General features: G+C 41.3%; 2 protein-coding genes, 1 long non-coding RNA gene and 1 pseudogene across 9 annotated transcripts; 2 read left to right on the top strand and 2 right to left on the bottom strand.

Annotated features, from left to right (window-relative positions):
* Nucleotides 1-23,666: 23,666 nt before the first annotated feature.
* LOC130453979 (zinc finger protein 345-like) lies at nucleotides 23,667-51,414 on the bottom strand. Of its 6 annotated transcripts, none has more exons than XM_056796464.1 (6): nucleotides 51,300-51,414; nucleotides 49,385-50,115; nucleotides 48,503-48,627; nucleotides 33,086-33,212; nucleotides 31,934-32,029; nucleotides 23,667-30,465 (listed from the first exon to the last, which is right to left on the bottom strand). In XM_056796464.1, exons 2-6 carry the CDS (start codon nucleotides 49,809-49,811, stop codon nucleotides 28,625-28,627), a joined length of 2,616 nt encoding a protein of 871 aa, XP_056652442.1. In that variant the 5' UTR covers nucleotides 49,812-50,115; nucleotides 51,300-51,414; the 3' UTR covers nucleotides 23,667-28,624. The 6 variants fall into 6 exon arrangements, with proteins under 6 accessions (XP_056652442.1, XP_056652444.1, XP_056652447.1 ...); XM_056796466.1 differs by having other exon boundaries at nucleotides 49,646-50,115; XM_056796469.1 differs by having other exon boundaries at nucleotides 49,916-50,115.
* An 11,437-nt stretch (nucleotides 51,415-62,851) lies between these two features.
* Nucleotides 62,852-104,599, bottom strand: LOC100619712 (zinc finger protein 850-like; annotated as a pseudogene).
* LOC130453980 (uncharacterized) lies at nucleotides 104,479-121,944 on the top strand. Its single transcript, XR_008911668.1, has 2 exons — nucleotides 104,479-104,613; nucleotides 119,994-121,944. It is a non-coding gene; the product is annotated as an uncharacterized LOC130453980 (long non-coding RNA).
* A 1,610-nt stretch (nucleotides 121,945-123,554) lies between these two features.
* On the top strand, nucleotides 123,555-142,582 carry LOC100619760 (zinc finger protein 883-like). 2 transcript variants are annotated; one of them, XM_016422370.2, is made up of 5 exons: nucleotides 123,555-123,687; nucleotides 124,504-124,624; nucleotides 130,925-131,051; nucleotides 135,820-135,915; nucleotides 139,635-142,582. In XM_016422370.2, the coding sequence occupies exons 2-5, from the start codon at nucleotides 124,592-124,594 to the stop codon at nucleotides 141,524-141,526; spliced, it is 2,148 nt and encodes a 715-aa protein (XP_016277856.2). In that variant the 5' UTR covers nucleotides 123,555-123,687; nucleotides 124,504-124,591; the 3' UTR covers nucleotides 141,527-142,582. The 2 variants fall into 2 exon arrangements, with proteins under 2 accessions (XP_016277856.2, XP_056652438.1); XM_056796460.1 differs by lacking the exon at nucleotides 123,555-123,687 and having other exon boundaries at nucleotides 123,717-124,624.
* The last annotated feature ends 1,597 nt before the right edge of the window (nucleotides 142,583-144,179 follow it).

Below are 144,179 nucleotides of genomic sequence, written 5' to 3'. Positions count from 1 at the left end.
CTGGATATTGTCTGTTGGAGATTAAGTACAGGAGGCCATCTGTGGATTCTTTCAATCTCCACTTTTCCCTCTTGTTCTAGGATATGGAGCCAGTTTTCTTTAATAATTTCCAGTAGTATGATGTCTAGGCTTTTTCTTTTGTCATTGTCTTCTGGTAGAGCAATGATTCTTAAATTGTCTCTCCTTGAACGATTTTCTAAATCCTCTGTTTTGTGAATGAGGTGCTTCATATTTTCCTCAATTTTTTCATTCTTTTGGTTTTGTTTTATAGTGTGCTGCTGCCTTGTGAGGTCACTTAGTTCTAGTTGTTGTATTCTGGTTCTTAAAGACTGGATTTCATCCTTGGCTTTTTGGTCATCCTTTTCCTTTTGGTCTGATTTTCTTTGAAGGTCATCTTTCATCCTCTTTACCTCGTCTTTCATCTCCTTTTTCTTATCTTTCATCTTCTTCACCTCATCTTTCATCTTCTTTGACTCATATTTCATCTCCTTTGCCTCATTTTCCAGCTGGTTGATTTTGGCTTTCAGGACACTATTTTCTGTTTCCAGATGATTTATCTTAGTTTTTAAGTTCTTTTCCCAATTGACTTCAGCCTCTCTTAATTGTGTTTTGAATTGCATTTTGAGTTCTCCCAAAGCCTGTATCCAATTCACTGGGATTTCTGATTTTTCCTTTGCTGATCCCTCCCCCTCTGTTTCATTCACTCTTTGCTCATTACCTGTACAGAGGCTGTCTATTGTAATTTCTTTCTTCTTGTTCTGTAGTTTGTTCGAGTTTACCCCTTCTTTTCTCCCCATGTTTGTCTATGCTCTTGCTACTCTCATTTTTATTTTTTTTTTGTTTTGGTTCTGTCAGTCTCCCCTCATGGAGCTTTGTCAGATCTCTTGGTACAGTCTCTATGGGAGGAATGTTAGTTTCCCTGTCCTCTGGAGGCTTTTGATCAAATTAAGTTCAACTGGATTGGGCTCTATGTGCTCTGAGGCCAAAGACTCCTGGAGGGCTGGTGCCATCCAGGCTCTCTCCAGTTCTCTCCAGCTGCTTCTTGGCTGTCCACAAGGTTCCCCAGTTCCTTTGCCCACCCTGAGGTTCCTGTCCTAGGGGGCGGCCCTGCACTTTAGGGGGGAGGAGTCCTAGCCTGCCTTGGCCCTGAGGAGTCCTGATGGGATTATGTTCAACTGTGTTGTGCTGGATGGGCCCTGAGGCAAAAAACCTTCCGTAAGACTGGAGCCAGATGGAACCACCCAGCCATGGGGCTTCAGGCTCCCGATCTCTCCCTGGATTCCTCCCTGCTGCCTGTGCTGAATGCTCTGAGACCGGCACCATGCTGCTCACAAGGTAGACACTCCAAACCAGCACCTTTGCCCGCCCAGAGATTCCTGCTGCCACTGGGGGCTCAGCGCTCTATGTTGGGAGGAGGCTTCCTGAGACCTTCCTTCTGCCTTCTCCTTAGACCCAAGTGTTCTCAGATTCTGGCTTTTGGGAAGCGTACCTTTTGATTTTAGTTCAGAAGGACGGTTCTCCGCCTCTGCCCTGCTGTTAAGTTTGAATTTCAGCCCCCTAGGAGCATTCAGTTTGTGATCGGTAAGGAATGGGTTCTCAGAGGTCTGAACTTTTGCTGCTTCTAAGCCGCCATCTTGATTCCGCCTCAAAATGTTGTATTTTAAAGACATGAATACCCCTTCCTTTCTTCATCATGCTTACTCTCCTTTCTGTGTAATTAATATGAAATAACTGAATATATTCCAGTAACAAATGATATCCATCATATTGCAAAGACTGGCTCCCCAAATTCTCAATATAAGAGAAGACTCTGCTTCTTAACTTAGCTAAAGCGAGTATTGGATCCCATATAACTCTTTGGAATCCTCTTAACTCTTTCATCTGGAGAAGAGTATTTCAGCCTTTTAGGAAATGAAGTAGAGTATTCCTTTTTCTTTGTTTTCTCTTCATTAATCACTGGAAGTAAGAGGAATAAGAGAATAGGTGGGGAGTACCAACTCGTTGATACTCCTGTAGACAAGAGAGTCTGCTTTGGAGGTGACAGTGTTGCTAGAAAAAGTGGGAGTCTCTACTCCCTGCTGCCTCTATAGCAATAGTAGGCACTGGGGCAACCACGTCACAATGAAAGAGATACAGTGAAGCAAGAGAGTAAAAGGAGAGGAGGGAACAGAGGGCGAGAGGAAGTGAAGGGTGAAAGAGCTAGTTCGAGAGAGTTGGTAAAGGGCTAGTAAGAGACTAGTAGGAGAGAGAGCCAGTTAAGAGTCAGACTGAGAGAGTCGAGGAGAGAATAGAGGAACGGAGGGAGTTCACACTTGTTGCCCAGTATTTATTGAAGGTCTTTAGGAATGTGGATCAACAAATACATAACATGACATAGGTTATAACATTGGTTGAATTGACAATGACAAGATCAAAGAGGTGGGGATTAATCTAACTGCGGTTTGCAAATGAGTATACTCCGCGCCAAGGGCTCCAATCTAGCTGCGCTATGGAAATGAATGTATTCCGAGCTGAGGAAGCATGGCCCTGAGACAGCATGGCCAAGGCCCAGCTCATGAATTTGTCCATCCTTTGCTAGTGCTTCCGCCTGTCCCTTTCCATACAATGACCATCAAGAGGTCTGACCATGTGTCTGGTAATACAATATCAATACATCAATCATACTTCCCAGATGCCAATATGGCTGGTATGTTACAGGGCCAAATCCTCCAACAAAGCCGGACTCCTGATTAATATCAGAATATCCTGTGCATTGGGAGAGACCTTCTTTTATAACCGAAATATGAAAAGTGAATCAAACTCTTTCTCTGTTAATCAGCATTTTTTAAGTTAATCAATCAAAAACTGAATTATCCCTACTTAGTACCTTCGGAATCACTAAATATGAGATTTCACAAGTCACTTGCTACAGTGAGTGACAACTCCAGAGACCACTGCTGTGCAGTGTTTGCCAAATTGAAAAACTACAATTGGTTCCCGTTAAGTAGGGAAGGGACAGGAAGTCAAGTGGAAAAAGGACTATTAAAAGTCTTGAACTTCTTTTCCAAGAGTCTTCTCTTTTGCAGTTCCTCTTTGGAGATTGAATCAGTGAGCCGGACTGAAGGAGATTTTTTCCCCTACATCCTGTGTTGGCTTGCTGGGTGAATGTCTGGCCTTTCTTTCCTGGCTTTTGGAGAGATTGGTTCCAGAGAGTCCTGCCTTGCCATTGGAGGGGCCATTGCATCGGTGGAACCCTGGCTGAAGACACTACTGGGACTTCTGGTTGAGGATTAACAGGCAAATCCACATGGAGACAGAGTCTTGTGGAAGCCCTGCTGGGACTGAGCCTGGTTTCTCAGGAGAAGGCCTGGTAGGCTCATTAGAATCAGTCTCTTTATCTACATTTTTCAACTTTCACTTTTTCCACCTCTAAAGCTGCTAAAAGTCATTTTGACTTAAGCTGTAATATTTTTAAATAGGCAACCACAATATTACTTGAGAACTATCATACTGGCATCAAAACCTAACTTTTAAATTCTTACACAAAGAAACAGCCAAGTTTTCCATACAAGTACAAAAATAGAATAACAAGAATAGTCATGCCCTTCAAAGGATAAAGACACTCAGCAACGCTGTTCATTGGTTAGGTCAACTAGGAAGCAACCGTTATTTGGTGAAAGAAATGTTCTGACCATGACCTAAGAGTCACTTGATGGTTTTCAGGGGGAGAAGGATGTTCTCTGGGCCTACTCCAGATAAGGGCGGGTGGTGTTGGATAATACCATATCTGGTTATGGAACTAAAGTCAAAGCTAGTGGTGTATACCTGATCACAAGTTAGGGTGCATGATATATCAGCTCCAAAGGGTGGGGCTGACTCTAAAGCTTATGCTAAAGCAGTTTAAAACTTTGATAAAATGTTCAGAAAAAGCTTTCTAAAATCATGACTTATATTATCTTGGAATTACAATTACGATTATCTTAAGACTACTACTAACATTACAATCTAATAATTGTATAAGGGGTAGGGGTCTTTTCTCACTCACAGTTGTTGATTTGGGTTTTTGTTTTGAGGTTGTGGTTTTATGTGGTTATTTGCTTAACAAAAATAAATCATATAACTACATAATTGACTAATAAACAAATAACAGAAATCACATGATTATCTCAATAGATGCAGAAAAAGCCTTTGACAAAATACAACATCCATTTCCATTAAAAACACTAGAAAATACAGGAACATAAGGGCCTTTCCTTAGAATAATGAACAGTATTCATTTAAAATCATCACCAATTATCATCTGTAATAGCGATAAGTTGACAGCCTTCCCAATAAGATCAGGAGTGAAGCAAGGATGCCCATTATCACCACTGTTATTTCATATTTTACTAGAAACACTAGCTATAGTAATTAGAGAAGAGAAAGAAATCAAAGGGATTAAAGTAGGCAATGAGGAAACTAAACTATTACTCTTTGCAGATGATATGATGGTATGCCTAGAGAACTTGTGAAAATCAACTAAAATCTAGTGGAAATTGTTAATAATTTTAGCAAAGTTGCAGGATTCAAAATAAATGCCCATAAATCAACAACATTTCTTTTTATTGCCAATAAAAATCAGTAGCAAGAGTTAGAAAGAGAAACTCCATTTAAAATCACTCCAGATAATATGACATATTTGGGAATTTGTCTGCCAAGACAAACTCAGGAATTATATGAGCACAACTATAAAACAATTTTCAAAGAAATAAAACTAGATCTAAACAATTGGAAAAACATTAATTGTTCATGAAGAGGATAAACCAATATAATAAAAATGACAGTACTACGTAAACTGTGAAATTTAAAATAGTTAATGTCATAAACTGTAGTGAGTAAAATAGTGGAAGATATAAATTGTAGTAGATATAAGAGTGGGTGAGTAAATTGTGACCTCAGAAAATATGTTTTCACTACAGTGTCTTGTTTTTAAATCAATTATAAGGTGGTCACCAGGGAAATATTCCCAATTATGAATATACCCAAGTCAACTGGGTTTTATAGAGAATTTAATTAATAATACAATGAGGAATCAAAGAAAGAGAGAGAGAGAAAAAGTAAATAAATGAGAAAAGAATAGGCTGGCCCAGGCAGCCCTGGCCAACCCAGGCCTAAGCCCGAAAAGAAAAGATCAGTCATTCAGTTATCACTCACCAGAAGATCTATTCAAGTGAGGATTCAGGGGGACAGAGTCTCTCCAGAGGGAGTTCCCCAAGCAAGGATTCTAGTGACACCAGGCCAGCTCCATCTCAGCTGACTTCACCAGCTCAATCCTCAATCTGAATGTTTCAGAATGAGTCCCTTGAGCTCCTATCTGAGCTCCTATTTAAAGGGCAATTTTCTCATATGTCACCTCCCCTAAGTCCTTACATCTACCAATCACAGTAGACGTTTTCCAAAGGACAGCCCATTCTTAGTCCACACCTAAGAAGGTGTGGATTTTTGAGTAATTCACACCAGGAAAGCTCTGAGTAAGTTTCCCAGTTCTTTGTTCCTTGTAAATTCACAAGTTGCCTGACCTTTGTAGGTACTTAGCACCCTCTTGTATTAATTCTAAAAATAGGCATGGCTTAAGTATGGGTGTAAGTCTTTTTCATTGTTTCAGCAAGGAGTTTTCTCCCCTAAAGCAGGTTTAAGTACAGGTGGAGTAGAGGTCTTCACATTTTTTGATCTAAGTAGAGTTCTCACTGTCCATATGGGGAATAATCCCAATAGGGAATTGTCCCAATGGAGAATTCCCCAATGGGGAATTTTTAAACATTCATAAGTTGGAGAAATTTCAAGATTCACACAAAACACTTTTTATAGAATTAGAAAAAATTATAACAGTTCATTTGGAAGAACAAAAGATCCAGAATATCAAGGGAACTAATGAAAAAAAAAAGTGAAGGATGGAGGCACAACAGTACCAGATGTTAAACTGCACTTTAAAGTGGTGATCATCAACACAGTATGGTATTGGTTAAGAGATAGAAGGATGGATCAGTGGAATAGACTTTGGTTAAATGACCTCAGCAACATAGTGTTTGATAAACCCAAAGATCCCAGCTTTGGGGATATGATCTCACCTCACACATAGTAGATTGACCAATATGACAGTAAAGGAAAATAATAAATGTTGGAAGTGTTGTGGCAAAACCGGGACACTCATGCATTGCTGGTGGAGTTGTGAATTGATCCTACCATTCTGGAAGGCAATTTGGAATTATGCCCAAAGGGCTTTAAAAGAATGCAACCCCTTTGATACAGCAATACCACTACTAGGTTTGTACCCAAAAGAGATAATAAGGAAAAATGTTTGTACAAAAGTATTCATAGCCATGCTCTTTGTGGTGGCAAAAAATTGGAAAATGAAAGGTTATCACTCGATTGGGGAGTTGCTGAAGAAATTGTGGTATATGATGGTGATGGAATACTACTGTGCTATAAGGAATGCTGAGTTGGAGAATTTCTACATGAACTGGGAGAACCTCAAGGAACTGATGCAGAGTGAAATGAGCAGAACATTATCTACAGAAAGTGAAACATTGTGGAATAATACAATGTAATGGACTTTGTTAATACAAGACTATCCCAAGGGGCTTATGAGAAAGAATGCTTTCCACATTAAGAGAAACTGTGGGAGTAGAAACACAGAAGAAAAACAAATGACTCATCATTTATATATGTGATATATAATTTGGTAACTTGGATTTTAATGCAGAAATGAATAATATGGAAATAGGTATAAGTGAAAACATTTGTATAACCCATTGAAAATGCTTATGGGAGCTGGGGAAAGGGAGAGGAGGGAAAGAAAATTAAATATGTAAACATGGAAAAATATTTTTAAATAATACATAAACAATATAGGGGGAATCTGGGTAGCTCAGTGAATTGAGAGCCAGGCCTAGAGGTGGAAGGTCCAAGTTTCAAATCTGACTTCAGATACTTCCTAGCTGTGTGACCCTGGGCAAGTTACTTAACCCCCATTGCCTAGCCCTTGCCACTCTTCTGCCTTAGAACCAATACACAGTATTGATTCTAAGATGGAAGGTAAGGGTTTTAAAAATAAATAACAAACAATATGGAAGTGAAATTTTAAAGAAGTATAAAACTATAGCTCACAGCCCCTAATTCTGCCTGGTCTAGCAAGTGTATCCTTATTCCTCCTTCACTCTTTCCTCAAATTTCAGGCCACATAATAGGAATGGAATGGAAGGAAATAAGTATTTCAAAATACTTGCTCTATGTATGTTACTGTGTAAAGGAGTTCATAATCTATCTGCCAGGAAGTTGGTCAAATCCTTCCTCCATTCTTTACTCATGACCTGACTTGTAAACTATGATGAGAATCTTGGGCTTGTCAGTGTCTCAGTTCCATTGTGAGGTTTCATTATTATTGTATGTGAAAGTCTCTCTAAAATCAGCCATCTTGCAGATATGTTGAAATAGAGTATCCAAAGACTGGTTCTGCTTTTTAAGTTGGAAAACTCCTTTTTGCCTGTGGAAATAGAATAAAAATCAGTTTACTTTCTCTCATCAGTGGAAAGAACTTATATTTCTGTGTGTGTGTGTGTGTGTTCATGTTCTCCTTCCTTCTATGTTTATGTCATTATTTGTTTTCTTCAGAATCAGAGACTACTTTTGTAGTGAAGATGTTTACAAAGTTGAGTCTTTTTGTGGATAGATGTGGTCCCAAAGATGCATGAGTGAGGATGCCCATGATTTCATTTTAAGAGAAATCTGTGATTCTAATATCAAGGTAAATAAAAATTCAAAGGGTGATTGTGAATGTGATGAGACTGCAGCAGAGAACTGCAGCCAACATTCACTCCTAAATCAGTATACAAAATTGGCTTCAGGAAATGACTGTTGTCAGGATAATGAAAACAGAAAATGCTTTCCTGAAGAAGTAGGACTTGTTCAGTCACCTGAGAAAATTCTGGAAATGCCCATGTATGAAGGTAACCTAGGGGGAATGGACTTTGGTTTGGGTTTAGTCCTCATTAGACATCCAAAAAGTAAACATGTAAAGATGATTTCTGTGAGTGATAAAGATGGGAGACACTTCAGTCAGAAGTCTGATCTTGGTTCACATTGAATAATCCAGTCTGGAGAGAAACCTTATGACAGTAAACATTGTGGAAAGTCTTTCACAGTGAGGGACGATCTTGTTGCACATCAGAGAATTCACATTGGAGAGAAAACTTATGAATGTAAACAGTGTGGAAACGCTTTTACATGGAAGGTCTCTCTTGCCAGACATCAGAGAATTCACACAGGAGAGAAACCTTATGGATGTAAACATTGTGAAAAGGCTTTCACACAGAGGGGCCATCTTGCCAAACATCAGATAATCCACACTAGAGAGAAACCTTATGAATGTAAACAATGTGGAAAGGCTTTCACAAGTAGGTACCATATTCCCAGACATCAGGCAATCCACACTGGAGAGAAATCTTGTTAATGTAAACAGTGTGAAAAAGCTTTCACACAGAGGGGGCATCTTGCTGCACATCAGAGAATCCACTCCAAAGAGAAACCTTATGAATGTAAGCAGCATGGAAAGGTGTTTATTTGGAAGGCCTCTCTTGCTGCACATCAGAGAGTCCACTCTGGAGAGAACCTTTATGAATGTAAACAGTGTGGAAAGACTTTCACAGAGAGGGGCAGTCTTGTCAGACACCAGACAATCCACACTGGAGAAAAACCATTTGAATGTAAACTGTGTGGAAAGGCTTTCACACAGAGGGGCAATCTTGCCAGACATTAGAGAAACCATTCTGGAGAGAAACCTTATGAATGTAAACAGTGTGAAAAGGCTTTCACACAGAGGGGCTCTCCTGCTAAGCATCAGAGAATACATATTAGAGGGAAACCTTTTTGTGTTGAGTGAAAAATTAATGTGTTATCCTCAAAGTAATAGTCATTGACATCTAAGTAGTAAAGTTGATGTCCCTGCATTTCCCTCTTTCAAGTCTCTTCCCATCAAACTCCCTTCTAGAGAAGATTACTCCACCCCCTCCCACCCCACCCTTCTTCTTATGAGACAAAAGCTTTACAGCCTGTAAATGTTTTGGCTGTTCTTAAACTCTTAAGTACCCTTTTTTTTGTCTTAGAAGTCCTTCCCATCGAATCAAAGGCTTCTCCCTGGTAGTCAAGCCCAATGGTTGGAACCTCCAGATAACCCATTCCAAAAAACTTTTGGTATCTGGCTCCAACTTCCTGATCATTTCTTTAAAATGTTAATTTGCTTGAATGTATCCACTGTAAAACTATTCTTTGTATCCATTATAAAGCTATTCAACTTCATATTCCTGTCCTTTATTTCTGGATTTCAGCCATTGTAAAAAGGTCATAAGCACTTCAGAGAGGCTTGATTGTATCAGCATTCTTCCATCAATAAGGGATTTTTACTGTGAATATTGGGGGTATTTGTCTTAGGTGAATGCCTTGAGATAGTGCTCCACATTTTCTTTTTCTTAATAAAGCATTGCATCTTAATGATGGTTTCCCTGTTCTGTCTTTAATAATGGTTAAAAGGAAACCTTTGAAGTTTTCAAGGTCCCCTCAACATCCCCGTCACACATGAATGTAAACAGTGTTGAAAGGGTTTTACATAGAAGTTCTCTTGCTACACATCAGAGCATACACATTGGAAGAGAAACTTTATGAATGCTATTAATTTGTCTAGGCTTTCACATAAAATTCCAGTTCTGTCATGTCAGAATATCTGCAATGGGGGGGGGGGGGAAGCTGGGTAGCTAAGTGAATTGAGAGCCAGACATGGAGACAAGAGGTCCTAGTGTAAAAAAATAGACTCGAATACAGGACTACAATCCCCACGAGCTTTTGCTCCACTTCCCCAGAATGCCTTGTAATCTCACCTGGGCCGAGATCGAGAAGGTATTTAAGCTGATTCAAAAGCTTTTGAGGTTTTCTCTCTTGGCTCTTTTTGGACTTCCGTTTTGGAGCAGATGGTCTCTTGCGTGATGTGAGGTTATTTTGTCTAGGCCTCTGGCCTAGGCACATGTTTCTTACTTGTATATTCTTTAATCTTTAACCTTTAATAAACCTCTAAAAAATATAATACTCCTTGCAGAGAGAAACTAATTTCTACCTGCCTCAGTCTCCCTGTCTCCCCTAAATTTTAATCTTTATACTAGGTTCAAAATCTGGACTCAGTCAGATTTTAAAAAGGGTTTAAAAAATAATAATAATGATCAGCTTGCTCTTGAGGGAAATGCATACAACTTCAGTACATTCATTAGGCTTCTGTTTTGTTTGTTTGTTTAAACCCTTACCTTCCATCTTGGAATCAATACTATGTATTAGTTCCAAAGCAGAAGAGTGGTAAGGGCTAGGCAATGGAGGTTAAGTGATTTGCCCAAGGTCACACAGCTGAGAAGTGTCTGAGGCCAGATTTGAACCTAGGACCTCCCATCTCTCAGCCTGGCTCTCCATCCACTGAGCTACTCAGCTACCTCTGATCATTTTAGAGAAATGTACGTTTTAATAAGTCCCTCAGACCCAACCCATATTGATTAGATTGGCTATTTTGACAGAAAAGGAAAGTGAAAAGTTAGAGGAGATGTGGGAATATCAAGATACTAATCATCTATTGGAGAAGTTGTAAACTCATTCAACCATTCTGGAGAGAGCAATTTGGAACTATGTCAAAAGGGCATTAAGGGACAAAAAGGGAAAGGATCTATATGCATTTTTAAAAATCACTGAGAGCTGCTTTTTTTGTGGTGATGAAAGAACTGGAAAGTAAGAGGAAGCTCATCACTTCAGAAATGGCTGAGTAAATGGTAGCATATTTCTGTAATGGATACTATTGTTTTATAACTAATGAGGACAAGGAGGAGCTCAGAAAAACCTGGGAAGACTTGAGAACTGATGCAGACTGAATTTTGCAGCACCAGGAGGACATTACACATTGTGACAGTAATATTGTATGCAAAACAACTGTGAATTGAGTGGTTCTCAGTAATACAATGATCCAAAACAATCCCAAAAGAATCAAAATAAAAAATGTCATCAGTTTCCATCGAACTCATGGAATCTAGACCAAAGATACATTTTTTCACTTTTTGATATTTTCTTTGTTTCAGTTTAGTTCTATATGAGGAGCAATATGGAAAAATATTTTATATGATTGCACATTTTGAATGTGAAACCCTCTACCCCCTTTGATTATTGCTATAGTATTAGCCTTTATGATTATTTTAATAACACAATCATTACTGTTTGAGTTAATAAGCAAATAATATAGTTTGCTAAGAAAATATATAGCTTAGGGTGGTATAAAATCTTGCTGATAAGCGCTTTGACCTTAAACCTGTAATCCAACATTTTCTACCAAGCCCAGGATAGTCAGTAGGGAGGTGAAGGGCTGCTTTCAGGGCAAGCTCAAGACAGGAAGCAGGTAGAGGTCTGCTTTGGGTGTAAGCTCAAGACCGTCAGAAAGGAAATGGAAGGCTGCTCTTGGCTCCAAATCAGTCATTCAACTGTTGACTCATAGTGTTTCATAATAATTGTCAGCAGGAAAACAATTAAACCCCAACCACATATTACAGAGGCCTTGAAAAAGTCAACCAGACTTGGGCTACCACCTAAAGTGATTACGTTTGTACTTTCCAACTTATTCAGCACTTGCATCATTGATGGTGAAAGATTTGTATATACATTTTATTTTAATTTTTGACTGTATCACTTTGTCACTGTCATCAGATTTCTCTCCATCAAAAAAGGCTGTCTCCTAAGACTCGGGGTCCTTGTCTTGATCTTGACCAGAATCTGGCTTTATTGTGAGACTGGCCTCTTCTCAACGAACGAACCTATTTAGCTTGGAGTTTTATACTGGTGTGACATGCAAAATCTATATAAGATTGATTAATATCTCTTGGACATAAGGGAGAAAATCTAAGACTCAAATTTTTCAAAAAATCTTGGATATTGTTTTTACACACAATTGCCAAAAAATAAAACATGAAATGATGAAGAAGAGTTGTATGATTAGTAGTGAACAATATTCTTTCTGGAATGAAGGGGTATAAAGGCAATGATTATAGGAAAGGCCTTGAACTCATACATACACTGGAAACCTTATGCTGGAGATAAAAATCACTATCTCTAATTCGCCAGGAAAGGCATTTTGCTATAGCACAAACTTCAAAGACTGTCCCACAGAGGACATTAAGCCCCAAATTTCATACTGTGCAAAAAATACTACAATGATAAGGACTTTTTCTCTGAAATCCTAATGCTTGTCATTCTTCTTCACTATTTGTTGGTGTTCGTCTATTAAAGTTTTTTTTAACCATTGCCTAGTGAATTGGCACTTGCTTGCTTCCTGTTTTTTTGCTGGCACATGTAGATCTTACCAAAGAAACAAAATAAGAGTGCATGGGGAAGATGAGGAAGGTATAGGGAACCTGATCCCTATAGTAGTGGAAAAAATATCTGCATAGCTTTACTGTAAAAGTTAAAATTAAATCTCAATAATAATATTATATTTTAAGAGATTTATTATTGATCATTAAAAATCAAGGAATAAAGAAGATACAAAATAAAGACCACGTGCCCATGGCTGGTTAGCCATTTTTTAGTCAACCCCACTCACCACCAATGCTGATACTACATCAGAGAGAGGAGAAGCCTCAAAGCCCATGCCCTTTATCCTCTGTCTATAGGAAGTATGTAATAACAGGAAGTCAGTGGACTCTTGGGATATACAGTTCTTTTTTAGGGTAACAGATTTTCAATTATACATTCACCCCCGAGACCCAAGGAAGGCTAGATTCTCCAGTGGGTCTTGTAAACATACCAACTTTGAAATTATAATAATTTGAGGATATGAGGAAAAGAGAAGAAAACCAATAATTGCTAGGCACATTGAGAAAAAGCCGGTTAGGGGGAAGTCCCCTTTAATCAGAAGAGTATACATTCAAATTAAATGTTCAATCAATCATCAGTTCAATCAACCACACCCAAAGTTCATTCTGGATCTTTTTGATATAGCTTGTGTTCTGTAGAGGCACCTTCATAGTGCCTTCTAAGAAGAGTTCATTTTCTGGATTTGGATAGGTAACATGTTTCCTAACCTAAAATTATTCTCAGAAGGAATTTTGCAATTAAAAGTAATAATAATACATTCCCCCCTGAAGAGGGTGTTGAAAAACACAGGGATCATTTAGGGATGCATGGCTGAGTTATGAGGTATATGAATCAATTGGCAAGAGAAATAAAAAATATTTTTAAAAATCGAAATAAAAAAATAAGTTCTGGATGAAATTTCCAAATGCATGCATTGGGCTCCATCTGTTGTGTCCCTTACCTATCTCTTGGGGTATAACAGTTAAATTAGTCTCTAGTAATAAAAGTATTATATTTTTAGAGGTTTATTAAAGATTATTAGAAATCAAGGATACAAAATAATAAGCCACGTGCCCAGGGATGATCAGCTCATTCACAGCCTAATTACAACATGTTGAAATCTCTGAGTAGAGGAAGATAGAGCCCGAAGTAGGTGGAGAGCCCTTTAAATAATAATTTGTGATCTCGCACTTGGGTGAGGACTCAGGTGAGATTATAAGGAATTCTGGGAAATACTAAGGACTTCTGGGGATAGAAGTCTGGGTTTCCAATCTCCATTTTTATATTCTTCCATTTGATCATTATTGGGAAAGCAGTTTCCCCAAAAGGATCATGAAAACATAACCAACTTAAAGATTACAATAATTTGAGGATAAGAGGAAAAAAAGAACAAAACCAATAATTGCTAGACGCATTGACAAAAAGCCAGTTGCGGGCAGTTCCCTTTGGCATGAAAGTATACATACAAATAAATGTTCAATCAACCACACCCAAAGTTCATTCTTGATCTTCTCTTGCAGCTTGTGGTCTGGAGGCATCTTCATGGTGTCTTCTCCAAACAGTTCAGTTTCTGGATTCAGAGAGGTAGCATGTCTCTTAACCTAAAATTTTTCTCAAAAGGAGGGTAGCAGAATGCATGAGAAAGCAGAACCAGACAACTTGTTGTTTATAAAAAGAGCCTTGACAGAAAAATTCTTAAAGCATTCAATCAAAGGATGGCATTCTGGAATTCCTTTTGCATCTATGCTCCTAAGATCACCCTATTGTGTACCTTTGGACCCCAGGAGAATCTGCAGAAGTATAACCTGAAGGGATCCTAGAAAGAGACAAAAGAGCCCTTTACACAATCCAAACTGACAGCTCCTATTTTTTATTGTTACCAAGATCTGGAAACGAAGATGGTGCCCATATAGTGGGAAATGACTGAACAGATGATAGACTGAGAATATACTAGAAGATTATGGAGCCATATATGTATAGTAGTCTCTCGGTGATCGAGAATGACTATTGTCTTTGTGCATTATCATCTACGGTGTACCCTCATGTGGCTTTGGAGTCCAAAGGCTGAGGTGCAAATTTTGTGGCACATGGGGCATGGGACGCCAGGTGTTATGGGAGGTGCGGCTGTGGCCTGGTGTCGGCGTTCACGCACAGCGGCAAGACGTCGATGTTGCTCATCTTCAAAGGTGGCGGCGGCATGGTGAATGTGGGTTCGCCAGCTGCTTCTGTCAGAGGCAGCGAGTTCTAGTTGCTTTGGTGTCATGCCAGCCCACTTCAAGTTGGACTTTAGCTGATCCTTGAATCTTTTCTTTGGTCGGCCTTGTTTCCTGAGTCCAGCTGACAGTTCACCATAGGATACCTGTCTTGGTATTCATTGTGGGTCCATGCGGATGACGTGTCCAGACCATCATAGCTGGGTTTAGAGGACCAGGACTTCGATGCTGGTGGAGTTGGCTCTGTCGAGGACTTCCTGGTTGGTGATTCGGTCCTGCCATGGGATCCTCATGATTGACCGGAGGGAGCGTTGGTGGAATTGCTCCAGCTGTTTCATGTGCTTCTGGTACAGTGTCCATGTCTCGCAACCATACAGGAGCAAGCTGAGGACCACTGCGTTATACACTTTGAGCTTCGTTGCAGTGCTTACACCTCTGTGTTGGAGGACTTCGGAGCACAGCAGCCCGAGTGCCTGGCTGGCCTTTTGAATCCTGGCATTAATCTCGTGGTCTAGGGACCCATTGTTGGTGATGGTGCTGCCCAGGTACTTGAAGGTGTTGACGTTAGAAAGCTGCGTGCCATCGCAGTTATGCACGGCTGGTTCATTGGCCTCCCTGCTGCAGGTTGGAACAGCACCTCTGTTTTGCTGAGGCTGATAGTCAGGCCAAACAGTTTTGTTGCAGTAGAGAACCTGTCCACAATGGTTTGGAGATGATTTTCTTGGTGGGCCATGAGAGCGCAGTCATCTGCGAAGAGAGCTTCCAGGATGAGTCTCTCTGTTGTCTTTGTTTTTGCAGTCAGGGGGCGAAGATCGAATAGTGAGCCATCCAGTCGGTATTTGATGTAGACGACCAGGTCTAGATCCATCACAGCATGTCGTAATACTTGGGTGAAGTATAGGTTGAATAGTACCGGAGCGAGGACACAGCCTTGTTTCACGCCATTGGAGATGTTGAAGCGATCTGAAGTCTCTCCACCAGATAGGACTTCCCCTGTCATGTTGACATGAAAGAGCTGGATCAGTTTTACGAATTTTGCTGGGCAACCGAGCTTGCTAAGGATCACCCACAATGCTTACCTGTTCACTGTGTCGAACACCTTCGTCAGGTCTATGAAAACAATATGGAGACTCGGGTTCTGCTCAAGGCATTTTTCCTGCATTTGCCTCCCCGTGAATACCATGTCGATTGTGTTGCGATCTGGTCGGAAGCCACATTGTGATTCAGACAGGTTCTGCTCTGAGACAGATGACAGGAGTCTGTTGAGTATAACAGAGGTGAGGATCTTTCTGGCAGTGGAGAGTAGTGAGATGCCTCTATAGTTGTCACAGGCTGCTCTTGCGCCTTTGTTCTTGTATAGGGCTATGATGGAGGCATCTCTGAGTTCTGGGGGCATGTCTTCCTCTTCCCATATGCTGGTCAGCACTATGTGGAATGCCTGGAGCGCCTTTCCATTTATGGCCTTGTACACCTCGGTTGGGATCCCGTCTTTACCGGGTGCCTTGCCTGCACTCATTTGTTTAATGGCTTTTTGGACTTCCTCTATTGAAGGAGGGACGTCAAGTTGTTCAATGGTGCGGTTTGAGGGGATCTGGTCAAGGGCGCTTTGGTCGACTGAAGAGGGTCGGTTGAGAAGCTGACTGAAGTGTTCTTTCTTATGGAGCCATAAGAAATGATAAAGGGCAGAGTGTCAGAGAATCCTGGGGAAAGTTGTTTGAAATGATGTAGAGAGAAGGGAGCAGAGCCAGGAAAATAATCTATACTGTAACAACACTAATCAGTGTAATGAACACCCATGAGTCCAGAGCAGTAATTCCCCGTATCTTTTGTTCTTGAAACTTGTTTCAGGAACAAAATTAAATCATGTTAGGAATGCAGATGGCTCTATTGAATGGTCCCCTTTTGTTAAGTGAGAAATGCCCATATTTTGATTTGGAACCAAAATGCAGTGAAAATATTCTCTCACACATAGATGGCATAAAAAGTGATGGGAGAATTTTATAATCTCTTAATAAAAGATGGAAATTTATTACTCTTCTTAACCAGCAAATCAATTAACAAAATAAATGGTTTGTTTCTCTACCAAAAATGGAATTTTCTATGGGCTATTAACAGGTAGCGTGTTAAATGGTAAATATACTTGTAGCTGCTCGGTTACATACATGGCTTTTTGTTCCTTCAGTCTTTATATATACAAAATGACCTTTGCAAGGAAATGCTTTTTCAGACATAACTTTCCAATGACTACCAGTGGCACACTGGCTATGTACTCAGAGAAACTACGGAATGGCCTGGATTGCCAACCAGTTCCTTTGAAACTCAGCTTGACAGAAGAATAGCAACAGAAGCAGAAGACAAGTTCAGATGAGAAGTAGGCTTTACCCTGCAATGAGAGACAGTGTGAGGTCTATGTTTGTAGAATGTCTGTGACTGTCCAAGATGGTTTCAAATGGCTTGTAATGAGGTTACCTCGTGTTGTTGAAAGAGCTGCCTGTCTCCTCTGCAGTGGAAAATTGTGAACATTTGTAACATCTTGATGTGGTGATGATAGCAGTGGGGAGAAGAGATTACCAGGTAACCTTGCAATGAGGCAGCTTCTCTGGTGCAGTGTTCAGCAGGTGAATGAGGGAACAGGTTTCCCTGTTGTGGAAACACCACATTGAGGAGAGATTGAGAAAACAAGCTATATGTGGTACTTGGTTATTGTTGTACTTGAAGGGATAGTTGTTTGATGTAGTCCCAAGGTCATTTTATGCCCAATTATGGTGGTTTGGAATCACTGCACAAAGAAACCTGTTAGACTTCCAATATGCCTATGCTTGTTGTCCCAGAGGGGAAAATATATTGGTAACTAACCTGGGCAGTTCTTTACTGCATGAGGTGCCATTAAAGGATTTCAAGCCAGAACCCTTGGACATTGTCATGAACTTCTAAAAATTTCATGAACCACTAAAAGGACATGGTGCAAGAAAACCAATGCAGAGCCATGCCGTTTACTTCCTTAGAGAAGGATGATGGATTGAATATAGAGTATGAGAAATAATTTATGATAAATAATGAAATAACTTGAATATCGAGGCTATGTGTAGCAAACGCCATATCCTTGGATCCTAAAAGAAGAAAATTTGCATAAACCTTCCAAATTTGCTACAGATAGTTAAAAAGAGTAACCTGTTTCAAATATGAAATTTCCCAAGATTTGCTATGTAATTGTGCATCCAAAATAATCATAACAGAGTATCAGAAAGGTGACCTGGGACTAACCAAATTATAATCAACAAGAGGCACTGAAAGGAAAGATAGAAAGGGCAATGAAGACTGGCCAGTACTGTGGATAGAACATGCTCCCTCACAGAAGTTGAGTTATAGTCCAAGTACAAGGAGGTTGGTCTGACCATTCCTCCATTCTGAGCTCAGGACCCGAATTGTGAAGGGAGATGAGAATGTTCAGCCTGCCTGGGCCACAGGTGCACTGTGAACATCCAGGGTTACTGTATGTGAAGGTGTTTCTAAACTAAATAAGCCTGTAGGTGGGAATCCTGTTTTCAAAAACTGATTCTGCCTGCTTGTGTTGAAAACTCTTCTTCTTGGCTGGGGAAACAGAATAAAAATCAGATTATTTTGCCATCAGAGGAAAGAACATATATTTCCATTGTGTGTGTGTGTATTTCTGTGTGTATATGATTTGTTTTCTTCAGATTCAGAGACCAGTTTGAAGTAAATGAGATGACAAAAGAGCTGAGCGTTTTGTGGAAGAATCTCGTCATCAAAGATTCATGAGTGATGTTTCCTTGACTTCGGTTTGGGAGAAATCTATGATTAATGTCAGCATAGGAAAAATCCAAAGAGTGACTGTGAATCTGATGGAACTGGAAAGAGATTCAGACAATATTCAGTCCCAAATAGGTGTATGAAAGTGACCTCAGAGAGTGACTCTCCTCAGGATAATGAATGTAATAAGCGCTTTGCTGAACAGCTGGAGCTTCTTCAATGCCATGGGAAACATCCCGCAATGCCTATGGGATGAGCTCAGGTGTCAGGGTTTACAGGGGGACCGATCTTGTCCAAGGACCATGCAGACAAGTCTCTTAGAGCAGAGGCCAAGTTAAATAGGTTGAGGTCTATAATTTGTAGGGTAGATGAGGTAATCTGCATACAGAAACTGATAGGTAATGATTCACAAGATAAGGATAATGGGCATGAACCACTTCAGTGGTTCTCAGCAGGAGTTTCTGGAAGTTAGAGATCAACATGTCAATGTGTGATTACCTAGCTGGGTTCAGTAATTCAGTGAGTGACTCCCTAGTTAAGTTTCTCATGGAGTTCTTGCTCCATTGATTTCCCGGCAGGAAATCTGGCAACTTGAAGAGGAGAATGGATTGGGTTCATGCTAAGAGGAAAGGATACGTGTTTAGCTGCTTCTAAGTTAAAGGCTAACCAGTGTAAAATGGAGATTTGAACCCCAGACTTCAATTCCCAGAAGTCCTTGGTAGTTCCCAGAATGCCCTAAAATCTCACCTGAGGTCCTCACTTGGGCTGAGAACAAAAGTATTTAAACTGACTGTACTGCCTACTTGCTCTCTCTCTTGGCTTCCGCTTCTAGGCTCACACGGCTCGTTACCAGGGAGGCAAGATGTAGGGTGCACGGGCTTTCTTATTTTGTATTTTCTTTATTTCTTAATCTTTAATAAACCTCAAAAATATAATACTTTTAGCAGAGAAACTAATTTTAATCATTAACAGTTTGAAGACCACTAGATTGGATGAGAATTTCTCAAATTAAAAAAAAAAATAGCCTAGATAATGATTTCTAAGCCACATTTCTCCAAGGCTTTTTATATCCTCCCAAGATCACTCTCTGGCTTCAGCCCCGGCCCTACCTGGCTGCTGCCTGCTTCTGTGCTCCTGCAATCCCGACCCAGATTGTTCTCACCTGGCCCCAGCTCCAAGCTCTGGCTCCTGCTCCTGGCCTCTCTCTTGTTCTCTTGGTCCCAGTCTGCCCAGCCCCAGCAAACTCTAGCCTCGGAGCAGATCAATCATGGCCCCAGGCCCAGGACTCATTTCCACCAGCTGGTAAAAAATGGGGGTGATTCTCCTTAGGCTCCGATTAGCCTCCATGAGGCAAGGGGTAAGGGATAGCAGAGAGGGAGAAAGAGGAGAAGGAAGAGACTTTCGAACTTATAAGCATGACTACTTTAAGAGGATATCTTTTGACTGTACTGATACTTTCATTTATCTCACCTGAGATTCAGGGGAGAGATTCAACTTCCTGCAATTCTTTGGCAAAATTTGAGATTCCAAAAATCCACCCTCAGACTGGGGGTGGGGGGGCAACTCAGTGGCTCAGTGAACTGAGAGCCAGACCTAGAGATGGGAGGCCCTGGGTTAAAATCTGGCCTCAGACACTTCCTGGCCATGTGGCCTTGGGCAGGTCATTTAACCCCCATTTCCTACCCCTTACCACTCTTCTACCTTCTGACAATAGGCATCCAAATGGATATAAACCAAGGAACTTTAGAGAGACTGGAGGTTATATTTTTAAGCCATTTCAGGCTCCATGTTTTATAAAAAATCTCTGTATTTATTGCATTTCCTGACTGTTTTGTTTAAAGGTTAACTTTGTGATTTTAAGTTCATATATGACTGCATTCAATACTATTCCATTACATTGAATCATTTTAATGTACTGGGTTTTAAGTACTGTTAAATTCTGTTGCTTTCCCCCTATAACTATATTGAACAAACATTATTGAATAAGCCCATGTATAAAAACAGCCTTTTCTATTTTTGACTTTGTAAATTGTCACATAGAGGATAGATGGAGTCCATCAGAAAATTGCTACAACCTTTGGAAAATTTAATGAGCTAAATATCTCAAATTGATGTTAAGGGTTCTTTAGACATGATTTTTAGAATTTTTCTTAACAATCTCTGATCATTTTGCCTGCCCCTAACACGAGGTAAGGCCAATTTTAGTAGGTGAAGTGAAATACAATTATAAACCCCAATTCCTGCATTTATAAGAATGTGAATGGAAGTTGGGAAGTTAAACCCAGGGGATGGAACCCCTAGAAGCCTCCAAAAAAAAAAAAGGAGCATCTCTCATTTATAACACTTCAGCTCCCTTTACTTCCACCAGAATATATAGAATTTTTGATGATGTTCACAACCCAAAATAAGTTTTACTTTGTAAAAATTGTGAAAAATATCCATCAGTTCATAGGCTTTCAAAAATACCATATAGCAACTTATGTGAAAAAATGATAGTGATTGTTTGCTATTTTAATTAACTGGGCTACTGAGAATTGGAGGGATAATATCTGTAATACTGTTCTTTAAAAAAAAAACAAAAAACTGTTACCTTATAAAATTCATTTGCTTGTACTCACAGTGGATCATGGCCAGATATGAAGAGGAAATGGATCTCATTTTTGGTGAGAAGGCCTTGTATTCTACATTTTTTTTAACTGACACAGTGTGAAAATGATTATAAACGACCTTTTTATTTTTAAAACTTTTATTATTATTTTTCTTGCAGACTTCAATTCCCAGAAGTCCTCAGTAGTTCCCAGAATGCCCTAAAATCTCACCTGAGGTCCTCACCTGGGCCAATAACAAAAGGGGTATTTAAACTGAACCACCTACTTGCTCTCTCTTTCTCAGCTTCCGCTTCTAGGCTCATGCAGCTCGCTACCAGGGAGGCAAGTAGTAGGTTGCACATGCTTTCTTATTTTGTATTTTCTTTATTCCTTAATATTTAATAAACCTCTAAAAATAATACTTTTAGAAGAGAAACTAATTTTAATCATAACACCAAATGTCTTGCATTCTGAAGTTCATTCTCACTACTGGTGGCTACATCCATGAATCAGGAAAATATAAGAGAAACAGTGTCTACCTGGAATGCAGACCTCATTAGACATCAAAAAAGTTATCCCAGAGAAATGTTTTATATGAATAAAAATGTGGGAAGGTCTTTAGTCAGAACTCTGAGCTTGCTGCACATCTCATAATCCACACTCAAAAGAAACCTTATGGATGTAAAGCATGTGGAAAGGCTTTCACACAGAACGGGAGTCTTGCAGCACATTGGAGAATCCACACTGCAGAGAAATCCTATGAATGTAAAAAGTCTGGAAAGGCTTTCCCATGGAACTGCAGTCTTAAATGAGGAACAGGATGATTTCAGAAAGAGCTGAAGAGACTTCCATGAACTGATGCAGAGTGAAATAAAGGAGTACAATAAAGAAAAAATTTAAGGGACTCAATAAGGGTGAATTATTTATGTTCCTATATGGAAAGATGGCAATTGCAACTCTTAAAAAATGTTATCATAATAGTTAGAAAAAGTATACCTAGACAGAGTGTGGTAGTAAACTTTAAGATGATATGGGAAAAAAAAACATTGAGGTGGAAAAGGATTGCCCTAAGAAATGGGAAGAGAAAAGTAAAATGGGGTAAATCAAGTCACATAGAGGCACAGGGAGAAAAAAACCCTATTATAATGGGAGGATGAGAGTGGTGATGGAGAATACTTAAATATTCATATCACTGGAATTGGCTCAGAGAAGGAATAACTGCCAGCTTCGCTGGGGCACTCTCTGGAGGAATAAGAAGGGATGGTGGGGAGGGGGTTAATATAAGGAAGGGCAAAGTTGGCTGGGGGGGGGGTAAAAAACCTACTGAGCAGTAGAACAAGAAAGGTGGCAGTAGGAAGGGGAGTAATTGTATGAAGGGAACCCCCTCCCCCAGAAATCACATACTGGGGCCATCCTACTGTGCCTGAGCTGTGTGCACTACCTCCCATGAGAGCCCTCCCGTGGCCCCCGCCTCAGCTCAGGTGAGGGCGGGTGTTGGAGAGAGGAGCTGGCTAGACCTCCCTGTTCCCTGCTTCTAGGCATGACCAGTACCCGTCTGTCCAGCCTGCTCACAACCCAGCTCTGGCTGAGTGCTGAAAGCCAGCCATTGCCTGGCTGCTGCGAGCTTCAGGCCTGCCCCAGCCTGGCCTGCAGGATCCCTGCCATGAGCAGCTCTCCCACTTCCCACTGGAACTTCAGCCTTTTGTTCGGAGTTATGGGGAAATGAGGGGCAGGAGCCAGGATGCAAGGCCCAAGCAGGAAGGGTCCAGACCTCTGCAGAAGTGGCCGGCTGTGGCTTCTTCTCGGGCAGTGAAGCAGGCAGCGGCAGCACCAGTTTCTGTCTAGGCTCCTGGGGTGCACCTGGTGAGGGAGCTGTTCTCTCTCCTGAGGCTTTTCTGACCCATCTGCCATCTGCCTGTTCCTGCGGGTCCTGCTGAGGCTGAGACGGCTCTACAGAGCTGCTTGAGACGCCCAAAGCCAGCTGTCAGTGAGACCATCCCTCTGAGCCCTGTTCCTGCGTACCTTCCTGCCCTGCTACTCTATCACCATCCAAGGGGGAAATCGGGGTCAGAGAAGTGCAGTTACTGTAGGAACTGGGACCTTTAGGTAGGCAGATGACTGATAGTGTAGACACCATCTCTACAATGACCAACAAGGTTTGGTGGGAGGTTTATTCAGAGAGATCCTCCCGATTCCCTTCTCCTCCAATAAACTGTTATTTCAGTAGAATCTCTCACCGGGCAGCTCCCTCCGGAGCTTCTCAAGCAGCAGAATACCAGCAGGAGCTCCTAATCCCTGCCCTGCGCTGGCCGCTGCCAAGTCCATTTGGTCACTTGAATATTGTAGGGAGAAACCAGAGAGCAGGAATTTCCTGTCCTTCCTCCTTTCTGTCTCAAGGGCAAGAGACCAAGTTCCCCAGCTTGTCTGTTCCCACTTCACCGGCCTTCCTGGTCGCCATCCATTTAGAATGCTTTCCTTGATGGACAGTTAGTTCTTCAGGTCTTGCTGCCCCAGCTCCGCTCAAGGCTTTTTCCCATTTTCTCTCATCCACAACACAAGGCGTGCCAAGACCCCGGCCCAAGCCCCTCCTGTGCCCCCCGCTGGACCCTGACCAGCTAGCAGGGGGTTGAGGCTCTGTGCTCCCAGCTGTGGCTAAAGGCTCCCAGTGGCCAGTACACACAAGTGTAGTGCCACCTGCAGTCAAGAAGCAAAACTACAGGCAATTAAAGGTTTTAATAGAATCAAATATAACTGAATACATTAACCTGATTAAATCAAGTGAATTAAATTAAAGAATTATTAATACTTAAAAATACTATTGAATGGAATGGAATAAAAACAAATAATAAAACCAAAGATAACCCAATTAAGCCAAACTAATTCTACACAATATTAATGAAGTATGCTAATTCAGTGCTTCATTATTTCAAACATCATCACACAACAATAATCATTGATATATATTTATTATTGGCACTATTGCCTTGCAACAATTACTACTGCTTGAATTGGGTTCTTATTTGCTCCTACTCTAGCTTGGTTGTTTTATACAATAAAATGGAAGGAAGTTGTGTCTCAAGTTTTTTTCCCAATGTTTTGGGATCCTTTCACTGTTTGAATTGCCCATTCAGAAATAGCCAAAACAGCCCCTTACAGTAACAGACTTGTACCACAGCAACTAAACTCTTCAGCAGTAGCAGCAAGAGCAGAAGCCTCACTCAGATAGGGCAAAAAGGCCCAGGGATTTTCCTAAATAGATTTAGATAGAAAGACTAGACTAGACTTTTTTTTGTTTTCTAAATTTAGAGTCAAAAGACTAGACACTATGGGAAATACTGCAACAAACCAGATGAAATAAGGAAAGATTCCTCCAGGTTCACCCCTGAACAAACTATTCAATTCTTGGGATGATCCTAATTTCCCAAAAGAACATGGTATGTCAAAGAAGGAAGCAAAGAGACTGTGTAAAGCATGAGTAGTAAATCCTTTAGCTGGCCAAGATCTGGTTCATGTGAAATAACTAAAAGTGGCAATTGGCTATAAGAATTCTAAAGGATATACCCATTGGCTATTATAGGTATATCATCTTCACAAGTGTAATAGAGAGGGGGTCTTAGAAAAGGGAAGGAATCACTGAACAGCTGTTGGGGGATTGAATTCTATGTGGCACTTCCTCTTTCTTTCACTGAGCTCGGTTGTTATCAATGGAGTCAGGCAGTCTAGACTAAGTCTGTTCTCCCACAGCCTCCTTCTGAATTGATAGATTAAAATTCCCCTCCTACTACACAAACTCTGAATCAATCTCTGGCATAGCTCTAATTTATTGGAGTGTAGGGTTGTTGAAAGAAGAGGAAAGTTCCTATTACTTCTTTCCTAATAGAACTCTTGAGGATTTGATCAGGGCTAAGCTCTGAGTTCCCCTAAGGGAAAGAGTATCCCAAAATTAGCTTCAGTAGATAACTGGGATCTTCATTCAATTCAAGCAAGAGGATTCTGAGATTTGTACTTCCTCCACCCAGATCCAGAGTCCCAGATAAGAAGATTTTTTTCTCTTTGGCTCCAACTGCTTTTGAACTTGGATGGAACTCTCTTCCTTCCCGCGCAGGTCTTATAAAGATTCCATTTGCTCTTCTGCTGAAGAATCTCTTCAAACTTCAGATTCCTCTTTGTTCTTGGTCATCCCCTTATTCACACAAGTCAACCAAACCCACCACCCCTGAAAGTAGTTTGGTTGACGAAAACCCCCGACACGATGCCATCATTGTCCTTGAGCCAAGAGGTATTACATCTTTAGATTCAGACTATTCTGGCTTGACTCCTTCAGCTCTTCCTTCTAAATCTAGTTACATCTAGCAAGAAAAACACCCTCTTGTCTTCCCATCCTGCCTGTGAGGAGGCTCCTCTTCTTAATCCAGGCCCCTCTGACCTCCCAGCCCACCTTTGGTATGGTCTCTTTTCCTCATACCCAGCAGATTGGCCAATATGACAGCAAAGGAAAATAATAAATGTTGGAGGGGATGTGGCAAAACTGGGACATTAAGACATCGCTGGTGGAGTTGTGAACTGATCCAATCATTCTGGAAGGTATTCAGAATTATGTGCAAAGAGCTTTAAAAGACTGCCTGCCCTTTGACTCAGCCATACCATTGCTGGGTCTGTTCCCCAAAGAGATAATAAGGAAATATGTCTGTGCAAAAATATAGCCACTCTCTTTAAAGTGGCAAAAAACTGAAAAATAAAGGCATGCCCTTGATTGGAGAATGGCTGAAAAAATTGTGGAATTGCGCGTCAACTATGGGAAGGGTGGTTGTAGGGGAGGGAGGGAAAGAATACGATTCTAAATTTTAAATTGACTAAATAAATAAAATTAAATAAAAAAAGAAAAATGAAAAAAGCATCTTGCCTCTTACTTATAAAGGAAGTTGTGTCTTGTCTCTTATTAGCTTGACAGCTCAACTGTAGGATGTCCCCTGACAGTCCTGCTTGATTGATATTTCAAGAGATGAGATGGATTTAGAGACCTCAACTTTTCCCTTATTACCTCATCACAGAGGTTGGATCTCTGCTCAGACCCAGAGATCAGCTGACTGCATCAGAGTCCTTAGACATAATGGTCTGAACAGTAGGGGTTCAGTCCCTTAGATCCCTTCCAAAATCTTTCTCATGTACTGTTTTTTGCTTGTTTTTTTAAAGATCTGTATGCAGCAAGAGGCTTTCCCCTGTGAATTAGATACATTAAACTTTAACCACAGTATAATGTGTTCAAACTTATTCAATCCAGGAAGAATACTGTCCTCTACTGATCATACTATTCTTTCCTCCATCCCACCCCCAAATGTAATCTTTTACTTTCCCCCCAAATATATGCAAACACAATACCCTACATCTAAAAATATTTTCTTTGAATCTCGATTTTTCTCATCCTTCCCACCCAAGGGTAAAAATTTTACAAGTGCAATCATATCAAATATTTTCCCATAGCAATGCTTTTGTGGAAGGCAACTCAAATAAAAAAAATAAATTAAGAAAGTGAAAAAAAATTTCTTCGGTCCAGATTCAGACTCCATCAGTTCCTTCTCTGGAAGTGAATGAAAAATTTTATTTTGAGTCTTTGAGGATTTTTTTGTATCATTATATTGCTAAGAATAATTAAGTTATACTCAGAGTTGTTCATTATACTGTTCAACATTGCTATCAGCGTGTTCAGTGTTTTCTTGATTCTGTTTACTTCACTCTGCATCAGTTCATGGAAGTCTTTCCTGGTTTCTCTGATCTCCTCTGGCTTCTCATGAATCATATCACAATAGTATTCCAGTACAATCACATAACACAATTTATTCAGCCATTTCCTAATTGATGGGTTTCTCTTTATTTTCCATTTCTTTACTACCACAAAAAGAGCTGCTTCTTGGTTTTTTTTTGTTCAGACAGCTCCTTTTTCCTTTTTGTTTTTTATTTCTTTGGGATATAAGCATAGTAATGATAATGTGGGTTAAAGGGTATGAAGACTTTTAGAGCTCTTTACACATACTTCCAAATTACTCTCTCTAAAATGGTTGAATCATTGAACATCCTAGTGCAAACAACAACATGGAAATAGGTTCTGATCAAGGACATAAGTAATACCCAATGAAACTGCATGTTGGCTATGGGAAGGGTGGGTGGAGGGGATGGAGGGAAATCAAGTGGTTATTATAACCAAAAAATAAACAAATAAATTAAATGGTTGAATCAGATCACAATTACCTCAACAGTTCATTAGTGTCTCAATTTTCCCACATTTCCCACAGATTTTCTCATTTCCCTTTTCTGTCATAATAGCCAACACGATAGGAGTGAGGTGCTACCTCAGAGCTGTTTTAATTTGTATTTCTCTAATTAATAATCAGAGAAAAACACATTCCCCTTGAGCACATTCATTAGACTTCTCTGCACCATGTAAGACATAATCTCTGGATGAAAGTCATCCCATAGGGAATCCATATATGGCAACCCAGAAGACATTTTCTTATATTTAGCAAGCTCTGAACTCCTTTTGAATGTATTTCCTCATTCATGAGTGCTAACTAAGATTTCTAATTAATAGGAATCCTTGGGAATGGGAATGAAGTCGTTATTTCTACATTACTTATACTCCTAAGATTTCTCTCCCATGTGAATTCTCTTCTGTTTGTGAGTGAGAAAATACCTCTACCCTCTTAGACATGGTGAGATTTTAATGTTAGTAATAACTTTCTGATAATCCTAATTATAGTTCTATTAGTATATAGTATAGTATATAGTATCTATTAGATAATTAGTAATAAGTCGTGATTTTAGAAGGGTTTTTCACTTATATTTTAGTAAAGCTTTTAAACTGTTTTAACTTAGGCCTTAAAGTTAGCCCCACCCTTTTGAGTTGATGTATCATGCACCTAACTTGTGCTCAGGTATGAGTCATCATTTGCTTTGACCTTAGTTTCATGTATAGACATGGTACTATCCATTTCCACCCATCCTTATCTGGAGAAGGCCCAGAGAACATCCTTGTCCCCCAATAATCATCAAATGACTCTTACATGGTGGTCAAAAGATCCACTTAGCTAATCTAACTATGGACAAATAAGGGTTGCTTCCTAGTTGAACTGGCCAATGAACAGTGTTGCTGGGTGTCCTCATCCTTTGAAGGGTATGACTAATCTTATACTTTTCTTTGTACTTTTAAGGAAAACGACTGTTTCTTGAGGTTATAAAAGGTCTCTCACATTGCTTGGGGTCTTCCAATATTAATGAGGAGCCCAGTTTTATTGGAGGTTTAGGCCCTCTCACAATACACCTAATTATCTAGCTTAGAGAATTTGACTTTTTTAAAATCTAAATTGATTATTCTTAAATAAGCTATGATTAACAACTAAAAGCTCAGGTTCATACATGACCATCATGAAGTTTTTCCCCAGTATGGATTTTTCTGCCATTTTGCAGGTGTGGAGGTATGTGTGAAAGCCTTTCCAAACTGACTATAGTCATAGTTTTTCTCCAGTGTGCATTCTCTGGTGTTTGGCAAGATAGCCCCTCACTGTAAAAGCCTTTTTCACATTGTTTAAATTCATAAGGTTTCTCCCCAGTGTGGATTCTCTGATATACATCAAGACCATCTCTCTGAGTAAAAGCCTTTCTACATTGTTTACATTCTCATGGTTTTGTTCCAGTGTGAATTCTCTGATGTTTACCAAGTTGTGAATTAAACGTGAAAGCCATTCCACATTTTTTACAATCATAGGGTTTCTCTCCAGTGTGGATTCTTTGATGTGCAGAAAGATTGCCCCTCTGCGTGAAAGCCTTTCCACACTGCTTACATTCATAAGGTTTCTCTCCAGTGTGGATTCTTTGATGTATAGCAAGTTGGGAGCTAAATGTGAATGATTTTTTACATTGTTTACATTCATATGGTTTCATTCCAGTGTCAATCCTCTGATGTGTTGCAAGTTGTGAGCTAAATGTGAACGACTTTCCACATTCTTTACAGTTATAAGGTTTTTCTCCAGTGTGGATTCTCTGATGTGCAGCAAGAGTATAGCTAGTTGTGAAAGACTTTCCACACTGTTTACATTTGTAAGGTTTCTTTCCAGTGTGCATTCTATGATGTTCAGTAAGACCAGAGCTCTGTGTGAAGGTCTTTCCACACTGTTTACATCCAAAAGGTTTCTCCCCAGTGTGGATTCTCTGATGAATACAAAGACTGTAGCTAGCTGTGAAAGCCTTTCCACACTGTTTACATACATAAGGTTTCTCTCCAGTGTGGATTCTTTGATGTACATCAAGACTGTTTTTCCATGTGAATGCCTTACCACACTGTTTACATTCATATGGTTTTGTTCCAGTGTGAATTCTCTGATGTTTAGCAAGTTGTGAGCTCAATGTGAAAGTCTTCCCACATTCTTTACAATCATAGGGTTTCTCTCCAGTGTGGATTCTTTGATGTTCAACAAGATTGCCCCTCTGTCTAAAAGCCTTTCCACACTGCTCACATTCATAAGGTTTCTCTCCAGTGTGGATTCTCTGATGTGCACCAAGACCATAGCTAGTTGTGAAAGCCTTTCCACACTGTATACATTCATAAGGTTTCTCACCAGTGTGGATTCTATGATGTTCAGTAAGAGCAGAGCTCTGTGTGAAGGTCTTTCCACACTGTTTACATTCATAAGGTTTCTCTCCAGTGTGGATTCTCTGATGTATAGAAAGACTGTAGCTAGCTGTGAAAGCCTTTCCACACTGTTTACATACATAAGGTTTCTCTCCAGTGTGGATTCTCTGATGTACATCAAGACCATTTCTCCATGAGAAGGCCTTACCACACTGTTTACATTCATATGGTTTTGTTCCAGAGTGAATTCTCTGATGTTTAGCAAGTTGTGAGTTCAATGTAAAAGACTTCCCACATTCTTTACAATCATAGGATTTCTCTCCACTGTGGATTCTTTGATGTTGAGCAAGATGATCCCTTTGGTTAAAAGCCTTTTCACATTCTTTACATTCACAATGTTTCTCTCCAGTATGGATCATATGATCTTGAGCATGTTCAGAATTCGGATAGAAGGCCTTCCCATCTTTACTACTCACAGTAAGCTTCTCTCCAGGATTACTTTTTGGATGTCTAATGAGGCTGGAACTCCAAGTGAAGGCCATTTCCTCTGGATAATCTTGATATATGGGTATTTCTGGAGGTTTCACATAGGATTGAAGGAGTTCTTCTTTTTCAGAGAAGTATTTGTATTCATTATTCTGATGATAATTCTTTCCAGAGGTCATTTTCTTATATTGATTTAGGATTGAATACTGTGTGAATTTCTTTGAAATTCCATAAAAGTCACTGTCACTATTTGGATTTTTATTTACTTTGATATTATATTCATAGCTTTCTCTCAAAATGAAATCATAGGGATCCTCATTTATAAATCCTTGCTTACCAGATCCTTTCACAACAAGGCTCGGCTTTGTAGTTATCTCCTTCACTTCAAAACAGATCTCTGCATCTGTAGAAAACAAATGATGATATAACAATGAAACAAACAGCAAGTTCTTTCCTCTGATGGCAGAAAGCAAATTGATTTTATTCTATTTTCCTAATTTAAAATGACACTTTTCAAACTGAAGGAAGCAGAAACAGTCTTTGAATACATCATTTGGATATATCTGAGAATGGTTCATTTTTAAAATATCTTCACATATTATAACACTGAAATCTCATGACACTCCTATGTCACAGAGAGGTCCAGCACTATAATCATAATTTACAACTTGGGCCATGAGCTCAGAATAGAGCCAACCTCCCTGCAGGTAGACTACAGTTCAAATCCTGTTATTAAGCTTGTTGTCTCCATAGTACTTGATAGTTTTTCCCTACTGTACTTTTATTGATTATACTTATAATTTTGTCAATTTCAGGTAATTTTCCCAATATTCCATTCTGATTATTTTAGAAGCATTGTCATATCTATGAATAGTACTACTTTCTGGGATCAGTCCTGATGTGTTCCAAGGACCTGCTTCTTGGTCTTACTGCCTCAAGTCTTTCTCCAGTCCACTCAATATTGCACACACGTGTCACATTCATCATCGTAAAGTACACTTCTGATCAAGGTACTCCTTTCTCATGAAACTCCCTTATCTCACTATCACTAGGATCAAATATAAGACTCTCTGGGTCTGGCTGTTAACTCCCTTCATTCTCTGCTCCTTTCCTACCTTTCAAGTCATTCCTCACCTTAGTCTTCTCCACACATGCAATGATCAGTGGTATAGGCCTCTTTTTGTCTCTTCACCAGGAAACATTATCCCCCTGACTCCCAGGGTTTTTTCTGGCTACCGCTCAGGCTGATAATGCCCATATGGCTTCCCTCAAGTCTCTCATTAAATCCCTCATCCCACACTAAGTCCTGTCCACTCCTCCTTAGCCCTAGGGCCTTCCCTGTCTGGATTAGCTCCAAAGTGTCCTGGATATGGTGGGGTTGCACATAACTATTTGCATATTGCCTTCCTCATTAGATAGGGATCACCTTGAGAGCAGGGCTTCTCCCTTGCCTTTTTTGTATTCCTGAGACTTACCACAGGAACTGGCACATAGTAGGAGCATCATAAATGCTTGTTGCCTTGGATAAAGCCAGCAAAGAATTCATATTGGAAAGCCTCAGGCTTTTTCTAGATGCTTTCAGCAGAATTCCATGCTCTGGTATTACGAACGAAGACTTCTTAGAGAGGATATTATATTTTTCACTGGAAAGGAACTGACAGGCCATGGAGCTTGACCCTCTCTTCTTTATTACAGACAAAAAAACTGAGGCTCAGAGATTTAATAACTTGCTCCAAATCCCACTGCTAAAATGTTTCTACAAACACATTCCAAGTCAGATCTGACTGCCCCAAGTCTAGCACTTCCTTCCCTGTAACACATAGAGGCCTCTTTGGATAGTAGCCTTTATGTACCTGCTTTATCTCACTCACCTGCACAGAAGCTGCTTGTGCCTTTTTGTTCTAACAACCATGGTGATTCCCCTTGCTGACAACTGGATATCAAATTTTCTCTGGGAACTGGCAGCCCTGAATATAAGAAATAAAGAAGAATTTAGAACAGAGAGAAATAGATAATTTAGTCCTTTTTAGGGAAAGGGGTCATGCAAGCAAGGACCATGGGATGGTTCCCAGGTAGGCTCAAAGATGATTTCTATGGTATTCACCTTTGGAGAGGGGCAGAGATCATTAAACCCATTTGGAATCAGAAAATTTCATCTTCATTTTCCTGTCATAGAAGGATGGGCACATTCCACAGCTGCTACTACCTAGAAATTAGAGGCAGCTGGCAGTGTAGGGGGAAGAGGTCTGATCTTAGAGTCAGAAAGACAAGTTCTAATCAGCCTCAGATACAGGGGAACTGGTTGGCCCTTAGGCAAGTCATTTTACCTCTGTATGCCTCAGTTCCTTCAACTGTGATATGATGATAATAATGCCAAACTCACAGGAATGTTGAGACCAAATGGTAAAAATTATAAAGTCTTTTACCTAGTTCAGGACATAAAGCAGATATATATAGGGATGCTCATTCCTTTCCATTCCTTTTCTATCATGTGGGCTGGAATATGAGGGAAGAATCATGATAATTGTGATAGCCTAGGGAGAATTAGGGACCATGAGCTTTCACTTTATATTTCTAAACAGGACTTATCTAAAGGCTAGATTCATGCCAAAGAAAGAGGGGCTGCCTTGACAGGTAGAAGTTCAATGTCTATCTGCAAGGAAAAGCTGCATGGGTATAAGAGTTTGCAGACTAGATTCCAGTTCAATTTGAAACTAAACTAAATGATGTCTGAGATTAGCTTCAAGACTGTGAATATGTAATACTCATTTGAGTTTTAACCTTAAGCTACCTAAAATAGAAAAGAGACAATTTCAAGAACAACAAAGCAATGTCTCAGTTTCCCATCACATAATTTGAAAATCTTTTTCATGAAAACCAGACATCAGAAGGATCCCGTGGAGAGATCAGCACATTTGCTTTTTTAATAACTGATAAAAGGCTCAAAATCCTACACATTAGGCCTGGAATGAAAACATTCCTTTGATGGCAGATTCAGAGTTACCAGAGGAAATGGTCTTTACCCACAGAGAGCAGATTCTGCACATTCTCCAGCATGACCTCCCTGTACAGCTTTTTCTGAGAAGGGTCCAACATGCACCACTCTTCCTGGGTGAAGTCCACTGTCACATCCTGGAACGTTACTGACTCCTAAATCAGCAAAAGTCATGAGATTTAGAGCTGAGACTTCAGAAATCATCAACCCTCATCAACACATAGGAGGAAACTGAAGCACACAAGGGATTTACCCCAAACTTTTAACCTTGAATAGCATCAGAGCTAGCACTGAAGAGTAGTCATTCAGAGCCTAATGGAATACTGAGAAAAGCATTTGTATCTGAAGTGAGAATCATGTTGGAATAGTAAAACCTGGAGAAGTGTCGTACTTTGAATTATTTCTCCTTATGGAATCAGGGAGATGGTATGTAAAGTATGAGATTCTATGGAGGAGAAAGAGAGATGATCTGAAATTCTTCCTCATCACAAATGTCACAATTGATCTGGTAAGAGAATTTTGTAAAGAGTCTGTGAGAAGTTGGCAAGTATGGTGTATTCTGGGTAAAAAACATTACTAATCATTAATAAGGAAAGAATAAAGAAAAAGGAATTTCCTACTTAATTTCCAAAAAGTTGAAATACTTTTATGTAGATTGTAAGAAACAATAGTCTTATGTAGAACTCAATGGAAAACCACAGTGAAGCAGGAAAGTATTTTATTAAGATGTTCTTGCAAGAGCAGGTCTCCAACAAGTAGGCACATACCTGGATTGGCACAGCAAGCTTTTATTCCACATACCTGGCCACAGAGTCCTCCCTCCTTTCTCCACTGGTAGTGGATGTGTACAACTTCCCAACACACCTATAATATGTTCTCCTCTAGTCATATTTACCCCTCCTGTGTCATGTCACATGTGCTTTAATAAGTTCACTCCACCTTGAGGAACATAATTTAATATTCATAGCTTTTCTGAGCATGCCTGTTATCCTCATTAGGAGCAGAGGGATTGGGTAGAGACTTTCCTGAAGGCCACAAATCACCATATTTCCTTTACTGAAAAAAGTCACATAATCTGTTTCCTACATGGGATCAGACTGTCTCCATCCAAGTGAAGAAGAGATATCCAGTGTCATGTCATATTGAGGATTTGAGGAAACACTGGGTTTGATGTGTCTTAGCCAAAATATTTTACATTTTATGTCTTTTCTGTGTGATTAATTTCATGTGAATGACATCCATTCATTTTTAATATTTAATTACATTGAAAGAAGAGTAATTATGATGGGAAAAGGAGAAATTTTTTAAATTAAAAATATATTTTATTAAATGAGGTTAGGGATGAGCTTATTCATAAGGAAGACACTGACAATATAATGATTGAAATTCTGGAGAGACTGAATTCCTTCATGTTAAATTAGTTAATTGACTGATCAAGACATTCTAATGTGTTAGAATTCTAATATCTATCTATCTATTGTAAACCTCAAAATTTCTTAGACTTATGAATGTTGGAAATTTCACCATTGGGAAATTTCATACTTGAAAAATTTCCTATTGATAGTGGGTCTTGGCTATTGGAATGTGAACCCCATTGGCACGGGAGGGTCATTCTCCTCCCTACTTAAGATTTCTTTAGGACAGAAACCTTTTGCTGAACAATGGAAAGGACTTTGACCTATGCTTAAGCATAGAACAGGAATTTCTTTGAGTCATGATTGATTTTAGAATTGATACAATGGAGATACTTGGAATCAATCTCTACCCTACTCAGGTTAACAGGATTTAGGAAGGGCTGTAGCAAAGGATCAAAGATTTAATTATTTGAAAATATGACCTTCAACAGACATGTGCAAAGCCAGAGACCTCTGGGAAGTCCTGGGTTAAGCTAGAGCCACCATTGGCACAGGGAAGAAATGGACAGTGATTGGTAGATGGGAGAACTGAGGGGAGGCAACTTGGATGGTTTCCTTAAGGAGAGGGGGGTCTGAAGACTCAGGGTGGAGGGTGGTGGTTGAGGAGTTTGTCTGAGTGGTTGGAGTGTGCTCTGAGAAGCTTGCTCTGAAGGAAGCTGAAGGTGGGGGCCTCTGAGACTGTTTCTCCATTTTTGGTCACGTGAGTAATAGGGACTGATCTCCTTTCTTTGCCCCAGCTATCTAAGGGCTTGGGCCTTTTGGCCCAGCCTAAACAGAAGGGGTATTTAAGCCCTATTCCCTTCTCTCCCTTTTCTCTCTATCTCTAATTCCTTTCTTCCTCCTATTGTAATTAAACTCCATAAAAGATTGACTGCTGACTTGAGTTTTCATTTAGGAATTACATAGCTGAATTCCTTGGCGACCTTCAATTAATATATATCAGTCTTTTAAAGTGATTTCCTTGTCACACTATCTATCTATCTATCTATCTATCTATCTATCTATCTATCTATCTATCTATCTATCTATCTATCTATCTCCTTCAGCTAACTACTCAGTCCTTTCCCTGTACATTCCAAGAGATCACTGATTCATAAATGGCCAATGAAGAGGGGACTTAGAGGCTTCAATTGCTCCCTCATTATTTCATTACAGGAGAAGCAGGGCTTTGTTCATACAAGAAAGATATCAGTTCAAACGTTATTCAGCCTTGTGGCTGGCCTAGCATTCTCTCAAAATGGTTCAAGGCTCATCGTGGCTTGCCAACCCTGCTCTTAGTTTTTTTATCTTAAAAAAAGAAAGCAGGTTCCAACGTATTTCCATGGCCTTGGGAGGGGACAGACTGAAAGATTGGGGTTTGGTACTTGCGTGGGGGGCTAAAGGGGAAATTATTCCACAAAAACATCATAATTCAGTATTAATTTTCAACAAGAATTCATTTATAAAAAACAAATGCTCTAAACATAGCCTAGGGACTCTAGAACCTCGGGAACCAAAGGTCAAAAGAATGAGTTAAGAGGCAGATTGAGGGATAACTGACAAGAGAGTGGCCAGATCTGGTAAAACTATGCTACCTGGAAGAGTTCATTTATGTTATCAAACTGATCCATGGAAAACAGATGGTACACACTTTTCCCCCATTTTTTCAATGATATACTCATAGCACCAACAACAAAATTTAAGTAAACAAATGAAAAACAAGTATGTACAAAATGGCAAACTTCACAATGTTTATAATTTGTTTCAAATACATAAATTTTACGTATTTGTTAACAAAAAAAAATTCTCTGCTTCTGACTTCTCATTGAATTTGTTTTACTTTGATACTTTTTTCTCTTTATTTTGTAGCTTTTTGTTTTTCCTTTTAAACATTATTTTATTAGTTCATTTTCAAACATTATTCATTGGAGACAAAGATCGTTTTCTTTTCCTCCCCGGCTCCCGCCACCCCTCCCATTGCTGACGCACGATTCAACTGGGTATCACATGTGTCCTTGATTCGAACCTATTTCCATGTTGTTGGTCTTTGCATTAGGGTGTTCATTTAGAGTCTCTCCTCAGTCATATCCCCTCAACCCCTGTAGTCAAGCAGTTGCTTTTCCTCGGTGGATCAGTTCACAACTCCACCAGCAATGCATTAATGTCCCAACATTGCCACATCCCCACCAACATTTATTACTTTCCTTTGCTGTCATGTTACCCAATCTGCTAGGTGTGAGGTGATACCTCAGAGTTCTTTTGATTTGCATCTCTGAATATCAGAGATTTAGAACACTTTTTCATGTGCTTATTAATAGTTTTGATTTCTTTGGCTGAAAACTGCCTATCCATGTCCCTTGCCCATTTGTCAATTGGAGAATGGCTTGATTTTTTGTACAATTGATTTACCTCTTTATAAATTTGAGTAATTAGACCTTTATCTGAGGTTTTGGTTATGAAGAAAGATTGTTTCCCAATTTGTTGCTTCCCTTCTCATTTTGGTTACATTGGTTTTGTTTGTACAAAACCTTTTTAATTTGATGTAATCAAAATTGTTTATTTTACATTTTGTGACTCTTTCTATGTCTTGCATGGTTTTAAAGTCTTTCCCTTCCCACAGGTCTGACATGTATACTATTCTGTGTTCGCCTAATTTACTTATAGTTTCCTTCTTTATATTCAGGTCATTCACCCATTTTGAGTTCATCTTGGTGTAGGGTGTGAGGTGTTGATCCAAACCTAATCTCTCCCACACTGTCTTCCAGTGTTCCAAAACACAAACGCAACAGGATCCAGCCTTCCCCACCCCCACCTACAGGGCCAGACCTGGGGCCAGCTCACGCTGAGATGAACGAGCAAGGGGCGCCTCTGAAGCAAGGAGAGGGCACTTCTGCACCCTTGGGAGTTTACTAGGACAGCAAGGGGATCCCCCTCCCCCAAAGGCAGCTAGGCAGAAAAACTCAAGACATGAGAGAGAGCAGACTTTAGGTGCCCAGAGCCAGTGCACCCGCCAGAGTGAGGGAGTGAGACAGGAATCCCTCTGGAAGGAACAGGGACCATTTTGAGGGTCCTTGGGAATTAACCAGGTCTGCTGGGGACCAACCCCCAAAAGTAACTAAACCAGAAAAACAGGCGGGTAAGAGAGAGCAGACACCGAGCACTCCCTGGAGGAAGGCACCGAGAAAAGCTGCAAAGGACTGAGGAAAACTGAGATCCTGCTCATTAACTCCATACATGAAAAAAAACTCTGCTCTGCAGACTCTGATTTCTGACTAAAGAGGGAAGTGAAAACATCCAGAGAAAAAGGCTAACTGTGCACAGGAGCCTCAAAATCCTAGCAAGAAATCAAAAAAGAAGACTGTCACCCTCGAAACTTTCTATGGAGGAAAAACCCAAGCTACAGAGGAAATACTAGACGAAAGCCAAACAAAGGAAAAACCAGGAAAAAAAATGAAAATTGTCCACAAGCCCTGGAAGAGTCTCAAATGGAGCTTATTGTCAGAAAGATGGAAGCCCTCTGGAAAGAGAGGTGGGGAAACGGTTCAAAAGGAAAATCAACAAATTATATTAGAGAACCAAAAAATTACAATTGAATGCCAAAAGATCAAAGCAGAAAATCAAGCCTTAAGGACCAGAATTGAGCAACTGGAAACCAATGATCTTGCAAAACAGTAAGAATTAATAAAGCAAAGTCAAAAAGTTAAGGAATTAGAAGAAAACATAAAATATCTCACTGACAAGGTGACACACATGGAACACAATGGAAGGAGAGACAATCTGAGAATCATTGGTCTACCAGAAAAGCTAGAAATTAACAGTAATCTTGATATCATAATCCAAGAAAACTGCCAGAGATTCTAGAGCAAGGGGGAAATTCAGGCATTGAAAGAGTTCACAGGACACCCTCTACACTAAACCCCCAAAAGACAACTCCCAGGAATATAATTGCCAAATTCCAAAGCTTTCAAGCTAAAGAAAAGATCTTACAAGACAGAAAAAGACAATTTAGATATAAAGGAATGCCAATCAGGGTCACACAAGACCTTGAAATTTCCACACTGAACAACCAAAAGGCATGGAACATGATATTCAGAAAGGCAAGAGAGTTGGGTCTTCAACCAAGAATCAGCTATTCATCCAAACTGATTTTGTAGCTTTTAAAGAAATTTTATCATACAATGGATTATATTATTCTCTTTTCATCTATTTCCCTTATTTCCTTAATATTTTCAATATCTGTCATTTCTAATAACATAGTATAATCTATTACATTAAAATAATCTAATCTATTCAAACATTTCTTCCAATCACTGCATTTGTTTTATTTCTAATTCATTTGCAATTACTAACAAAGCTTCCACTAATATTTTAATACAGCTTTTCACACAGCTTCCTGTCCTCTTAATAATGCCTAATCCTAGTAATTGGATACTTAGGTAAATGACCATGAATGGTTTTACAGCATTTAATGTATATTTCCATCTTGTTTTCTAAAACACAATTCACAGTTCCTCTAGCAATGTAATATTAGGCCTATTTCTCCATGCTTCTATCAGCATTTAATTTCATCAAATTACCCACTCTGGTTCCTTTAACATACATTACCAGGACCAGAATTAGCTAGATTGGTCCTTAGGCAGACATAATCTGTTGCTAGGACCATAATCTTTCCAAAACCAAGTCTTTCTAGATTCAGCATTCCCAGTGGAACTTTTCCAGTGCCATAACCACTCAAGAATCCAATGTTAACTCCACAGTATGGTGAATGTTAAATTCAGATTTTTGCATTTATGATCCCACCAGAAACTACGTTTGGATTATGTATTTGCTAAGGCTCAGACCTACTGCTATCCTCATGTAAGTATATTTATGTTTTAAACATATGATTTGTCTTCTATTTGTAATCTATATTTCACTTTAAGCTGTATTCCTTTGTATTATAAAATTTCTGAACAATAAAACAACATGTACTTTCCCTTTCATTTTGTAGATTCATAAGAATTTACAAAATTTTCCTTTTCCATAGGATCTCCTGAATTATATCAGGATAATGGGCATGGAGGTCAAGAGGAGAGACTATCCCTATGCCATTCCTAGAGTTTTAAGACACATGGCCATCACTGATTAATCGGGTCACAGTCTTGGTAGAAGAATAGATGACAGTGTACCTGTCTATCTGGAAACTGAACTGGCTTATTTAGGCAGCGGCTACCAAGGACCTGGAAAATTCATGCAACATAGTGTGAGTCTTGAAATTTCTCAGACTTGTGAATGTTAAAAATATTCCCCATTTGGGAATTCTCCATTGGAACAATTCCCTACTGGGACCATTCCCCATTTGGAAAGTGAGAACTCTACTTGGATCAGAAATGGGAAGACCTCTACTCCACCCTTACTTAAGACTGCTTTAGGGGAGAAAACTCCTTGCTGAACAATGAAAAGTACTTAAACCCATACTTAAGCCATGCCTATTTTTAGAAAGAGGTGCTAAGTACCTATAAAGGTCAGGCAACTTGTGAACTTACAAGAAGCAAAGAGGTGAAAACTTACTCAGAGCTTTCCCGATGTGAATTACTCAGAAGTTTTAGTCTACCCAGAAAAGGTGAGAGCAAGATGTGAATTAAGAAGGTGATAACAAATTGTGAATTAAGAATGGTCAGTCCTTTGGAAAACGTCTACTGTGATTGGTAGATGTAAGGACTTAGGGGAGGTGACATAGGAGAAATCACCCTTTAAATAGGAGCTCAGATAGGAGCTCAAGGGACACAGTCTGAAACATTCAGATTGAGGATTGAGCTGGTAAAAGCAGCTGAGATGATGCTGGCCTGGTGTCACTAGAATCCTTGCTTCCCAGATCTTGTGGTGAGTGATTAAAGGCTGACTGATCTCTCTATTAAGACTCAGGTCTAGGCCATGTTGGTTTAAGGCCCTTCATACTTATTCCTTTCTTACTCTTTCTCTCTTTCTTTAATTCCTCATTGTATTATTAATGAAAGTCTCTATAAAACCCAGTTGACTTGGGTATATTCATAATTGGTAATATTTCCCTGATGACCACCTTATATTTGATTTAAAACAAGACACTGTAGTGAAAACATATTTTCCATGGTCACAATTTATTCACCCACTCTTATATCTACTACAATTTAAGTCTTCCACTATTTTAACTCACTACAGTTTACAACCTCAACCATTTTAATTACTACAGTTTATGGCATCAACGCTTTTAAATTCCAAAATAGTGTATGTGGGAAAAGGCAGTGCTGATCTTAGAGTTCACACTGATAATAAGCAGTGATGTAGCTCATAGAGACTTTGTGAAGTACAAATTTTAAAATCACTCCACCCTTCTCAGACCAAACTTTAGAAGATTTGATTTAGCTATTTCCCGATTTATAACAATGGAGATACTTGGTCTAACAGAATCACGTCTTGGGAACACTACATTGTTCCACCCTACTTAGTTTAACAAGGTCTGGAATTTCTGCACCCATACTCAACAAGCAGTGATGTAGCCCATAGAGGCTTTGTAAACAGAGATGTCACTGGTAGCTTGGTGGGAGCAATTTTAGCCAAGCTGAGGGGTCTGAAGCCACATAAGAAGGTTCTGAAAACGACTTTGGAGACAGCCAATAGGAATAGAGAGTAAAGTTCAGCCCATGCCCTTAGCTATGTGCGGCTCTGAAGAACTCCAGGACCTTTACCAACAAATCCCCAAATGGGGTCACAAAGAGTCAGACACAACTGAAATGACTAAATGAAAACAAACACACAAGACAAATCACTACATACATAACATGTGATCTCTAGATGTGAGGGACCCAAATGTTTTTCATCTACCCTACATGTGGGTCATTTTTTTGAGTGGATACAAAAACTGTCATGGACCTGTCCAGCTCTTGTGCTGCTGCCTCAGTCTGGCTGAGTGTCAACCTTAGAACCAAACAAGCAACAATAACTTTTTTTCTGTGGTAACCCTTGACCCAAGGACAATGACAATTCTCCCAACATAAATAAATGCCTTATTTACTGAGAGAGATAGTGGCAAACAGCAGATGCCACATAGCCATCCCTGACCCCCTTTCCAAGTTTCTGACCGTTCCTCCCCTCCACTGTCTCTCTCACTCAGGGACACTGGCCTCCTGGATGATCCATGACCAGGACTCTCCATCTCCTCACTCTGTCCCTTTCCAATGATGGTCTCTTATACTGGAGTATCTTCCCTCCTTCAATCTCTTACGTCCTTCCCTCTCAGAAGGCTCCCATCTATACTGCATTTGGCTTTTCTAGACATAGGTGCTCACATGGTTTCTTCCCATAACATAGTGCAATTTTATGTCCTTCTTTTGCATCCCCAGGAGGTTAGCACAGTGCTTGGCACAGAGCAGCCACTTGCTCAATGCATACTGACTACACCTTAGAAATGGTAAAAGGAAGGGATTTAGGAAGAAAATTTCTGCTCTGATGACATTACCGCAAAGGATACCTCAAGATATCTAACAAGATAGACAATCCCTAGTTGACTTCCGGGTAAACATGGCTGTAATCTAGACGTGAATCACTTCCTCTCCCCGGCACCGAAGGAAATAGACTACCTCAAAAGAGCATAAAAATCACATTTGGAAGAACGGAGGGACTCTCCAGTACCCCAGAGAAACGAAGGTACATGGCGTTTGAACATTTCCACCCTATAAGAAGGAGGCAATGCTTGCACAAAAACGTGAACTGAGCAGCCCTTCCCCCCCACCTCCCCCACCAAACCAGAGTAAAGTATCAGAGCGCTCACTGGGACAGCGAGGAAGTGAGGAACATCTCTGTCTGGGGGGGGGGGGCACACCAGGGTCCTTGGGATCTAAAGACTGTGAGGAAACGACCTCTCAGGGTGGTTTCACGGGAGAATCCTGCACTGAACACAGTGGAGGTTGCGCTGAGCAAAGGGGCGACCACACAGAGCACAGGGGAGGTTGCGCTGAACACAGGAGAGGCAAAGCTGAGCAAAGGGGAGGCCGCACCCTGAACACGGGGGTGGTTGTGCTGAGCACAGGGGCAGTTGTGCTGAGCACTGGAGCTTGGGCTCTAAGAAAGCTCGGAGCCTGGGAAGAACTAGTCTGAGGCAACTTAAATTCATGGAAAACCCGCCCATATCACTCAGACCCCAGATCAAAAAGGAAAGGGGAATAAAACCACCAAAGGAATGGCTCACACGGCCCAAAATCAAGCCTCCAAGAAGAAAGAGGGGAAAAAAGTGACTATTGAAAACTTTTATGATGGGAGCACCCAAGGAAAAGAGAAAGAGGATGAAATCCAAACAAAATCAAAACAAGCCTCCCAAAATGAAAATTATCCACAAGCTCTGGAAGAACTCAAATTGGAGCTTATCCAAATGATGGAAACCTTCTGGAAAGAAAAATGGGAGAAAGAGATCAGCAGTCTGACAGACAAGACTTCACAATTGGAGAAAGAGCTGGAAGCATCTAATAGAAGGGCAGACAAAGCTGAAAAGCAAAACCAGTCCCTAACGACCAGAATTAAGCAACTGGAAGACAGTGAGCATGCAAAACAGCAAGAAGTAATAAAGCAAAGCCAAAAAAATTAATGAATTAGAAGAAAACATAAAATATCTCACTGAAAAGGTCACAGACCTTGAAAACAGAGGAAGAAGAGACAACGTGAGAATTATTGGTCTGCCCAAAAAAACAGAGATAAATAAAAACCTCGATGCTATACTACAGGAGATTATAGAAGAAAATTGCCCACATGTTCTGGAGCAAGGGGGCAAAATAGAAATAGAAAGGGTTCATAGAACACCCTCTATACTAAATCCCCAGAAGACAACCCCCAGGAATGTAATCACCAAATTCAAGAGCTTCCAAGAAAAGGAGAAAACCCTACAAGAAGCCAAGAACAGGAGCTTCAGATATAGGAGGGCTCCCATAAGGATCACCCATGACTTAGCGGCTAACACACTAAGAGACCACAAAGCATGGCACATGATATTTAGAAAGGCAAGAGAGCTCGGTCTCCAACCAAGAATCAACTACCCAGCAAAACTGACTATATACTTCCAGGGGAAAGTATGGGCATTCAACAAAACAGAAGATTTCCAAGCATTTGCTAAGAAAAGACCAGAACTTAGTGGAAAATTTGATATCCAATCACAGAAAGCAAGAGAAACATGAAAAGGTAAATATAAAAGGGAAAAGGAGATAAATTTTATCTTTTTCTTTAAGTCAAACTCTCTTCTATAAGGACTACATTTACATCAAATTATATATATTAATATGTGGGGAGAATCTATTGTCTAACTTCCAAAAATTGTATGCATCATAAGAGTAGTTATTAGAAAAATCATGCATAGGGAAAGATTGGGGCATCAAGAAGATTTGGTGAGAGGGGGAGCAAAGAAAGAAAAAGAGATGGGGGGGATCATCGACAATACTAAGATTCACTTCAAGAAATGGAGGGGGGGACTAAATAAAATAATCTTTCCCATACAAAGATACACATGGAAAGCGGAGGGGAAGAACTCTCATATGAGAAGTAGAGGAAGAGAGCGTGAAGTGGCATTACTTAAACCTTACTCTCAGTGAAATCAACTCTGAGAGGGAAGAACATCTAGATCCAGTGGGATCCTGAATTCTATCTTATCCAACAGGGTAAGAAAGAAAGGGAAATTAAGGAGGGGGAGAGGGGAGGGAATATAAAAAGGGAGGAAAGGAGAGGGGGGAGGGGAAGGGAGCATAAAAAGGGTGGGGCTAGAAAGGGAAGCATATCAAGGAAGGGAACTAGGGGGACTGACCTAAAGTAAATCACTGGTTCAAAAGGATATAGCTAAAGAAGAAAGGTCAGAACTACAGGAAGATATCAAAATGCCAGGGAATGCACAAGTGACAATCATAATTTTAAACATGAATGGGACGAACTCACCCATAAAACGTAGACAAATAGCAGATTGGATTAGAACCCAACCATACCACATACTGTCTTCAAGAAACACATGAGGTGGGTTGATACTCACAAGGTTAGAATTAAAGGATGGAATAAGACCTTTTGGGCCTCAACTGATAGAAAGGTGGCAGGAGTTGCAATCATGATATCTGACAAAGCCAAAACACAATTTGACCTGATCAAAATGGATAGGGAATGTAAATATGTTCTGTTTTTAAAAGGAGTATAGACAATGAGGAAATGTCACTAATCAACATGTATGCACCAAATGGTATAGCATCCAAATTTCTAATGGAGAAACTAGGAGAACTGAAGGAGGAAATAGACAGTAAAACCATATTAGTGGGAGATTTGAACCAACCACTATCAAATTTAGATAAATCAAACCAAAAAAAAAATAAGAAAGAGGTAAAAGAGGTGAATGAAATCTTAGAAAAATTAGAGTTAATAGAAATATGGAGAAAAATAAATAGGGACAAAAAGGAATACACATCTTCTCAGCACCACATGGCACACTCACAAAAATAGATCATACACTAGGTCACAGAAACATGGCACTCAAATGCAGAAAAGCAGAAATAATAAATGCAACCTTTTCAGATCATAAAGCAATAAAAATAAGTAAGGGGTACATAGAGAGCCAAATCAAAAATTAATTGGAAATTAAATAATATGATACTCCAAAATCGGTTAGAGAAGAAATCATAGAAACAATAATTTCGTTGAGGAAAATGACAATGGTGAGACATCCTTTCAAACCTTATGGGATGGAGCCAAAGCAGTACTTAGAGGAAAATTCATATCCATGAATGCATATATTAACAAATTAGGGAGGGCAGAGATCAAGGAATTGGAAATGCAAATCAAAAAACTTGAGAACAAACAAATTAAAAACCCCCAGAAGAAAACCAAACTAGAGATCCTAAAAATTAAGGGAGAAATTAATAAAATCGAAAGTGACAGAACTATTGCACTAATAAACAAGACTAGAAGCTGGTACTTTGAAAAAACAGACAAAAGAGACAAAGTACTGGTCAATCTAACTAAAAAAAGGAAAGAAGAAAGGAAAATTAATAGCATCAAGGATGAAAAGGGGGACCCCACCTCCAATGAAGAGGAAATTAAGGCAATCATTAAAAAATACTTTGCCCAACTATATGGCAATAAATATACCAACCCAGGTGATATGGATGAATTTTTACAAAAATTTAAATTGCCTAGAAATAGATTTCTTAAATAATCCCATATCAGAAAAAGAAATCCAACAGGCCATCAAACAACTTCCTAAGAAAAAATCCCCAGGGCCTGATGGATTCACCAGTGAATTCTATCAAACATTCAAAGAACAGCAAACCCCAATACTATACAAACTATTTGACATAATAAGCAAAGAGGGAGTTCTACCAAATTCTTTTCATGACACAACCATGGTAATGATTCCAAAGCCAGGCAGGCCAAAAACAGAAAAAGAAAACTATAGACCAATCTCCTTAATGAATATAGATGCACAAATATGAAATAGGATACTAGCAAAAAGACTCCAGAAAGTGATCAGAAGGGTCATTCACCATGATCAAGTAGGATTTATACCAGAGATGCAGGGCTGGTTCAATATTAGGAAAACCATCCACATAATTGACCACATCAATAAGCAAGCCAACAAAAATCACATGATTATTTCAATAGACGCAGAAAAAGCCTTTGATAAAATACAACACCCATTCCTATTAAGAACACTAGAAAGCATAGGAATAGAAGGGTCGTTCCTAAAAATAATAAACAGTATATATCTAAAACCATCAACTAATATCACCTGCAATGGGGATGAACTAGATGCATTCCCAATAAGATCAGGAGTGAAGAGGATGCCCATTATCACCTCTATTATTTGACATTGTCTTAGAAACACTAGCAGTAGCAATTAGAGAAAAAAAAATTGAAGGCATTAAAACAGGCAAGGAGGAGACCAAGTTATCACTCTTTGCGGATGACATGATCGTCTACTTAAAGAATCCTAGAGATTCAACCAAAAAGCTAATTGAAATAATCAACAACTTTAGCAAAGTTGCAGGATACAAAATAAACCCACATAAGTCATCAGCATTTCTATATATTTCCAACACAGCTCAGCAGCAAGAACTAGAAAGAAAAAGTCCATTCAAATTCACCTTTGACAAAATAAAATTCATAGGAATCTTTCTCCCGAGACAAACACAGGAACTATATGAACACAACTACAAAACACTCTCCACACAACTAAAACTAGACTTGAACAATTGGAAAAACACTAACTGCTCAGGGGTAGGACGAGCCAATATAATAAAAATGACCATCGTACCCAAACTCATTTATCTATTTAGTGCCATACCCATTGAACTTCCAAAATTTTTTTTTACTGATTTAGAAAAAACCACAACTAAGTTCATTTGGAATAACAAAAGATCAAGGATATCCAGGGAAATAATGAAAAAAAAATACAAAGAAAGGGAGCCTTGCAGTCCCAGATCTCAGACTATATTATAAAGCAGCGGTCATCAAAACAGTTTGGTACTGGCTAAGAGACAGAAAGTAGGATCAGTGGAATAGACTCGGGGTAAGTGACCTCAGCAGGACAGTATACGACAAACCCAAAGAACCCAGCTTCTGGGACAAAAATCCACTATTTCATAAAAACTGCTGGGAAAATTAGAGGACAGTGTGGGAAAGATTAGGTTTAGATCAACATCTCACACCCTACACCAAGATTAATTCAAAATGGGTGAATGACTTGAATATAAAGAAGGAAACTATAAGAAAATTAGGCGAACATAGAATAGTATACATATCAGACCTATGGAAGGGAAAGATTTTAGAACCGAGCAAGACTTAGAAAGAGTCAAAAAATGCAAAATAAATAATTTGGAATACATCAAACTAAAAAGCTTTGGTACAAACACAACCAATGTAACTAAAATCAGAAGGGAAGCAACAAATTGGGAAACAATCTGCATAAAAACCTCTGACAAAGGTTTAATTACTCAAATTTACAAAGAGCTAAGTCAATTGTACAAAAAATCAAGCCATTCTCCAATTGATAAATGGGCAAGGGACATGAATAGGCAGTTTTCAGATAAAGAAATCAAAGCTATAAATAAGCACATGAAAAAGTGTTCTACATCTCTTATAATCAGAGAGATGCAAATGAAAACAACTCTGAGGTATCACCTCACACCTAGCAGATTGGCTAACATGACAGCTATGGAAAGTAATGAATGCTGGAAGGGATGCGGCAAAGTAGAGACACTAATTCATTGCTGGTGGAGTTGTGAGTTGATCTAACCATTCTGGAGGGCAATTTGGAACTATGCCCAAAGGGCGATAAAAGAATGTCTGCCCTTTGAACCAGCCATAGCACTGCTGGGTTTGTACCCCAAAGAGATAATAAGGAAAAAGACTTGTACAAGAATATTCATAGCTGCACTCTTTGTGGTGACCAAAAATTGGAAAATGAGGGGATGCCCTTCAATTGGAGAATGGCTGAACAAATTGTGGTGTATGTTGGTGATGGAATACTATTGTGCTCAAAGGAATAATAAAGTGGAGGAATTCCATGGAGTCTGGAACAACCTCCAGGAAGTGATGCAGAGCAAAAGGAGCCGAACCAGGAAATCATTATACACAGAGACTGATACACTGTGGTATAATCAAAGGTAATGGACCTCCCCATTAGGGTCAATACAATGTCCCTGAACAATCTACAGGGATATAAAAAACACTATCCACAAGCAGAGGATAAACTGTGGGAGTAAAAACACCGAGGAAAAGCAACTGCTTGACTACAGGGGTTGAGGGGATATTACTGAGGAGAGACTCTAAATGAACACTCTAATGCAAATACCAACAACACGGAAATGGGTTCGAATCAAGAACACATGTGATACCCAGTGGAATCGTGCGTCGGCTATGGGAGAGGTTGAGGGTTGGGGGGAGAAAATGATCTTTGTTTCCAATGATTAACGTTTGGAAATGACCAAAAAATGTTTTTTAAAAAATAGAGATTCCTTAATTCTCCTGGATTCCACCTGGGGAGAAGCTGGTCAGGTCTGGATATGGACTGCACTCACCTGAGATGGGGGTCTCTGGGTCTCAGGCATCATTCCCTCTGGTTCGAAGGTCTCTCCTAGGGCTAGACTTTGGTGCTCTTCAGGGAGGAGGATACTCAAGGTGGAGAAACTTTCTCTTTGAATACCTATAGGGAATTATAGAAGGTGAGGTTTCAGAGGGGATCAAAAGGCCCTCCCCCTGTCCTCTAGGGAGACCCTACTCAGTCTGAGGGGAATAGGGAGGGACAGGCTTAGAAATAAAGTTGGACAGTACAGGAAAACGTTCCATCTTCACTAATTTCATCTTTGGCCTCATTCACCTCCCCTATCCTCCTACAAAGACCCAAGAGGCAGAAGGGGCTTGGGATAGCTGATAGGATAAAACCAGGGAGAACTTCAATGACCCCTGACTCAGATCTCCTTCTAATACTATGGTTGGGATATGAAGGCTGGGCAAAAGTAACCCAGGGGTAAAGGTGGGGTTGAAACTCACTTTTGGGAAGTGATGAGGAGCCTAGATATATAGGTAGGACTGGGAGCAAGTCCAGAAGGCAGCTCTGCTCCTAGCATAACTGGCAGATGCTGGTCAAGAGGTCATATGGGGAAGATGAGGCCCAAAGAAAAGGGAAGGGGGCAGGGAGGGGTACTATCTCAGTCCTAGAGACTACCTGAACATGCAGAACTAACTTCCAGAAGCAAAAGACAATTTAAACTTTAAGAGAAGAAACAATCACATCTAGGGGCAGAAGACCCTCCAGATCATATCTACCTCTCCTTCTTAAATCTTGCCCTCAAACTCCACCCCAACGCTAGAACTGCACTTGGGCCACACACACCAGTCCAAACCTTGTTGCTATCTCCCTTACCCAATCTATCCACCACCTTTTCCCCTTTCTCCTTTACCAAGCTCTCCAGTGTACATTTTCTTGTGTTCTATAAGATTAGAGACATCTGTGAAAGCCTTTCCACAATGTTTATAGACAAAATGTTTCTCTTCAGTATGGATTCTCTGATCTTCAGCAAGATTGTCTTTCTCTTTCAAAACCTTTCCACATTGTTTAAATTCATGAGGTCCCTTTTTATTGTGGATTTCTTTATGTTTAGTAAGAATAGAGCTCTTGGTGAAAGTCTTTCCACACAGATTACATTCATAAGGTTTCTCACCAGTGTGGATTCTCTGATGTCCAGCAAGCTTAGAGTTCTGTGGGAAGGTCTTCCCTCCTTTATTACCTATAGAATGCATTTCTTCAGGATAACTTTTTAAATTTCTAATGAGGTCTGAACTTCGCCTGGAGGCCATTTCTCTTAGATTGTCCTGATACTTGTGCATTTGAGGAGATTTCCAAAGGGACTGGGGAAGCTCTACCAATTCAGGAAAGCATTTGTTATATTCACTATCCTGAGGACAGTTACTGCCTGAGGTCACTTTCTTACAGGGATTTACAATTGAATGTTGTCTGAATCTCTTTCCAGCTTCATCAAATTCACAATCACTTTGGATTTTTTTCTCCCTTGTTATCAGTCACAGATTTTTCTTAAATTGAAGTCAAAGGAAAAATCCCTCCTGAATTCATCCCCTTCCACAGAGGCTCAGCGTGGTGGTCATCTCCTCACTTCAAACGTGCTGTCTGCATCTGCACAAGATAAATAAGGGTTTATACACAGAAAGACGCACACAGAGAAATGGAAGTTCCTTTCTCTGTGGCAGATAATAACCGGATTTTCATTCTATTTTCCCTCCCATTCAGGATTAAAAATTTTCTAACTTCAGCAGGCAGAATCAGTCTTCGGATACACTATTTGGTCACATCCATGGTTTGGTGGATTCAGAGATACCTGCACCTACAATCACATTGGAATTTCACCCCACTTGTGACACAGGGAGGTTCAGCATCGTCATCACACTTTTCACTGGGCCCATAAGCTCAGAAGAGAGGAGTGCCCTGGCCAACTTCCCTGTAGCTAGACTAGGACTGAATCCTTGTCACTGAGCATGTTCTGTCCACAGCACTAGACAGTCTTTCCCTCACGCACTAACTTTCCACCACATGCTTCTTGTTGATTACACGCATCATTCTGTCAATGTCAGCTAACCTTCCTGATGTACCCGGTCACATGGTCATTCTTGGACAATTTCATACTCTAAGCTCCAAATAGGTTTGCTCTTTTTTAACTGTTATGCAATAGTCTCCCATGTTATAGCCACATTTTCCTCTTTTCCAGTAGGATCTAAAGATCTGCCATTTGTTACACATATTCTAAATATTCGGATTATTCCATTATCAATCATAGGTTATATCTTATATTATATTCTGCATCCTTCTCTCAGGAAATGAATGTAGTTTACTAACTGATTCTCTGCCTGCTACTTCTCCTGTCCACATGGCCCCAGAGCAGCCCCCTCGCCCATCCCCCAGCTGCCTCTTGGCTGAGAGGCGTGGGTGCGGTGACGGTTGGGGAGGAGCATTCGCTCCTCTGGGGAGGACTAAGCTCCGCCCCGGCTTCCGGTCCTAACCAAGAGGCCTGGCCTGACACGGGCACTTCCGTGTTTGTCCCTTTTTTTTCTTCTTTTAAACATTATTTTATTTGGTCATTTTCAAACATTAGTGATTAGAAACGAAGATCATTTTCTTTTTCTCTCGCCCCACCCCCAATAGCGATGCGTGATTCATCTGGGTATCACGTGTGTCCTCGGTCTGTTTGTCCCTTTTCAAGGGATGGACAGACAGACACTCACTCACAGACCCGTGCTGGCACGCACACTCCCCGCTGCGCCCACGCACGACTACCCACCCCGCGCCTTCATTCTCCCACTCACGCAGCTGCGGACCCCGGCTCCCTCCAGTCAGCTTCTGCCGGGATCAAGACAAGCCCAGAATGCCCCTGGGCTGCCATAGGAGGAGGGGCCGAGGTGTGCGTAACGTCATGACAAGGCATTCTGGGAAATGCAGTTCTCCCGCTCTCCCCTGGGTTTAGCGCCCTGGAGGGGAAGGAGCTGAACCTGTGAGAACTCCTGGGCGCCGTTCCGCGGAGGAATAACGGGGGCGATTCCTTCCGGGATGTCTCTGGCGTCCTGACTGCCAGTGGCAGGCTCTGTGGCTCTTTCGGCCGCAGCCCGGGCCTGATCAGTTTTGTTACCGTCCCGGTTAGGGCTTTGGAGGGGATATGTCTGCCTAGCCCTTGCTTCACCTGGGACTATGGAATGCTCAGGGTCCCAAACCCTTGTAGCAGCCTGATCTCTGTCTTCCTTTGAAAAGAGGTGGTACAAGACTGCCGCGTACACATACTTGGTCCCAGAAATTGGTTAAGTTGTTCTGCCAGCCCAGTTGGGTCTTCCGGCAGGTCTTTCCTCTCTCTTAGATTTCTGAGCCTCAGAGGCTCTGAGAGTGGGTCTACTGTATCCTGACCCCTGTTCTACTGGCACTTCTCTGAGTAGATACTGCGTGGCTTGTTCCCCAAAAGGGAAATTGAGCTGGTCCTCTAGTAACCCCTCAGCTTCCCTGCCACAGGAGGCCCTGGCACTGGCCCTGGTTCTATTTGGGGTGCTGATGCTCTCACAGGAGGCCCAGGAAGAGCAAGTGGCGCTTAGGGAGCAGGAGGAATCGGATACAGGGAAGGGAGAGACTCTGGTGGCTCCCAAGTCTTCTCTCTCTCTTCCCTTGAGTCCTTTCCCTTCTCTGCTGCAGTAACTGTTACAGCCAATGCTCTGTTTCCTTCTGCCCTTTTCTACCTCTGGTTGCCATAAGGCAGCCTATGCTACGTCCTCATCACCTTTGAATTCTCTCTTGTTTAGTCTTATTGAGGTTGTCACAAACCATATAATAAGTAGATTCAAATTTGACCTGCCCACTGAAAACAACAAAACTGTAAAAAAGTGTTCATACCGAGGGGAATTTTTCCAGGCTTTCCATTAGCTCCTCAAGGACTATCCCTAGGAACTGTGTTCACTTCTTTCCTATGTGGATCAACGTCCTCTCATGTGAACTTCTTCTTCCTCTGGACTGACGCTTTGTGTCCCATGTTTCTGTCTCGATATTCCTCATCTTGCTTCTTTCAGGCACATCTTAACTTGGCAATCTCCCTAAGACTGTCCTATCTTTTACCATTTTTCTCTCACTGAAAAGGGTTTTTACTTTTCAGTTGTCTGGCCCCCTACCTACCTCTATTCACTCATTACTTAGGACCTCTTCCCAAGCCCCTCAGGGTGAATAGGAACTGGGGACTACTTCAGTTTCCACCCTGAAAACTGCTCTTCAGTGGCACCATACACAGGCCTCTGACAATGTCTCCACCGCAGATTCCCTAATCTTACTTGCTGAATCTTTCTTCCTGGTATTTGAAGCTGAAGGATTTTCCCCTTTGGAAGTACAACTTATTTCCTTGTCCCAACTAGCTTTATCATTCCATGTTCATCTTCAAACTTCCCTAATTAGAAATTCCCTTTCTCCTGACTTATTATCTCTTTCTCTAAAGGGGGTAAGTCTCTTAGCCACATTTGAAAAGAGTATATTAAAGGCCTATATTTATGTATATATATATATATATATATATATATATATATATATATATATATATATTAATATATATTCCCGAAGCTGCTTGGGGAAGGGGATTTCTCCACGCTTCATAAGGAGAGATTGATATCTCCCTCGTAAAGGGCACCTAATTTAAACTAATTTTCTATAGGAAGTTGAGGTGGATCAGCTGCCACTGTACGTGATTGGCATTTTCAAAGACAAGAGCTCCCACTTACTTAGAGAATGGAAGAAAGGAGCCCCTGGAAGATCACGTGAAGGGGTTTTGAGATAGAATACATGCACTTATTCAAGAAACATGTATTAAATGCCTACTATGTGCCAAATTGTGCTTGTGGTGGGGATGCAAAAAGAGGCAAATGACAGGGCCTATCTGTAAGGATCTTACAATCTTATGGAGGAGACAAGAAGTCCACAGATATGTACCAAGACTCAATAAAAAGGTCAGTAGACTATAATGACCATTAGAATGAAGAGGAGCTGGGAAAGGCCTCCTGTAGTAGTGGGGATTTTGAGATTTGAAGGGATCTAGGAAGCTAAAATGAGAAGACAGAGAACTCCAGCCATTTTGTTAAGCCACAGACAATACCTGGAGGCTAGAGATGGAGTGTCATTTTCCTGACATAGCAAGGAGATCAGTGACATTAGATAAAGGAGTAGGCAGAGGGAAGTGGTGGTGGAATACTGACAAAAGAAGGTGGCGTCTAGTCCTGCCGGGCTTTTATAGCAAAATCAAAGATCCTCAAATGAAGATGTTCATATGCATTTTTTTGGGTGTCAAGTATATGCCAAGCACCATCTTAACACCTGGGCTCAAATACAAAAGAAGAAAGACTGTCCTGTCCTCAAGGAGTTTATACTTTTTAAGTGATGCCAATACAGAAAATATAAAGGGGAGGGAGAGAAGGTCACAGACACTAGGGGCTGGGGGAGAAAATAGTCAGAAGTTCCAGGGGAGAGATGGGGAGATGTGTGAGCTGAAGTTGTTCCTTAAATGTGTTATCTGTGATATCTTTGTGAAATAATTTTCCCTTTAGCCCTCTTCCCCCAAAGATCAAAACTCCAGGTCTCCCCTATTAACCTCCCCCCCCCCACCATGAAACTAACTTGGATCCTCTTTTCTTTTGTCATGATAAAAAATTAAGGGCAGGGCTGAAGGTCATGATGAAACTTGACCCATTTTATGAGTGTGCTAGGCCATCCACAAGGCTGGGAAAAGCTTGGAGTGGCACCTTCCCAGTATGAAAAAAGACCTGCTTCTCTTGTGATGAAGTAATGAGGGAGGAGTTGAGGTCTCTTATGTCTCCCTCCTCATTGGTTGTTATGAATCTTAGATCTCCTTGGATATCCACAGGGTGAGACTGAATGGTGAGCTCAGGAGAGAGATATAGAGGGAGAGACTTGTGGTAAAGGAGGAAACTGTCTGTTCCTTTTAGATTGTGGAGAGAGTCAACTGATCACTGTATTAGAAAAGGATACTGAGGAGAGATTTCTGGTTGTAATAACTGAGATACTCCGGCTGACTAGAGAGATATTAGGGGAAGGAAGAGAGAGAGGGTATACCATGAATATATTACTTCACATAGTTTCAGATATCTCATTAGACACATCAGTATGATCATGTCATCAGTGAAGATTCATACAAATGACATAAATAAAATAAAATGTAGCATATCAGACATCTTAGCATCTTGGAAATATGGTTGATGTATTGATATTGTAACCTGTATATTCATTTACCAGACACCTGGTCAGATCACTTAATGTTCATTGTATGGAAAGGGACAGTACAAAGGACTAGCAAAGGACTAGCAAATTCCTAGGCTGGGCGTTGACAGCCACAGAGTCCTGCCTCAGACTACATTCATTTACAAAGCATGGGTTTGATTAATCTCCTCTTTGATTCCATCATTGTCAATGCTACCAATGTAAAAACCTATGTCATGTCACATATACATTAATCACCTCCCACTTGACATTCCTAAGGTCCCCAATAAAGGCTGGGGAACATGTGCGAGCCTCATCTTCCCTTCTCTTCTCTTACACCTCTTAGTCTCACAGGGTTTGCTCTCCCTCTTGCCTCTTACAATATTGATCTTGCTGTGGCCTATTATGTTCCTCGTGTCTGACTGACTTACACAGCACAGCTTCCCTGCACATCTTCCATTAATCTCTTGGCCGTGTGGCCCATGAGGGATGTCCCAGACTTCTCAGCTCCACGCAGGTTCTCCTGGTCCTCATACTTATGATTTCTCCACTTGCTTTCTCTCTCTGTAATTACGGAGCTCGCATCCCCCCAGGTGTTTTAACTTATGGTCTCTGTGTCTTTATTCCTGCATCTCTTCCTCTAACTGCCTTATCTATCTCACATCCATATTCCTCTAGCCTCCATTCTCCTTCTGTAAGAGTTAAAAGAGTTGAGGTTGTAAACTGTAGTGATTAAAATAGTGGAAGATATAAATTGTGATAGATATAAGAGTGGGTGAGTAAAATTGACCGCAGAAAATATGTTTTCACTACAGTGTCTTGTTTTAAATCAAATATATAAGTTGGTTGCCAGGGAAATATTCCCAATTATGAATATACCCAAGTCAACTGGGTTTTATAGAGAATTTTAATTAATAATACAATGAGGAATTAAAGAGAGAGAGAAAGAGAGAAAAAAGGAATTAATGAGAAAAGAATAGGCCGACCCAGGGCAGCCCTGGCCAACCCAGGCCTAAGCCTTAAGAGAGAAACCAGTCAGTCCTTAATCACTCACCATAAGATTTGTCCAAGCCAGGATTCAGAGGGACAGAGTCTCCCTAGAGGGAGTTCCAGCCAGAGTCAGCCTCTCTTGAGAGACCTCCTTAGAGATTGTCCTCCAAGAGATTCCTCCTCAAGAGCCCCCTTTCAACAGTCTGTCTTTTTCTTATATAGGGGGTTTTCTCCTATGTCACCTCCCCTAAGTTCTTTGATCATTTAACATAATCATTTTGTAGTTCTAAACGCACTTCTAACTATAGATATACACAATATTCAATTTTTCTAAGAGAAATTAGAATAGTGAGGGAGGAAATAGAAAAGAAAAGAAAGCAAAACCAATGTTTTGCTAGGCGCATTGACAGAAAGCCAAATTAGGGGCAGTCCCTTTTGGCATAAATGTGTACATTTACAATAAATGTTCAATCAAAGTTCAGTTCAATCAATCATATCCAAAGTTCATTCTTGATCTTCTTGATGAAGTGTAGGTTTTCCGGAATCTTTCTGCAACAGTTCATTCTCTGGATAAAAAAGTTTCAAGCTTCTTTCTTGAAGATATTTTCTCAAACAAAATTCAAAGTCTTGGATTTTTATAACAATACAATCTTTAAAAAAATCAAAATTCTTAGATTTTGAATGAAAATACAATCCCCCCTGAAGTAAGTGTTAAAAAACATTCAGTTCAACTCAGAATGCAATGTTGAGTTATGGGGTTGTATGAGTCAATTATCAAAAGAAGAGAAAAATAATCAAAACATAAGGAGAAAATTCAAAATAGGCCTTTGTATAGGTCAAATTTAGAGTAATTTCTATCCCACAAGTCTGAGAAATTTCAAGACTCACACTTCTCAGGTCACCCCCCACCCCAGATAAATAATATAGGATTCCGTGTGGGTCTCTATTTCTGGCGCCCAATGTGCAAATCACCTGAGGAGAAAGTGTGGAGTTTGGGATTGGAGATGGATCAGCAGACCTGCATTTGGCCAGTGAGGTAACGTGCTTTTCCATTCAGGAAATTGGATCAAACTCTATCTTCTCATACCTGTTATATTCAGTTGTTGAAGTCTTTAGTTCAGAAGCTTGGACTTGAGATTTCAAAGACTAAGCTCCTAGCATTGATTAAGACTGTCTTAAGATCTTATCCTGATTTCCCGAAAACCTATTTTTTCATAGGGTGAAATCTTTAAAACTAGGACTTAAGATCTCAGGAGTTTAGCTCCAGGCATTACTTAAAGTTATCTTGTAAAGTCCTGCCTTTAAAAGAAGGAGGAGTAGATTCTACACAACAATGGCATTTAAAATGCAAGTTATCAAAGGAAGTAAAAAAAAAGGAGAGCAAAAGCATGGTAATTCCAAAGAATATTACATGGAATCTAGTCCGAATACAGCACTAAATGTGGGGAATTGAGCTATTTCTCAGTTTCTACCCCAACCTTTCACTAATGCTACTAACAATGTACTTAACTGGATTCCTCTTTCAACCTTTTGGCTTTACCTGACTATCTATTCCTGCCCTCACCCCACCCCGCCCCTGTCAGCTGCTGCAGAAGCTGACAGTGAGTCTATCTTTCCCCCCTTTCCCCCCACTCCTCTTGAATATCTACCTCTACATCCACAAGAACTTAATGCAGTATTACCATCATTTTAAATTTGGACAAGAAAGCAGGTAAAATTGCTTCTCCAACAGAAATTAGAGATAATTCTGAAAGGGCAGAAGCAAATTTAGAACAGCCCACCCAATAATGTTGCATTCCTGAGATCAAAAGCAGGGTAATTCAGTATGATAATGAAGCTCCCTTCACCAAGGAGCTGCTGGACAAGATGAGCCAGCAAATTCTAAGGCCAGATCATCGGTATCAATTGAATCTAAGTTTATTGTAGAAGATTTCTTAAGTTGAAAACTGCTTTTTCAAAAGTTATACAAGGAACAAGCTAAAAAAATAAAATAAGGAAGTCCACGTGCCCTGGGAGGAGTTATCTGGCACAGGTAAATTTGGAAGTCTTAATAGGTAATTGTCATACTCAGAGCAAGCCTTTAATCCCATTGGGCAGCTGCTTAAGGTTAAAGAGTTCTGGGAGGAGACAAGTGCTCACAAAAGGGCTGTAAGAACATCCCAAGACACAAGAGCTTTAGTCATCAAGAACCTGAGGGTGGTTCAGGTTAAAAAGCAAAGCTGGACACTTTAAAGGATCAGGTCAGTTTAAAGCCAAGATGGTCTCTTGAATTTTTCAAAGAATGTCCCAGAGAACGGCCTTGGATCACACCATGTCTACCGAGACCACAGGCCTGAGCTAAATTTGTACATCGATGAAATAATCCTGAGTTACTTTAAAATTCAGGACACCGAAGAGAAGGCTAGTTAAAACAGACATTTTGCTCTCAAGGGGACAGCCAGAGCAAAGCTCAGCACAATTTTAGCATATCAAAAGGGGGCAGCTGGGTAGCTCAGTGGATTGAGAGTCAGGCCCAGAGATGGAAGGTCCTGGGTTCAAATGTGCCTCAGACACTTCCCAGCTGTGTGACCCTGGAGAAGTCACTTGACCCCCATATCAAAAAGGGGATCTGAGAGACTCTTTAAAACACTCCCACAGAATCCAGCCAGACCATTGTTTAAAAGCAAAAGTATAAACCTAATTATTTTCTTAAACAGATCTTTGCTAAAATATGGAGTTACTGTGAAGTCAAATTTAAAATTAAATAGTTCTAATTTATATTGAACATGGCAAAATTACAAAGAAATACCCGATTGTAGTTCTTTATACAAAAAGTAAAAAAAAATTTCTGATATTTTTCATATAGCATAGTCTCGTTGGACAAGAGATATTCTATCTGTAATGAATGTTAGTCTAAATTCTAGTATAACTGTAGGTGAAGTACCTCGGTGCAAATAGAATTTTTTAAGGCTTTTAATTAGATGTGAAGCCACATGGGCTGCTCCAGCCACGTGACTTGCTTCTAAACCTATTTGGCTCTTAAGAGGAAAGTTACTCCAGCAGATGGATAGATTAATCCTGCCACGTGGATGGGGAGCACACCTACACCTTAGGTTAAAAGGTTTTATCACACGTTCTGGAACTGGTCTACAGGAAAGTGAATGCTCAGTACAATTGTTTAGATGACAAGCCTAAACTGGTATATGCTTCAGAGAAATTCCAAATATATCCAAATTTTAAATGCGTAGGGACAATTGTTTTTTAACAGGACATGAGGTCACCAAGGATAGAAATTATTAGACATTGTTTAAAAAACCTGAATGAAGTTCAGAAACTTTATATAAGGCACATTAATGCAGCTTTACCCACAAAGCAAATTATTTACAATTATTCATTCTCAAAATGAGGTAGCATCAGTTTTAAAGATGAGACACTCTCCTTGCTGCATGGCATCAGAGTGGACACATTGTTGGATGGATTCAAATTTTTAACCAGTGGTTATTTATTAATTTTATTAATTCATTTGTCAACCAGTCGAGTGATTTGTTAGGGCTTTAGAATTGGCAGTACTACTACTTACTCAAATTACAAGCATTGGTCCTGAGACTGATGTTAGTCTAAAACCAACGACAAGGATACCAGTTCAAAAGTTACTTGTACAATATCTATTTTGGCAATTGAATTTGGAAAGTTTGTAGGTAAAATTGATCATTCTATTCCCAGGACCAAAATCTTTTCAGTTATGAATTTAGATGGGATGGTTTAAAAATAATAACATCATTGCACCTTGTTGATAATGCTGTGCATGCTTTCACAGCATCTAATCAGGAAAAAGCAGAAGCTCTATGTCAGACAATGTTGGTGCATGCACAGTTTAGTTTTTTGCAGAAAGCAGAGTTGACTGCAGTTAGACACGTGCTTAAGATCATAGCACAAAATTGTAAAATCATGTGATTCATTATATGTTGTTTCTATGGTTATTGGTTTAAAAGGTGAATATTAAAGATCAATGAATGCTACCTTGCAAAGTCCAAGTGAAAACTTTATGACACATATTTATTCTGACATGAACCTTCCTTAACTTATATATGAGGGAATTTCAAAAGTAAATGGACTAGCAGCCGCAAGCAGGTAATTCTCACTCACTACTACATCAGAGTGCCAGATCTATTGTACCTCAATATTCTATGCAAACAGGTGAAATTACTTAGCAGTGCAAAATTTTGTGGACTATATAATGTCACTCATTCACTTCAAAGAGGTAATTGCAGGATTTTAGGAACTGCACAATTTTGGCAAAAAGGTGCATTACAATATGCTCCTGTTCTAAAAATGGAAAATTGATATGTGATTGGAAATAATTACTCTCATGATGTATGAGCTAAAGCTGAAAATGATGTAGTATGCAAAGTTATTGCACATCTTTTAAATAATCTTGCACATTTGGCCATTCCCAAACAGTTTTGGAATAACAGTGCTTCTACCAGCCATAGATGGGCTTAATTGGATAAATCATGGAACTTATCTCATAAGATGAGATTCCAGAAAATTCTTAAAAACAAGCAATTGGAAAAAAGAGCTCACAGAAATTTAATAGCCCAAATTCAAAAACAATAAGGATACATTTTCAGTCACTTTCTAACTGAATAAGACCCAAAAAGTCTTTCATTTGGGGTCAAGATTTTGCTTCTATTTTCTCAGATACCAGAAATCCATGGAGGAAAACTGAAGGCATCCAGCATTTCCAAAGAAAGTCAGACTGGAGAGAGGAGAAAACAGATGTCTGTCTAGCACCAACCACAGCACTACACAGAGGCCAGACACCAAAAAAAAAAAAAAAACAGCAGAAAAACAAACAAGGCAAAACCACTGCCTTAGGGACAGGTCTATTGCACTATCCACACAAATGAACTTTTTCTGAGAGACAGTTGACCTACAGGAGAATATCATTAATTTGCTTACAGATATTCCATTCTAAAAGTATATGGCTATTTGTGGTAGCATCAAGGCTTATCATGTACCTGAAAATTTCAAATGGTATTTGTACAATATGTAATTTGCAATTATTTTAGTGGAATTGTTCCATGTTACCCAAATTTGATCAAATAACAAATGATACAATTGGAAATGTCATACCAGTACATTGGATACTGTTCAATTGAAACAGAAATGGTTTATATTATCCAAAAATGTATATATGATAATTGTCTTAACCGGTTCGCTTTATATTGACAAAAAACAGTATGTCTTTATTAGAATCAGACTTATTTAAAAACCAATTTTGCTCAAAATTGCACTTAAGCTTTTAAAAGGATGTAATGGTACTCCTATCCATCAATCTCGTCTCCATTCCAGAAGGGCTATAGGCTACTCCTATGCAATAACATTTTGAATGTAATTATAAAGATTACACTATATGGTAGCCCTGGATTGGGTTGAATATTACCAGGATATTAAGACTATAGGGGACCCAATAGGATTATAACATTGGGTTGAGGGTTTGCTTGAATTTCTACAGATAGTGAAAACATCTAGTCACCCACAAAGCACATCAGACCATGTGACATGAGACCAGTGAGGAGATTTGGTCGACACAGCAGCATTTTTTCTGATTCAGACTTACTGAGGAGATTGGTCGACTTAGCAGGAATTTAGATGGGCAGTCCTTTGGAAAGCGTCTACAGTGATTGGTAGATGTAGGGACATAGGGGAGGTGACATGGGAGAAAAACCCCTATATAAGAAAAAGCAGATTCCTTTTGGAGAAATCCTTTTGGGGGATCTCTGATGAGGATTGCTTGAGAGAGGCTCTGGAGAACGGAAGCTTTTGGAGGACAATCTCTAAGGAGGTCTCGCTGGAGCTCTCTCTGGTGAAGTCAGCTGAGATGGAGCTGGCCTGCTGTCACTAGAATCCTTGTTTAGGCAGACAGGTGGTGAGTGTTAAAAGACTGACTGACTGATTCTCTCTCTTAAGACTCAGGTCTAGGCCATTTTGGCTTGAGGCCCTTCATAATTATTCCTTTCCTACTCTTTCTCTCTTTCTCTAATTCCTCATTATATTATTAATTAAAAATCTCTATAAAAACCCAGTTGACTTGGGTATTTGAATAATTGGGAATATTTCCCTGGCGACCACCTTATATTTGATTTAAAAACCAAGACACTGTAGTGAAACATATTTTCTGTGGTCAAATTTATTCACCCTCTCTTATATCTATCACAATTTATATCTTCCACTATTTTAATCACTATAGTTTAAGACCTTCACCATTTTAAATCTCACACCAGGAAGAGAAGCAGATGAACAACACTGATGACATCAGTTAGCTGCACACCAGCCACACTCCAGAAATGCTGGATGAAACCATCACTGATGACTACAAGTACACCAAAGACTGACATTACACTTCTCTTAATCATGTTCACTATCATTATCCTGATGGACACTTGTCATGCTGACATCTATGGGTCTATTATACCTAAACCTCCTATATTAAGAATGTTAACTTATATGGACTAACCCCCACTCATGTATGTTAATGACACCAGATAGATCCCACACTCCAAAGACTTTACCAGGGGATCAGAAGGGAATAGCTACAATTATTCGGACACTACTGTATACCCGTTATTTTGTATGTCTATGCTATATACTGTCAAAAGGAATTAATTTTCTTTACATTGTAAAATTCAAACTTGGATTGTAAGAAATGATGCTGATTCTTCCCCTTCTCATACTGGAAGATGTTCTGGTATGTGGGAAGTCTCGCCTCAGTGTTAAACTGAGTGCTCTAGGTTGGGCAACCTTTATGGATGCACAGTTGTTGACCCTTTGGTGTAGAATTGGCTATTCCACATCTACATGGGACAGAGGCAAAGTGTACCCTGAGATTCCCCTTTGGAGTATATACAATCTGCCCTGAGGAGCAACTCCAAGGACTCCTAGCTTCTTGGTGGCAGCAATCAGCCCAGCAGGGGCAGCAACAATTGGGTTGGGGTGGTGGAGGCTGATTTAGGATCAGAGCTGGAGATCTGGAGGAGGATTTCTGGAGGCTGGGGGCTGGGGCTGGGTGATCTGGGTTCAGAAGATCAGGAGGAAGCAGTATTAGCAATGTCAGAGTCAGCAGTGAGGAGGAATGAGGAACGAAGGACTCAAGCAGTTGGATGAAAGAAGTGGTTTATTTCTTCTTTGCCAAGAGTACCCCCTTCCCCGCCCCCTGCTAAAAATAGCCTGGCCAGTCAGGAGAGCAAGCAACCAGGCAAAAAGTTGGAAAAGAAAAACACAGCAGTTCCAAAGAGAGTTGGAGCTTGCAAGGGTTGGTGGGGAGGGCAAAAAGCCTTGGCAGGAGAAACATGGCTTAAAATTCTTTTATCTAGTCTATCTTAAAAATTTGAGAGGTTCTCCAACTAGTGGTTGCCATCAATGTAAAAGTTAAAATTAAATCTCAATAATAATATTATATTTTAAGAGATTTATTATTGATCATTAGAAATCAAGAAATAAAGATACAAAATAAAGACCATGTGTCCATGGCTGGTTAGCTGTTTTTTAGTCAACCCCACTCACCACCATCAATGCTGATTCTACATCAGAGAGAGGAGGAGCCTCAATGCCCATGCCCTTTATCCTTTATAGGAAGTGTGTAATGACAGGAAGTCAGTGGGCTCTTGGATATGTAGTTCTTTTTTAGGGTAATAGATTTTCAATTATACATTACTCAAGTTGTATTTATGCCTGTTTTCATTAGGTTAGATGAGCTGACTCTCTTCAAAATTTTTTGTCCTCTGGCTATTTCAATTTATAACCCTAGCAGAAGAGCTTTAAGGAACTAATTCTGTTAAGGCCTGAGTAATCAATCCCAGGCAGGATTCTTGAACAGGAGGGGCAACTGGCCATGAAAAAATGAAGCAGGTAACTAGGGCAGTAGCTCTGTTTCACCATGAAAATTGTCTCAGACCAAGAGTAAAAATATTGCCACAAACTGAATACAGGAGTGAAAGAACCAAAAGGAGATAGAGTGAAACAAATTTCAAAAAGAGAAAAACCCAAAAGGTAGGCAGAGACCATCTGGGGAACTGAGGTGAGAGGGCAGCAGAGCTAGCAGGAGACATAGCATCAAGTCAAGAGCAAACCACAAACCACATCCCACACCCCCACTTTTGCTCTCACAGGTTCCAAACTTAAACCCTACTTAACAGACCCTGAGATTCTGTAAGGGGCAAACCATTTCCAAGACAACTCATGTACCTTGAAATTTCAAACCTGTAGAAAAGTCTTGAATCCCAGCCCAGGGCAATCTGGGCTGATCTTTATGGGCACAGAGCAAAGCCAGGAATCCCAGGCTGGGTTTGGGATGAGGACATAATCCACAGTTTGGGGTGAGGACACAGTTCTCAGGGGGAGCCTCCCTAGGATCTTTTTGCCAAAAACTAAGGGTGGAGCTCCAAGACAGGGTGACCAAGGGTGTGCCTGATGGAATCAAACAACTTGAGATCAAAAACTTGAACCTAAACCTGGGGCTAGAATGTAATCCGCACATGACCTGATCAAGTTCAGACTTGGATAAAAAAAATTATACCCAAGCCTGAGGAAAGTCTTTAAGTTAGCAACATCTCAAAAGTCAATTTAATCAGCATGGGGAGAGTGCTCTCAGAGCTCACAGCTCTCAGGCCATCTGGTAAACTAGCAATAACCCATAAAAATAAAAAATAGCATCATGGAAGGACTAAAGTTTAAGAAATGGAATGGAATAATTTGTGTATAGGGAGTTTTACCTTATCAAGTTGGAGAGCTACTTCTTCCTATGAGAAAGGTGTGAAGGAAGAGATATTTGAAGGTTTCTAAGGGGCTTGATATGAGAATGAAGATAGGACAGTTTTGAGAAGAGAGAGAAAGTCCTTAACTGGGGAGGTATGAGGAATACGTGCAAGGGCAATTCTAAGGGAGAAAGACAAAGTTTGGAGTAGATACTATGAAGCATGAGGGAGTAGAAGTATAATTTTTACCTTTTTTTCGGTGACATCCCTGTTGAGATTGTGTAATCTAAAGTGATAGGTGGCCCAATCCTTACATTTTTGTGACATGGACCAGAACCATCAGCTGCATGTGAGTAGGAGTCAAAATGGTAGGTGGTGAAGAGAATCTAAGGGTGAGGATGGTGGAGGTCATGGTGAGAAGCAAGAACATGGTTTGGTGTTGGAAGGAAGAGAGAAAGAAGAAATGATAAAGAATATAACTAAAAAAAATATTGAGCAGTGAGGTGACATAGTGAATACAGAGCCAGATGTGGAGTCAGGAGCCTATGATTTAGAATCTACCAACAGGCACTTTCTTGTTGTGTGACCCTGGGCAAGTCACTTAATGCTGTTTATCTCAGTTTCCTTTTCTATAAAATGAACTGGAGAAGGAAATGGCAACCCACTCCAGTATCTCTGCCTAGAAAACCCCAAATGGGGTCAGAGTCAGATATGACTAATCAACACAACAGAAAAAATGTCCAGGAAGTGTGAAATAGAACACTTGGTGGTGATATCAAGTTCAAGGGTCAGAACGTCTTCCTGAGTAACTTTGGGGAAATGGAGAAAGTCATGGGAAGGAAGAAGAATGGGGACCTGGAATATCAGCCTACTCGAGGATGCATGTCGGTGCATGGTAAGGGGCAGAGAATGACTGTGGACCAAGCACAGAACTAATGGAGAACAAGGAGAACACCACCAGGGGCAGCAGGTAAAACTCTAGAAACTGTATTAGGTGCAAAAGGTAGATTGAATGAAACTGCTAGCAGGAGAGGTTATTGGATAATGGAACTGAGAAGAGAAGCTGGAGGTGGAGAACGTATCAGCTGGGGCTGGGGAAAATGTGTTGGCATTTCTTCAGTGCCCAAGATGAAAGCTCCTTCCATGAGGTGTGTGCACAGGTATCCCTCAGCTGCCTCCTGACTCCGGTCCTCCTGCTTCATTTTCTCATTTTAAGGAAGGGCAGAGCCCAGCCATCACTCCTTCTGCAAACAGAGCCACTATGGTCTGGACAAGGGCACTACCTTGTGTTTCCCTTTCCAACAGTCCTTTTAAATGATCTGCACACACTCACATAGATACACTGACACACACTCACAGACACCGATATATACAAACAGACATAGTCACACAAACATACACATTTTTTCTAAATTCAGGGTCAAAAGACTAGACATTATGGGAAATATTGCAACAAACCAGAAGAAAACAGGAAAGATTCCTCCATGTTCACCCCTGAACAAACTATTAAATTCTTGGGATGATCCTAATTTCCCAAAAGAACATGGTATGTCAAAGAAGGAAGCAAAGAGATTGTGTAAAGCATGAGTAGTAAAATCCTTTAGGTGGCCAAGATCTGGTTCATTTGAAATAACTAAAAGTGGCAATTGGCTATAAGAATTCTAAAGAGTATACCTATTGGCTATTATAGGTATATCATCTTGACAAGTGTAATAGAGAGGGGGTCTTACAAAAGGGAAGGAATCACTAAACAGCTGTTAGGGGATTGAATTCTATGTGGCACTTCCTCTTTCTTTCACTGAGCTAGGTTGTTATCAATGGATCATTTTCTTTTCCTCCCCCCAAACCCCCCAACTCTCCCATAGCTGACATGCAATTCCACTGGATATCACATGTGTTCTTGATTTGAACCCATTTCCATGTTGTTGGTATTTGCATTAGAGTGTTCATTTAGAGTCTCTCCTCAGTCATATCCTCTCAACCCCTATAGTCAAGCAGTTGCTTTTCTTCAGTGTTTTTACTCCAACAGTTTGTCCTCTGCTTATGGATAGTGTTTTTCTCCTAGATCCCTGCAGATTGTTCAGGGACATTCCATTGACATTAATGGAGAAGTCCATTATGTTCGATTGTACCACAGTGTATCAGTCTCTATGTACGATGTTTTCCTGGTTCTGCTCCTGTCACTCTGCATCACTTCCTGGAAGCTGTTCCAATCTCCATGGAATTCCTCCACTTTATTTTTCCTTTGAGCACTATAGTATTTGTTTTTGTACAAACAAAACCAATGTAACTAAAATCAGAAGGGAAGCAACAAATTGGGAAACAATCTTCATAAAAAGCTCTGGCAAAGGTTTAATTACTCAAATTTACAAAGAGCCAAGTCAATTTTCTTTGTACTTTTAAAGAAAAGGACGGTTTCTTGAGGTTATAAAAGTAGGTCTCTCACAGTGCTTGGGGTCTTCCAATATTAATCAGGAGTCTGGCTTTATTGGAGGATTTGGCCCTCTCCCAATGAACCTAATTATTTGGCTTAGAGAATTTGATTTTTTTTAATCTAAATTGACTAATAAGCTATGAGAATCAACTAAAAGCTCAGGTTCATACATAACCATTACGAAGTTTTTCCCCAGTGTGTATTTTCTGCCATTTAGCAGGTGTGGAGGTATATGTGAAAGCTTTTCCAAACTGACTACAGTCATAGTTTTTCTCCAGTGTGCATTCTCTGGTGCTTGGCAAGATGGCCACTTGTTGTAAAAGTCTTTCCACATTGTTTACATTCATAAGGTTTCTCTCCAGTGTGGATTCTCTGATGTACAGTAAGACCATCTCTCCGTGTAAAAGCCTTTCCACATTGTTTACATTCATATGGTTTTATTCCAGTGTGAATTCTCTGATGTGTATCAAGTTGTGAGCTAAATATGAAAGACTTTCCACATTCTTTACAGTGATGAGGTTTCTCTCCAGCGTGGATTCTCTGATGTACAGCAAGATTGTACCTAGTTGTAAAAGTCTTTCCGCACTGTTTACATTCATAAGGTTTCTCTCCAGTGTGGATTCTCTGATGTGTAGCAAGTTGCGAGCTAAATGTGAATGACTTTCTACATTGTTTACATTCATAAGGTTTCTCTCCAGTGTGGATTCTCTGATGTACAGTAAGACCATCTCTCCGTGTAAAAGCCTTTCCACATTGTTTACATTCATATGGTTTTGCACCAGTGTGAATTCTCTGATGTGTAGCAAGTTGCGAGCTAAATGTGAAAGACTTTCCACATTCTTTACAGTGATGAGGTTTCTCTCCAGCGTGTATTCTATGATGTACAGCAAGATTGTACCTAGTTTTAAAAGCCTTTCCACAATGTTTACATTCATAAGGTTTCTCTCTAGTGTGGATTCTCTGATGTGAAGCAAGTTGCGAGCTAAATGTGAATGACTTTCTACACTGTTTACATTCATATGGTTTCATTCCAGTGTGAATTCTCTGATGTGTTGCAAGTTGTGAGCTAAATGTGAATGACTTTCCACATTCTTTACAGTTATAAGGTTTCTCTCCAGTGTGGATTCTCTGATGTTTAGCAAGACCATAGCTAGTTGTGAAAAACTTTCCACACTGTTTACATTCGTAAGGTTTCTCTCCAGTGTGGATTCTATGATGTTCAGTAAGACCAGAGCTCTGTGTGAAGGTCTTTCCACACTGTTTACATTCATAAGGTTTCTCTCCAGTGTGGATTCTTTGATGTATAGAAAGACTGTAGCTAGCTGTGAAAGCCTTTCCACACTGTTTACATACATAAGGTTTCTCTCCAGTGTGGATTCTCTGATGTACAGCAAGACCGTTTCTCCATGTGAAAGCCTTACCACACTGTTTACATTCATATGGTTTTGTTCCAGTGTGAATTCTCTGATGTTTAGCAAGTTGTGAGTTCAATGTGAAAGATTTCCCACATTCTTTGCAATCATAGGGTTTCTCTCCAGTGTGGATTCTTTGATGTGCAGCAAGATTTCCCCTCTGTGTGAAAGCCTTTCCACACTGTTTACATTCATAAGGTTTCTCTCCAGTGTGGATTCTATGATGTTTAGAAAGACAGGCCCTCTGTGTGAAAGTCTTTCCACACTGTTTACATTCATAAGGTTTCTCTCCAGTGTGGATTCTTTGATGTTGAACAAGATGATCCTTTCGGGTAAAAGCCTTTTCACATTCTTTACATTCATAAAGTTTCTCTCCAGTGTAGATCATCTGATCTCGAGCACGTTCAGAATTCTGACAGAAGGCCTTCCCATCTTTACTGCTCACAGAAAGCTTCTCTCCAGGATTACTTTTTGGATCTCTAATGAGGCTGGAACTCCAAGTGAAGGGCATTTCCTCTGGATAATCTTGATACATGGGTATTTCTGGAAGTTTCACATAGGATTGAAGTTCTTCTTTTTCAGGGAAGTACTTGTTGTATTCATTATTCTGATGATAATCAATTCCAGAGGTCATTTCCTTATATTGATTTAGGATTGAATATTGTGTGAATTTCTTTGCAATTCCATAAAATTCACTGTCACTATTTGGATTTTTATTTACTTTGATATCAGATTCATAGCTTTCTCTCAAAATGAAGTCATAAGGATCCTCATTCATAACTCCTTGCTTACTAGATCCTTTCATAACAAGGTTCAGCTTTGTAGTCATCTCCTTCACTTCAAAACTGGTCTCTGCATCTGTAGAAAACAAATGATGATATAACAATGAAACAAACAGCAAGTTCTCTCCTCTGATGGCAGAAAGTAAATTGATTTTATTCTATTTTCCTAATTTAAAATGAGATTTTTCAAGCTGAAGGAAGCAGAAACGGTCTTTGAATACATCATTTGGTTATATCTGCGAATGGTTCACTTTGAAAATATCTTCACATATAATAACACTGAAATGTCATGACACTCCTGTGTCACAGAGAGGTCCAGCACTGTAATCATAATTTACAACTTGGGCCATGAGCTCAGAATAGAGCCAACCTCCCTGCAGATAGACTATAGTTCAAGTCCTGTTACTGAGCATGCTGTGTCCATAGTACAAGACCGTTTTTCCCTACTGCACTTTCTAACTTTCCTTTAAAAGTCTCTTATTGATTATACTTATAATTTTGTCAATTCCAGGTAATTATCTCAATATTCCATTCTGATTATTTTGGAAGCATTGTCATATCTCTGAATATTACTACGTTCTGGGATCAGTCCTGATGTGTTCCAAGGGCCTGCTTCTAGGTCTCACTGCCTGAAGTCTTTCTCCAGTCCACTCAATCTTGCACACAGGTGTCATATTCATCATCCTAAAGTACACTTCTGATCAAGTTACTCCTTCCTCAAGAAACTCCCTTACCTCCCTATCACTAGGATCAAATATAAGACTCTTTGGGTATTGCTGTTAACGCCCTTTATTCTCTGCCACTTTCCTATGTTCCCAGTCATCCCTCACCTCAGTGTTCTCCACACATGCAATGATCAGTGGTATATGCCTCTTTTTGTCTCTTGACCAGGAAACACTATCCCCCTGACTCCCAGGGTTTTTTCCGGATACCCCTCAGGCTGGTAATACCCATCTGGCTTCCCTCAAGTCACTTGTTAAATCCCTCATCCCACACTAAGTCTTGTCCACTCCTCCTTAGCCCTAGGGCCTTCCCTGTCTGGATTAGCTCCAATGTATACTGGATATGGTGGGGTTGCACATAACTATTTGCATATTGCCTTCCTCATTAGATAGGGATCTCCTTGAGAGCATGCTTCTCCCTTGCCTTTCTTTGTATTCCTGGGACTTACCACAGGAACTGGCACATAGCAGGAGCTTCATAAATGCTTGTTGCCTTGGATAAAGCTAGCAAAGAATTCATATTGGAAAGCCTCAGGCCTTCCTAGATGGTTTCAGGAGAGTTCCATGCTCTGGTGTTACCAACAAAGACTTCTTAGAGAGGATATTATCTTTATCACTGGAAAGGAACTGATAGGCCATGAAGCTCGACCCTCTCTTCTTTATTACAGACAAAAAAACTGAGGCTCAGAGATTTAATAACTTGCCTCAAATCCCACTGCTAAAATGTGTCTACAAACACATTCCAAGTCAGATCTGACTGCCCCAAGTCTAGCACTTCCTTCCCTATAACACAGAGGCCTCTTTTGGATAGTAGCTCTTATGTATCTGCTTTAATCTCACTCACTTGGACAGAAGCTCCTTGTGCCTTTGTGTTCTAACAACCATGGTGATTCCCCTTGCTGGCAACTGGATATCAAATTTTCTCTGGGAACTGGCAACCCTGGGTATAAGAAATAAAGAAGAATTTAGAACAGAGAGAAATAGATAATTTAGCCCAATGATTTCCATATTCACCTTTGGAGAGGGGCAGAGATCATTAAACCCATTTGCAATCAGAAAATTTCATCTTCATTTTCCTCTGTCATAGAAGGATGGGCACATTCCACAGCTTCTACTACCTAGAAATTAGAGGGAGCTGGCAGTGTAAGGGGGAAGAGGTCTGATCTTAGAGTCAAAAAGACAAGTTCTAATCAGCCTCAGATACAGGGGAACTGGTTGGCCCTTATGCAAGTCATTTAACCTCTATATGCCTCAGTTCCTTTAACTGATATGATGATAATAATGCCAAACTCACAGGAATGTTGTGAGACCACATGGTAAAAATTATAGTCTTTTACCTAGTTCAGGACATAAAACAGATATATATAAAGATGCTTATTCCCTTCCCTTCCTTTTCTACCATGTGGGCTGGAATTTGAGGGAAGAATCATGAAAAATGTGCTAGCCTCGGGAAAATTAGGGACCATGAGCTATCATTTTATACTTCTAAACAAGACTTATCTAATGACTAGATTCATCCCAAAGAAAAAGGGGCTACCTTGACAGGTAGAGGGTTAATGTCCATCTGCAAGGAAAAGCTGCATGGGTATGAGAGTTTGAAGACTAAATTCCAGTTCACTTAGAAACTAAACTCTGAGATTAGCTTCAAGACTGTGAATATGTAATATTCATTTGAGTTTTAACCTTTTTACCTAAAATATAAAACAGACAATTTCAGGAACAACAAAGCAATATCTCAGTTTCCCATCACATAATTCGAAAATCTATTTCATGAAAAAGCAGGATTCTGTGGAGAGAGAGTACATTTGCTTTTTTAATAACTGATAAAAAGCTCAAAATCCTACACATTAGGCCTGGAATTAAAACATTCCTTTGATGGCAGATTCAGAGTTACCAGAGGAAATGGTCTTTACCCACTGAGAGCAGATTCTGCACATTCTCCAGCATGACCTCCCTGTACAGCTTTTTCTGAGAATGGTTCAACATGCACCACTCTTCCTGGGTGAAGTCCACAGTCACATCCTGGAACGTTACTGACTCCTAAATCAGCAAAAGTCATGAGATTTAGAGCTGAGACTTCAGAAATCATCAACCCTCATCAACACATATAGGAGGAAACTGAAGCTCACAAGGGATTTACCCCAAACTTTTAACTTTGAATAGCATCAGAACCAGCACTGGAGAGCAGTCATTCAGAGTCTAATGGAATACTGAGAAAAGCATTTGTATCTGAAGTGAGAATCATGTTGGAATAGTAAAACCTGGAGAAGTGTCGTACTTTGAATTGTTTCTCCTTATGGAATCAGGGAGATGGTATGTAAAGTATAAGATTCTGTGGAGGAGAAAGAGAGATGATCTGAAATTCTTCCTTATCCCAAATGTCAGAATTGATCTAGTAAGAACATTTTATAAAGAGTTTGTGAGAAGGTGACAAGTACTGTGTATTCTGGGGAAAAAAACATTACTAATCATTAATTAGGAAAGAATAAAGAAAAAGGAATTATCTACTTAATTTCCAAAAAGTTGAAATACTTTTATCTAGATTGTGAGAAACAATGGTCTTATGAAGAACTCAATGGAAAACCACAGTGAAGCAGGAAAGTATTTTATTAAGATGTTCTTACAAGAGCAGGTCTCCAACAAGTAGGCACATACCTGGATTGGCACAAGCAGCTTTTATTACATATACCTGGCCACAGAGTCCTCCCTCCTTTCTCCACTGGCTGGGTTGTAGAGGTATACAACTTCCCAACACACCTATAATATGTTCTCCTCTAGTCATATTTACCTCTCCTGTGTCATGTTACATGTGCTTTAATAAGTTCACTCCACCTTAAGGGAACATAATTTAATATTCATGGCTATGCTGAGCATGCCTGTTATTCTCATTAGGAGTGGGGGGATTGGGTAGAGACTTTCCTGAAGTCCAGAAATCACCACATTTCCTTTACTGAAAAAAGTCACATAATCTGTTTTTTCTGTGTAGATGAAATGTACATGGGATCATACTCTGTTTCCATCCAAGAGCCCTTGCTCTCTCTCTCTCTCTCTCTCTCTCTCTCTCTCTCTCTCTCTCTCTCTCTCTCTCTCAGCTATCTATCTCCTTCGGTTCTCCACTCAGTCCTTCCCCTGAACTTTCCAAGAGATCACTGATTCATAAATGGCCAATGAAGAGGGGAATTAGAGGCTTCAACTGCTGCTCCCTCATTATTTCATTACAGAAGCAGAGCTTTATCCATACAAGAAAGATACCAGTTCAAACTTTATTTAGCCTTGTGGCTGGCCTAGCATTCTCTCAAAATGGTTCAAGGCTCACCGTGGCTTGCCAACCCTGCTCTTAGTTGTTTTATCTTAAAAAAAGAAAGCAGATTCCAACGTAGTTCCATGGCCTTGGGAGGGGACAGACTTGAAGATTGGAGTTTGGTACTTGGGTGGGGGGATAAAGGGGAAATTATTCCACAAAAACATCACAATTCAGTATTAATTTTCAACAAGAATTCATTTATAAAAAACAAATGCTCTAAAGATAGCCTAGGGACTCTAGAACCTCGGGAACCAAAGGTCAAAAGAATGAGTTAAGAGGCAGATTGAGGGATAACTGACAAGAGAGTGGCCAGATCTGATAAAACTATGCTACCTGGAAGAGTTCATTTATGTTTCCAAACTGCTCCATGGAAAACAGATGGTACACAACCCCCCATTTTTTCAATGATATACTCATACCACCACCAAAAAAATTTAAATAAATGAAAAAGCAAGTATATACAAAATGGCAAACTTCACAATGTTTATAATTTGTTTGAAATACATAAATTTTACGTATGTGCTAACAAAAAAACATTCTTTGCTTCTGACTTCCCATTGAATTTGTTTTACTTTGATACTTTTTTCTCTTGATTTTGATTTTGTAGCTTTTTTACTTTTAAACATTATTTTATTTGTTCATTTTCAAACATTATTCTTTGGAAACAAAGATCATTTTCTTTTCCTTCCCCCCTCCCGCCACCTCTCCCATAGCTGACCCGTGATTCCACTGGGTATCACATGTGTCCTTGATTCAAACCCATTTCCATGTTGTTGGTCTTTGCATTAGGGTGTTCATTTAGAGTCTCTCCTCAGTCATATCCCCTCAACCCCTGTAGTCAAACAGTTGCTTTTCCTCGGTGTTTTTACTCCCACAGTTTGTCCTGTGCTTGTGGATAGTGTTTTTTCTCCTAAGTCCCTGAAGATTGTTCAGGGACATTCCATTGACCCTAATGGAGAAGTCCATTATGTTCGATTGTACCACAGTGTATCAGTCTCTGAGTACAATGTTGTCCGGGTTCTGCTCCTTTCGCTCTGCATCTCTTCCTGGAGGTTGTTCCAGTCTCCATGGAATTCTTCCACGTTATTATTCCTTTGAGCACAATAGTATTCCACCACCAATGTGATACGGAAATCACATTAAAAGACTGATATATATTAATTTAAGGTCGCCAAGGAATTCAGCTATGTAATTCTAAATGAAAACTCAAGACAGCAGTCAACCTTTTATGGAGTTTTTAATTACTAACAGGAGGAAGAAAGGTATTAGAGAGAGAGAGAGAGAGAGAGAGAGAGAGAGACAAAGAGAGAGAAAGGGGAGAGAAGGGAATAGGGCTTAAATACCCCCTCTGCTTAGGCTAGGCCAAAGGCCCAAGGCCTTGGATAGCCGAGGCAAAGAAAAGAGATCAGTCCCTATCACTCACGTGATCAAAATGGAGAAACAGTCTGAGCGCCTCCACCCAAGCACCAGGCTCCAACAACCTCCTCTCCTCCACATAGGAAGTCCCCAGCACTCCTCAGCTGTCCTCTCCCTCATTTCCTGTGTCTCACCTGTGCCAATGCTGGTGCTAGCTTAACCCAGAACCGCCCAGAGGTCTGTCCCCTTTGCACATGTCTGCTGAAGGCCATATTCTCAAATAATTAAATCTTGAGCTTTGCTGCAGCCCTTCCTAAATCCTGTTACCTTGAGTGGGGTGGAGATTGCAGTTTCCAAGACCTGATTCTGTCATTCCAAGTATTTCTATTGTTATTGATCAGGAAATAACCAAATCCCATCCTCTAAAGAATGGTTTGAACAGGGTTGAATAGTTTTGAAATTCACACCAACATATACCACAATTTGTTCAGCCATTCCCCAATTGAAGGGCATCCCCTCATTTTCCAATTTTTGGCCACCACAAAGAGTGCAGCTATGAATATTCTTGTATAGGTCTTTTTCTTATTATCTCTATGGGGTATAAGCCCAGAAGTGCTATGGCTGGATCAAAGGGCAGGCAGTCTTTTATTGTCCTTTGGGCATAGTTCCAAATTTACCTCCAGAATGGTTGGATCAATTCACAACTCCACCAGCAATGCATTAATGTCCCTACTTTGTCAGATCCCCTCCCACATTCATTACTTTCCTTTGCTGTCATGTTAGCCAATCTGCTAGGTGTGAGGTGATACCTCAGAGTTCTTTTGATTTGCATCTCTCTGATTATCAGAGATGTAGAATACTTTTTCATGTGCTTATTAATACTTTCAATTTCTTTGGTTGAAAACTGCCTGTTTATGTCCCCTGCACACTTGTCAATTGGAGAATGGCTTGATTTTTTGTACAATTGATTTACCTCTTTATAAATTTGAGTAATTAGACCTTTGTCTGAGGTTTTTGTTATGAAGATTGTTTCCTAAGTTGTTGTTTCCCTTCTCATTTTGGTTACATTGGTTTTGTTTGTACAAAAACTTTTTAATTTGATGTAATCAAAATTGTTTATTTTACATTTTGTGACTCTTTCTATGTCTTGCTTGGTTTTAAAGTCTTTCCCTTCCCAAAGATCTGACAAGTATACTATTCTGTGTTCACCTAATTTTCTTAGAGTTTCCTTCTTTATATTCAGGTCATTCACCCATTCTGAGTTCATCTTGCTGTAGGGTGTGAGGTGTTGATCCAAACCTAATCTCTCCCACACTGTCTTCCAGTTTTCCCAAATGCAAACGCGAGCGGATCCAGCCTTCCCCACCCCACCTACATGGCCAGAGCCGGGGCCAGTGCTTGCTCAGACGAAAGAGCAAGGGGTGACTCTGACGCAAGGAGAGGGCACTTCTGCACCCTTGTGAGTTGACTAGGACAGCAGGGAGACTCCCCCCCCAAAAGGCAGCTAGGCAGAAAACCTCAAGACGTGAGAGAGAGCAGACTTCAGGTGTGCAGAACCAGCGTGCCCACCAGAGTGAGGGTGTGAGACAGGAATCCCTCTGGAACAAACAGGGACCATTTTGAGGGTCCTTGGGAATTAACCAGGTCTGCTGGGGACCAACCACCAAAAGTAACTAAACCAGAAAAACAGGCGGGTAAGAGAGAGCAGACACTGAGCTCCCCCTGGAGGAAGGCACCGAGAAAAGCTGCAAAGGACTGAGGAAAACTGAGACCCTGCTCATTAACTCCATATACAATAAAAACCTGCTCTAAAGACTCTGATTTCTGACTAAAGAGGGAAGTGAAAACATCCAGAGAAAAAGGCTAACTGTGCACAGGAGCCTCAAAATCCCAGCAAGAAATCAAAAAAGAAGACTGTCACCCTTGAAACTTTCTATGGAGGAAAAACCCAAGCTACAGAGGAAATCCTGTACGAAAGCCAAACAAAGGAAAAACCAGGAAAAAAAATGAAAATTGTCCACAAGCCCTGGAAGAGTCTCAAATGGAGCTTATTGTCAGAAAGATGGAAGCCCTCTGGAAAAAGAAGTGGGAAATGGTTCAAAAAGGAAACCAACAAATTATATTAGAGAACCAAAAAATTACAATTGAATGCCAAAAGATCAAAGCAGAAAATCAAGTCTTAAGGACCAGAATTGAGCAACTGGAAACCAATGATCTTGCAAAACAGTAAGAATTAATAAAGCAAAGTCAAAAAGTTAAGGAATTAGAAGAAAACATAAAATATTTCACTGACAAGGTGACACACATGGAAAACAAGGAAGGAGAGACAATCTGAGAATCATTGGTCTAACAGAAAAGCCAGAAATTAACAGTAATTTTGATATCATAATCCAAGAAAACTGCCAGAGATTCTAGAACAAGGGGGAAATTCAGGCATTGAAACAGTTCACAGAACACCCTCTACACTAAACCCCCAAAAGACAACTCCCAGGAATATAATTGCCAAATTCCAAAGCTTTCAAGCTAAAGAAAAAATCTTACAAGAAGACAGAAAAAGACAATTTAGATATAAAGGAATGCCAATCAGGGTCACACAAGACCTTGCAATTTGCACACTGAACAACCGAAAGGCATGGAACATGATATTCAGAAAGGCAAGAGAGTTGGGTCTTCAACCAAGAATCAGCTATCCATTCAAACTGATTTTGTAGCTTTTAAAGAAATTTTATCATACAATGGATTATTATATTATTCTCTTTCCATCTTTTCATCTATTTCCCTTATTTTCTTAATATTTTCAATCTGTCATTTCTAATAGCATAATATAAACTATTACATTAAAATAATCTAATCTATTAAAACAAATGCAGTGATTGGAAGAAATATTTGATTTCTAATTCATTTCCAATTACTAACAAAGCTTCCACTAATATTTTAATACAGCTTTTCACACAGCTTCCTGTCCTCTTAATAATGCCTAATCCTAGTAATTGGATACTTAGGTAAATGACCATGAATGGTTTTACAGCATTTAATGTATATTTCCATCTTGTTTTCTAAAACACAATTCACAGTTCCTCTAGCAATGTAATATTAGGCCTATTTCTCCATGCTTCTATCAGCATTTAATTTCATCAAATTACCCACTCTGGTTCCTTTAACATACATTACCAGGACCAGAATTAGCTAGATTGGTCCTTAGGCAGACATAATCTGTTGCTAGGACCATAATCTTTCCAAAACCAAGTCTTTAGATTCATCATTCCCAGTGGAACTTTTCCAGTGCCATAACCACTCAAGAATCCGATGTTACCTCCACAGTATGGTGAATGTTAAAGTAACATTTTTGTATTTATTATCCCACCAGAAACTACGATTGTATTGTGTATTTGCTCAGGCTCAGACCTACTGCTATCCTCATGTAAGTATGTTTATGTTTTAAAAATATGATTTGTCTTCTATTTGTAATCTATATTTCACTTTAAGCTGTATTCATTTGTATTATAAAATTTCTGAACAATAAAACAACTTGTACTTTCCCTTTCATTTTGTAGATTCATAAGAATTTACAAAATTTTCCTTTTCACTAGGATCTCCTGAATTATATCAGGATAATGTGCATGGAGGTCAAGAGGAGAGACTATCCCTATGCCATTCCTAGAGTTTTAAGACACATGGCCATCACTGATTAATCGGGTCACAGTCTTGGTAGAAGAATAGATGACAGTGTACCTGTCTATCTGGAAACTGAACTGGCTTATTTAGGCAGCGGCTACCATGGACCTGGAAAATTCATGCAACATAGGGTATGTGAGAGCAGACAGTACTGATCTTAGAGTTCACACTGATAACAAGCAGTGATGTAGCTCATAGACATTTTGTGAAGTGTGAATTTTAAAATTACTCCACCCTACTCAGACCGAACTTTAGAAGATTTGATTTAGCTATTTCCTGATTTGTAAGAATGGAGATACTTGGTCTAACAGATTCGAGTCTTGGGAACTCTACATTCCTCCACCCTACTTAGTTTAACAAAGTCTGGAATGTCTGTACCCATACTCAACAAGCAGTGATGTAGCCCATATAGGCTTTGTAAAGAGAGATGTCACTGGTAGCTTGGTGGGAGCAATTTTAGCCAAGCTGAGGGGTCTGAAGCCACATAAGAAGGTTCTAAAAAGGACTTTGGAGACAGCCAATAGGAATAGAGTAAAGCCCAGCCCATGCCCTTAGCTACCTGTGGCTCTGAAAAACTCCAGGATCTTTACCAACAAATCCCCAAATGGGGTCACAAAGAGTCAGACACAACTGAAATAACTAAATGAAACCAAACACACAAGACAAATCACTACATACATAATATGTGATCTCTAGATGTGAGGGACCCAAATGTTTTTCACCTACCCTACATGTGGGTCATTTTTTTGAGTGGATACAAAAACTGTCATGGACTTGTCCAGCTTTTGTGCTGCTGCCTCAGTCTTCCTGAGTGTCAACTTTAGAACCAAACAAGCAACAATTACTTTGTTCTATGGTAACCCTTGACACAAGGACAATGACAATTCTCCCAACAGGAATAAATGACTTACATACTGAGAGGGCTAGTGGCAAACAGCAGATACCACCTAGCCATCCCTGACCCCCTTTCCAGGTTTCTGACCCTTCCTGCCCTCCACTTCCTCTCTGACTCAGGGACACTGGCCTCCTGGATTATCCATGACCAGGACTCTCCATCTCCTCACTCTGTCCCTTTCCAATGATGGTCTCTTATACTGGAGTGTCTTCCCTCTTTCCCTGGGTCTCTTGGCTTCCTTTCCATCTCAAGTCAAATTTCACCTTCTAAAAATAACCTTTTTCTGGTCCATAAATCTGTTAGGTCCTGCCCTCTCAGAAGGCTCCCATCTATACTGCATTTGGCTTTTCTAGACAGAGATGCTCACATGGTTTCTTCCCATAACAGTGTAATTTTATGTCCTTTTGCATCCCCGGGAGTTAGCACGGTGCTTGGCACAGAGCAGCCACTTGCTCAATGCATACTGACTACACCCAAGAAATGGTAAAAGGAAGGGATTTAGGAGGAAAATTTCTGCTCTGATGACATTACCGGAAAGAATACCTCAAGACTAACATGATAGAGATTCCTTAATTCTCCTGTACTCCACCTGTGAAGCTGATCAGGTCTGGATATGGACTGCACTCACCTGAGATGGGGGTCTCTGGGTGTCAGGTGTCATTCTCTCCGGTTCCAAGGCCTCTCCTAGGGCTAGACTTTGGTGCTCCTCAGGGAGGAGGATACTCAAGGTGGAGAAACTTTCTCTTTGCATACCTATAGGGAATTATAGAAGGTGAGGTTTCAGAGGGGATCAAAAGGCCTTCCCCCTGTCCTCTAGGGAGACCCTACTCAGTCTGAGGGGAATAGAGAGGGACAGGCTTAGAAATAAAGCTGGACAGTACAGGAAAACGTTCCATCCTCACTAATTCCATCTTTGGCCTCATTCACCTCCCCTATCCTCCTACAAAGATCCAAGAGGCAGAAGGGGCTTGGGATACCAGATAGGATTAAACCAGGCAGAACTTCAATGACCCCTTACTCAGATCTCCTTCTCATACTATGGTTGGGATATGAAGGTTGGGCAAAAGTAACCCAGGGGTAAAGAAGTGGATGACACTCACTTTTGGGAAGTGATGAGGAGCCTAGATATATAGTATGGGCTGGGAGCAAGTCCAGAAGGCAGGCCTACTCCTGGCAAAACTGGGAGATGCTGGTCAAGAGGTCATATGGGGAAGATGAGGCCCAAAGGAAAGGGAAGGGGGCAGGGAGGGGTACTATCCCAGTCCTAGAGGCTACCTGAACATGCAGAACTAACTTCCAGAAGCAAAAGACAATTTAAGCTTTAAGAGAAGAAACAATCACATCTAGGGGCAGAAGAACCTCCAGATCATATCTACCTCTCCTTCCTAAATCTTGCCCTCAAACTCCACCCCAACGCTAGAACTGCACATGGGCCACACACACCAGTCCAAACCTTGTTGCTATCTCCCTTACCCAATCTATCCACCACCTTTTCCCCTTTCTCCTTTACCATGCTCTCCAGTGTAGATTTTCTTGTGTTCTATAAGATTAGAGACATCTGTGAAAGCCTTTCCACAGTGTTGATAGTCAAAATGTTTTTCTTCAGTATGGATTCTCTGATGTTCAGCAAGATTGTCTTTCTCTTTCAAAACCTTTCCACACTGTTTAAATTCATGAGGTCCCTTTTTATTGTGGATTCCTTTATGTTTAGTAAGACTAGAGCTCTTGGTGAAAGTCTTTCCACACAGATAACATTCATAAGGTTTCTCACCAGTATGGATTCTCTGATGTCCAGCAAGCTTAGAGTTCTGTGGGAAGGTCTTCCCTCCTTTATTACCTATAGAATGCATTTCTTCAGGATAACTTTTTAAATTTCTAATGAGGTCTGAACTTCACCTGGAGGCCATTTCTCTTAGGTTGTCCTGATACTTGTGTATTTGAGGAGATTTCCAAAGGGACTGAGGAAGCTCTACCAATTCAGGAAAGCATTTGTTATATCCACTATCCTGAGAACAGTTAGTCCCTGAGGGATTTATAATTGAATGTTGTCTGAATCTCTTTCCAGTTTCATCAAATTCACAATCACTTTGGATTTTTTTCTCCCTTGTTATCAGTCACAGCTTTTTCTTAAATTGAAGTCAAAGGAAAAATCCCTCCTGAATTCATCCCCTTCCACAGAGGCTCAGCGTGGTGGTCATCTCCTCACTTCAAACGTGCTGTCTGCATCTGCACAAGATAAATAAGGGTTTATACAAAGAAAGAAGCACACAGAGAAATGGAAGTTCTTTTCTCCCTGGCAGATAATAAACTGATTTTCATTCTATTTTCCCTCCCGTTCAGGAAGAAAACTTTTCTAACTTCAGCAGGCAGAATCAGTCTTTGGATACACTATTTGGTCACATCCATGGTGTGGTGCATTCAGAAATACTTGCACGTACAATCACACTGGAATTTCACCCCACTTGTGACACAGGGAGGTTCAGCATCGTCATCACACTTTTCACTGGGCCCATAAGCTCAGAAGAGAGGAGTGCCCTGGCCAACTTCCCTGTAGCTAGACTAGGACTGAATCCTTGTCACTGAGCATGTTCTGTCCACAGCACTAGACAGTCTTTCCCTCACGCACTAACTTTCCACTACATGCTTCTTGTTCATTACACGCATCATTCTGTCAATGTCAGCTAACCTTCCTGATGTACCAGGTCACATGGTCATTCTTGGACAATTTCATACTCTAAGCTCCAAATAGGTTTGCTCTATTTTAACTGTTATGCAATAGTCTCCCACGTTGTAGCCACATTTTCCTCTTTTCCAGTAGGATCTAAAGATCTGCCATTTGTTACACATATTCTAAATATTCGGATTATTTCATTATCAATCATAGGTTATATCTTATATTATATTCTGAATCCTTCTCTCAGGAAATAAATTTAGTTTACTGATTCTCAGCCGGCTGCTTCTCTAGTCCGCATTGCCCCTTTGGGGAAGTACCCAGACCAGCCCCCTCGCTCATCCCCCAGCTACCTCCTGGCTCCCAGGCGTGGGTGGGGTGGCAGTTAGGGAGGAGCATTCGCTCCTCTGGGGAGGACTAAGCCCCGCCCCCCGGCTCCCGGTCCTAACCAAGAGGCCTGGCCTGACACGGGCACTTCCGTGTTTGTCCCTTTTTTTTTTCTTTTAAACATTATTTTATTTGGTCATTTTCAAACATTAGTGATTAGAAACGAAGATCATTTTCTTTTTCTCCCGCCCCACCCCCAATAGCGATGCGTGATTCCTCTGGGTATCACAGGTGTCCTCTGTCTGTTTGTCCCTTTTCAAGGGATGGACAGACACAAACTCACTCACAGACCCGCGCTGGCACGCACACTCCCCGCTGCGCCCACGCACGACTATCCACCCCGCACCTTCATTCTCCCACTCACCCAGCTGCGGACCCCGGCTCCCTCCAGTCAGCTTCTGCCGGGATCAAGACAAGCCCAGCATGCCCCTGGGCTGCCATAGGAGGAGGGGCCGAGGTGTGCGTAACGTCATGACAAGGCATTCTGGGAAATGCAGTTCTCCCGCTCTCCCCTGGGTTTAGCGCCCTGGAGGGGGAGGAGCTGCACCTGTGAGAACTCCTGGGCGCCGTTCCGCGGAGGAATAACGGGGGCGATTCCTTCCGGGATGTCTCTGGCGTCCGGACTGCCAGTGGCAGGCTCTGTGGCTCTTTCGGCCGCAGCCCGGGCCTGATCAGTTTTGTTACCGTCCCGGTTAGGGCTTTGGAGGGGGTATGTCTGCCCAGCCCTTGCTTCACCTGGGACTATGGAATGCTCAGGGTCCCAAACCCTTGTAGCAGCCTGATCTCTGTCTTCCTTTGAAAAGAGGTGGTACAAGACTGCCGCGTACACATACTTGGTCCCAGAAATTGGTTAAGTTGTTCTGCCAGCCCAGTTGGGTCTTCCAGCAGGTCTTTCCTCTCTCTTAGATTTCTGAGCCTCAGAGGCTCTGAGAGTGGGTCTACTGTATCCTGACCCCTGTTCTACTGGCACTTCTCTGAGTGGATACTGCGTGGCTTGTTCCCCAAAAGGGAAATTGAGCTGGTCCTCTAGTAACCCCTCAGCTTCCCTGCCACAGGAGGCCCTGGCACTGGCCCTGGTTCTATTTGGGGTGCTGATGCTCTCACAGGAGGCCCAGGAAGAGCAAGTGGCGCTTAGGGAGCAGGAGGAATCAGATACAGGGAAGGGAGAGACTCTGGTGGCTCCCAAGTCTTCTCTCTCTCTTCCCTTGAGTCCTTTCCCTTCTCTGCTGCAGTAACTGTTACAGCCAATGCTCTGTTTCCTTCTGCCCTTTTCTACCTCTGGTTGCCATAAGGCAGCCTATGCTACCTCCTCATCACCTTTGAATTCTCTCTTGTTTAGTCTTATTGAGGTTGTCACAAACCATATAATAAGTAGATTCAAATTTGGCCAGAGGGTCAATCTTCAGACCTGCCCACTGAAAACAACAAAACTGTAAAAAAGTGTTCATACCGAGGGGAATTTTCCCAGGCTTTCCATTAGCTCCTCACGGACTATCCCTAGGAACTGTGTTCACTTCTTTCCTATGTGGATCAACGTCCTCTCGTGTGAACTTCTTCTTCCTCTGGACTGAGGCTTTGTGTCCCATGTTTCTGTCTCGATATTCCTCATCTTGCTTCTTTCAGGCACATCTTAACTTGGCGATCTCCCTAAGACTGTCCTATCTTTTACCATTTATCTCTCACTGAAAAGGGTTTTTACTTTTCAGTTGTCTGGCCCCCTACCTACCTCTATTCACTCATTACTTAGGACCTCTTCCCAAGCCCCTCAGGGTGAATAGGAACTGGGGACTACTTCAGTTTCCACCCTGAAAACTGCTCTTCAGTGGCACCATACACAGGCCTCTGACAATGTCTCCACCGCAGATTCCCTAATCTTACTTGCTGAATCTTTCTTCCTGGTATTTGAAGCTGAAGGATTTTCCCCTTTGGAAGTACAACTTATTTCCTTGTCCCACCTAGCTTTATCATTCCATGTTCATCTTCAAACTTCCCTAATTGGAAATTCCCTTTCTCCTGACTTATTATCTCTTTCTCTAAAGGGGGTAAGTCTCTTAGCCACGTTTGAAAAGAGTATATTAAAGGCCTATATTTATGTATTAATGTATATATATACATATATATATTAATATATATTCCCGAAGCTGCTTGGGGAAGGGGATTTCTCCACGCTTCATAAGGAGAGATTGATATCTCCCTAGTAAAGGGCACCTAATTTAAACTAATTTTCTATAGGAAGTTGAGGTGGATCAGCTGCCACTGTACGTGATTGGCATTTTCAAAGACAAGAGCTCCCACTTACTTAGAGAATGGAAGAAAGGAGCCCCTGGAAGATCACACGAAGGGGTTTTGAGATAGAATACATGCAGTTATTCAAGAAACATGTATTAAATGCCTACTATGTGCCAAACTGTGCTTGTGGTGGGGATGCAAAAAGAGGCAAATGACAGGGCCTATCTGTAAGGATCTTACAATCTAATGGAGGAGACAAGAAGCCCACAGATATGTACCAAGACTCAATAAAAAGGTCAGTAGACTATAATGACCATTAGAATGAAGAGGAGCTGGGAAAGGCTTCCTGTAGAAGTGGGGATTTTGAGATTTGAAGGGATCTAGGAGGCTAAAATGAGAAGACAGAGAACTCCAGCCATTTTGTTAAGCCACAGACAATACCTGGAGGCTAGAGATGGAGTGTCATTTTCCTGGCATAGCAAGGAGATCAGTGACATTGGATAAAGGAGTAGGCAGAGGGAAGTGGTGGTGGAATACTGACAAAAGAAGGTGGCGTCTAGTCCTGCCGGGCTTTTATAGCAAAATCAAAGATCCTCAAATGAAGATGTTCATATGCATTTTTTTGGGTGTCAAGTATATGCCAAGCACCATCTTAACACCTGGGCTCAAATACAAAAGAATAAAGACTGTCCTGTCCTCAAGGAGTTTATACTTTTTAAGTGATGCCAATACAGAAAATATAAAGGGGAGGGAGAGAAGGTCACAGACACTAGGGGCTGGGGGAGAAAATAGTCAGAAGTTCCAGGGGAGAGATGGGGAGATGTGTGAGCTGAAGTTGTTCCTTAAATGTGTTATATGTAAGAGAGGCAGGAAAGGATTCTGGAATCTTGAAAAAAGAGAGTTGAGTGAAAACAACTCAACAGCTGACTGCTAACATCTGGGAGGCTTTTGGCTGTCAACCTATGTTAATGCCCCCAGGGGTGGGGGGCAGGAATGAGACCAGGATTCCACAGGTAAGGAATGAGGAAAAGAATAGAGGAATACCAAAGGTAGAAATTATAGGGACCTTGCCTTTGACTAAGGGCAAGGGAAAAATAAGAATCAAAATAACAGACACAGTGTGAGGTCAGAAGGGTTTTTGCCTACTGCTGGCAGACAAAGTACAGTTCATTGTAGGCAACTAAGGGTTTTTAAAGGTACAGATCACAAAGAATGAAGTAATACCATTAAGATGGGTCCTTGGCAAAGGGCTGACAGTCCTTGGGAAAGTGCAACAAAGATGGTAGATACAACACCTGGTGCAGGATAAGGATTCCAGGAATTAGGGTGAGAGAATATTTTCAAGAAATGTAGATAGGCATTGGGGTAAGATTATGACTCAAACACCATCCAAGGTTCATGGAATGGATAGTAACAGCATGCCTTTGCCAGCAACAGACATGTATTACTATGAGAGACCTAAAGAAGAGGAGCGAGAGGGCACTTGGGCTTGCTCTCCGACAGACTTTGAGTTTTCACCTCTTACCAGAGGACACTCACATCTATATCTTAGATGAGCTCCAAGTTCTCAACCTCTGACAAACCTACCTTGGGGGATTACTCTTTTCCATCCTTCCTGTGAAGTCCTGTTTCCTGAGAAAGAAGATCCTTGAACTGATGCTAGCCTCACTCAATATCTTGTCAACTGTAGCTGTCAATGAGTGGGAGACCCAAGTCCCTCTGGGCTTGGGGAATTACCACAGACCAGTACCTTAATATCAACTAAGGGAGATTTTAGTGCAGCTTAGCAAGAACAGGAACTGGGATTTTTCTAGGAAGTAAGGAGAGGGCTTAGTGTAGATCAACAACTCTGAGAAGATTTTCCTTGAGGAGACATTAGATCCCTGGGACTTTAAGAGAATTTAGCATTAGGTTTATCCCAATCCCTTTTAACCTTCCCCTTTTTACATTAAACTACTTTCCATTTATATTGAGTGATCTGTGTGTGATCTCAGATCAGCCTCTGCCTGGACAGAGTTTCTGTTGGCCTTTCAACCCACACTTAACAACCTGATAGTGGCCCAGTTCAATCCTGTCCCCAAAACTACCCTTTTACAAATGGACGTTTGGATTTTATGACTATCCCACAATGGCGCAACAGGTATGTCTGTTAGAGGATGGTGAAGGATAGAGGTTTGGAAGAAGTTTCTGTTGGTAACACCTTAAGAATTAAATAGATGAATTATCAGTTGAGAAAAGAAGGGCCTTCCCATTGTGATTGCTCAAACAATTAAAAAATATAGGGCAATGATGAATCAGAATTTGGGAGACCCCAACGAAAAGGAAAATTTTATGAATTCCTAAAAACCAAAAATATAAACAAAAAAGATTAAATTGTTCTATTGTTTAAGAATAGAAATAAAGGAAGAAGATGAAATATAGATTATAAAAAGAAGAGAAATCATGTTTTAAGGAAGAAATCAAAATGATAAAGTGAAAAGAGATTTTTCTCTACATGAAAGAGAATTGCTCCAAAATAATAGAACCTTTAGAGAAGTGAATCCCATTATTCTGCTACAAATGGAAGAAACTGAAATGGAAGAGCATCTAGTACCAAGTATACCATGTGCTTTCCATAGAACAGGTTGGAAAAGTAGAAAAGCCCTACATGGTATTATCAGATCTGGCCAAAAAATTGAGGTGGAAAAGCAAAGACTTAAGAGAAATGGGAAAAGTAAAATGGGGTAAATCAAGTCACATAGAGGCACAGGGAGAAAAAACCCTATTATAATGGGAGGATGAGAGTGGTGATGGAGAATACTTAAATATTCATATCTCTGGAATTGGCTCAGAGAAGGAATAACTGCCAGCTTCACTGGGGCACTCTCTGGAGGAATAAGAAGGGATGGTGGGGAGGGGGTTAATATAAGGAAGGGCAAAGTTGGCTGGGGGGGGGGGTAAAAAACCTATTGAGCAGTAGAACAAGAAAGGTGGCAGTAGGAAGGGGAGTAATTGTATGAAGGGAACCCCCTCCCCCAGAAATCACATACTGGGGTCATCCTACTGTCCCCTGAGCTGTGTGCACTACCTCACATGAGAGCCCTCCCGTGGCCCCCGCCTCAGCTCAGGTGAGGGTGGGGTGTTGGAGAGAGGAGCTGGCTAGACCTCCCTGTTCCCTGCTTCTAGGCACAACCAGTACCCGTCTGTCCAGCCTGCTCACAACCCAGCTCTGGCTGAGTGCTGAAAGCCACCCATTGCCTGGCTGCTGCGAGCTGCAGGCCTGCCCCAGCCTGGCCTGCAGGATCCGTGCCATGAGCAGCTCTCCCACTTCCCACTGGAACTTCAGCCTTTTGTTCGGAGTTATGGGGAAATGAGGGGCAGGAGCCAGGATGCAAGGCCCAAGCAGGAAGGGTCCAGACCTCTGCAGAAGAGGCCGGCTGTGGCTTCTTCTCGGGCAGTGAAGCAGGCAGCGGCAGCACCAGTTTCTGTCTAGGCTCCTGGGGTGCACCTGGTGAGGGAGCTGTTCTCTCTCCTGAGGCTTTTCTGACCCATCTGCCATCTGCCTGTTCCTGCGGGTCCTGCTGAGGCTGAGACGGCTCTACAGAGCTGCTTGAGACGCCCAAAGCCAGCTGTCAGTGAGACCATCCCTCTGAGCCCTGTTCCTGCTTACCTTCCTGCCCTGCTACTCTATCACCATCTAAGGGGGAAATCGGGGTCAGAGAAGTGCAGTTTTACTGTAGGAACTGGGACCTTTAGGTAGGCAGATGACTGATAGTGTAGACACCATCTCTACAATGACCAACAAGGTTTGGTGGGAGGTTTATTCAGAGAGATCCTCCCGATTCCCTTCTCCTCCAATAAACTGTTATTTCAGTAGAATCTCTCACCGGGCAGCTCCCTCCGGAGCTTCTCAAGCAGCAGAATACCAGCAGGAGCTCCTAATCCCTGCCCTGCGCTGGCCGCTGCCAAGTCCATTCGGTCACTTGAATATTGTAGGGAGAAACCAGAGAGCAGGAATTTCCTGTCCTTCCTCCTTTCTGTCTCAAGGGCAAGAGACCAAGTTCCCCAGCTTATCTGTTCCCACTTCACCGGCCTTCCTGGTCGCCATCCATTTAGAATGCTTTCCCTGATGCACAGTTAGTTCTTCAGGTCTTGCTGCCCCAGCTCCGCTCAAGGCTTTTTCCCATTTTCTCTCATCCACAACACAAGGCGTGCCAAGACCCCGGCCCAAGCCCCTCCTGTGCCCCCCGCTGGACCCTGACCAGCTAGCAGGGGGTTGAGGCTCTGTGCTCCCAGCTGTGGCTAAAGGCTCCCAGTGGCCAGTACACACAAGTGTAGTGCCACCTGCAGTCAAGAAGCAAAACTACAGGCAATTAAAGGTTTTAATAGAATCAAATATAACTGAATACATTAACCTGATTAAATCAAGTGAATTAAATTAAAGAATTATTAATAATTAAAAATACTATTGAATGGAATGGAATAAAAACAAACGATAAAACCAAAGATAACCCAATTAAGCCAAACTAATTCTACACAATATTAATGAAGTATGCTAATTCAGGGCTTCATTATTTCAAACATCATCACACAACAATAATAATTGATATATATATTTATTATTGGCACTATTGCCTGGCAACAATTACTACTGCTTGAATTGGGTTCTTATTTGCTCCTACTCTCGCTTGGTTGTTTTATACAATAAAATGGAAGGAAGTTGTGTCTCAAGTTTTTTTCCCAATGTTTTGGGATCCTTTCACTGTTTGAATTGCCCATTCAGCAATAGTCAAAACAGCCCCTTACAGTAACAGACTTGTACCACAGCAACTAAACTCTTCAGCAGTAGCAGCGAGAGCAGAAGCCTCACTCAGATAGGGCAAAAAGGCCCAGGAATTTTCCTAAACAGATTAAGACACAAAGACTAGACTAGACTTTTTTTTTTCTAATTTCAGGGTCAAAAGACTAGACATTGTGCGAAATACTGCCAACAAATCAGAAGAAACCAGGAAAGATTCCTCCAGGTTCACCCCTGAACAAACTATTAAATTCTTGGGATGATCCTAATTTCCCAAAAGAACATGGTATGTCAAAGAAGGAAGCAAAGAGACTGTGTAAAGCATGAGTAGTAAAATCCTTTAACTGGCCAACATTTGGTTCATTTGAAATAACTAAAAATGGCAATTGGCTATAAGAATTCTAAAGGATATACCCATTGGCTATTATAGGTATATCATCTTGACAAGTGTAATAGAGAGGGGGGTCTTAGAAAAGGGAAGGAATCACTGAACAGCTGTTAGGGGATTGAATTCTATGTGGCACTTCCTCTTTCTTTCACTGAGCTGGGTTGTTATCAATGGAGTCAGGCAGTCTAGACTAAGTCTGTTCTCCCACAGCCTCCTTCTGAATTGATAGATTAAAATCCCCCTCCTACTACATAAACTCTGAATCAATCTCTGGTATAACTCAAGGTGTCTAATTTATTGGAGTGTAGGGTTGTTGAAAGAAGAGGAAAGTTCCTAATACTTCTTTCCTAATAGAACTCTTGAGGATTTGATCAAGGAAAATTCTTCAGGGCTAAGCTCTGAGTTCCCCTAAGGGAAAGAGTCTTTATCCCAAAATTAGCTTCAGTAGATAACTGTGATCTTCATTCAATTCAAGCAAAAGGATTCTGAGATTGGTACTGCTTCCACCCAGATCCAGAGTCCCAGATAAGATTTTTTCTCTTTGGTGGTGGCAGCATGGTTAATGTGAGTTGGCCAGCTGTTTCTGATAGAGGCAGCAAGTTCTAGTTGCTTTGGTGTAATGCCAGCCCATTTCAAGTTTGAGTTTAGCTGATCATTGTATCTTTTCTTTGGTCGGCCTTGTTTCCTGAGTCCAGCTGACAGTTCACCATAGAATACCTGTCTTGGTATTCGCTGTGGGTCCATGCGGATGACGTGTCCAGACCATCGTAGCTGGGTTTTGAGGACCTTGACTTCGATGCTGGTGGAGTTGGCTCTGTCGAGGACTTCCTGATTGGTGACTCTGTCCTGCCATCGGATCCTCATGATTGACCGGAGAGAGCATTGGTGGAATTGCTCCAACTGTTTCATGTGCTTCTGGTACAGTGTTCATGTCTCACAACCTTACAGGAGCAAGCTGAGGATCACTGCGTTGTACACTTTGAGCTTCGTTGCAGTGCTTACACCGCTGTGTTGGAGGACTTTAGAGTGCAGCCTCCCGAGTGCCTGGCTGGCCTTTTGGAACCTGGCATTGATCTCATGGTCTAGGGACCCGTCGTTGGCGATGGTGCTGTCCAGGTACTTGAAAGTGTTGACATTACAAAGCTGCATACCATCGATTGTAATGCACTTAGTTGGCCTCCCTGGTGCAGGTTGGAACAGCACCTCTGTTTTGTTGAGGCTAATAGTCAGGCCAGACAGTTGTGTTGCGGTGGAGAACTTGTCCACAATGGTTTGAAGATGATTTTCTTGGTTGGCCATGAGAGCACAGTCATCTGCGAAGAGAGCTTCCAGGATGAGTCTCTCTGTTGTCTTTGTTTTTGCGGTCAGGCGGCGAAGATCGAATAGTGAGCCATCCAGTGGGTATTTGATGTAGATGACCAGGTCTAGATCCATCACAGCATGTCGTAATACTTGGGTGAAGTATAGGTTGAATAGTACCGGAGCGAGGACACAGCCTTGTTTCGCGACATTGGAGATGTTGAAGCGATCGGAAGTCTCTCCACCAGATAGGACTTCCCGTCATGTCGACATGAAAGAGCTGGATCAGTTTTACGAATTTTGCTGGGCAACCAAGCTTGCTGAGGATCACCCACAATGCGTCCCTGTTCACTGTGTCAAATGCCTTCGTCAGGTCTATGAAAACAATATAGAGACTCGGGTTCTGCTCAAGGCATTTTTCCTGCATTTGCCTCCCCGTGAATACCATGTCGATGGTGTTACGATCTGGTCGGAAGCCGCATTGTGATTCAGACAGGTTCTGCTCTGAGACAGATGACAGGAGTCTGTTGAATATAACACAGGTGAGGATCTTTCCAGCAGTGGAGAGTAGTGAGATGCCTTTGTAGTTGTCACAGGCTGCTTGTGCGCCTTTGTTCTTGTATAGGGCTACGATGGAGGTATCTCTGAGTTCTGGAGGCATGTCTTCCTCTTCCCGTATGCTTGTCAGCACTATGTGGAATGCCTGGAGTGCCTTTCCCTTTAAGGCTTTGTATACCTTGGTTGGGATCGTGTCTTTACCAGGTGCCTTGCCTGCACTCATTTGTTTAATGGATTTTTGGACTTCTTCTAGTGAAGGAGGGACATCAAGTTGCTTGATGATGTGGTTTTGGGGAATCTGGTCAAGGGTCCTTTGGTCGACTAAGGAGGGTAGGTTGAAGAGTTGGTTGAAGTGTTCTTTCCACCTGTTGCTGATGCCTTTTTTGTCTTTTATGAGAGTGTCACCGTCAGAGGATAGCAAGGGGGCAGTGGCGGATTTTAATGGCCCATAGACAGTCTTGAGGGCACTAAAAAATACTACTCTTTCCTCCATCCCAACCCCCCATGTAATCTTTTACTTTCCCCCCCAAATATATGCAAACACAATACCCTACATCTAAAAATATTTTCTTTGAATCTCGATTTTTCTCATCCTTCCTACCTGAAGGTAAAACTTTTACAAGTGCAATCATGTCAAATATTTTCCCATAGCAATCCTTTTGTGGAAGGCAACTCAAATAAAAAAAATAAAGAAAGTGAAAAAAAATTTCTTTGGTCCAGATTCAGACACCATCAGTTCTTTCTCTGGAAGTGAATGAAAAATTTTATTTTGAGTCTTTTGGGGGTTTTTTGTATCATTATATTGCTAAGAATAATTAAGTTATACTCAGAGTTGTTCATTATACTGTTTATCATTGCTATCAGCATGTTCAGTGTTTTCTTGATTCTGCTTACTTCACTCTGCATCAGTTCATGGCAGTCTTTCCTGGTTTTTCTGATCTCCTCTGGCTTCTCATGAATCATATCACAATAGTATTCCAGTACAATCATATAACACAATTTATTCAGCCATTTCCCAATTGATGGGTTTCTCTTCGTTTTCCATTTCTTTGCCACCACAAAAAGAGCTGCTTCTTGTGTTTTTGTTCAGATAGGTCCTTTTCCCTTTTTGTTTATTTCTTTGAGATACAATCATAGTAATGGTATTGTGGTTCAAGGGTATGGAGACTTTTATAGCCCTTTAAGCATACTTCCAAATTGCTCTCTCTAAAATGGTTGAATCAATGAACATCCTAGTGCAAACAACATGGAAATAGGTTCTGATCAAGGACACAAGTAATACCCAATGAAATTGCATGTTGGCTGTGGGAAGGGCGGGTGGAGGGGAGGGAGGGAAATCAAGTGATTATTATAACCAAAAAATAAACAAATAAATAAAATAAAATAAAATGGTTGAATCAGATCACATTTACCTCAACAGTTCATTAGTGTCTCAATTTTCCCACATTTCCCACAGATTTTCTCATTTCTCTTTTCTGTCATAATAGCCAACATGATAGGAGTGAGGCGCTACCTCAGAGGTGTTTTAATTTGTATTTCTCTAATTAATAATCATCACCCTTCCCCAGAGAAAACCACATTCCACTTGAGCACATTCATTAGACTTCTCTGCAGTATGTAAGAGATAATCTCTGGATGAAAGTCTTCCCACAGGGAATCCATATATGGCAACTCAGAAGCCATTTTCTCATATTTAACAAGCTCTGAACTCCTTTTGAATGTCTTTCCTCATTCATAAGTGATAAGATTTCTAATTAATAGGAATTCTTGGGAATGCGAATGAAGTGGTTATTGCCTGAAGTCTTTACTACATTACTTACACTCCTAAGATTTCTCTCCCATGTGAATTCTCTTCTGTTTGTGAGAAAATACCTCTACCCTCTTATGCATGATTACATTTTAATGTTAGTAATAGTTTTCAGATAATCATAATTATAGTTCTATGATAATTAGTATTAAGTCGTGATTTCAGTAGGGTTTTTCACTTATATTTTAGTAAAGCTTTTAAACTGTTTTAACTTGGGCCTTAGAGTTAGCCCCACCCTTTTGAGTTGGTATAAGTCATCATTTGCTTTGATCTTAGTTTCATAAACAAACATGGTGATATCCATTACCACCCATCCTTATACAGAGTAGGACCAGAGAACATCCTTGTCCCCCAATAATCATCAAATGACTCTTACATGGTGGTCAAAAGATCCACTTAGCTAATCTAACTATGGACAAATAAGGGTTGCTTCGTAGTTGAACTAGCCAATGAACAGTGTTGCTGGGTGTCCTCATCCTTTGAAGGGTATGATTAGTCTTATACTTTTCTTTGTACTTTTAAGGAAAACTTGACTGTTTCTTGAGATTATAAAAGTAGGTCTCTCACAGTGCTTGGGGTCTTCCAATATTAATCAGGAGTCTAGCTTTATTGGAGGATTTGGCCCTCTCCAAATAAACCTAATTATCTGGCTTAGAGAATTGGACTTTTTTTTTTCTAAATTGACTATTCTTAAATAAGCTGAGTAGCAACTAAAAGCTCAGGTTCATACATGACCATTATGAAGTTTTTCTCCAGTGTGGATTTTTTGCCATTTAGCAGGTGTGGAGGTATATGTGAAAGCTTTTCCAAACTGACTACAGTCATAGTTTTTCTTCAGTGTGCATTCTCTGGTGTTTGGCAAGATAGCCCCTCACTGTAAAAGCCTTCCCACATTGTTTTCATTCATAAGGTTTCTCTCTAGTGTGGATTCTCTGATGTACAGCAAGACCATCTCTCCGTGTGAAAGCCTTACCACACTGTTTACATTCATATGGTTTTATTCCAGTGTGAATTCTCTGATGTTTAGCAAGTTGTGAATTAAATGTGAAAGCCTTTCCACATTCTTTACAATCATAGGGTTTCTCTCCAGTGTGGATTCTTTGATGTTCAGCAAAATTGCCCCTCTGTGTGAAAGCCTTTCCACACTCCTTACATACATAAGGTTTCTCTCCAGTGTGGATTCTTTGATGTTCAGCAAGATTTCCCCTCTGTGTGAAAGCCTTTCCACACTGCTTACATTCGTAAGGTTTCTCTCCAGTGTGGATTCTATGATGTTTAGCAAGACAGGCCCTCTGTGTGAAAGTCTTTCCACACTGTTTACATTCATAAGGTTTCTCTCCAGTATGGATTCTTTGATGTTCAACAAGATGATCCCTTCGGTTAAAAGCCTTTTCACATTCTTTACATTCATAAAGTTTCTCTCCAGTGTGGATTTTCTGATGTACAGCAAGACCGTTTCTCCATGTGAAAGCCTTACCACACTGTTTACATTCATATGGTTTTATTCCAGTGTGAATTCTCTGATGTTTAGCTAGTTGTGAGTTCAATGTGAAAGCCTTTCCACATTGTTTACAATCATAGGGTTTCTCTCCAGTGTGGATTCTTTGATGTTCAGCAAGATTGCCCCTCTGTGTGAAAGCCTTTCCACACTGCTTACATTCATATGGTTTCTCTCCAGTGTGGATTCTTTGATGTTCAGCAAGATTTCCCCTCTGTGTGAAAGCCTTTCCACACTGCTTACATTCATAAGGTTTCTCTCCGGTGTGGATTCTATGATGTTTAGCAAGATAGGCCCTCTGTGAAAAACTCTTTCCACACTGTTTACATTCATAAGGTTTCTCTCCAGTGTGGATTCTTTGATGTTCAACAAGATGATCCTTTCGGGTAAAAGCCTTTTCACATTCTTTACATTCATAAAGTTTCTCTCCAGTGTGGATCATCTGAACTCGAGCACGTTCAGAATTCTGACAGAAGGCCTTCCCATCTTTACTACTCACAGAAAGCTTCTCTCCAGGATTACTTTTTGTATGTGCAATGAGGCTGGAACTCCAAGTCAAGGCCATTTCCTCTGGATAATCTTGATACATGGGTATTTCTGGAAGTTTCAGATAGGACTGAAGGCGTTCTTCTTTTTCAGGGAAATACTTGTTGTATTCATTATTCTGATGATAAATATTTCCAGAGGTCATTTTCTTACATTGATTTAGGATTGAATATTGTGTGAATTTCTTTGCAATTCCATAAAATTCACTGTCACTATTTGGATTTTTATTTACCTTGATATTAGATTCATATCTTTCTCTCAAAATGAAGTCATAGGGATCCTCATTCATAAATCTTTGCTCATCAGATCCTTTGACAACAAGGCTCGGCTTTGTAGACATCTCCTTTACTTCAAAACTGGTCTCTGCATCTGTAGAAAACAAATGATGATATAACAATGAAACAAACAGCAAGTTCTTTCCTGATGGCAGAAAGTAAATTGATTTTATTCTATTTTCCTAATTTAAAATGAGACTTTTCAACTGAAGGAGGCAGAAACAGTCTTTGAATGCATCATTTAGTTATATCTGCGAATGGTTCACTTTGAAAATATCTTCACATATAATAACACTGAAATCTCATGACACTCCTGTGTCACAGAGAGGTCCAGCACTGTAATCATAATTTACAACTTGGGCCATGAGCTCAGAATAGAGCCAACCTCCCTGCAGATAGACTATAGTTCAAGTCCTGTTACTGAGCATGTTGTGTCCATATTACTAGACAGTTTTTCCCTACTGCACTTTCTAACTTTCCTTTAAACGTCTCTTATTGATTATACTTATAATTTTGTCAATTCAAGGTAATTATCCCAATATTCCATTTTGATTATTTTAGAAGCATTGTCATATCTCTGAATATTACTACGTTCTGGGATCAGTCCTGATGTGTTCCAAGGGCCTGCTTCTAGGTCTCACTGCCTCAAGTCTTTCTCTAGTCCACTCAATCTTGCACACAGGTGTCATATTCATCATCTTAAAGTACACTTCTAAACAAGTTACTCCTTCCTCAAGAAACTCCCTTATCTCCCTATCACTAGGATCAAATATATGCCCTTCATTCTCTGCCACTTTCCTATGTTCCCAGTCATCCCTCACCTTAGTCTTCTCTACACATGCAATGATCAGTGGTATAGGCCTCTTTTTGTCTCTTGACCAGGAAACATTATCCCCCTGACTCCCAGGTTTTTTTCTGGATACCCCTCAGGCTGGTAATACCCATCTGGCTTCCCTCAAGTCACTTCTAAAATCCCTCATCCCACACTAAGTCTTGTCCACTCCTCCTTAAACCTGGGGACTTCCCTGTTGGGATTAGCTCCAATGTATCCTGGATATGGTGGGTTTGCACATAACTATTTGCATGCTGCCTTCCTCATTAGATAGGGATCTCCTTGAGAGCATGCTTCTCCCTTGCCTTTCTTTGTATTCCTGGGACTTACCACAGGAACTGGCACATAGCAGGAGCTTCATAAATGCTTGTTGCCTTGGATAAACCCAGCAAAGAATTCATATTGGAAAGCCTCAGGCCTTCCTAGATGCTTTTAGGAGAGTTCCATGCTCTGGTGTTACCAACAAAGACTTCTTAGAGAGGATATTATCTTTATCACTGGAAAGGAACTGATAGGCCATGAAGCTTGACCCTCTCTTCTTTATTACAGACAAAAAAACTGAGGCTCAGAGATTTAATAACTTCCCTCAAATCCCACTGCTAAAATGTATCTACAAACACATTCCAAGTCAGATCTGACTGCCCCAAGTCTAGCACTTCCTTCCCTGTAACACATAGAGGCCTCTTTGGATAGTAGCCCTTATGTACCTGCTTTCATCTCACTCACCAGGACAGAAGCTCCTTGTGCCTTTTTGTTCTAACAACCATGGTGATTCCCCCTGCTGACAACTGGATATCACATTTTCTCTGGGAACTGACAGCCCTGAATATAAGGAATAAAGAAGAATTTAGAAGAGAGAGAAATATATAATTTAGCCCGATGATTTCCAGGGTATTCTCATTTGGAGAGGGGTGGAGATCATTAAACCCATTTGCAATCAGAAAATTTCACCTTCATTTTCCTCTGTCATAGAAGGATGGGCACATTCCACAGCTTCTACTACCTAGAAATTAGAGGCAGCTGGCAGTGTAGGGGGAAGAGGTCTGATCTTAGAGTCAGAAAGACAAATTCTAATCAGCCTCAGATACAGGGGAACTAGTTGGCCCTTATGCAAGTCATTTAATCTCTGTATGCCTCAGTTCCTTCAACTGTGATATGATGATAATAATGCCAAACTCACAGGAATGTTGTGAGACCACATGGTAAAAATTATAAAGTCTTTTACCTAGTTCAGGACATAAAGCAGATATATATAGGGATGCTTATTCCCTTCCCTTCCTTTTCTACCATGTGGGCTGGAATTTGAGGGAAGAATCATGATAAATGTGCTAGCCTAGGAAAAATTAGGGACCATGAGCTATCACTTTATACTTCTAAACAAGACTTATCTAATGACTAGATTCATCCCAAAGATAGAGGGGCTGCCTTGACAGGTAGTGGGTCAATGTCCATCTGCAAGGAAAAGCTGCATGGGTATGAGAGTTTGAAGACTAAATTCCAGTTCACTTAGAAACTAAACTAAATGTTCTCTGAGATTAGCTTCAAGACTGTGAATATGTAATACTCATTTGAGTTTTAACCTTAAGCTACCTAAAATAGAAAAGAGAGAATTTCAGGAACAACAAAGCAATATCTCAGTTTCCCATCACATAATTCAAAAATCTTTTTCATGAAAACCAGACATCAGAAGGATCCTGTGGAGAGATCAGCACATTTGCTTTTTTAATAACTGATAAAAAGCTCAAAATCCTACACATTAGGCCTGGAATGAAAACATTCCTTTAATGGCAGATTCAGAGTTACCAGAGGAAATGGTCTTTACCCACTGAGAGCAGATTCTGCACATTCTCCAGCATGACCTCCCTGTACAGCTTTTTCTGAGAAGGGTCCAACATGCACCACTCTTCCTGGGTGAAGTCCACAGTCACATCCTGGAACGTTACTGACTCCTAAATCAGCAAAAGTCATGAGATTTAGAGCTAAGACTTCAGAAATCATCAACCCTCATCAACACATAGGAGGAAACTGAAGCTCACAAGGAATTTACCCCAAACTTTTAACTTTGAATAGCATCAGAGCTAGCACTGAAGAGCAGTCATTCAGAATCTAATGGAATACTGAGAAAAGCATTTGTATCTGAAGTGAGAATCATGTTGGAATAGTAAAACCTGGAGAAGTGTCTTACTTTGAATTGTTTCTCCTTATGGAATCAGGGAGATGATATGTAAAGTATGAGATTCTGTGGAGGAGAAAGAGAGATGATCTGAAATTCTTCCTCATGACAAATGTCACAATTGATCTGGTAAAGACGTTTTGTAAAGAGTTTGTGAGAAGGTGGCAAGTATGGTGTATTCTGGGGAAAAAACATTACTAATCATTAATAAGGAAAGAATAAAGAAAAAGGAATTACCTACAGTGATTTTTAAATCTCCATCTTGCTTGGTCTAGCACCCAAAATTGTGCACACCCACACTACACGGGCATGTGCTAGTCAATGGCAAATCAGAAATAACTATCTGCCCCCCTTAGGTGGTCCCAAGCCAAGTTTGAGCCACCATTGGCACTTGTGAGGTGCAGGAATTGAGGTAGAGAACAGCCTCTGGAGTTTGCTGACTCCCTAGGGATAGGGCTAGATGCCAGTTCCTTCTAGGAGCTCAAGCAAGGAGAAGGCCTGCAGGCAGCTTTCCTTCAGATCGGTCAAGTGAGTCAAAGAACTGATTCCCTTTTCTACCCTGGCCTTCCAAGGCCTAAACTCCCTCTGGCTCTGCCAGAAGGTTGAATTAACCTCTTTCCTTTTTCCCTAGTTTCTTTCTCTCCCTCTCTTTCTTTCTTACTCCCGTTGTAATTAAACTACCATAAAACTCCATTGTGACTTGAGAGTTTCATTTAGGAATTTCATAAGTGAATTTCTTGGCGACCTTAAATTAATATACAACAGTCTTAAAAGTGATTTCACTATCACACTACTTAATTTCCAAAAAAACTTGAAATACTTTTATCTAGATTGTAAGAAACAATGGTCTTATGAAGAACTCAATGGAAAACCACAGTGAAGCAGGGAGGTATTTTATTAAGATGTCTTGCAAGAGCAGGTGTCCAATAAATAGGCAAATACCTGGATTGGCACAAGCAGCTTTTATTCCATATACCTGGCCACAGAGTCCTCCCTCCTTTCTCCACTGGCTGGGTAGTAGAGGTATACAACTTCCCAACACACCTATAATATGTTCTCTGTAAACCTTAAAATTTCTTAGACTTATGAATGTTGGAAATTTCCCCACTAGGAAATTTCATACTTGAAAAAATTTCCTACTGATTCTAAGAACTCTATTGGAATATGAAACTCCTTGGCATGGGAGGATCCTTCTCCTCCCTACTTAAGACTACTTTAGGACAGAAACCTTTTGCTGAACAATGGAAAGGGCTTTGACCTATGCTTAAGCATAGAACAGGAAGTTCTTTGAGTCATGATTGATTTTAGAATTGATACAATAGAGATACTTGGAATGACAGAACCAGGTCTTGGAAACTACAATCTCCACCCTACTCAGAGTAACAGGATTTAGGAAGGGCTGCAGCAAAGATCAAGATTTAATTATTTGAGAATATGACCTTCAACAGACATGTGCAAAGGGGATAGACCTCTGGGTGGTCCTGGGTTAAGCTAGAGCCACCATTGGCACAGGGGAGACATCGACTGTGATTGGTAGATGTGAGAACTGAGGGGAGGGAACTTGGATTGTTTGCTTAAAGATAGAGGGAAGTTCATGCTCTGGAGGAGGTCTGAGAGGAGAGAGGTCCTGGAGGGAGAGCTCCTAGAGAGGTCTTGAAGGAGGCTGTGGAAGGAGAACTCAGGAGGAGACAGGAGGAGGATTCTCTGGAAACATTTCTTGAAAGGAGGCTCTCTTGAAGGTGGAGCCTGAGGTTGGCATGAGAAGCCTTATCTAGAGAGACCCTGGGTGAGTGATAAAACTAACTGACTGATTTATCTCTTAGGACTGAGGTCTAGGCCTTATTGGCTTGAGGCCCTTCATTCTTATTCCTTTCTTACTTTCTCTCTTTTTCTATTGATTAATCAGTGTATTATAAATTAAATTTCTCTATAAAACCCAGTTGGCTTGGGCATATTCATAAATTGGGAATATATTCCCTGGCGACCATCTTATATTTATATAAACCCAAGACACAGTAGAAAACATATTTCAGCGGTCATAATTGATATATATATATTTCCCATGCTCTCAAACATTTTAATTATCACAGTTTATGGCTCCCACTCTCTTATCTACAAGTATTTAAGCTAAAAACTATTTTAAATCTAACATCTCCTCTAGTCATATTTACCCCTCCTGTGTCATGTCACATGTGTGACATAAGAATAATAGTAATAATAAGTTCACTCCACCTCAAGGGAACATAATTTAATATTCATAGCTTTGCTGAGCGTGCCTGTTATTATTTTTCATTATGGGTAGAGGGATTGGGTAGAGACTTTCCTGAAGGAAACAAATCACCACATTTCCTTTACTGAAAAAAGTCACATAATCTGTTTCCTACATGGGATCAGACTGTCTCCATCCAAGTGAAGAAGAGATATCCAGTGTCATATTGAGGATTTGAGGAAACACTGGGTTTGATGTGTCTTAGCCAAAATATTTTACATTTTATGTCTTTGCTTTGTGATTAATTTCATGTGAATGACATCTATTCATTAATTTTTAATATTTAATTACAGAGAAAGAAGAGTAATTATGATGGGAAAAGGAGAAATTTTTTTAATTAAAAATATATTTTATTAAATGAGGTTAGGGATGAGCTTATTCATAAGAAAGACACTGACAATGTAATGATTGAAATTCTGGAGAGACTGAATTTCTTCATTTTAAATTAATTAATTGACTGATCAAGATATTCTAATGTGGTTGGTTTACTCTCTCCACAATCTAAGAGTTAGAAAAAAAGACATTTCTCTCCTCTAGTATAGGTCTCTCCTTCTCCCCACCCCCACCTCTTACATACTGAGAGGGCTAGTGGCAAACAGCAGATACCACCTAGCCATCCCTGACCCCCTTTCCAGGTTTCTAACCCTTCCTGCCCTCCACTTCCTCTCTGATTCAGGGACACTGGCCTCCTGGATGATCCATGAACAGGACTCTCCATCTCCTCACTCTGTCCCTTTCCAATGACTGTCTCTTATATTGGAGAGTCTTTCCTCCTCCCCTGGGTCTCCTGGCTTCTTTTCCATCTCAAGTCAAATTTCACCTTCTAAAAACAAGATTTTCTTGGGCCTTAAATCTGTTAGGGCCTTCCCTCTCAGGGGGCTCCCATCTATACTGCATTTGGCTTTTCTAGACATAGATGCTCACATAGATGCTCTTCCCATAACATAGTGTAATTTTACGTCCTCCTTTTGCATCCCTAGGAGGTTAGCACAGTGCTTGGCACACAGCAACCACTTGCTCAATGCATATTGACCAGATCTAAGAAATGGTAAAAGGAAGGGATTTAGGAGGAAAATTCCTGCTCTAATGACATTACTGCAAAATATACCTCAAGTTTAAAAGGATAGAGCTTCCTTAATTCCCTTGGATTCCACCTTGGGTGAAGCTGGTCAGGTCTGGATATGGACTGCACTCACCTGAGATGGGGGTCTCTGGGTCTCAGGCATCATTCTCTCTGGTTCCAAGGTCTCTCCTAGGGCTAGACTTTGGTGCTCTTCAGGGAGGAGGATACTCAAGGTGGAGAAACTTTCTCTTTGCATACCTATAGGGAATTATAGAAGGTGAGGTTTCAGAGGGGATCAAAAGGCCCTCCCCCTGTCCTCTAGGGAGACCCTACCCAGTCTGAGGGGAATAGAGAGGGACAGGCTTAGAAATAAAGTTGGACAGTACAGGAAATCGTTCCATCCTCACTAATTCCATCTTTGGCCTCATTCACCTCCCCTATCCTCCTACAAAGACCCAAGAGGCAGAAGGGGCTTGGGATACCAGATAGGATTAAACCAGGCAGAACTTCAATGACCCCTGACTCAGATTTCCTTCTCATACTATGGTTGGGATATGAAGGTTGGGCAAAAGTAACCCAGGGGTAAAGAAGCGGATGACACTCACTTTTGGGAAGTGATGAGGAGCCTAGATATATAGTATGGGCTGGGAGCAAGTCCAGAAGGCAGCTCTGCTCCTGGCATAACTGGCAGATGCTGGTCAAGAGGTCATATGGGGAAGATCAGGCCCAAAGAAAAGGGAAGGGGGCAGGGAGGGGTACTATCTCAATCCTGGAGGCTACCTGAACATGCAGAACTAACTTCCAGAAGCAAAAGACAATTTAAGCTTTAAGAGAAGAAACAATCACACCTAGCGGCTGAAGAACCTCCAGATCATATCTACCTCTCCTTCCTAAATCTTGCCCTCAAACTCCACCCCAGCACTAGAACTGCATTTGGGTCACACACACCAGTCCAATCCTTGATGTTATCTCCCTTCCCCAATCTGTCCACCACCTTTTCCCCTTTCTCCTTTACCATGCTCTCCAGTGTAGATTTTTTTGTGTTCTATGAGATTAGAGACATCTGTGAAAGCCTTTCCACAATGTTTATGGTCAAAATGTTTCTCTTCAGTATGGATTCTCTGACATTCAACAAGATTATCTTTCTCTTTCAAAACCTTTCCACATTGTTTAAATTCATGAGGTCCCTTTTTATTGTGGATTCCTTTATGTTTAGTAAGACTAGAGCTCTTGGTGAAAGTCTTTTCACACAGATTACATTCATAAGGTTTCTCACCAGTGTGGATTCTCTGATGTCCAGCAAGCTTAGAGTTCTGTGGGAAGGTCTTTCCTCCTTTATTACCTATACAATGCATTTCTTCAGGATTTGTTTGTTATAGGAAAGCATTTGTTATATTCACTATCCTGAGAAGTTACTGCCTGAGGTCACTTTCTTACAGGGATTTATAATTGAATGTTGTCTGAATCTCTTTCCAGTTTCATCAAATTCACAATCACTTTGGATTTTTTTCTCCCTTGTTATCAGTCACAGATTTTTCTTAAATTGAAGTCAAAGGAAAAATCCCTCCTGAATTCATCCCCTTCCACAGAGGCTCAGTGTGGTGGTCATCTCATCACTTCAAAGGTGCTGTCTGCATCTGCACAAGATAAATAAGGGTTTATACACAGAAAGATGCACACAGAGAAATGGATCTTCTTTTCTCCCTGGCAGATAATAAACGGATTTTCATTCTATTTTCCCTCCCGTTTAGGAAGAAAAGTTTTCTAACTTCAGCAGGCAGAATCAGTCTTTGGATACACTATTTGGTCACATCCATGGTTTGGTGGATTGAGAGATACCTGCACCTACAATCACACTGGAATTTCACCCCACTTGTGACACAGGGAGGTTCAGCATCATCATCACACTTTTCACTGGGCCCATAAGCTCAGAAGAGAGGAGTGCCCTGGCCAACTTCCCTGTAGCTAGACTAGGACTGAATCCTTGTCACTGAGCATGTTCTGTCCACAGCACTAGACAGTCTTTCCCTCATGCACTAACTTTCCACTACATGCTTCTTGTTGATTACACGCATCATTCTGTCAATGTCAGCTAACCTTTGTGATGTACCCGGTCACATGGTCATTCTTGGACAATTTCATACTCTAAGCTCCAAATAGGTTTGCTCTTTTTAACTGTTATGCAATAGTCTCCCAAGTTGTAGCCACATTTTCCTCTTTTCCAGTAGGATCTAAAGATCTGCCATTTGTTACACATATTCTAAATATTCGGATTATTTCATTATCAATCATAGGTTATATCTTATATTATATTCTGAATCCTTCTCTCAGGAAATGAACTTAGTTTAGTAACTGATTCTCCCCCGGCTGCTTCTCACGTCTGCATGTCCCCTTTGGGGAAGGACCCAGACCAGCCCCCTCGCTCATCCCCCAGCTGCCTCCTGGCTACGAGGCGGGGGGTGGGGTGGCGGTTGGGGAGGAGCATTCGCTCCTCTGGGGACGACTAAGCCCCGCCCCGGCTCCCGGTCCTGACCCAGTGGCCGGGGCCAGACACGGGCACTTCCGTGTTTGTCCCTTTTCAAGGGATGGACAGAGACACTCACTTACAGACCCGCGCTGGCACGCACACTCCCCGCTGCGCCCACGCACGGCTACCCACCCCCGCGCCTTCATTTTCCCACTCACCCAGGTGTGGAGGAAGAAGCAAACCTCGGCTCCCTCCAGCCAGCTTCAGCCTGGATCCAGACAAGCCCAGCATGCCACAGGGCTGCCATGGGAGGAGGGGCCGAGGTGTGCGTGACGTCACGAGGAAGGTATTCTGGGAAATGCAGTTCTCTCACTCTCCCCTGGGTTGAGCGCACTGGAGGGGGAGGAGCTGAACCTGTGAAAACTCCTAGGCGCCATCCCGTGGAGGAATAACGGGGGCGATTCCTTAGGGGGTGTCCTTGGGGTCTGTACTGTTAGTGGCAGGTTCTGTGGCACCTTTCGGCCACAGCCCGGGCTTACGGGAGGAGAAACTGAGATCCGTAAGGGGAGAAACGAGTTCGTTTGGGGACGTCCCTCCGCCGGTTCAGCTCCTTCTGGGCTGAGGATCGGCGTGCACTAAGGCGCCGAAATCCCGAAGGGAGAAACCACTGCATTCCTGGAGATGGCGGGGGAGGGGGTGGCCCGGAACCTGGCCAAGCCTTCCCTTCGGTCTCAGGATTGACCGAGGCGGAGTTCCAAGGCAGAAGACTCACCCAGGGTCCCACAGCTAGGATGTGTCTGAGCCGCATTTGAAGCCAGGACCCGGGACTTCCCCCATCCAGGCCTGCCTCTTTCGGCACCAGGCCACCTGGCCGCGCCCAGCTATCAAACTGGGGGATCAAATCTCCCTTCTGGTAGCCGAAAAAGGGGCGGGGGGAGGGGGGGGAGGAAAACTATTGCACAGATCTTTTTTTCCTTTGTCTTTGTCCGGTTAAACATAGAGGGCAAAGTTCCTTTTCCCCTTAGTTAGATGGTCTTAAAGTTTAGGAGGTCCCCAAATTCATGTCTCTTTGAGTTTCTCCAGTACGTTCTGGGGTCTGTCTACTCTCCCATTTTCCAGATTAATGCGAAGCTGGGAGATGTCCCTCAAAGTCTCTTAGAGGTTTCTTTTCCCAACCCTCCTTTTGTGTGCACACATGACAACACAGGCTCACAAACCACAAAATCCCAACAAACAGTTAACATCTACCTTGAAAGTGTGATTCAAAATCATTGTTGGGTGATGGGGACAAGAAAAGCCTCTCCTTTGGCCCAGTCACCCCAAGCCTCATTTTACAAAGCTCAGTCTGTGGGGTGACACACTAAGGGATGATCTTTTCCCCTGTATCTTTCAGGAAAGTGGGTTCTACTTCCTCTCTCCATGTTCAGTGTTATCAAAGGCTCTGAGTAGGGACTTCAAAGAGCTCCTGACTCCTTCAGTCCTCCATCTCAGAGAGGGAGTACATTCTATGCTCTTAATCTCGTTGGGGGCACTTCCTTTTGCAGTGTCCTTCCTTGCCACACTTGTAACATGTGAAGGGAGCACATAGGTCTTACTGAACATCTTTTTATTTCTTCCTGGAACTCATCCCTCTCCTAAACTGTCCTTCCTTCCTCACTTCCTCTTTTATAATCTGTCTCAATTTAGTGTATTAGTGTAGATTGTTTCATGAATTGGAGTATAATCTTTTTCATCTCACCTATACTAACTGGGCTTGCTGTAATAATTTATTTAATGGCCTGCACAGCCACTCCTCATCTTCTGAAGCTTCCTATGGATGTCCAGCCAGCTGTTGGTCATGAAGAAAGTCTTTAACATATCTTGTCCAAAAGGCTAGGTCATATCTAAACCCGAATGTTTGCCAAATGGATCTTTTAGTCGATTCAAAAATTCAGTGGGATTCTCATCCTTCTTCTGTTTTGCCTCACTTATCTTATTTAGATTCTGACTTTGGGTCCCTACTGATTTTCTCTCTGAATTATCATTTTCCCAAGGCCCCTCAGGTTTCCCTGATCAGTTTTGTTACCATCCCAGTTAGGGCTTTGAAGGGGGTATGTCTGCCCACCCCTTGCTTCACCTGGGACTATGGAATGCTCATGGTCCCAAACTCTTATAGCAGTTTGCCTAGTCTGATCTCTCGCTTCCTTTGAAAAGAGGTGGTACAAAATTGCCATATATATATATATATATATACTTGGTCCCAGAAATTGGTTAAGTTGTTCTGCTAGCCCAATTGGGTCTTCTAGCAGGTCTTTCCTCTTTCTTAAATTTCTGAGCCTCAGAGGCTCTGAAAGTCGTTCTAATGTATCCTGACCCCTGTTCTACTGGCACTTCTCTGAGTGGATACTGCTTAGCTTGTTCCCCAAAAGGGAAATTGAGCTGGTCCCCTAGTCCCTGTTCATATGTTCAGAGAGTTCTGGCAGAGGAGTATCTCTGCCAGAAATATATAGACCATTTTTTACATCACTTCCCGCATCTCACAGGTATCAGTGGTAGCTTAAGCTTGACTTAGGATAGCCTAGGGGTCTGTCAGTTGTTTCTGATTTGTTGTTTGCTAACATATGTCTGTCGTAGGCCAGCCTTCTCAACACTTAATCCTTAAGTAGGGGTTTAGACATCCCTGTTTTGTTAGACTAAGCAGGGTGGAGTAAATCTAAAATTCACACTTCACAATATAAGTGTTGGCTCAGATCTTTTCTCTTGCATCTATCAGTCCTTGTCTGCTCTCTTGCTCGCACATGCAGAAGGACTCATTTAGCTCTAGTCTCTTTGACATGTTGTTCAGATCTATTTTTCTTATTGCTTATCTCTATGTGAGACATCCAAAATTGAGATAGGGACATTTGGAACATAGACCATTTCTTTTGATGTTGATTGTCTTTCTGTAGTTCTTTTCCACTTAATATAGTTTCCTTGCTTATCTTTTCCCGTGTTTTTTAAATGGTTGTTTTAGCATGATCACATCTTCTGCTTTTATAAATTCATTTAACAAGTAACACTTTCTCCTCCAGATCATCATTTTCATCCTGTGGGTTTTTGTTTTTAAAATATATTTTATGTAAGCCACAGACTATAGGGTTTTTTTTTTTTAATTTAACCTATCACTCATTTTTTTTTAATTTTACTTTCATTTAAGTTACAAGTTAGGTTTGTATCTCTCTCTCATCTCCACTTGTTAAATATTTCTCTAGATTCAAATTTTGGCTTATTGATCCCTTACACCCTCACCATGATGAACCCTGATGAGGTCGAAGAAAATTTTTATCAAGACCTGGAGACCCTCATCAATGGTGTGCCAAAAAAGAACAAGTTTAGGGGGCAGCTGGGTAGCTCAGTGGATTGAGAGCTAGGCCTAGAGATGGGAGGTCCTAGGTTCAAATCTAGCCTCAGACACTTCCCAGTTGTGTGACCCTGGGCAAGTCACTTGACCCCCATTGCCTAGCCCTTACCACTCTTCTGCCTTGGAGCCAATACACAATATTGACTCCAAGACAGAAGGTAAGGGTTTAAAAAAAAAAAAAAGAACAAGTTTATAATAATCCAAGACTTTAATGCCAGAGTAGGCATGGGATACCCGCCATGGCAGGGAAGATCTTGAAAGGAATTTAGACAGAAACAGCAACCACAATGGTCACTTACCTGTGTGGCTCATGACCTTATCACTAACACTGTTTTCCATTTACCCAATACAACAAAACTTCATGGATGCACCCCAGAAGCAAATATTGGCATTTCATAGACTATGTCACTGTAAGGAGAAGTGACAGAGAGGAAGGATGTGAGAGTAAAGAAGGCAATGTGTGGTGCAGGATGCTGAACAGATCACAGACTTATCTTCTCCAAGCTAAATATTCACATTCAACAAAAGTGGTGGCCCCAAGGCAAGACAACTATCAAAGGACTTAATGCCAACGGGTTAGAGTGCTTCCCTGTATGAACAGTTTGTTACTGAATTGGATAGAAAGCTGAGCCAACATATGGTTAGCAACAGTGGAATGGAAAGAGTGGGCTGCTTTCAGAGATTTGGTGTGCAGCACCATATTTCCATATTTACTCATCTGGACCAGAACACTTACAAACATCAATTGGCTTGAAATGTGAGATTTGAAAATTCAGAGTCACCTCTGTGAGATTTAAAATGGTTGAGATCTTAAACTGTAGTGATTAATATAGTGGAAGATATAAATTGTGATAGATATAAGAGAGGGTGAGTAAATTTGACCGCAGAAATATGTTTTACTACAGTGTCTTGGGTTTTTAAATCAAATATAAGGTGGTCGCCAGGGAAATATTCCCAATTATTCAAATACCCAAGTCAATTGGGTTTTATAGAGATTTTAATTAACAATACAATGAGTAATCAAAGAAAGAGAGAGAGAGTAAGAAAGGAATAAGTATGAAGGGCCTCAAGCCAATATGGCCTAGACCTGAGCCTTAAAAGAGAAATCAGTCATTTTTTTAACACTCACCACAAGGTCTGACTAAACAAGGATTCCAGTAACACCAGGCCAGTTCCATCTCAGCTGGCTTCACCAGAGAGCCTTCCAGCCAGAGACTGTTCCAAAAGGCCTCCCTCAAGAGATTCTTCCCAAGCGGTTCTCATCAGAGATCGTCCAAAAGGATTTCTCCAAAAGGAATATATATCTCCAAGAGATTCTGCTTTTTCTTATATAGGGATTTTTCTCCCATGTCACCTCCCCTAAGTCCCTACATCTACCAATCACTGTAGACACCTTCCAAAGGACTGCCCACCTGAATTCCTGCTAAGTCAACAAATCTCCTCAGTAAATCTGAACCAGTGAAAACACAGCTGAGTCAACTAATCTCATTAAGACAAAACTTGCCCGACCCTTTTAGGTACCTAGCATCTCATTGTATCAATTCTAAAAACAGGCCTGGCTCAAAGAACTCCTTGCCCCACCATAAGCATGGGTCCAAGTACTTTCATTGTTTAGCAAGGAGTTTTTTTTTTTTCCCTAAAGCAGTCTTAAGTACGGGTGGAGTAGAGGTCCTCCCATTTCTGATCCTGGCGAGTTCTCACATCAAAATGGGGAATGTGTCTCAGTAGGGAATTTGTTCCAATTAAGAATTCCCTGATGGGGAAATTTTTAACATTCACAAGTCTGAGAGATTTCAAGATTTACACCTCCATCTCATTGTTCAGGTGACTTATTTGTGCCCAACCTGTGGTAGAGCCTTCCAAGCTCATATTCGTCTGATCACACTTTACATTGACTCCCACACACTGTTGTCATTTGGGTCCTCTTTAAGCATGGAGGACAACAACCACATGAACCCAAGGGAACTGACGTTCTCTGTGGAGTCCTAGATCACATTTTCTCTCTGGCTTCCTTGTGGCTACAGCTGAGTCTCAGACCACTCAGTTCAGTCCAGATCGTGAGTACTGTCTCTCAACATTTCTTTTCATGCTTTCATCTAGATAAGACATTATTTCAGACTTTTAGGAAATTAACTAGATAATTCCTCTTTCTTTGCCCTCTTCTCAGTGATGGTTGGCAAAGTCCTTTCCCCAGAATACCAAGTATGTGCCACTTTCTCACAAGCTCTTCATAGAATTATCTTCACATTTTATTCATGATACTTTGAATGAGAAGGAATTTCACTTTTTCTCCTCCACAGATTCTCAGAACTTACTTGGAGATTACATACCACCTTTTCTCCAACTTTACTCTTTCAACCTGATTCTTATATCAACCACAAACTGCTTTTTTCAATATTCCAGCGGGCTTTTCATGACTATGGTTTCAAGTGCTGGTTCTGACACTCTTCAAGGTTAAGTTTGGGGTAAATCCCTTGTGTGTTACAGTTGCCTCCTGTAAGTTGATGAGGGTTGAACTGGATGAATTTTGAAGTCTCTTTCAGCTCCAAATCATTTATTTTGATGACTTAAGAGTAGATGACATTCAAGGAAATGGCTGTGGACTTCACCCAGTAGGAGTGGTGCCTTTGACACCATTCTCAGAAAGAGCTGAACAAGGAAGAATGTCCAGAAGCTGCTCTCATTTGAATCTGCCATCAAAGGAATGTCTTCATCCCCTCCCCAGTAGGGAGGATTTTGATATATGTCAATTATTGGAAACAATATGTGCTGACCTCTCCATGGGGTTCTCCTGCTACTGTTAGGGTTTGGGTTGTCACCCACCACCAAGGAAGACCAGTAGACAATGCAATTAAGCAAAAGGGTCCTTTATTGATCTGGTGCGGACCAAGGGAGCTCAGCATAGGAGTTCCAATTGTAGCTCATGAATGCAGAGGTTTATATACCCACCAGCATGTATGGCCCCCAAGTCCTTATCTGGTACATACTATTGTTGGAACTTTGACATATTTATGTTTTCTGCCGGGGGTCTGCTTGGCCCCTAAGTTCTTATCTGGTACATACTGCTGCTGGGACCTTGACATGTTTTTGTTTTCCATTGGGGGTCTGCTTATGGATGTTCTGAACTTCCAAGGCCAGGCAGTTTCCTGCTCAGGCCTCCCTCACTACCTAGTTTTCCTATAAAAGATTTTTTAATTCTGTGATTGGAAGCTGGGTGGGACTTTTCTTTTGTTGTTTCTGAAGTTGTCTCTTCCCTATTTTCTTTTTTTATTATTTTTTAACCCCTACCTTCTGCCTTATAATTAACACTGTGTATTTGTTCTAAGATAGAAGAGCTGTAAGGGCTAGGCCATGGAGGTGAAGTGACTTGCCCAGGGTCACACAGCTAAGAAGTGTTTAAGGCAAGATCTGAACCCAGGGCCTTCCATCTCTGGACTTGACTCTCAAATCACTGAGCCACCCAGCGGCCCCCTTTTTCTTATTTTAGTTAGCTTCAGGTAAAAAACTCAAACCATTGTTACAGATTCACAATTTTGTAGCTAATCTCAAAGGTTATCTAGTCTATCCACAAACTGGGCATGAATTTTGTCTGCAAAATCTCTCCAAATTGCTTGTGCTGTTTTTCCTTATAGATGGACATTGAGGAGGACCCTCTGCCTTCTAGGGCAGCCCCATCCTCTTTGAGGTAGGTCTAGTCTCTAGAAAGGTCTTCTTGTTAAGGAGTATATACTACTAGCTCCTGGCTCCTAGTCCTCCAAGTGAAGAAGTGGGTTAGAGAATAAAATAGATAGAGAAGATCCATCCCTTCCTGCATTTTTAGGAGATGGACCCAGGCTTACCCCCACCCCCCAGGAGGGTGGCCGGCTAGACTCCAATTCAGCTAAGGCTAAGAATCAGGAAGGTCAGGCACAGGAACATTGGGACAGACAAGGAATAGGAGGTAACCCATAGCTAAGCAGGGAAGAAGTGAAGAGATATGTGTGAAAGAGGGAGCCCCAGGGGTCGGGAAGGAACCTTTTACAAGAACACAAAGACTCCAACACTTAGCTTAAACATGGCTAATTTGGAAATAACACAGAACTGCCAAAGTCATCAGAAAAAGCCCTGTTTACTCAGGAGAGGGAGAGGTCCAGTATTGACCCATTAATCTGTCTGGCTCCTCCACATTTTGTGTCAAGGAGGTTCATTCCCTCCCCCTCTGGAGTAGCTTGATCTGTCCGTCAAACATTCCTGACATAACACAGTTGTGCCAGGTTTGCTTCCCTTTACTATGTCAATAAAAGTCAAGGCTTTGGGACTTGAGAAGAGGGAGAATCAAGAAGAGAAGGAGGAAGGAAGAAGTCAGGAACAGAGTAGGCAGGTGAATGGAAGAAGGAAGAGACTTGCAGGCTAGGGACCCACATGGTCAGGTTACTTATAGGAATGATTGTTTACCCTTTCCAATAAACTTTATTAAAATATATATGTGGGTAGAAATATTATTTCAATTCTTACAGTTTACAAGGTTTACACCTGGGACTCTGGGGACGTGATCCCCAGGAGGGCCACCTCACTAGAGGGAGACTCTGAGGAACAAGAGAATTTTGGGATCCCCTATGCCATTGGGGGATCCCAGGGAGGGAAAGAGGATGGACATGAGCAGGGCTACAAGGAAGTGGGAGGCTCCAACTACACTGACAGGAGGGCTTGGGGGAAGAATCCTGGCCAGAGGCTGGGTAAGAGGGAAGGGGCTAAATCCTGCCTGGAGGATGTCTCCTTGAGAATGAGCCTGATACAAAGGGAGAGTACCTAAGACAAAGGGCATCCACTTAGCTCCATCTGCCGGGACTGCCCCTTCCCTCAGGGTCCATGATTCAGTCTGAGACTGCCAGATTGGGATTCCCTTCAGTGGGGTTCTCTTCAGAGGGATCCTCAGGGAACCAGTCCCAGCTTTGGGATCTCCATCTTATAAGCCAGGCCTACAACTTGGGGTTCCTCAGATCTTACTAGGCTACCCGTTTGGGGCTTCTAGATTCCGTGTCAACAAAATTAAAAAGAAATGTATTCTTTTGGAAGGTAATGTTGAATGTGGCCAAAAGGGCAGCAGAGGTGGAGGCCAGCTGGGGGGAGGGGGAGAGGGTACAGCCAGGATGGAAAAGCTGCCCTCAGTTCTTGGGATTTTGTACACTTTACAACAGGGAGGGGGGCTGGAGCAAGGCTTGGGGGGAGGTGCCCAAAGGCAGGGGGAGGACAAAGTTTCTTTGTGCCTCTCAAATCAACATGACAATCCAAAGAGGCTGATCCTCCAGGTCAGAAGTTTTGGGTTGGGAGTCCCAAGGGTGTGAGGGCACATAAAGGAACTTCCCTGCTTATAGTCTGCCCGAGTTTCTGAGGGTGCAATGCCCACGCTAAGGGACACTTCCCAGCTCTTCTGGGTCTTCTTGAGGCCAGACTCAGCCCTGACTGTGACCCAGAAGGGGAGGCTTAAACAAGAAGGGGAACATGGCAGGGGAGGCTGAGAGAAGGCAGGGCTGGTGTTGAGGAGGGAGAGGGTAGAAGAGGAGGGGAGGCAGGAAGCCCCTGCTGGGGGATGGCTGGCCTCCAATGGAGAGTCAGAAGGTCTGAGAGGAGGCCAGAGAGGGAAAGGCCTTCCTGCTGGGGGAGGGCAGGAGCCAGGCTTCTGGGGGCTGGGCCTGGGGGTGCCTGCAGGAAAGGGCTCTTCCTGGGCTCTTGGGGGCTGGCAGGCCTAGAAGGACCCCCTAGAAGGTGCTGGACCCTCCCTGCTGCCTCCCCTGAGGGCAGGCCCAGAACCTCCCAGTAGGCCTCCTCCTCTGGGCCTCCCTTGAGGGCTCCCTCCCAGCTCAGGCTGGACAGGCCTGGAAGTCTGGAGGGGGGGGCTACATCCCCATCCCAGGCCTGTGTATCCTCTCCTCCTGAGCCCCAAAGACAGCAGAGAGGTGTCATGGGATCGTACCCTCAGAAACCCAGGCAGACCCTTATCAGGGGAATTCTGTGGCTCCTCACCCCAAACACCTCCCAACTCCTCTGAGACCCTGAGAGGATCCTCCTCCTGTAGAGGGCCAGAGACGTGCCTCCTCGATGCCATCAAGCCAGATCTCAGACATCCATCGGAGCCCTTGAAGTAAAGGAAAAAGGGCACAGGACCTTCAACCCATCTGATAAACACATCCTCCAGCTATGCTGCCCAGTCAGACATTTCAGCAGATAGCTGACCGTAGGGTGTTTCAGGACTGTTGCAACATTTCAGAGAAATAACTAGCCATAAAGTGCTCTAGGGTTTAAACAATCATCCAAGTTAAGTAATATTGTGAGGTATATATGTAGGGTCCCAACTCTGGGAGAATGGAACTGCTTGGCTGAGCTTTCCCCTAGCATACTAGTGATAGTGTGCTAGTAATAAAGGCTTTCCCTTGCTTGAATTGCATTGTCTTTGTGTGCTCCTTGGGTGGTCTGAAACTCGGACCCTAACATTTGGGGGCTCGTCCCTGTGACCCCCCTGAGGACCACCATGACAAGGGAAGCTCTTTTTCCAGTGACAATTCCAGTCCTGTGACAATTCTGGAGAGGTGAGACTGGGGAAGTGTGAATGGTTGTATGAATGTGTATAGGGGGATTTGGACTCTGGTTGGACATAAGGCTTAGTGGACAAGAGATCCCGTACCCCCAGATTGTAGGGGTTGTCCTATGCCAAGCCCCCAGGGAAAAGTACTAATCCTCATTTGTTTCTGAGTGTAGACCACCAAGTATCCGCATTTCCTGTTTTTCTGCGAGGAACCAGGTCGGGAATGGTGGGAAGTGACTGTTCTGTGATGGGTAGGGAGAATTGTCCGGTGCCTTGAAATCTCATCTGGAACATGAGGGGGTTTGAGTCCCTCTGCCCCGACATTGTAGCAGGGGCACCAGAGTTCAAGTCTCTGGTGGTCCAGGGTTCAAGTCCCTGAGACTGAGGTTTAAGTCCCCGACAAGGTAAGTCCCGTAGTAGACGTACTAGGGCACAGATTAAGTGAATGGGCACTGTGCACTGCAGGCACAGGACAAGTAAGAGGGGGGTGTTGAAAGAGAATTCTTCGTTTGTCTCTTTATCTGTCTTGTTCTCTTTGTTATTGAACCACAGAAAAATCCTCTGTTTGGCACTCTGCCTAACACTTCTCTGTCTTGTTCTCTTCCTCTTCTTTTTTTGCCCTTGATCCTTTCCTCCATCCCAGTCATGGGCCAGGGGCAGTCAGTTCCCCTGGACTTGGTTCTGAGCCATTATCTGGACTTCAAAGCCCGTGCCCATAAATTGGGAATGAAGGTAAGGTGGGGAAGGTAGTGGCTGTTCCTCCACTTCCCCCACCTGCATCTCAGTGGGGTAGGTTATGGGGTAGGGGCTGTGCCTGCTCCAGCAGCAAGCTCCTAAACAGGAGAGAGAATCTGAATAGGAGATTTTAAAGTTCCTTCCTTGATAAAAAACCAGCGAGCCTCAGGAATAGCCCACCTCCAACTCAATTTGCCAGATACTCCAAGAGCATTTTGTTAAGAAATCTCAGTCAAAAAGAGTCAGTTTTTGATAAGATCAGTTCAGAGAGAGATAAGGAACAAGAAAGGCAGCTCAGCCAATCAGATGGCTTAGCTCATCACAGCTTCCCCAAGTATGCTGAAACTGTTTTAATGAATTTTTCTCCCTGCAAATATTTTTTCCTTAAGAATGGATCCTAAAAACACCTATTTTTTTCTCTCAAAGCATGCTTGTCACAGATTTGTATGTTACTGTTTGTCTGTGTCTTTGTCACAGTCTCGTCTCTATGTGAAAAGAAGGGGGGAGTTGCAAGCTTGAACTTTCCACTGTCAAAAATCCTCAGCAGAGGACAAAAGCAAATACCTGTTCAGTGTTATTTCCCTCTTTCTTCCCTTGGATGGGCCCCCAAGGCAGCGAAAGAGAGAAATTCTGAGCAGAAAAGGGAGATTTTTTACTCCACAGTTAGCAATTTTCATTTAAAATCAATTCTCAACTTGGAGGGATTGCTAATGATTTTGATAGGTACAAATGTAATGTATTGTGGTTACTGTTTGTCAGTTAAATGTGAAATGTTAGCCAGATCTTATTGAGCACAAAAACTCATGGTTAGAGGGTTGTTTTGTTACATCTTGCAATGCATAATGGGTTCAGTGAATTTTTGAGAATTGTCCAAATGTGATTGCCTGACACAGAGAAGAAATGTTTATTCTATGAGGACAGAAATTGTATGGCTACTCTATCGATGCAAAAGTCATCCAGAAGAAGCTGTTATGTTGTTGAGAACTTATTCTAGGATTTAAAATTGGGAATCTTCCAAATCAGTTTCATTTTAATGCATGTGCTGTAAGAACTAGAAATCATGTAACAGAAGAAGCTTTCAAAGTGGGTAATCTGTGCATAGGATTTAATAATACTAGTACTGAACTAAACAGTATTTTCTTTGACTAAGGTGATATGAATGATTTTTAAATGCCTAGAAAGGAATTTGTGAACTAGAGATGAGTATTCAGATATAAATTATGTGAGCATTTGTACTATATTTGCTCCACCAAAAAAGGTTAAGGGCTTATGATATGCAAACTGTATGTCCTTAACAAGACGAATTTAACCAGCCCTGAAACTGAGAGGGCTTGTCATGAGGATTAAATAGTCTAGTGCCTTTCCTCTACTTACAATAATGGTAAAGAAGAGAAGCCAGAAGAAATAATGAAGTAGTCTCCCAATAAGAGAAGACAATTAAATTGAAGTAGATAAAGCAGATCTATCCCTACATTCTTCTTAGGAAACAGACCCAGTCCCCTTCCCACCAGGAGGTCAAGCAGGTAGACAGGCCACAGAATGGACTATAATTAGCCAAAGGATAAGAATTAGGAGGGTCGGGAAACAAAAGGAATTTCAGGAATATCAAAGAGGTCAGGCTGGAATGCCAGGAAACATGCAACTAACTAGGGAAGTGATTAAGTACATGTGGAAGAAACCAACCCCTGAGCACAAACCTAAGGATTGTCCACTCATCACTGACCTCTATGCATAACTATGTCTGTGATAAGGTTTGCTTGATTGCCAAAGAAGAACCTGTATGTGAAAGGAAATAACCTTATGTCTTATAACCCATCTATATAAGTTAATAATTGAAATTTGGGGTGTCTGGATTTGTTCTATGAAGTGCTCCACTTCAATAAGAGTAATGAATAGAGATACTAACTGATACTATGAATTCTGGTATGAAATAGATCTAATTGGAATAATATTGATGGAATTCAATTAGGAATGCAGCAATATTTTGAGTTAAAAGAAAACTAAATTGAAGGTTCTATTCTACTTTGGACAGGTTTGAGAGAAGTACAGGAACATGCTTTGCACTTCAGTTTGGTCACACTGAAACATTGCTAAAGGACATAATCAGAGTTATTTGGAAGTTGTGGGGTTCAAACTGAAATCCATTGAGAGTGAATTATTATGAAAAGAGTTTGATGCATTCAAACTTTTAAATTATAGTAAACTCACTGGTTAAAGAAGGATGGGACAAGGTTGCTAAGTAATAAAATCTAAATCAAGCCAAGCAGCCTTAGGATCAATTGCTCACAAGCTATTAACCCCTTCCTTGCTCACCGGAAGGAGAAGGAAGTGCTTATAATTGTTCCACACTGATACTTAGGGACTGAAATAGGGACCTCAAAAGGTTGACAATCACTGTGTGACAGAACTTAAAGATGAGTACATTTTAATTGTACATTTTGGGGGTTTTAAGGTGCTCCAGCCAGTGAACGTTGTCAGCCCTGTCTGACCAAGATGCTTGCTAGAAGCTGTGGGATATTACTGCAAACATTCCATGTCCAGAGTGATAAAATGAGTTGGGTGAGATGCAATTGATGTTACCTCACACAAGTTTTGGGGATTTGTTGGTTGATATTTTGATTACATTTTTGATCTGTATAAAGATATTTGTGGCACATAGTAGCCAAAGAGCGGGTAGGATGTAGAAAATGGCATATATGTGAAAAATGCTTGCTCAGAATTTTACAATTGTCATGGGAGTTGCTGCTAAAAATATGTATTTTAAGTATTGTTTGCATGTAAACAAAAGCTCATTGTAAATCTGTGCTGCAGATTTTGTTCAATACTCAGTGGTTACCTCAGTTTACCAATTTGTACTATGAACTGAAATTTATAATGGATGAGCACTCTGCCACAGATAGTGTTTCAATGATGTAATCCTTTAAATCAGAATTCGTTTGGGTTACTGATTAGGAATTGAAGTGCTACCACCAATGTTTGTTTGATATGAGTTAGTCAAAGAAGGTGGGATGGTGTGTTGGATTTGAATTGGGAAGGAAGGGACTTTGATCTAAAGTCCATAAAGCTTCCTTAGAGAGATTCCTGACTGATCTTGTCTTAGTTCCTTCAGATGGCCTAAGGTCAGGATTTGATCTGGCCCTGATTTGTGTTTACTGTAGAGCTAGAGTTCAACATTCCTATTCAGGTTTTATGACTAAATTGTGATAAATCAATTATTGCCAAAATAGGCAAGAATAATTGCTATATAGACTCATAGGCTTTAGGGAATCCTTAGAGAGGGCAAATGGTCAGAAAAGCTTGTTTGAGGGTATGGAGATTTGTTTCTGGACTGCTGATAAGCAGAATTTCTCTGAAGCTGTAATGGGTGAGACTTGTCCTTTAAGGAAAACAGAAGGCTTCTGGGATCCAGTGGCAACAAAGTGCTCTAAGGAGAGAGAAAGTCCTAGGATGGTTAGAGAAGGCAGCCCAAAGCTCACCTTGGACTGGACTTTCATGACCATCTAGACTGCTAATCGAGTGAAACAATAATGGCAGTGACAGCCTTGCTTGGGACACGAAGTCACTCACTGTGTCCTTTGTGACACGAGGAGATGTTTCCCTTCTGGGCCTTCTTCCTTGGTGACATTCCCATAATCAGCACATAATACAAATTGGAAAATTAAAGTTTCCATTTCCCCAAACAAGCTATTAGGTTACTAATTGAACATTCTCAAACTGTTAGGGAACATACTTTGAGAAGTAGGTGATGTTTATTCCTAGATGGCTTGTATTTGCAGCCTTAATTTACCACAGTTGAAGTTTGGATCTTGAGTTTGGAAATCTAGCTCAAAGCTCTCTTGAATTTCCCCCAGAATCTGAGGTAAAGGAATACATCTTTAAAATGTTGTTACTCAAGTGTTTATAGAGGTTATAGTTAATGAATATTTTGCAAAAGGATATTCTTTTTTTTTAATTTAAACATTATTTTATTTGGTCGTTTTCATACATTGTTCATTGGAAACAAAGATCGTTTTCTTTTCCTCCCCCCCCCCCCCCGCCTTTCCCTCTCCCATAGCCGACGCATGATTCCACTGGTTATCACATGTGTTCTTGACTCGAACCCATTTCCCTGTTGTTGGAATTTGCATTATAGTGTTCATTTAGAGTCTCTCCTCAGTCTTATCTCCTCCAACCCTGTAGTCAAGCAGTTGTTTTTCATCTGTGTTTTTACTCCCACAGTTTATCCTCTGCTTGTGGGTAGTATTTTTTTTTAGATCCCTGCAGATTGTTCAGGGAAATTGCATTGATACTAATGGAGAAGTCTATCACCTTCGATTGTACCACAATGTATCAGTCTCTGTGTATAATGTTTTCCTGGTTCTGCTCCTTTCGCTCTGCATCACTTCATGGAGGTTGTTCCAGTCTCCATGGAATTCCTCCACTTTATTATTCCCAAAAGGATATTCTTTAACAGAGACATCACATACCAGCTCTGCAAACAACTCAGGAATCCGATTTCCTAAAGGGATCTATTCCTGTCAGAAGATGATTTCTGAAGAAGTCTGTTGGCTAAGATACCCAAATGCAAATGTGTAATCTCTGTTTCTATCTGGTGTTCTAGTGTTTGCCCAGATTCCCAGCTACCTAGGACCCAGGCACTCACTGAGGACGTGTCCCTAAGACCCTGTGCCCACAGCCTTTCCTTCCCTGCTATCTTAACCCCTTTTACTTTAGCTCTTAACTACCTAACCATAACTATTTCTTTCCTTAAATTTTGGGTCTTCTTCTATGTTTTAAATCATGCATGCCCAGCCAGCTGGACATAGAATTCTCTGATTCAGCTGAGGAAGCAGTAGCCAAAGTGGGTCCCTCTAACTGTTAGGTCTGTAGGAAGCACCCCCAAAGTGGAGAGAACCCCAGGCCTCTAGCCCAAGATCTCAATGCCTCTAAGGTATATTCAAGACCTGAGGCTTTAAGGAGATTAGCAACCACTCCAGTTTTGGCTACTCCCTTGCGGTGGGATATGTGGACCTTGTATTTGTAACCTTGTCATCTCTCTGGTTGCTTCTAGGGTAAAAGCACTCATGGGAGTCACCCAGATGCCAGATGCCACCATCCCAGCCTGACACTCTGGACATGGCCTACAATCAATACCTCTCTCTCCTAACATAGGCAGGGAATACTCTACGCCCATTCTCAGCTGTGAAGAAGTTACAGAAGACAGACCACCGTCCCTTTTCCCTTACATATTAGGAGAGGGGGGAGAGGACATGGGCACTGTACCCCAAGAAACTCGGGCTGACTATTTTCAGGGAAATTCCTTTGCTCCCTTACATCCTTGTGACTCCTAGCAACAGTAAATACCTTCTGCCACCTGAAGGCGCCCAGTGCTTGTGCGCATCCTCAGGTTTGACCCCCTGTGTAGCTAAAGACGCCATAGAATCAAAGGTCTTAATTGGAGAGGGCTAGATCTTCTATTCTCTGTGCTGCCCATTGGGAGGAGTGTTGCTTCTACACAGACCATATTGGAGAGTCCCTGGCAGAACTTCAGAAGAGCCTAAGTTCCTGCGACCTGGCTCTGTCCGAATCTCAGGTGTGGTACCTGCAAGTTTTTCAGACATCCCCCTGGCTCACTACTTTGATCTCAACACTAGTATGCCCCCTCCTAGTACATCTCCTCCTCTTAACCTTTTGGCCCTGTACAGCGATATCTACCCATGGCTACTGTGAACCTTAAAAATTCCCAGACCCTACTTCATAAGATTGGATTAAGACCATTCCCCATTTGGGCAGTGAACTCTACTTAGATCAGGAATGTGAGAACTCTACTTCACCTACTTAAGTCTGCCCTAGGGGAAGATAAAGTTGTAAACTCTTTTCTGAACAATGAAAAGTACCTAAACCCATACTTATAATAAGACAAAAAGTTCTTAAGATAAGTACCGATAAAAGTCAAACAACTTGTGAATTTACAAGGAACAAAGAGCTGAGAAACTTACTCAGAGCTTTCCTGGTGTGAATTACTCAAAAATCCACACCTTCTTAGGTGTGGACTAAGAATGGGCGGTCCTTTAGAAACATCTACAGTGATTGGTAGATGTAAGGACTTAGGGGAGGTGACATAGGAGAAAATTCCCTATATAAGGAGATGACAGGCTCTTAAAAGAAAGACAGTCTCTAAGGAGGCTGTTGGGAGAGAGCTCTGAAGAGTCTCTAAGGAGGCTGACTCTTGCTGGAACTCCCTCTGAGGAGACTCTGTCCCTCTGAATCCTTGCTTGGACAGATCTTGTGGTGAGTGATTAAGGACTGACTGATCTCTCTCTTAAGACTCAGGTCTAGGCCATGTTGGCTAAGGCCCTTCATACTTATTCCTCTTTTATTCTCTCTCTCCTTCTTTAATTCCTCATTGTATTATTAATTAAAATCTCTATAAAACCCAGTTGACTTAGGTATATTTCATAATTGGGAATATTTCCGTGGCAACCACCTTATATATTGATTTAAAAACAAGACACTGTAGTGAAAACATATTTCCTGCGGTCAAAATTTACTCACCCACTCTTATATCTACTACAATTTAAGTCTTCCACTATTTTATTCACTACAGTTTATAGACCTCAACTATTTTAATTACTACACTACAGAAGAGGGTTCCCCCATGATGAGGCCTTTCCCATGAGGATGATTCCTCATGGTGGTCCCTGAAAAAAGTGAGGAATGAAGTAAAGGAAAAAGGGAACAGGAAATCCAACCCACCTGATAAACACATCCTCCAGCTATGCTGCCCAGTTGCAAACATTTCAGCAAATAGCTGACCTTAGGGTGTTTCAGGACTGTTGCAACATTTCAGAGAAATCACTAGCCTCAAAGTGCTCTAGGGTTTAAACAATCATCCAGGTTAAGTAATATTGTGAGGTATATACATAGGGTCCCAACTCTGGGAGGATGGAACTGCTTGGCTGAGCTTTCCCCTAGCATGCTAGTGATAGTGTGCTAGTAATAAAGGCTTTCCCTTGCTTGAATTGCATTGTCTTCGTGTGCTCCTTGGGTGGTCTGCAACTCGGACCCTAACACCCTGAACGGCGAGGGTCACCCCATGTCTGCAGGCAGAGTCCCTATGCCTGAGCATTTAGCGTCAGGCCTACACTGTGGTAAAGAGCAGAATCCCCAGAACTGATGTCCTCTGCGGGCAGCTTTCCATCCAGGCTGTCCTCCCAAGGAGCGGCTCCCATCTTGTGGTTCCTCCTAGCCACCCTCCTGGCCATGTCAACATTATTTTCTAAATTAATAAATTTCTCTTTAAGTTTAAGATAAGTTTCGCAGTCTTGCTTTCTTGCAAAAGGTTCCTTCCCAAACCCCAGGGGTATAACCTCTGCACCCCACAACTGAAGAATCCAGAGCAGCAGCCCTGGCCCTGAGGCCAGAAAAGGAAGACTTGTCCAGGGGGAGATGCCCTTCCAGGGCCTTTAGCCCCTCAGTGTCTGCTAGAGCTCAGGGCCTGGAGTCAGGGAGGCCTGAGATCACCCCCTGAGCGACCCTGGACAAGTCACTTTACTCTGCTTGCCTCAGTTTCCTCCCTTGATAAATGAGCTGCAGAAGGACATGGCGAAGCCATCCAGCCTCTGCCCAGAAAACCCCAAAGGGGGGGAGTCAGACAGGCCTGAACAGCCTGAGGCCAGCAGCCCTGCAGACAGACACACAGACACCCCCAGACTGTTCTCTGTCCATCAAGGCTCCGAGGGGCTGCTGCTGCCTTCTGTGGCCTCCTCGAGGACAGGAGGGGTTCCTGGACCTCCCCCAGGCCTCTGAAGGGTCTTTGGGCCTCTGGGCTACGGCAGAGCTAAAGGAGACCCTCTTCAGCTGGCCCAGAGGCCAGGAAACCCCGAGATCCTCTCTAGACCAGCTTCCCCACAGCCCTGGCTCAGGATCTTATTGTCTGGATCTCACAATGAGGGAACCTAAGGTAAAGGCTGGGAAGGGCCTTGGCCAGGCTCCCCCAGCAGGGCACTGTCAGAGGCCACATTTGAGCCCACATCTTGGGGGTTCCAGGCCCAGGAGGGCAGCCCCAGAGTCACTTGATTTCTCCTCTGGGGATAGGGTTGGCCCCTCCTTTGGGGAGTCCCTGGGGTACCCCCAGAGCAGGAGCATCAGGAAGATCAGAGAGATCCCTGGAGGAGGGGAAGATGTGGGAGGGGCCTTGGGGCTGGGCCTGGGCCTGGGCCCTGCAGGGTCAGTTGCTGCCCTGTGCCTCAGTTTCCTTCTCTGTCAGACGGGAGGGGGGGCAGGGGGGATCCTAGCACCCCCTCCTCAGGTTGTGGGGAGCTTAGATCATTGATCAATCAATCTGTCATTCAATCATTAAACACTTATTAGGCACCTGCTGTGTGCCAGGCTCTGGCCTGAAGCAGCCTCCCATCTAAAGAAGAAGCAGAAAGGAAGGGATGGAGGGGAAGTGGAGGGGAGGGGAGAAGGCTGCAGCTCGCCTGGCTGGGGAATAATCAGTGTATAACTCCTCCCCCACCAGGCCTCTTCCCAAGGGACCCAGGCCGGACTCCATTTCCCAGAATGCCTCCGTCCTGACAGCAGGCAAGTCTTGGCCCTCCCCCATGGAGGATTCCATTTCCCAGAATGCCTGTTTCCGGACTTCTCCCTAGACTTGCCTCCTCCCCCAGGTGACAGGCTCAAGGCATGCCGGGAATTGCCTTTGGCTCCTCTTAGTTCCTGGAGGGCGCGCGGTTGTTGCTCCCGGAGTTTAGCTTTGCTGGGTGAGAAGGGGAGGGGAGGGAGTCCACGCGCAGGCGCGGCCCCGGCTCCCTGGTCTGGCGGAGAAATTGTGCTCTCTGACTCCTGGGGAGCGGGAAGAGCCGGGTGGACCATTTCCGTGTGCTGAGCTTGGGCGTAGCGGGGAGTGTGCGCATGTGCAACACGGGGGTGGGGGTGGGGAAGGGGCTGTGTGGCAGGGTTTGGTGCGGGGCGGGGAGGCTGTGGGTGTCTGTCGGTCCCTTTTAAGGACCTCAGAAACGGGACCAACCCGGAAGCGCCCGTGTCAGGCCGGGGCGGCTCTGTCTGGGCCAGGAGCCTTGGCGGGGCTTTGACCTCCCCGAGAGGAGAGAATGCTCCCCGCCCGGACCTAGAGCCTGGAGGCAGCTGGGGGCCGAGGAGGGGCGGGTCTGGGCCCTTCCCCAAGGGTGGTCTTCCAGGTCTGAACATGCCAAAAGAGAAGCAGCCGTCATAAGCCCAGTGGCTGGGGCATGCTCGTACCCAGGTGCCATGGAAGGGCCCCCGATCTTGGGCACTGAAGAAATGCCAACACGCTCTCCCCAACCCCCACTTGGTGCCCGTTTCCCCTTCCAGTGTACTCCCTCCTCCTAGGAGTTTGAATCCACTCAGTGCAGTTTCTGAACTGGAAGGAAGCCAAAGATGGCACCAGAAAGGGTGGGAGGCTTCTTCCTGGCCAGTCCAAGGCCCTTTCCCATCCTGAGGCTCCCTGTTCACCCCTTGTAGGGGGTGAGCGTCTCCCCTGCGGCCAGGGAAGGGCCTGGGAGCGCCTCTGAGCCCTCCCCCTCTCTCCTTCCCCCCAGGCGCACAGAGGAAGACCCCCCTCCTTGGGGTTGCTACCCCCTGAAGGACCTCAGGGTGGCCCCAGCAGAGAGCCCAGACCCGGAGGGAATGGCCTACCGGACTCCAAGGCCCCCCTCCCAGGTGAGTGCAGCCCCTCCCCAGGCCTGGCCAAGCTCCCCCAGGCTGGAATCCAGCAGAACTCGGCTGTCTTTGCCAGGCCTTCAGGGGCACCATCACTGCTTGTCCTCTGGGGGAGCTCCAAGGTCCACCCTGGCTGCCCTCCATCCATCAGGTTCTGGGATTTCCCTGCCTCCATAGCCCCTGCCTGGATCAGCTGGCCCAGGTGCTGACATTCCTTCATCCACCCCCCAGTGTGACCCCCTCCCTCAGTGCAGGTAACCCACGGACAGGCTCTGCCCCTGCCCTCCAGGCCCCCGGCTTGGCCGAGTCAGTCAGGCCTGCCAGGGAGGCTTCTGAAGGAGTTTGGGGGGAGATCAGGTGAGGCACAGCCAGGAAAAGGAGCCTTTTTAGCTGAAGGAAAGGGCTGGGCACTGCAGGCAGGGCTAGAAGAAGGTCTACTGAGAAGGGCTCCGGCCATGGGGCTGCTTCCTGGGTCAGGCAGTGGGGCAGCCTTCGCCAGGCCTTTGGGCCTTATTAGACAGAGTAAAAAGAAGGGGGTGAGGGCCAGGAGCGGGGAAGGTACTGCTGAGAACATCCAGCACCTTATATCACACCAATCCAGAGCTCCAAGCCAAATAATATGTTCATTGAGAGGAGGCCCACCTCACAATAACGCCGGACCCCAGTCCCATCACAACCAGAGACCCCAAACCTTGGAAGATGGCCTATTTTTATGGAGAGAAATCTTATGACAGTGACAGTGATACAAAAAAAGAAAAAGATGCTCCTGTCTTTGCATTGGCAGTTCCTAATTAGTGGCTTAATCAAGTGTTGATTGAGTGAGTGAATGCCAAAGAAGATCACTTTGGGGGTAGCTCAAGTATGTTATTGCTGACCTTTTAAAGGCTTTCGCACTCTTGGTGTCTTTTACTGACAATATTAGGAGCCAGCCCTAGAGACGGGAGGTCCTAGGTTCAAATCTGGCCTCAGACACTTCCCAGCTGTGTGACCCTGGGCAAGTCACTTGACCCCCATTGCCTAGCCCTTTCCACTCTTCTGCCCTGGAGCCAGACCCTCTGGCTCCAGAGTGACCCTCTGGAGCTCACGCCCAAACCAGGCCTCCCCCTCTTTTGACCCAGGCAGGCCTCCCCCTCCTTCCTGACTGTCTTGAGCTTATATTCCACAGGGTGTGGTGGGCTTAGAAGTAGCTTTTGGTTATAGGCTTCAGAAGGTCAAAAGAGGTAAACAAGATTGGAGACCTCCCTGAACTGTAACTTTCTTAGCTAATCCCTGTGATTTTATAAAGCAAACTCTCACTTTGACTATTCACTCAAAAATAATGAGTATGTTATTAAAGTAATCATAAAGGCTAGTATTGTGATCATAAAAAGGGTAGGGGTTTCACACTCACACAGAAAGGCAGCCTCCAGGGCAGTCCCTGACCTCCTCCACATTCCCTTCTGACAGCCATTCCCCCCTGGCTACTGAACTACTGGAGAGCCTCAGTGGTAGGTGCTGGGGAATGGGGGTGTGACAGACAGGATTGGGTTTCCCCAGCCCAAAGAGGAAAGAGAGAGGGGCTGGGCTGGCTGAGGAAAGCTGCCCCAGGGAGGAGAACAGGCCCTGGGTGGGAGTTGGGGAGTGAGTGAGGCAGGACCTGGGAGAAAGGTATCATACCTCAGCTCAAAGGGGGATCTTTAATGAGGAATCACAAAACAGAGAAACCCCCTAAAAGAAAAGCTCCTGAATATCCCCAGAACTTTTTCCTAAGGGATCCCTAAATCCCCTCAGATTGACAAACTGTAAGAAATGTCATACTTCTGAGTTGAAGATCCAGACTTTTAATTATGGTAAGTGAAAGCTGGAGATGTCACTCCACCCAGCCTATATCCCATATAGATATACAGTAGTATGTTTTATGGGTTTTTCACAGATAACTAGCATGTCACTAACAAGGAGAAGGTACAGAGGATGTTAGAAATGTGCAGTGTGTTTGGTAACAAAGGTTTGGAGCATTTGATTCAAAGTCCTGCATTCAGTACAATGTTAGGAGAATTTAAAGAATCCTCCAGAACATCACACTACTTAGGTCATAGGAACCTTTCTGGGCCACAGTGGTTTGGGAGCTTAAATATTCAAAGGATCATACAGTACCTGAACATGCCAAGGTTGTTTTCTTATGATCTCCTCAAGCCAGCTCTAGACTCCCCATTCCCTTCTGCAGTGCTTTCCTAGATAATGACCCAGACTTTTTATTCTTCCAACAGAAGTCTTCAATATCATTCATTGCTCTAATATTCTAATAGATCAAACTCCATTCCTTCCAATACTATGGCCAATATTCTACTATTATACTAGGTAACTTCTCTACAATTAGTGGAAAAACTGGGTCTAACTCTTAAAAATAATAATTGCAATTACTTCTGAAGGAGCATATGTGATCTGTAAAAGTTAAAGTTAAATCTCAATAATAATATATTTTAAGAGATTTATTAATGATCATTAGGAATCAAGGAATAAAGAAGATACAAAATAAACACCACGTGCCCATGGCTGGTGAGCCATTTTTTAGTCAACCTCACTCACCACCATTGATGCTGATTCCATCCAAGAGAAGGAGCCTCCAAAGTCCATCCCCTTAATCCACTGTCTACAGGAAGTCAGTGGGCTCTTGGGATATGTAGTTCTTTTTTAGGGTAACAGATTTTCAATCATACAGATCACTTGTTTCATGATCAATAATAAAGGCAATACAACAATTTTCTTTTCAATGTGTATTAGATAAATTGTGTGAAAGCAAACAAAGAAGATGAGTCAATCAGGTTTTCTTGCAGAAGATGAGATTTTCATCCAGACCTGCAGGAATTCAGTGCACTCAGGAGGCAGAGACTAAAGGGAAGAATAGTGAAAGCTGGGGGAGGAAGCAGAGGAGGCCAGGAGAATGCAAAGTCAGGAGATGGAGAGTCTCATGTGAGGAACAAGAAAGAGCCCACTGATACTGGATACATGGGAAATGAGAGATGGAAGGAGGCTATGGGGAGAGCTCTCAGGGTGACCAGCCTTGAAGGTGATTGCCTACCTAGAATAACAAGCCCTGCAGTGGTTTAAATCCTTGGGAGGAGTCTAGGCTGAAAAAGGATCATTCTAGTAGTAGGGGAATTCCAGATAATAGAGGACCGAGTTTGGGGTGGAGAGGCAGGCAGGGTCCTGAGGTCCCGGCCTTGGGTGCCATTGGAGGACAGCTATGATCACAGGACTTCAGAGGTAGAGCAGTGGGGACTACTAGGAACCACTCAGAGTAGATGAGTTCCAAACAAGAAGATGTCTTCTTTTTTTTGGTACTGAAGTCTACATTCTTCCCTTTGAGCCAGATTTGTTTCCTGTTGAGGCTGAAATCTTTCTGCCTTCTGGTTCTAAGTATATCTGAATGAGAACTTTTGCTGCTTCTGCTAGTGGTAGCTGCTCTTTCCAGGTCCTTCAGAGATATTAGGACCAGTTCTCCCTCCTTCATCTGGTTCCATGGTCTCCTCTCTGCCCCTTCTACTGTTGCATGACAGGGAATACTGGTTCTGGCCCAAAGAATTGCAGCTCAGACCTGGTCCTTTCAAGACATGAAAGTGTCTGTTGAAGGATATTATACATAGTGTTACCCTGGGGATGGACAAAGTCTCTGTAGGGTTTCAGGTTTCTAAATGGTATTGAGGGTCCGGAAATTTGTGTCCTCCCATGCTTGGAAACTCAGCCTTTCCTCAGACTATTCCTCCTTTAGGTGTCCTAGAGGCATTCCAGGATGAAAAGTAGGGAATGAGTCAGGAAAAGGGATGAAATGGAAGAGTTACCAATACTAAGTATACTTTGTATTTCCCGTGGAAAAGATTGGTTAAGTAGCAGAGCACTGCCTAATAACGTTATTGTCAGATCTGGCCACTGCTTTGTCAGTTATTCCTCAGTCTGTCTCTTGCCTTTTGATCCTCAAGTTTAATTCCCTTTCTGTCTCTAACAGTCAATCAGAGAGAGAGTGAACCAAACACTCCTCTCCCCAGGAGACCCAGAGACAAAAAGCCTTTTTCCAACTGTCTGCAACTAACTACACTTGGCCATGCTCTTCTGTCACCACCTGACAACCTGCACAGCAGGGGGTCTGGTACTCAGAAATCTTATTACTCTTGCCTCTTATATAGAAAAAGGGAGAAATTAGTAAAAACTCTCTTTGACAATTCACAACCCCAGTTAATAAAATGTTATATTTAAAATGTTGTACACCCCTTCTTTTCCTCATCATAGTTAACTCTTATTTGTATGTAACTAAATCTAAAATGACTGACTATATTCCAGAAAATCACATTCATCATAAAGCAAACACAAGATGTTTTGGCTAAGGAACATCATACCCAGGGGTTCCCCAAACTCTCTTTTCTTTTTTTCTTTTTATTGTATTCTAGTAATAAATTTACACATAAGGTTTCCAAAGTTACATGACTTGTGTTGTCTCTCCCCTCACCTCCCTTTCCCTTGTCCCTCCTGGAGTTGAGAAGCAATTCCACTGGGTTACATATGTATTATCACTCAACACCTATTTCCCTATTATTTATTTTTGTAAGAGTAAGCTTATAAAACCAAAATCCCCAGTCATATCCCCAAATAAACAAGGGATAAATGAAATCTTTTCTTCTGTATTTGCACTCCAACAGTTCTTTCTCCAGCTGTGGATAGCATTCATATTCATAAATGCCTCAGAATTATCCTGGATCATTGCATGGCTGTTAGTAGCCAAGTCTATCACATTTCATTGTCCCATAGTGTTTCAGTTACTGTCTGTGATGTTCTCCTGGTTCTGCTTATTTCACTCCACATCAGTTTATTATTCCTTATAGCAAAATAGTATTCCATCACCCTCATATACCATAATTTGTTCAGCCATTTTCCAATCAAGGTACATCCTCTCAGTTTCCAATTTTTTTCCTATAACAAACAGTACAACTACAAATATTTATATGCTAATCTCTTTGGGATACAAACACAGTAGTAGTATTGCTGGATCAAAGGGCATACATTCTTTTAAAGTCCTTTGGGCATAGTTCCAAATGGCCATCCAGAATGGGTGGATCTGTTCACAATTCCACCAGTGATGCATTAATGTCCCAATTTTGCCACATCCCCTCCAACATTTATTACTTTCCTTTCCTGTCATTTTAGCCTGCTAGCTGTAAGGTGGTACTCAGAGTTGTTTTGATTTGCATTTCTCTAATTGAGTGATTTAGTGAACATTTTTCATGTGATTATTGATAGTTTTGATTTCTTCATCTAAAAACTGCCTATTGATACCCCGTGACCATTTGTCAATTGGCAAATGACTTGGTTTCTTAAAAATTTGATGTAATTCTTTATGTGAGAAATTAGACCATCAGAGAAATTTATTTTAAAGAATTTTCCCAGTTTGTTGCTTTCCTTCTAATCTTGGTTGCATTGCTTTTGTTTGTACAAACCCTTTTAAATTTAATATAATCAAAACTATTTATTTTACAACTTGTTATGTTCTCTAACTCTTGTTTGGTCTTAAATTCTTCCCTTCTCCATAGATTTGACAGTGAAATGATTCTATGTTCATCTAATTCACTTACAATATCACTGTTTATGTCTTAAGCCCTATACCCATTTTGAACTTATCTTGATATAGGGTGAGAAAAGGTGCTCCCAAAGAAGTCAAAAGGTTTCCCTTCTCTCACTGACAAGCTTGGTGAAACAGGATCAACAGAGATCATCTCTTTCCTCTATCAGCTCCAGGATAGGAAGAGCAGAGTTGGTAGTTGCACTTTCAAAATCTCTCCTTCCCATCTTCCAGAATCCTCTCTTAGGGTTCCTATCATGCGGTCATACTAGGCTCTGCAAACCAACTACACTTAATTTATTTCTATCTCTGTAATTTCTATGATAACAGTTTCTAATATTTCAAGAATTATATTTTATAAAGTTTTTCTGACAAAAATAGAACCACTTGACTAAATTTTTTTACCTGCTCAAAAATCCCTGCTCCACAAAAGCCTCCACAGGAAGGAAAGAGAGGGAGAGATGACACTCCACCCTTTTTATATCCTGTCTACATTAGCACATAAACAGGAAATTAGTAGGGTACTGGGGATTATAGTTTTTAGGGTAACAGATTCAAATTACATACTAGCGTGTTGGCTCTGACACCCTCCAAGGTAAGGAGTTTGGCGTCAATTCCTCTTGTGCTTCAGTTTCCTGCAGTCATTCTATCAGGGTTGTACTAGATGAATTCTGAAGGTGCAGCTCTAAATCTCATGACTTTTGCTTACTTAGGGGTTAATAACTTTTAAGGATGTGGCTATGAACTTCACCCAGGAGGAGTGGTGCCTGTTGGATCATTCTCAGAAAGAGCTGTACACGGAGGTCATGCTGGAGAATGTGCAGAATCTACACTCTGTGGGTAAGATGCATTTCCTCTGTTAACTCTGAATCTCCTATTAAAGGATTGCCTTCATTCCAAACCAAATGTTAAGGATTTTGAGCCTTTGTCGATGCTTAAAAAAGCAAAAGGGCTGATCTCTGCCCAGGGTTCTCCTCCTGCCTGCTTTTCATTAAAAAATTCTTTGAAGTATATGATGGAAAGTTGTATCATTCTTTTCTTGATCCTGAAATTGTTTCTCTTCTGTTTTATATAGCTTCAGGTGAACACTTAAACCAGATTTACAGATTTACATTCCTAAAGCTAAATCTCATTAGTTATCTAGTCCAGCCTCTAATTAGACCTGGATTTTATGTGCAAATTCTCTGTTAATACCCAAGCAGCTTTTACTTGAAAAATGGGCATTGAAGGGATCTGCTAAGGCAGCCCCTTTCCCTTTTGGATGGGTGTGGTCTTTAACAAGGATGTTTTGTTTAGAAGTATGAATGGGGAGGAGGATCTTAAGATGGTGGCATAACAGAATCAAAAGCTGGAATTGTTCTGAGAATCTCAGTTACTTTAAAATAGTACCTCTAGATGACTAGAGTCACAGAATGAACATGGGTAAGAGTGAGGTAGCTCTCCTAAGGAGAACAACTTGAATGTTGGGCAGAAATTCTTTATTTTAGGGGATAAGGGGGAACTGGAAATAAAACTATACACTAGAGGGTGCAGACTATCCATCCCCCACCTACTGTACAAGTTCTGAACCCGGGCACATACCAACTTCTAGACTCTGGGACTCTTGCTTTAGCCTACCTTAGAGCATCCAAAGCCCATCCCTTGAAATACAAAGGGCTGGCACAAGGCTCTGGCAAGACCCCAAAGTCACTTGTCCATTTTAAGCCTATGGTTAATCCCCTAGCCTCAAGGCAAAGAAGCTCCCAGTTTACTGAGCCTTGCAAGGAATTGTCTGTCCCTAGAGGAGACTCAATCAGTAGCTTTCTGAGCATCCAGCCCACAGGTCATGATACCATCTTGGAAAAAATGAAACTTGCCAAAAACTAGAACTACAGCTGATGGGAGCAGCAATGAAAAACTGAAGTTTAAGAGAATGCCTCCTCTATCCTGAGAACAGAGCCTAACTTTGAGATAGAGTCAAAGTAGGGGGAAAAAAGTCTGTGAAAATGAGCAGCCAGCAAAAGAAACATCTAAGCATATAAAATGTCCAAGACAAAATTGAAAGGAGAAAGAATGCTTGGAATATGATATTCTAGAAGGCAAGGAAATGGCATTTACAACCATAAATCACCTTCCCATCAAGATTGGCTATATTCTTTCAGGGGAGAAATGGTTGTTTATTAAAATAGGAGATATCTAAGCATTCCTGATGAAAAGAGCAGACCAAAACAGAAAAGTTGATGTCCTAATGCAAAATTCAAGAGAAGCATGAAAAGGTAAATAAGATAGAGAAAATTTACAGAACTCCATGAGGTTGAATTATTTATATGCCTAGTGCTGTGACAAGGAAATCACTTTAAAAGACTGATATATATTAATTTAAGGTCGCCAAGGAATTCAGCTATTTAATTCCTAAATGAAAACTCAAGTCAGCAGTCAACCCTTTATGGAGTTTAATTACAAACAGGAGGAAGAAAGGTATTAGAGAGAGAGAGAGAGACAGAGAGAGAGAGAGAGAGAGAGAGAGAGAGAGAGAGAGAGAGAAGGGAATAGGGGCTTAAATACCCCCCTCTGATTAGGCTGGGCCAAAAGGCCCAAGCCCTTAGATAGCTGAGGCAAAGAAAAGAGATCAGTCCCTATCACTCACGTGACCAAAATGGAGAACAGTCTCAGGGGCCTCCACCTCCAGCTTCCTTCAGAGTGAGCTTCTCAGAGCACAACCTCTCAGAGCAAAAACTCTCCAACCCCCTCCCAGTCCTCAGACCCTGCTATCTTTAAGGAAAACATCCAAGTTCCCTCCCCTCAGTTCTCACATCTACCAATCACTGTCCATGTCTTCCCTGTGCCAATGGTGGCTCTACCTTAACCCAGGACCGCCCAGAGGTCTATGGCTTTGCACATGTCTGTTGAAGGTCATATTCTCAAATAATTAAATCTTGATCTATGCTGCAGCCCTTCCTAAATCCTGTTAGGACTGAGTAGGGTGGAAATTGTATTTTCCAAGACCTGGTTCTGTCATTCCAGGTAACTCTATTGTATCAATTCTAAAATCAATCATGACTCAACTTCCTGTTCTATTCTTAAGCATAGGTCAAAGCCCTTTCCATTGTTCAGCAAAAGGTTTCTGTCCTAAAGTAATCTTAAGTAGGGAGAAGGAACCTCCCATGCCAATGGGGTTCACATTCCAATAGACTATCAGTAAGAAATTTTTCAAGTATGAAATTTCCCAATGGTGAAATTTCCAACATTCACAAGTCTAAGAAATTTTAAGGTTTACAGTGCAAAGATATTTGTAACTCTTAAAATTGTTATTCTTATCATAGTAGTTAGAAGTAGTATACATAGACGGAGGTTGCAATACTAAACTTTTTAGGAATATATGCCCCCCCCCAAAATCAAGGAGTCTAAAAAAAGGATAACACTGAGAGAAAAGGGAAGAAAGAGGTAAAATGGTGTAAATTATATCAAATAAAGAGGTACAGGAAGAAAAACTATTCCATTGGAGGGGGAGGATGAGGGTGGTGATAGACAATCACTAAAACTTATATTGGTATCTGCTCAGAGAGGGAATACCAGCCAGATTCATTGGGGTATAGAATCTTATGTTACACTATAGAGAAATAGAAGGAGTATAAGAAAGATGGTGGAGATAGGGAAATAACATAAGGGAAATGGAATAGGGGTAGGAGAAGCAAAATAAGAAAGATGGTGGTAGGAAGAGGAATAACTTAAGGGAGAGGAAGTGGGTGTAATGATTAAAAGGGAAATGTGTGCAGGGACAGTGAAACTGCAAGATTTAAAGGGGAAAACAAGATGAAGGACAATACAGAGATAGTTAACATAACCGTGATTGTAATTGGGATGAATGTAGCCATAAAATGTAAGCAGATAACAGAGTGGATTAAAAACCTAAGTCCTATAATATGTTGTTTACAAGAAACACATTTGATATACACAAATAGACATTCAGAAAGTAAAACTAAGGGGATAGAGCAGAATCTATTGGGCTTCAAATAAAATAAAAGCAGGAATTACATTCATGATCTCAGACAAAGCTAAAGGGAAAATAGATCTGATTAACAGATAAGGACGGTAATTACGTCTTAAAGACAGTCTAGCTATTGAGACTATATTGGTACATAACATTTATGCACCAAAGTGGTGTAACCTCCAGTTTTTTAAAGTGGAGACTATGGGAAAATAAGGAGGAAATTGACAATAAAACTACACTGATTGGGGACCTCAACCTTCCCCTATTATAACTAGATAAATGTAAGCAAAAAATGAACAAAAAGGAATTAAGAAATTAATTTTTCAAAAATTACATTTAGATATCTGGAGAAAATTGAATAGAGTGAAAAAGGAATATACCTTCTTTTCGAGAGCACATGGAACAAAAGAAAAATTAAACATATACCAGGTCATAAAAAGTGCATAATCAAATGCAAAAAAGCAGAAATAATAACAGACTTGTTCAGATCATAATGCAGCAAAAAGTATAATCAATGACAGTTAATAGAAAGACAAGGGGGTAGCTGGGTAGCTCAGTGAATTGAGAGCCAGGCCCAGAGATGGGAGGTCCTGGGTTCAAATCTGGCCTCAGACACTTCCCAGCTGTGTGACCCTGGGCAAGTCACTTGACCCCCATTGCCTAGCCCTTACCACTCTTCTGCCTTGGAGCCAATACACAGTATTGACTCCAAGATGGAAGGTAAGGGTTTTTTTTTTTTTAAAGAAAGACAAATTAAAATTTTATTTGAAACTAAATCTTCTTCAAAAGAAGTAACTTAAACAGATCATGGAAACAATTTAAAAAAATTTTTTAATGTATTTAATTAATTAATTAATTTAGAATATTTTTCCATCATTACATGATTCATGTTCTTTCCTTACCCTTCGCCATCACCACTATCATAGCCAACGAGCAATTCCACTGAGTTTTACATGTGTCAACAATAATTTATTCAAGAGAATGATAATGTGGAGACAACATATCAACAGTTATGTCAAATAGCCAAATCAGTACTTAGGGGAAATTTTATACCCCTGAATGCTTGTATCGATTAAATAGAGAAAAAGAAGATAAATGAATTGGGCATACAACTAAAATAACGAGAAAAAGAACAAACTAATAATCTTCAAGAACAGACAGAATTGGAAATCCAAAAAAATCAACTGAGAAATTAATAAAATTGAAAATAAGAGAACTATTTAGTAAATAAGACTGGGAGTTGGTTTTCTGAAGAAAAAATAAAATAAATACAGCATTGGTTAAATTTCATTCAAAAAAGGAAAGAAGTGAATGAAATTACGAGTATCAAAGTTGAAAAGGCCAAATTCACTTAAAATGAAGAAGAAATTAAAGCATTAGGAGCTATTATATGTATGAAAATAAATCTGACAATGTAGATGAAATGGATGAATATTTACAAAAATATAAATTGCCTAGATTAACAAAAGAGAAAATAGAAAACTTAAAGTAGCCCATCTCAGAAAAAGAAATTGAAGAAGCCATCAAAACATCCAAAAATCCCTAAATGGAAATGGAGTAAGCAAGCAAGGCCTACAGGATGTTTTCTGCTGTATTTTATTTTTCTCTCTTGATCCCAGCCTTCTTTTTTATGTCCAGGGCTTCCAGTTCCTAGGGAAGATTTTATTTCCTGTTTTCAGCAAAGGGAAGCACCATGGCTGCTAGAGAAAAAAGTCCCAAGAAACTCCTGTCCAGGTGAGTGAAGTGAAAATAGGTAGATAAACGCTGTTATCCCAATAAACATTTTTGCTGTGGGGATACCAGGGCATCATGCGTAGGAACAGGTATGGTAGGAAAAAGAGGTTTCCTTAGGCCTGGGGTTGGTTGTGGGGTGGGAGAAGGTATATGGGGGGGATGAGATGTTGGGAGGAGCAGGTACAGGAGAGCAACGATTAGCCAGGGCTTGCAGAGGATGAGAGTAGAGGTGCAGAGAGAGGAGGTTCTGCATTTGAGATATAGGAGAAAGGTCTTCCATCAATATTTCAGGAGAAATCGAATTTTCCTCTCTCAGTAATTCAGGCACAGGCTTGCAAAAATCAGACATGTTTTGGATGGAATCCTCCTCCTCCACTGGACCACACAAGAAGTGCTTGTAATTGTCCAGTTGAAATTGCATGTTGGCTTGCACTTCAGCTTTGATTTGTTTTGTATAGTAGCTTTTTGTGTCTATTTAGGAACAAGAAATGAAAATTTCCTAGGAACACAAGGAGAAAGAGGCAATTCAAACTGTTAAAGGTTCCCAATTAGGTGAAAGCCAGGAAACTTTCTTGCAGAGTAGCATTCATGTTCCTTGGTATTGTAATCAGAAGGTCAGATTAAAGGAAAAAGTCTAAAAGTCATCTCAGCCGGAAGCTAGGAGTTGAAGGAGCTACCATTCTTTTTTGAAATCCAAGTTTGTGCAGTGAAGGGTATGGGGATCTTGCCCTTCCAGCAGGTCCAAGAAGGCACTTCCAAACAGCTCTTAGACCTTCCAGGCAGTGGCAGGGGCAGCAAGCAGGAAGAAAGCAGGGAGCTCCGGGATTGTGCAGGTGACCTGGATAAAGTTTGTGGGGAGTGATAGGGAACCCTGGAGTGGAGAGGCTCAGCTAGGGGCCAGGTAGGAAGTGAGAGAGAGGAAAAGAGCAGCAGTAGCAAGAAACAGGAGGTAGGTGGAATTAAAAACAACAAAAAAAAAGAATGGAGAGTACCGGATTTGAGGTGCCTGGGGGAGATCTGGATTTGGAGAGAGGGAGGAGGAAGAGGGGAAGGTGGATAGCAGGAAAGTAGGGAGAGAGGGGATCAATCAGAAAATTTGGTGGGAATGAGCCCTGCTGGAGGGGGGAGTTAGGAAGAGTAGCTAGAGAAGGTGGGCTGGAAGAGGGAAGGGGGACATGTTACAGTTAAGAGAGTGTTTTCCTTAAACTGTGACCGCAAAAATATGGTTTCAAGACTTTGAATTGTCAAAACTGTAAAGATAATTTTTAGTGTCTTGGTTTTATATAAAAAATAAAGTGGTTGCCATGGGAAATTAACCAAAATATGAAAATACCCAAGTCAGCTGGGTTTTTCTGGAGATTTTAATTACTACAAATGAAGGATTTAAGAAAAAGGAGAGAGAATAAGAGAAATATAGTATGAGACTAGTCAGTCTTTTATCAACTCACCACAAGATCCTTCCAAGCAAAACTCTAGTGTTCAGAGAAAACCTCCAGTTTAGCTCCAGGAAGCTGACTAAGTTCAGCCACCAAGAGAGAGACCCTCCAATTCAGCTTTTAAAAGCTGAACTAATTACAGAGCCCTCCAGCTCCTTCCCTTTAAAGAAAATTTTCTCTTGTGTCACCTCCCCTAAATTTTTACATCTACCAATCACAGTAGACTTTTCCCAAAGAACTGACCATTCTTAATTCACACCTGAGTAGACTAAAACTTTTGAGTAAATTCACACCTGAGTAGACTAATCTTGTCCTTTGCAAGTTGCCTGATTAATTTGATCATCATAGGTACTTAGCACCCCTTTGTATTAGATCTAAAAATAGACCTAGCTTAAGGGTTCTTGCTTCACTTTAAGTATGGGTTGGGGACTTTTCATTGTTCAATCAGGAGTTTACAACTTTATCTTCCCCTAAAGTATGCCTAAGTATGAGTGGAGTAATGTTAGAGTTCCCACATTCCTGACCATAGTCCCTTCATTGTTTTAAAATGGGGAATGGTCCTAACCAAATGTTCTAAAGTAGAGTCTGAGAATTTTTAACATTCACAAGTCTGAGAAATTTTAAGATTCACAATCTCCCCTGATGATCATTGGGAGACTAGTCTCCCCATTGATCATGTAACATAATCATCTTGTAGTCCTAAACGCACTTCTAACTACAGATTCATACAATATTCAATTTTCTAAGAGGAAATTAGAATAGTGAGGGAGGAATAGAAAAGAAAAAAAAGCAAAACCAATGTTTTGCTAGGCACATTGACAGAAAGCCAAATTAGGGGCAGTCCCGTTTGGCATAAATGTATACTCTTACAATAAGTGTTCAATCAAACTTCAGTTAAATCAATCACACCCAAAGTTCATTCTTGATCTTCTTAACGTAGTGTAGGTTTTCTGGCATCTTTCTGCAACAGTTCATTCTCTGGATTTAGGAGTTAGCAAGCTTCTTCCTTGAAGATCTTTTTCTTGAACAAAATCAAAATCTTGGATTTTTATAAAAATACAAAAAATAACAAAAAAAACAAAAGATCAAAAATCTTGGATTTTAAATTAAAATACAACCCCCCCCTGAAGTGGGTGTTAAAAAACATCCACTTTAGCTCAGGATGCAATGTTGAATTATGGGGATATATGAGTCAATTATCAAAAGAAGAGAAAAACAACAAAAACCACAAGGAAAAAGAAATTCAAAATAGGTCTAATTTAAAGTAATATTTATTCCACAAGTCTGTAGGACAGTATGCAGTAATATTTCATTTACCCATTTGCAGCCAAGACTACAGGAAGTTGCCATAATATAAGAAGGAAAAGAACTAGAATTTTTAAGATTCACAAGTCTGAGAAATTTTAAGGAGAAATTGGCGGGAAAGGAACACTGAAGAGGACTCAGTGGAGGAGCTGGGAAGCTTAGCTCCACAGGGGGTCCGGAGGGAAGGGGGAGAAAGGAGGGAGAAAGAGAAATCAGCTGGAATGCAAAGGAGCTCATCTGTGGATCTCTGTGGGAGTCCTCAGAGGAGCTGGCAGAGAAAAGAAAAATTCAGCTTTACAGGGGATTGAGAAGGAAGGAGAACATGGAGGAAAAGGTGGAGAGAGAAGAAGGGAAAATGGGAATGATAAAAGGGACAAGGAATCAAAAAGCAGTAGATAGAGTGGAAGCCCAACAGTGGCTTCCCATCTTTTGTGTGTAAACCTAAGCCCAGGAGACTTGGGATGGGGGTGGTTTCCTACTTACCAGTAGGTTAGGGTCTGGGGTCCCTTCTTAGGTGGCCAAATTATGAAGATTAAAATTAATATACAATAACTAAGTATTGTATTTTATAAAGTTTAAATAACTAAAATAAAAATGCTAGCTAAGCTAGCCCCATTCATAAGAGAAGAGAGGAGGAGTTTCAGCCAGCTATATACAAAATGTGACTACACAATGTGGAGGAGGGATTAAAAGGAATTCTAGGAAATATTGAAGGACTTCTGGGGGATGACGTCCAAAGGTACAAAATTCTCATTGTTACTGTATGTGAAAGTCTTTCTAAAATCATCCATCTTGAAGTTACCACCATTGAAGTATATCCAAAGACTGGTTCTGCTTGTTTTAAGTTTGAAAATTCCTTTTTCTTTGGGGAAATGGAATAAAAATCAGTTTACTTCCTACCATCAGAGGAAAAAACATATATTTATGTGTGTATATGTATCTTCCTTTTGTGTTTATATCATTTTAAATTTTTTTCAGAGGCAGAAACTAATTTTGAAGTGAGGAAGATATCTACCAAGCTGAGCCATTTTGTGGAAGGATCTGGCCTCCAAAGATGCATGAATAAAAGACTCTGTAGCTTTATTTTGAGAGAAATATTTGACTCTAATATCAAGGGAAATAGAAACCCAAAGAGTGACTGTGAATTTGATGAAACTGCAAAGAAATTCAGCCAATATTCAGTCTTAAATCAATATACCAAATTGACTTCAGGAAATGACTGTTGTCTGGTTAGTAAATATAGCAACGGCTTTCTTGAAGAAATAGGACTTGTTCAGTCACCAGAGAAAACTCCTAAAATCTTCATGTATCTAGGTAACCCTGGGGGAATGGCCTTTGGCTCTAGTTCAGACCTCATTAGACATCCAAAAAGTAAACATGTAGAGATGGTTTTTGTGAATAATAAAGATGGGAAACCTTTCAGTCAGAACTCTAAGCTTGGTTCACATCAAATAATCCACGGTAGAGAGAAACCTTACGAATGTAAACACTCTGGAAGGGCTTTCACACTGAGTAGTGATCTTGCTGCACATCAGAGAATCCACATTGGAGAGAGACCTTATGAATGTAAACATTGTGGAAAGACTTTCACTGAGAGGGGCAATCTTGTTGCACATCAGAGAATACATACTGGAGAGAAGCCTTATGAATGTAAACACTTTGGAAAGGCTTTCACGTGGAATGACCATCTTGCTTCACATAAGAAAATCCACACTGGAGAGAAACCTTATAAATGTAAACAATGTGGAAAGGCTTTTACAATAAGAAGCCATCTTGCCACACATCAGAGAATCCACAATCGAGCGAAACTTTATAAATGTAAGCAATGTGGAAAGGCTTTCACACAGAGGAGATCTCTTACTGAACATCAGAGAATCCAAACTGGAGAGAAACCTTATGAATGTAAACAATGTGCAAAGGCTTTCACAAGAAGGAGCGAACTTGTTGCACATCAGAGAATCCACACTGGAGAGAAACCTTATGAATGTAAACATTGTGGAAAGGCTTTCACTCAGAGCAGTGGTCTTGTCACACATCAGAGAATTCACACTGGAGAGAAACCGTATGAGTGTAAACACTGTGAAAAGGCTTTCACTCGGAGTGACTATCTTACTGAACATGAGAGAATTCATACAGGAGAGAAACCTTATGAATGTAAACAATGTGGAAAGGCTTTCACTCAAAGTGGCCATCTTGCTTCACATCAGAGAATCCACACTGGAAAGAAACCTTATGACAGTAAACAATGTGGAAAGACTCTTATAGAGAGGAGCTCTCTTGCTACACATCAAAGAATCCACACTAGAGAGAAACCTTATGAATGTAAACAATGTGGGAAGGCTTTCACACAGAAGAGTAGTCTTGTTGCACATCAGAGAATCCACACTGGAGAGAAACCGTATGAATGTAAATACTGTGGAAAGTCTTTCACTCAGAGAAGCGGTCTTGTTGCACATCAGAGAATCCACACTGCAGAGAAACCTTACAAATGTAAACAATGTGGAAAGACTTTCACACAGAAGAGTAGTCTTGCTGCACATCAGAGAATCCACACTGGAGAGAAACCTTATAAATGTAAACAATGTGGAAAGACTTTCACACAGAAGAGCAGTCTTGCTGCACATCAGAGAATCCACACTGGAGAGAAACCTTATGAATGTAAACACTGTGGAAAGGCTTTCACTAGGAGTGGCTATCTTACTTCACATCAGAGAATCCACACTGGAGAGAAACCTTATGAATGTAAACACTGTGGAAAGGCTTTCACACAAAGGAGCCAACTTGTTGTACATCAGAGAATCCACACTGGAGAGAGAAACCTCATGAATGTACATAGTGTGGAAGGGCTTTCACAGAGTTTATCTGTATAAATGTCAGAGTATCCATCCACACTGGAGGGAAATTGGATGTAATGAGTTCAGATTGACTTTCACAAGAAACTTCTCAGTTGTTTCATGTCCCACTCCACTGGAGGGAAACCTCAATAGTAGGGAGTCTGGGCTTATAGTTGACATTTTTAGATTGTTTTGTTAAACAAATGAACTATGTCCAATGTGCATTAGAAAAAGGAAAAGTACTATAAAAGTTAAAAAGGGGGGGACCAGTTAAAGCTGCTCTTTTGGGGGGTAATACAAGAATTAGAGTAAGAGGAAACTCATTAATGGGAATGGGATTAGTAAATTGTTGCATATGGTTGTAATCAAATTCTATTTTTTGTAATTAATGAGGAAAAGCTCAGAAAAAACCTGGAAATATTGAGAATTGATGCAGAGTGAATTTAACAGAAATAGGACACTACACATTGTGACAGTAATATTGTATATAGCATGTAGCTCCTAGTAGTGAGAGTGTTTTGTGACATCCCTGGGAAGCCATGGTCTGGCCAAAATCAGTACTATGGCCTAGGCATCATCACATGAGGTCCCCCAAACCCCTCCTTTCCACCCTTCCCCACAGAAACGGAATGTTTTTTCAAGAAATTCTCACCCCAAAATTAAATCCATTTCCTTTTTAACATGGCCATGATCCACTGTGTGAATGCAAATGATTTTCACAAATAGTTTTATAAAACAGTAATATAGTAGATAATGCACATTCAAAAAATTACCAAAAGTTAATGACAGTAGCAAACAAAACCACTAATAAGATTCATATGAGTATATAGCCACTTCGTGAGTGACATTTAAAAAACCTATGAACTGATGAATACTTGTCACAAAATCTACAGATGTAGCAAATATTTTAACTTTGGCAAAGGTTTTTTAAACAAAATTTATTACTTCTATTATGCCAAAATTTGGCAGAAGAGCCTAGAAAAAACCCAAAGCTCTGTACTACTGATGAAAACCTATTTGGTCTAAAACATCACTAAGAATCTAGATACTTGTTCTCGTGCAAGTAGATTAAAGAGATAAAATGTGCAGGAAGCTATTTTTGGCCTCATGTTTTATATGTAAATTTTTTTGGCAGTAACTTCTTTTTGTTATCTACCTTTAATTCAACATTCTTTATAGTATATATGAAAAAATATCATTCCAGAAGCTATTAGATATCTAAAAAATCATTTCTGAAGACCCCTTAAAGTCAATTGAGATATGTAGCTCATTAAATTCTCCAAAGGTTTTATACAATTTGATGGAGTCCTTCCATTATCTATGTGACAATTAACAAAGGCAAACAGGAACAAAAGACTGATAAGGCAATATGTAACCTCAATGGATCTGGTGAAAAAATCTAGCATACATAAGGAGTTATTTTTTTTTTCCCACTGTAAAGGGTTTGGGCAAGATGACCCTGGGCTTGTGCCTATATATATTTCAGTATAGTCATAGGGGAAAGGTACAAATAAAGATCACGTGTAAGGAAAACTTAGGGTTGTGACCTAATCTAAGTTTGATTTTTGGTCACCAAGGGATATCCCAAATAAAATACCCAAGTCAGTTTGGGAATATATGGTGGTTTAATCAATATATAGGGAAGAAATCAAGAAGAGAGGGAAAGGTATAGCATTTCTCCTGCCCAGCCTGTGCCAGGTGAGTTCAAAGTCCTCTGCCACGAGGTCTTTGAAAATTAGAGGCTTTCTCTAAGAGGATAGTGTTTGGAAGTTAAAGGAGGAAAATTAGCCTAATTCCCGAGAAAGCTCAGAGAAGAGACTCACCTGAACTAGATTACTAGGCTTCCTCCAGTATGGTATCAAGGAAAACTCATCACTAAACCTGCACAATAGCAGCTGCTATGCCAAGATGCCAACACACTCAGCAAGCTGCCGCCAGCCACCTCTCCACCATGAAAGAGCCGGAGAGAGGAAGTGACGAGAAATGTATAGATGGCTTTACGTCACTTTCCTGCATCTAACCTGTACCAATGGTAGCTTAAGCTTGACTTAGGACAGCCCAGGGGTTTGTCAGCTATTTCTGATTTGTCATTTGCTAGCATGTGTCTATCATAGGCCATCCTCCTAGATAATTTATCCTTAAGTGTGGGTGTAGACATTCCTGATTTTGTTACACTAAGTAGGGTGGAATAATCTAAAGAACACAATCCCCTCTAATGATGATTGGGAGACTAGTCTCCCCAATTGATCACTAAACATAAATATCCTGCACCTTCAAATTTTCTAACTGCATGCAGGTGCACACATAATTTCACCTTCTAAGAGGAAATTACAATAGATAGAAGAGGGAAATAGAAGAAAGACAGGAAAACCAATGTTTGCTGGGTGCATTGACAAAAACCAATTAGGGGGCAGTCCCTTTTTGGAATAGGAGTATACATTCAAATAAATGTTCAATCCAACTTCAGTTCAATCAACCACACCGAAAGTTCATTCTGGATCTTCTAGTGTAGTGTAGTATAGGTTTTCTGGAATCTTTCTGCAACAGTTCATTCTCTGGATTTAGGAGTCAGCAAGCTTCTTTCCATGAAGATCTTTCTTGAACAAAAATTCAAAATCTTGGATTTTTATTAAAATACAACCCCCTCCCCCAAGGTGGGTGTTAAGAAACATCCAGTTCAGCTCAGGAT

The sequence above is a fragment of the Monodelphis domestica genome, chromosome 4 (genome assembly GCF_027887165.1).
Source record: "Monodelphis domestica isolate mMonDom1 chromosome 4, mMonDom1.pri, whole genome shotgun sequence".
In the NCBI taxonomy this organism is placed as follows: Eukaryota; Metazoa; Chordata; class Mammalia; order Didelphimorphia; family Didelphidae; genus Monodelphis; species Monodelphis domestica.
The sequence above is the reverse complement of the archived record's forward strand: the minus strand, read 5'-3'. Positions and strand labels throughout refer to the sequence as shown.

Excerpts from the sequence above, each read along its gene's own strand:
- LOC130453979 (XM_056796464.1), bottom strand. The coding sequence starts at position 49,811 with ATGCACAAGTATCAGGACAATCTAAGAGAAATGGCCTCCAGGCGAAGT. Across the intron at positions 33,213-48,502 it reads CCCAGAGACCCCCATCTCAG|GAGTCAGTAACGTTCCAGGA; the intron begins GTGAGTGCAGTC and ends TTGCTGATTTAG. Across the intron at positions 32,030-33,085 it reads GCAGAATCTGCTCTCTGTGG|GGCTGCCAGTTCCCAGAGAA; the intron begins GTAAAGACCATT and ends TCTTATATTCAG.
- LOC100619760 (XM_016422370.2), top strand. The coding sequence starts at position 124,592 with ATGGCCTACCGGACTCCAAGGCCCCCCTCCCAG. Across the intron at positions 131,052-135,819 it reads GCAGAATCTACACTCTGTGG|GGCTTCCAGTTCCTAGGGAA; the intron begins GTAAGATGCATT and ends TTTTATGTCCAG. Across the intron at positions 135,916-139,634 it reads CCCAAGAAACTCCTGTCCAG|AGGCAGAAACTAATTTTGAA; the intron begins GTGAGTGAAGTG and ends AATTTTTTTCAG.